This window comes from Galendromus occidentalis, unplaced genomic scaffold, assembly GCF_000255335.2.
Source record: "Galendromus occidentalis unplaced genomic scaffold, Mocc_1.1 scf7180000076583, whole genome shotgun sequence".
In the NCBI taxonomy this organism is placed as follows: domain Eukaryota; kingdom Metazoa; phylum Arthropoda; class Arachnida; order Mesostigmata; family Phytoseiidae; genus Galendromus; species Galendromus occidentalis.
In genome coordinates this window covers 475,402-613,602 of record NW_003804572.1, presented here as the reverse complement: position 1 = coordinate 613,602, position 138,201 = coordinate 475,402, and the positions used below count along the sequence as shown (strand labels likewise).

The following is a 138,201-nucleotide window of genomic DNA, read 5'->3' as shown; positions in this document are numbered from 1 at the left end:
CGTTGAAGACTCCGGCGCAGGAAATATGTAGTTGAGCTCAGCGATTCGAGTCCGTCCGACATTCCAGGTGACGACTTTAGCCTTCACTGGCAGCATCCGGACACGGTCAAAATCCCTGCGAGGAACAGACTTCATCTCGTGTGCCACTTCGTCATCTGCAATGAGGAGAGGAAAACGTGCGAATCGCGAACGAAGACACTCGATTTGAGCTTCAAAGCGGTCAAAGAAGGCGGCTATTCGGCTGTAGTGGTTCCGCTCTTGTTGTAACCCAACGAATTCTTTAACAAGGAGTCGATTAGTTTGGGCGAGAAAGATGGAGAGAGTGCTGAATCGTTGATCTATGCCTCTAACTCGACTGCATCACGTTCGAGTCTACCAACTATGATCCATACATGTTGAACGGAGTTTGTTTACGCTGCGAAATCAATGTCGGCGGTCGACTCGGACAGCGAGTTTACCTCAGTTCCTCTGAGGCTTATCGGACAAGGTGCCCGAGACGCTAATTTAAATTATTAAGTCGATGGAATATTTTCACGGAGATGGGAATAAAAACTCCTTCAATCAAAGGAAATGACATGGGAGCTCGGCTTATAATCATTAAAAAGTTTAGGACTGGGGTTCGGGCGAACGAGCGGGATGATAAGCCTAGATGTGGATCTCGCACTTGAAGCGAAGCGAATGGTGATTCTCCTGCAAGCTCCGATGAAGTGTTGGGGGTATTGAGTGTCCTCCGAAATCCCGGTCACACAGGGATAACGGTGTAGACAGGAGACTATCGCCGCCTCGGTGTGACAGCTAGACCATTCCATGCCCTTTTAACTACGATGATCAAGCGAAGCCAATATAACAAGAAATGTACAAGTTTATTTTCATTCATTAAAATACAGTAGAAATTCCGTGCTCCCGAGGGAACACGGAAAATCTTTGTTCGCCTTCCTCTCGTATCCTCGCGGATCACTAGAGCGACATTTGCTACGCTTGTCTCTTCCCTGATGGGCGTGATGATCGTATCGATTTGACAGAGAAGCTCTCGACTCGTCATGATGAGCTATTGCCACTTGCCACCTTCAGAAACTACAGAATCCTTTCGTTCTGCTTTGATCCGTGATCACACCGGCAGATTCCGATCGCATTCCATTCATTGTCTAGGCTACCAAGACAGACAATAAATGTCAGTGAAGCCGATAGCTGTTATTCGTGCCGTCGCTTCCCCGAAGCCGGGATCGGGTCGTAAAAAAATAAAATGATCTCATTAGCTCCCTCGAATGCGGTTCGTGTCCCATGCGCTATGCCCTACGCTGTTCAGTCTCTCCGTATTTGGTCTATTAACAATATGATCTTAAATATCGTTCACGTGAACTCACAGCACTCGTTCTACTGACGGAGGTCTAACATTTCGGAATGGAAAGTCTCACTCGGATCACGCTTGAACACAAAAAGGACAATAGGCAGAAGGCTTGAATTTCACAGATGGATCTCGTATTATGACTATAGCTCATTGTGTTGCTCACGCTGTAGCTAGCACAGCCGCCGAAGCCGCATCTGCAGTTCTCGGATGGTCTCCGATCTTGTCAGATGGATTCTCACAAACACAACAAAGCGTCCTTGCTGTCGAGTCTCCTCATAATTCGTCGCGGAGAAGTGTGTACCGATTCGACGAGGGGGCTAGCTTCCGGAATGTCGATTCAGGAGGATCGGTCTGTACCGCGTTCGTCGCCGGGTTCTCAGGCCCGTAGTGGAACTCCCTGAAACAGCGAGTATCCCATTATCACAAGTCGTAGCCTCCCCTTGATTTCGGTAAACCCGGAATTATCGGTGTTCGATCATGATCGCTCCTAATACGGAAGACGGACGGAGCTTTGTCCGGGCAGTCTGTGCGAGACCGAGGAATCCTCCGCTCCGACCGAGACGGAAAATTTCGTTCCGAGAGTTAACGCAGAAACTCACCGGTGTAGTTTCCCGGAGAAAAGATCTTTGACGAACTGGGAAAGTTTTCCCGGTATGTGGATGTCGCCGTAGTTCGGTAGCAGATACATGTGTCGGAAGGAGTCGATGGCTATGACTGGGAGGTCGCGGGACGATTTCCCGAGATGGTGAAGCGGGTGTGCGAATTTGACGCCGTCCGCTATCAAGAAATTCATCGAAGTTCGTTCTCCGAACAATTCGTTCCTGATAACGTCTGAGAACTCCCTCACGGAGGCTTTGTCGTCCGGGTTGTGGAAAAGGATCAGGAACGGCAGTCCTGCGGAAGTTGCCGGAACCGTTAGCTCGTGTCGTGTCGTTCGAGGTTTCCGTATGCTCGAGTCTTTCCCAATCGAAACGAACTCCAAGACGGAACTCACCTTCCTCGGTCAACTCCTCAGCATTCTCGAAGGTTATCTCTCGAACGAGAGGAACGCATCTCTCCTGCGCCCATTGCTTCAGCTTCTCGAAATCCACGACGTTCTCTTTGTATTCAAGGGATCTCACGAGGTCGTATTTGTCGCGGGCCTCCTTGAATTTAATGCGATCCTTCGCTTCATCGGGCTGAGGTTCACGGGCGGTGAAGTAAAAATTGCAATCGTCGTGGAGATCGGATGCGATACGCCGGAAAACCTGGAACGGGCGGGGATTACTCGACCGGTCCTAGAATGGGTGCAGAGAAAATCCGACTGGGCAGAAGAATCTCCTCACCTCATAGGCTGTGCTTTCTTTCGACTGGAAATATCCGATCAGCGCGCTTTTGCTTTCGTCGACTGTCTTACTCAGATCGGCCATCGAACTCTCCACGACGTGGTCCTTGAGCAATTCCTGGACGTACGAAATTATGGCCTCGATCTCACGCTTTTTTCGATATTCCTTCTTCATGATGGCACCGTTGCGCACAGTCTTCAGCGTTGGATATTTGGTGATGTGGAACTTCGAGGCGATAGAAGCTGCAGATGAGAATTACCGTGAAATCATTTGTCTGATCGTATCGATATATTCGGCAGAAGAATCAACAGATTAAGAAAACTTCGAATTTCGACTGCATGGGCCGGATTGGTGCTGGTCGTGACTACGTCTCGTGATCGATGGAGTGGGAAAAATTCCGAGCCTTACTCTGCTGGTCACAGTCCACCTTGGCGAGAAGGACCCTCCCAGGGAATTCCGCCTGGAGCTTCGTGGCCGCCTCATCGAAGATAGGTTGTAGGATTTGGGAGAATCGACACCAGTCCGCGTAGAAGTTGATGAAAACTACCTCGTACTTGGCTGCAAGAAACGATGAATTACCGTCGGCCATGAGACTAGAGAAGATTCTAGCGGAGACTTCTTCCCGTAACAAGACGACTCACCTATCAGCTCTTCGTAGTTCGAGCTGGTCATTGCAGTGGCTTCTCCACATACGGATTGCGGAATCCACTGGAAATAGAAATCGTCAGCTTTCCGAGATCGCGAGCACTAGGAATTCCTCGAATGCGAGTGACCGAGCTTTTCTGGTCGAAAATATCTTCGATCCTTGGAAAGTTTCCGTTATCTCAGAACTTCCCGCGAATTTTGCCCTCAGCGTGGTTGATCACATGAGATAGGGCTCATCGATAGAGTGCTCACGAACGGTGGGGGCTTCCTGGGCCGCGGCTGAAGCCGTATTCAACATCATGGTATCAATGCCACGTTCACAGAAAGAGATCGTGTTCTATTTGAATTCAATGATGAGTCGCCAACTCGACGCTCCCATTCCGGAGTGGATAGCTCCCGGTATCGTGAAAGTCACTGCAAAACTCCGGCTAGAGACGATGAAGCGGTCGATCAAGTGTGAACGAGAGGCGAGGAAACGCTGACACAAGTTTGCTTAGGGAAAGCTGTCACCGGACCACGGAACTTCTAAACCATAGACGAGAAAACGGAGTTTGGGATGGACCCACTGGACTAGTTTAACGACCGACCAACCAACCATCTGCCGGGGACCGGATTCGACTTTTCAAGCAGGTAGCGGGAAGTCCCGCGATATCGATTACAAAGTACTCAGTGTTCGTCCTCGCCCGCTGAATTAATTTCTGTAAGCCAAGAACGAATATACGACCTTTCGTCGACTTCAGCCATCGAGACAACAAGTATGTTCCGCCGAACCCTCCTCAGGGAAAAATGCTGACAGGTACCCGGCTGCCCCATCCGCCTAACTCGAAACACCGTGTTCACCGCCTTCTCTAGCAGCGTAAGTTTTACGGAAAGTAGAAGAGTAATAAAGCGACTTACTGAAATTGACAGAAGGATCCAACAAATGCTCGAGAGTGATCTCATGTTGTTCAGATTTTGTTCTATTGTTGTTGTCGACGTCGCCGGTGGTAACAACTCGCCGCAGCGGCAATATCTACGGCAGCGGCAGCAGCGCTAGTAGCAATAACACAAGACTACTACCACCACCACCGCACACGAGAGCACGCTCTCCGAGAGTGTTTTTCCTCCAGGTACGATGATCGTACCAATAACAGCCTTAGACAGGTGTCACGGAAAGTTTAGAACACTTATGTTTACTACTTCGGAGCTCGAGCGAGCGAGAACCGATCGCCGGATAGACCGATTGTCGGCTGGACACTCCGATGGTGGTAGCAGTTGGCCCGAGAGTAGATAGACGCACGGACCTCGGGAGGAGACCGGCCAATCAGATCTACTAGCGAGTTTGCAGTGGCGACGTGTCCCACCACAACCAACAGAAGAAGCAGACGGTGTCTGTCTCCTTCTTGCTGCTGTTACCCTCCTCTGAAGCGCTATTGCTGGGACGACGAGGCGGTGGCGTAGCAGTCCTTTCGTCCGTAGTCGTGTGTGGTGGTGCAGCAGCGGGATGGGGCAGAGAGAGGGATTCGAGAGTGAGTGGTTTCGCTTCGCTAAATCAACAAAGACAGGCGGCCGTCCTCACACATCAAACTTTTGGATGAGCCGGCAGCAGCTGATCCGTTTTCTCTATTCCACTATGGCTCGTCCGCCGCTCTCGACTGTCGAGTAAGTTGAGAGCAATGATCCCAGCACTGATGCACACTGAAGTATATTCCCCGAACGTCTCGGCGACTCGGAGCTCTGACTTCCACGATACCTTGCTTGGCACACGAGACACATCTTATTTCTTAAGTCGATTCCCCACTTCAGGTTCCACCCTGGCGATGCTTTTCGAGGACTGAGTATTCTCGCCATGATCGGGAATATGCGGAGATCGTCGGCCAGCCGCTCGGCGAGGACAGACCGCCTCCGCCGAATTACGTGAAAATGCCTGTGAAGAGGTATGTCCAACTGCTTCGTCGCGTACATGGGGATCGAAGATCCGCGAGCACAACTACTTCTTCGAATCCGTTCATTGAGCATCGCCAATGAGTTGACAATCTCTTCCATTGCAGGGATCTCTCACAACCGAACGAGCTCAGATAAGAGCGCTCCATGTTCATATATTGAAGTCCCCGATTCTATCACGGGTCTGGCGAGCTGGAAGGTACCCCCTTTGATATGCGCGAGAGCAGCGCGTAAACGGATCGCGCAGAGGGAGTATACCGTTGTCGGCATTGATTCCCGAAATCCCCGGAGGAGCGAGTGAGGCAAGCCGGAGAGGATTAGTCGCTCAGTCAGTGCAGCGGGGAGGCGGGAATAAACGGATTGTCCAAATTCTGGGAGTTTAATGACCTATCATCAGGACACGTATTCCCAGACCCTCTAATGATATTCGTATGTGATCATGTGGACTATAGGAATGAGATTAGGTGCTTCCGATTCGACTTTCGGCTCCTCCGTGAGCCCTGCGGGCATCTTCCTCGCAGCTGAATCAGCTTGATACAGCCTTGTTTGATCAGGCCGCCGATCGAGAGATCCATCTGAGACGCCAAGATCTGAATAAAGCTTAGCGTTCTAGAAGTATTCATGGTCATTCTGTTCCTCAGCATGAAGGGGCTGCTTCTGTGTGCAATCTTTCTCTTAGCGCACGATTCCTCTGGTAAGCTGAAATTCCCACGCGGGAAGCCCCGACCCAAGATTTCTCTGTCTAGACCCAGGCATCCTGGGATCGATCTCGGAACGAAAACCTTCCAAATCATGACAAAGGCTCCAGAGCCCTCAAATACGTTAGAGTTCGAAGCCACCGACGGGACAAATCGTACACGGGATGCGGCATTGCAGGTTACCCGACGAGCACGAGGGCGCGCCGTTACGCCAAAGACCCCCTTGAAGCATTGAAGCAATTCGCCTGGAATCGAATCTCCTCGACTCAAGCTTACGCGATCTACAGCCGACTGAGAAGTCGACGATCCCTCGAAAATAATGACGGATACACCGGTTCACACGGCAGCAGTTCCAATCCGCCGCTCCGTACTGCGATGACACCCCTCCGAAACGTTCTCCAGAGACCTTTCAAGAGCTTTCAAACTTCCTCGCGAACGACCTCGAGCCCCTCTACGGTCAAGCCAGTAACGACGCCGCCCCCACCGTCGCGACCTGTCGCACCTGTGCAGCCGACTTCGAACGCGCTTCCCACCATCCAAATCGGCGCTGTGCCGAACGGGAACAGAACGTCGTATTTCATCGGATTTTACAGGTTAGAAGCGGCATCGTCTCCCGTGGGATCATCTCCTTCGACGATTGTGCTCAGCGGCTGCGAATTCGAGCTCCAATCCCTCCTAATTCTGCGACATATTGAGTGTGAGCGAGCGCCCTGTCTTTCCAGGCAACCGCAACCCAACCGCAATCAGGTGCCGATTATCCAGCGAACCGCTACTCAGGGATTAGGGATATTAACTTATACCTACAACCCTTCATTTGGATATACGAGTTTAAATCCGTGGGTTCAACAAACGGACTTTTACTATCCAGTGGAATATTTTCCGTATCTGTCAACACTCGGCCAGGATTCGGCGTTTGCTCCCCGGAATCCCGTCGCTCGATCAACTCAGAGGAGCGTAGCGCAGACCGCAAGTGGCTCCGATACCCCTCAAGTAATCTTGTACGGACCGGCGCGCGACAACCCGAGCAACGTTCAATACACTTACGTTCCCCTAGATGTGAGTTCCGACAACTTTTGCACCATGCGCGGTGTAAGAGAAGCGCTCCTCGATATCATGGGGGTCGGATCGCGCCTCCCTCCGTAGTTCCGGAAGCCGCTTTGGCCGGGAAAATAATTCTCAGAGAAGAGAAGCGATCCATAGCCTCGCATGGTCCGCTCACCCAGATTCAGTCTTCACGAATTCTAATCGAAAAAAAGAGGCTCCATACCGAGCCTCATCAGGGGTTTCGGAACCACCCATCGTTCGACGCTCAATCAGAACCAATTCTTCGAACGACCCTCATGGTAGAATTATCTGCGATTGTCTACGCTGGGAATTTGGCATAGTTCCGACTGAACACTAGCTCAATATCCACTGAAATCGGTATCCAAAGTCGCCGCATCAATGCCGAAGTCATAGTCGCGGTATATTCCAGGATCTTATCGGAGGATTAAGGAGGACATCATCACGTTTCTTCGGTTTCCTTAGTCGCCGCTTGCGCAGGAATCGCACGAGCAGTCTCACTGCCGACTGTCTCGATTGCTTCGATTGAAGGTGCCTAGCCCGCATTCGCCCCGATGAAGCTCGGAGAAATAAAGTCTCTCGAAAGTCAGGAGTCCTCGAATCACGCTTCCGAAAGTAGATATCAAAATCTAGCGAGTCGATGTTCCACTCTCTCTGTTTCTCTCGCTCTCGACTTTGCGTTCCCCTGATTTCCTGCGTATGATCCTGCGTTTTGTAGACATCGCATTAGGTACTCACAAACACCTCAATACGTGCGTGATTGGGCAGGATGGGATAAAACTGGTACTTCATGATGTGTCAGCTGTCAGCTTTTCGATTCAAAACCGTGAGATCATCCCCTCTTTGATCTGATCCCCGCGCAAAGTCGATGAGGAGCTGAATTGTGTATGTGGTCTGGGCAATCCTGGATAGTGATCCGCCTTCCAAGCAGTCGTATCACAGAGCTCGCCCTAAGGACACAGGGCGCATCGTGAGGAGATCGATTGGGGTTGGAACTGGGTCCCTCCAGGCTGTGTGGTCGGGCACGATCTGCGTCAGAGTCAACTCTGGCACTTACGCCGGGAGAGAAACACCTCCGGATTGCGGCCGCCGGATTCGAACGTAAATATCCTCGCACGTCACGGAGTCTCCGCGGTCAATCTCCTTGCCAGGGCTATTCCATGCGCTCGGTTACCCGGCGGTGTACATTAAAGCGAACCTTCTGTATACGATATGGGTTATTTTCAGAATCTGCCAATTCATGGAACACTTGATCATGCCGGGCCGATATTTCTTCGAATGACGATTCGAAAGCAGGCATTTCCCTCCAAACGCCCTTTCTCTTCCATAGCCTCTGAGCGTGTGGCGATAAGACGAAATTCCATGAGTTTCCCTCCGACCATCGATGGAGGGATGGAGAAGATTCCGCCGGTGGAATTATCCGCACGCGTCCACTGGAAAAATATTCCTCAGCCCGGAAGAAACATGTATGGGAGGACTGCCTCGACGCGGAGGATTCCAGGCTATCATATAGTTCTGTCGCTGGAGCGCGTCGGTTTCGTTGATTGGCTTCCGCAGCTACGCCTTGTAAGGCTGCCATCCAAAGCTGACCGATTAAGGGATTCGTGGTTTGAAACTACATCGCGATTCCAGCGTGACGACCGATCGGACCCTCAAATGAATCGGAAGCGTCTCCTTTACATCACAAGCTTCGAGTCGTGGAAATCCAAAAGACAATGTATCAGCTCCCTTCCTTCCTTCAGTTCCAGTAGGAAGTATTCCCTCACGACGACATTAATTCTATCGAGGTGTTTTGGGCTGAACTCTTACCACTCTATCCTTCAGGACAGGAAGCTCAGCAGCGCCTCGGAAAGATTTTCCGCGCTCGGGCTAGATAGTCTCATCCATATGAAAAAATGTACAGTTTGGAAAGCTGACTGACAGACTGCCTGATAGACAGGCGGTTCGACTGACAGACTGCCTGACTGACTCTTACCCGCGAGTCTCCCTCGCCGCTGTTAGTTTGTGACGCACAAGTGCATCAGTCCGTGCGTCCGTTTCGTCCAGAAGCCATGTCTTCCAATAGCCTATCAGTGACGGCTTGTCAGTGGGAGTAAAACGTTTCGTGCCTTCCGCTTCGGACCCTACCGACCTCATGTGATTTCCAAACTTCACGACAGGGCTACGTTCTAACTTTCGTCGAGGTAAGACTCTGCTAGCGCACTCGTCGGTGAGTGTCTCTATGAATAGATTCCAGCGACTATTCTGCTATTGGAAAGAGAAAACATGAATACTCCGAGCGGCTGGCGAATGCTCTGGCCGGTAGGATCTCGCGCGGTGCGGAACGTCGCAAACCGTCTCTGGAAGACAACGTTTGATTCCGACACAATCTCAGAATAGATCGCTTGGTCAACCAGGTCACCGATCACAGGCTTAGGCGCCGGGATGCTCCTACCGAGAGCACACTCTTGGAGACTCCACTTGACATTGCGTCTCATCATGACCGCCGCGCAGCTAAATAGAGCAGCGCAGTCGAAGCTCGCCGCGTAACCGATTCGAATCTTATTCGATGTGGATCTCGAGTTCTTCCTCGGGTCGACAAAACGGAATTCTATGAACATTCCAGCAAGGGTCACGATCGACCTTCGTCGCCAAAGGTCCGACGGTTTTTCTCTGTCGTGATTTTCTTTTGCGTCATTAATGCGACTACGCACTCCCTCATACGACCCTTGAATCTCCTCTAGAATTAGGAGTAGGCCGGTCGATGAATAACAACTCGAGCCCTTCAACAAATAACAAACCTCTATCGACCTTAAGAAGAGTTCCCCGAGTATTCCCCGCGATGACCGAATATTACAACCCTTTCCATGAGTGCCTTAATCGGAAAGTTTCCTGACTGCTTGAGTCGCCCACTGGCCTATCAGTGTTTCGCTGCCGATCGGGTGGCTCCTCGGCCGGCATCGGATGTCGTGTAGAGACTAATATGTCATTACCACGACAGTTTATGGAGCGTCTGGTCTCCGGCGAAATCTCTCCGCTCATTCGGGTATCTGATCGGCTGGAGCTCATGTTCCGATGATCTGGAGAGCATTGATCCCCGAGTATGTGTAGCGAAGGACATTCATCTCATCAGAATCATTCACTTCGGTCCCGCCTCATGATTGAATATCTGATCCCCCTACCCAGCCGTGTGTAGCCGAAAATCTTGATCCGAATCTCCGATGAGCCGTATCCCCAAGTCAGAGAAGGAAACCGAGCGGATATTTAGAGCCTCGGGTCCATCATCTCCGGCTGTGTGGCTTTTCACAGCTCATCAGTTTCGATAACATTATTTTCGAAGCTCTCTCCATGGTTTATGGACCCGACGAGAGAGAGACCTGCGGAGCCGATAGAAAATTATCCGAGTAGGGTTAAGGTCACGTCAGCGAAGATGATTATCAACAACCGCTCGGCAGGTCGAGTTGTGCAAAAATGAATCGAGTCAAATATTCAGCGGCAGAGAGAATAGAGTCGATCTCGCTGAGATTTCCAGATCGTACATGAAAGTCCCGATGCTTCTGACATCTCGCCAGTCTTGACCCTCACCCGGTGTCGGCACTTCATTTCGGCGACCCGACGATCACGGATAAGAGAGGTTGTGCCGATTGGATCGCTAGGCAGATCCTTCTGCTCTATCGACGAGAAGGTACAGCATGGATTCTGGATATGCCTTGAAAGACCCGGGATGAGAATTTAGATTCCTGTTCCAAACTGAGTTCTGCTCCCATGGAGACACGGAGCCCACAGAATAGCGGGTTCTCTCCCGAAACCGCTGGTCACATTCAACCACAATCGTTCTTCCGGCGGCATTCAGACCAGGACCGGAGAATGCTCCAAAGTTCTCGCCGATTCCACCTTAAAAGTCGACTCTTGACGAGGCTGCGTTGAGAGCAAAGATTCACGCCCGCGAAAGCAAAACAAGAGATCTGTCTACCGATCTCGGATGATTGTAGCTCAGACGCATCAGGTGATTAGGCAGTATCGCACGAGAGCCACATTTTGAAAAACATAATTCATTCAATCCCGACTCGGGGCCGTCTTTCGATGGGCTGAGGTCAGAGCGATTCGAGTCGGCAAGATACTCAGTGGAGATCGCTCCTCGCCACCGATAAGCGGGGAATCGGATGGTGAGACAGTTTCTACCTAGGTCAAATCGGAGAGCAGCGATGGTGACCAGTGACTTGTGCATTGAAGACCTGACAACTCCCGTATACATGTATCGGAACGTCTCTGGAATGAAGATCGGACTTGAACGACTCCGCTTCCGAACCCTCGATGCATATGATCCATGGCCATTATTCGTGACGGAGCAGCGATGCATGAGCCTAAATGATTCCCCATGATCGCTCGCGTGTGAGCTGACACGCTTTTCACGCATTGGTTTAAGGGGAGTTTCATGCGAAAAGTGGCGCATGGAAGCTGTACCGATGAGGCCGTCGCTTATCCTTAATGTGCTCTGAAAGTCTCACTCGTCACCCAGAACGATATGCGCCCACAAGTTGTTCTGGATTCCGAGAGGTCCAGAACCTAGACTATTAATCAGAAACTCCAAAATGCGACGAAAACGCCGGCGGAGTTATCGAGCCACAAGCAACTTTCATGAGATCGAGCATTTTTCTTTCTCCCTCGCTTCTGAGGAGCCGAATTCCCAACAATCGACGAATCTTCCGTGTAGCTTTCACCTTGAGGCTGAACACGCGATGGAGGAGACAATACGCTTCGAGAAATCAGCTGGTGGTCTTCAGTCAGGATCTTCCCGACCGACCGGCTACATCGCATTTTCCTTTCCGAGGATCGTGTGCCATCTCGCGGGACGAGAATAAAGCGCATCGATCGGGAAGAGCACCGAAGGAGCTCTGTTGATGAACGGCTATATCGAAGGGAATCACTAAATCTGGAATTCATCTCTTTCAGTTATCGATGATGAAGGAACGTCAGAGAGAACCTCGTGAGATTCATTATGAACTAGTGCCCCGCCGGGAGCGCCAGAACGTATCAGCTTGCAAATTGCTCTTTGCAAGCATCGTTGGAATAGTTATTATAGCTCTGATCGCCTTTCTGTTGCTACTCCTCTTCTCAATATACATCCGACCCACGCCGCCTCCGAGCTATATACCCGGGAAGGACATAAATCCGATTGGCATTAGGCCCCCGACTCGGAGACCAGTGCCGAGAGGCAAGAAGAGCCTACAGCTGTTCGTGGTCTACCATCAGGATAATCTCGAAAGAGCAAGAGATGTCGAAGCCTACCTCAACAACTCGTTGGGGAGCGTATTCGGCAAGAACTTCGACTTTTCCATCGGCAAACTGTCGTCTCCGAATTTGAACCAAGCGAACTTGCAAATCACAGTCCCTGAAAGAACATTGCTCAGGTCTGGGTCCCTCGTGGTTTTCGTTTCGGAACTCATGGCACCCGGTGCGGCTCAGATCGAGGAGATGATCAAAGGTGATCACAGGACGTGCACGAAACTTGACGTTGCTCGATGCGTTGAAATTTGTTCGGTCACGACGGGAAGCACCACACCATCGTTCTTGTCACCAGCGAATATAACATTCGATGGTGTCTCGATTGATATTCCCAATCTAGTCGACGTGGTCCAGGATTCGGTGATTTACCGGCAGTTGTCGGCTGACCGCTTCAGCTTGGCTCGACGATCGAGAGGTTGCGTCGTCTACGCGTAAGAGATGCCGGCGTCCTCAATACGAATCGCCAATCAAGGACAACGGGGATTCTCGAGAAGAAAGGCGCGAGTCGCATGTTGAGTCGAAATTCTGTACATAAGCCGCGCATCCAGGGTCCTCGGGGGAGGAGCTCCAGATCAGTGAGGGCCATAGCACAATTTTGTTACCGGATGACCAGAGGGACTGATGAATAAAATCAATACTTTCCACATATCCGGTCCGTAATTTTGTTCGCTCTCGCTTCCGACGAGCATTAAAACTTGTTATGTCTATACAAAGAGTGCGAGATGCTCACGGCCTCTGGCCGGATCGGTCCGAAGCCCGGCAGACTTCCATGGATTCAGAGGATGCGTATATTCGAGCAGAATCGTCGGAGGAATAGCTCTAGATTGAAGAGTTGAAAAACCAACGATGAGAGAGTAAATGCAAGAGCTCTCATCCTCATCGAGATTCTGAGGGAGCATCCCCTCCATCCACGGGAGCAATCCTAGATTGAGAAGAATCAACAATTTCTGAATGTCTCTGATGAGCCGGTAGCGCAGACCCAACGAGACGCAAATGAATCCTGAATAATCCCGGAACCGCCGGAACTAACTGCCTCGAAGGCGATTCAAGCCGCGATCCTGTCCAGGTGATAGCGCTCCAATGTGTCTACGCTGACGCGCTCTCTGTTTTCCGGCATGAGCAGACAGCCCTTGAAGTAAACAAACAACACAAGCTGGGCGAAAATGATTAGAGGCTCGACGACATAATCGCGGTCTTGCAGCATTGAATCATGCCGTATATTTGGCTGTGACTTCTTCGGATGATTCTCTATACAGAAATCTCCGTGAGCACCCGACGACCCCAAGGTTGGTTGTTAATTGGCCAGTTCTTTTTTGACAGCCTCATGCCCGTGAGCTTTCTTCCGGAGTCTTTCACGTCTCCCTCCAGCTCTGTCAGAAGAAGGCGACGGCTATACGGCTCAGAGGCGAGCGGAAGCTACGAAACAGGAGTCATATAGAAGCGGCTGAAAATATGCGAAACCGGACTAGTCAATGACGGATCTCCGGGCTTTCGGAAGTCTAGTTTCTAATTCTTCAGTCGGCATCGGCTCTTGATTTTTTCGAAGCATTCCTCTCGATGATCGCCAAGTCGCTCTATCGGCTCCGTCTCGATGATCTCATGTCTGAACATTCCTGCCAGTTCGTAAATCCCCCCTAATGACTCGCATCGGAGATTTCGGTTGATTCCTCTGAAGACATTCCTGTTCGCTGTTGCAGCCCGCTACCAATGATGACAGGAAGCTTGCGCGACACAGTCCCGCTATCCGAGAATTCCGGGGCGCAGAGATAGCTCGGCGCTTTGGGCGAATCCGACCGGTGAGTACAACAGTCTCGATGGCTAATCTCCGCTTCGACCTCTCCAGCAACGTGCCCGTAGCAATTCCTCAGCGACTCCTCTCTTTCAGTCGGTCATTTCAGTGTCCAGAAATTTTCTCTTGATACTCTGCTCGAGTGCCACGCGACAGTCATCATGCCCATGAAAGCAGCATCCTCTGGCAACGTTGCCGAGTCCCCGATATCCTGTATTTTCTTCTCCGAGTTCGATCCTAAAGTCGGACCGAAGATAACTTTCCAGTTTCCGGAAAACTATGTCCAGAAAGAAGCTTTTGACCTTCTTAAGGTGTACCTCATACCAAAAGAGGAATTACAACACAAACTCATAACATTGAATATGTGCTCCATGAAGATTCTCGGTTTCCCGGCTGGTATCAAAGACGACAAGTGAGTCAAAACATCGAATCGGCTCAAGTTATGGTTTCTAATTCGGCCGTCTCCCTCGTGCTGACATCCAGCAAGATGACCATCGTCCTGGAATTCCCCCACAGATATGAGAGGAATCAGCTTATGTTCAACTTGTGTTTTGTGTGCTCCGTTGACATGCGAACCATCCAATACGAGGCGATCGTGCGAAAATTAGCCCATTACCTGGTGACTTTGGAGCGGGAGAGTCAGATTATTTCAGATCCGAATGTGAGTCTTGACCGAACTAACGTTCCCTCTCGAGTCATCATCCTTCCCTTTTCTAACTTTTCCTCGATCGAATTCATATGACGAATCGTCGCAATCCCTTTATCGCAGATGAAACCCAATCTGCTGGACATTATCTGTCAAGTGCGGCACGATCTGGATGTGAAACGAAGCGCTTCGATAAAAGTGACGAAATCCACAACGATTTATCTGAAGGTCAGTGAAGCTTTTCCGAAATCAAATCAGTCCGTGTGTAGCCTTCCACATCCGCGGACCGTCCATTGCGAGGCGATCTCTTTTTTCAGGTTAACCGCGTCCATGCAGATCCGCAGGATGTACACGACCACCATGTACCCGTGTTCACCGAAAACCGTCCTGCTGTCTCTCCGAATCAATGGGATCTTACTACGCAGCGGATATTGCCGTTGATCGACGGTTTCCGACATGTTGTGCAAATCGCGCAAGAATCTGACGTCGACATTGACCTTGTCAAAGCTTGTTTGAGAAATTTGATCTATTACGATGTCATAAAAATAATACCTCTATTCTTATACTCGGCCATTTACGTGGCGACGCCATTGATGCAGAAGCTCTACACTGATCGCCATCTACAGGTGAGCTCCCGGTAGGACATGGCAAGAAAGAAATTGTTCCTTGCTCTTTCCGAATTTTCCCGATGGTGACCTGTATCTTTCAGGCGGACTGCGCCCGAAACGTACAGCACGGCATGACCGCGCAACCGAGCTTCCGTCACATATTTGCCATATATGCGCGTTTTGACAGTTACTACACCGTCGCCGACATCTGCTCGCTGATGAAGCCAAGAACGAAATTCATCGATGAGCGCAAGTTGGTCCAATTCGGTGTTATCCATGGCTTGCTGAAAAGGTTGGTCCGCGGCGGCGACAACAGCGGAGCTCAATCGGCGTATTCATCAGAGATATCCAGCTCCTATTTGTCCCCGGGCTAACTCATCTTCAAATATACTCTCCCGTAGATTACAGAAATATCCCGTCGACGAGAGCATGCATCGCTGTGAACGCACCGTTATCCGCTCTCAACAGCAAGCGCCAGAAGGTATCCGTCAATTCTTCACAGGGGAATTCAATTTCGATCAGATTTGCTGTAAAACTGGAAGCACCTACAATGAAATGGACAACATCATAGAAGAACAGAGTCTGATCTCAGTTTGCACAAAAAGTCAAGAGAACGTATGACGAGTATTGGTTTTGTTAGCGCTTGGAAAGTTTCTTTCTTTCGTATGATCATCCTTAAAATAAAGCCCCCGGGCATATTTTAAGGATGCAACCGCTGTCAACTCTCCCGGACTAGTCCTCTGTGAAAATCTGAATGACACGCAAGTCTTCTCCCAGCAACCTGTAGGACCCTAGAGTTGCTTGTGACATGTGGACGGTGTCTCTGATAGGAAAAACAGATAGAACCGCGGCGCGGCAGAAACAGCTGGGCTGACTGAGCTCGACAGAGATAGGAAGGGAGACGGCGATTTCCCGGTCTTTATGTTGAATAATTTATTTCATTTTGTTTCCCTACGTGGATCGCTCCGGTCTGGTCTCGGAGCGAAGGGATCCGACCAAACTCTCATGTTCCCGGGCTGCACTGATTCCTGATCGATACCTTTTCGCGCGATCTGCAAGAATCGTGCTCGATTAGCGATCACAGAGAGACAGAGACATATCTCGCCGTACCGCAAGCGCTGTCATTGCGTGGAAGAATTCCAATGGAATATTCTATGGCTCACCTCTTGATTGCGTCTGTACCGCTCGGCGTCGATAGATGGTTGCACTGCTATCGGATACAGCATCCCTAAGAAAACCGCCAAGCCGCCGACGAGGAAAAGTCGCCTCCTGGCAACGGACTGCATGATCTCGTCGAAAATGTACACCTTCTCAGAGTGTGCGATATATAGGTGCGACTTTGGCGACCCCTGCAACGTAGACTCGGCTAAGAGATCTGCTCCTGATGCCGTAGTTGTTCCGCGATCAGGGTTGATGATGGAATCGTTCGTTCGTCCGCAAATTCGAGAATCTCAATGAGGGAAATCGGACATTCTCTGCCCTTATCGCGCACTTGACTGTGTTCTCCGAATTCGAAGACTACCACCAGATGACCGAGCAGCCGCAGGTAAACATAAACACTCGCGACGGCGGTCCGGCGGCAGCCCGGTAGACATAGGAATAGGACCGTCGAGCCTACCGCAGAATGTTATATTTTCCGGGGTCCGCCGGTCAAGGGTACGAATGGCAGAGACACCCCTCAACACTCCCGAGGCCTCCCAGTGATCATGAGAGATATCCAAGAGAATTAAAGGGTGTGGATTCCCAGAGGATATCAATCAACAAGAGAGCACTCTGAGATGATTGCGATGATCTTTCCTGACAGTCCAAGTGAGAGCAGGCCTTTCTTCCGACCGCCATCTAAGCCGAACAGATAATTCCATTGCTGCGGTGCAACATTCCAAGATGTCTTTGGGACTGACAAGCATGCGCGTGGCGGTTCCCGCCGATTCCCCGAGTTAGCTCCACCGAACTTCTGTGCCTCTCCCAAAACTAAACTTCTCTTTTTCCGTATCAGGACTTCGCCGGGGCTTATCTCGGAAGAGCTGGTAGTGATTCTCCATTTTGCTTTTTCACTTCTGGGAACACGCGACTCCGACAAGAGACAAAGTCTCCAGAATCACCACATATCTTGCCTAGAAATGGTCAAAGAAGCAAATGAGCCTGAATACAGTCCGTTGGCCGCGAGCGGTCCTGCCGACTAAACTCCATTCCTTCTATCAATCGAGCCATCAATCGATGAAGCGAATCACGATTATCCCGAGAGTGGACACCACGAAGCCTGGTGCGCCATGCGGGGCTTGATGGAGTGGAAGATCAGTCTCTACTAATCGTTAATAGCCCGACGATTTTTGAAATAGTTGTGTCGCTCAAGCTGTACGCGAAGCACGTCATAGACCTCTCGTACGGAATCGTAGCGTAAAGTCGGCAAAGTCCATGGTGGGGAACGTCCGTGATTCCAGACTCCGTTGTACGATCCTTCTATCACATGGGAACGGCGCTCGATCCATTAATAAATGTTGCTGCAAGATCGTGGACCCGACGGGAGAGAGCCGGAATCCCGTGGACACAAGCAGCTCATCGTCAGCACTCTCAGTAGGTGAGAGAATCTGGAAGTTCGTTCTCTACTCTAGGTTGCCATCTTTGAACGGCGGTATCGCTTTTCGCCGGAGTGTCCACATGAAGCAGAGCTCTGCAGTGCTCTCGCATTTCTTCGCAGAGGCAGGAGCTCACACATCCGAGCGGCACATCGGTCCAGCTTATCCTGGAAGAGAGGGGGTGTCGGCGCTCATATCAGCGTCCGTCGTTCCCTACTAGACTGGAGATCCTCCTTTCAGCTCCAGCGGTTCTACATATGTCTCTGAATCCATCACAGACTCTGCTTCGTGTTCGACTCTATCTCATCTGGAGATGACTGCGGAAAAGAGCTCGGGCAAAACGTGCATTCGGAAACCCCTGTGGGCCTAGCTTCAGAGTGGAAGCGGTCTCTGTGTCGGCCAGGTCCGGTGTACGAGACGCTGACGGAGCGAATTTGGAACAAGCATATGATAGAAGAGAGGCAGAAGACTCTGCCGGGTTGACCTTTTCCCTCGGTATCCATGGAGACATGCCTCATTGTCCCTGATCTCTGCCAACAATGAGAGAATTCATGATTCCGGTCGGAGTGACATGGGCAGAAGGGGAGTCTCTGATCGCACCATTAGCTATCTGAAATACCGTAATTGGGAAGACACGAAGGGGCGCGAAAGTCGGGATTCTTCCAGGCATCGCGACCCGTCGAATCGAGCGATATGTCGTTCCGGAGATTTGCCGCCGCTCTCCTCATAGGATCCGCAGCTAGGTATCAACAATGCTCCCGAGGTGTGATTTTTCCTGCCTCAAATGGATCGCATTGGGGCACCATCTGATTCGGGGGGAAGGGCCGAAAAAACGGTCCCGCCACCGACACCGCCTCACCCGAGCGAGTTCGCCCACTGCGCGGAGAACTGAATGTATGCCCGCGCATCTAATATCCTTCCTCGAGCCATGTATTGGATGCGTAAACACGCCGCGGCGTCCGTCGCCTACGACTCGAAAAATTGCCACATGATTAGATGAGCCTTCCTGAGATGAGGTCACGAGCTAGAATCAGGAGCAAGTTCAGTCGCTCCGTCAAAAACGAAAATAGACTGGCATCCTGCGCGACCTTGTCCCTCCCTCTCCCCGTTCTTGACAATCACCATTCCGTTAGCGTAGCCGATACGTTGTCTTTCCGACCGCAACCGCCTCTTCTCTGAGAAGAATAAAGGGAAACCACGCTGATAACGCTTTCTTGTGACAGATTTCTAAAAAGAAAAATTAAAACCACACGATCGATGGTGGATCTTCCTTCAGCATGATTGCATCCCGATTCTCGATCTCAAAAATTCAGGCGATGAGGAACTCCGAGGGTGACGGCAGGAAACTTGAGAGAGCTTGAGAGCCAAAATCAGGAAGTAGGTACTTCGACCTTCGTTCTCCGTGAAGTAGACTGTCGTCTGCGGGGTTCATCGTGGCCGTTGCAGATGTAGCGGAAACGAACGATCTCGGAAAGGCACCCGCAGCGTACGCGGCGGCGGGAGGAAGGAAGCCAAGACGGAGGGTTCCCTCCCGCTTGAACCGTCTCTTCCCCACTAAAGTGGACGGACAGACCAAAATGGAGGCCGGTGTGCCTTTCTGCTCCCGCTGCCTGACCACTACAAGTCTCTCTCGTCTCTCTATACGGCCGTCCGCATGACGGCTGATTGACGACGAGGACGAGGACTACTGCTGTCTGAGGAGTAACCGACCGCCGTGTGCCTAGCTGTCTGTTTCAGTACGCGGGCGGGCGAGTGAGGTGGTGTAGTCAGTAGTAGAAGAGAGGAGTACCAACAATCTTGCTGTCCGCCGCCGCCGCGCCGTCGTGGTGGTGCTGCTGCTGCCGCTGCGACTGCTACGAGCGAGCGATCAGTGGTGGTGGTAGTGTTGGTGGTGTGTCATATGACTAGTTCAACGTTGCCGCCACTATAGAGCTTCTTTGCTTTCCGTGGATGCTGTCATTGGGAGTGAGCACAGAGTGACGATATCAACTCGGAAAGCGATCTCGCAGCGAGTTCACTGAGTCTCGTAATTTTCCGAGTCGAGATGAGAGCTGTAGCTGTGTCAGAACGGTGAATATGGAAAGGAAAAGAACACACTAGTGCGCAATCGAAAGCTCCGTGAAACAACAGAGGCCATGAATCAACACCAAGTCCTCACGGGAGCCGTTAACCCCGGGGACTACTGCTACTCGGTGGGATCAGTTGAAGGAGTTCCGTTCACGGTGAGTCGAACGAGGAGGTATCCTCTGTTAGTTGGTAATCGGACTCCTGAACGAATAGGAGAGAGTCAGTAATCTCGCACAATGTCAGAATTGACTCTCCCAGGAACAGGAGCAGCAACGGATCCCCTAGAGCAGCTCGAGAGTGCTAAGCCGTTGCGGATTTATTCCTGCTCCGTTTCGCTGACTTGGTCTCGCGCTCGGTCGTGGATACTCGGTCTCCACTCTCCACATAAATTCCAAGTAGCGGTTCTGTCCCCGTATAATTCGTGTCTTTCGGTCACAATATGAGATGGAATTTCCGTGGGAATTATCTCATGAATTCCGCAGCTTCAGGCTTATGATGTAATATACCGGTTCTCGAGGGCAACAGCTGATCGACTTACTGTTACTGAGTCAAAAACTGTATTGATATGTCTCAGCTCATAAGAGTTGAGCATCGAGGAATGAAGTATAGCTTTGTCTTCCTTGCGAGTTTCCTTTGTGCGGATGAATTGAATCGTTTGAGTGGAGAGCACTGAATTCCACGCTGCCATCTTCCATTTATTCTCGAATCTGATTCTTCCAGGTCTATGCTGCGGGCTGCAATATCGTTATTTTATCATCAGAGCTCGAAAGAGTTCAAATCATAGCAGGAGTATGCCATGGGAACGTTCAGGTCTGTTTACACACATCCTGGAGCGATCTCCATACGACACGCCGCTTCATGAATGTTGCTCTTTCCTGGAAATTTCCATGCCCCCCATCAGGAGAAATCCTGTTCGATCATCTCCCGGCTCGGATGAGGAGAACTCAATCATTCGTTCTCCGGATTGTCCACTTCTCCCCCGGATCATGATCACCATTGTAACATTTGTCTAACGCGCGCAGGTGACCTCCCTGGATTGCTCGAACGATGTTGGGAAAATCGGGGCAGCATATGGCAAAAAGATTTCCATATTCGAACCATCGCCACTTCTGAATCAGAGTTCTACCCATGTGAGTTGGTATCTGGATTTCTTCGTGAGCTCCTCAGGTTCGTCGGTGCGTTCACTCACCGGGCTCTGACTGTTCCGTGAACTTTCAGAAACTCGATTATCGATGGGTCGAGACGGCTTCAATCGACGTAGGCAGTCATATCAAGGTTATTTCTTGGAACATATCCGCAACGCGCCTCCTCGTAGCTACGGAAGGGAGTCTCGAACTATGGAATTACCTGCCGAAAGAAGAATCTGCTGCAGGTAAATTCGCCGAGAGAACAGGTGGCCGGCGAATGCGAGCTCCAAGCCTTTCCCCGGGGCTCCTTTCTCTCTCCTCTCGATATACATATATTCCCTGGTCCAATGATTCAAGCGAGGCGCAAGGTGAGGAGCAATCGCTACTTATACCAGGGGTCGGACAAGTCTCGAACTTTCTCGTTCAGCAGGTGTGAAGTTTACTATGGGCGAGGACGAGGAGGAGGAGCAAACTTCACCCTGGTTGAAATCTTGGTCGACAAAGACTTCGGCTCCGGTACATTTCCTGAAGTTCGCAAACGATGGTACAATGTTCGCTAGCGCTGCTAGGAACGATCGTCTTGCCAAAATTTGGTATGAAACTTGTGACTGTAAGTATTGACTTTTTCTCCATCAGCGTCTGAATTCCTAAATTCAAATGCAGCCTCCGATTCCTCAGCAGTGTGGCTGAATCCGCTCAGGTTCATGATCGACGAGGAGTTGGGAAGCACGCTTTTAGGGATTGCTCGTTCTATCTACTTTCAGCCAATGGAGAGAAGAAACCGCAGCAGAAGCTCTTCAGTTTTGTATACCTTCCGCATCCACGTGCCGTAACAGCGCTCTCGTGGCGTCACACCTCGAAATATATGCCGCGTGGTTGCGTCGCGAATATGTTGGTCACCTCCTGTAAGGATAATATCTGCAGATTGTGGAGTCAGACCCTTCTGCCCGAAGATGGACTGATCAATCTCAATCAGATAGAAGCCTTGGCGAACCAACAACCTCGACTACACCGCCACAAAAATAAAATCATGAATAAACTCAAACACATCAAGTCATTGAGTGAACACAAGGGAAAATCTTCCTTTGGATCCTCGGTCCCGTTGGCTAGCGACGTGAATGGTGTGCCACTGGAACCTTTGCCTTCACTCCCTAGTTCGTACTCGATCAACGATTTCCACAATTTCGCTCTGCAAGGCAGCGGAGTTGCTCCTGGAATACATTTCCATCTCGCGGCTTCAATAAACGCGGAATCAGGTGAGATCCCTCTGTCGATTCGAGGTCGAACGGAAGAAGAATTCGGGAAATGAAAACGAAATCCGAAGCGAGAAGCCTCCTTGACTCACTGTGGCTCTTCTCATTTTCAGATATCCCTTTGGTTCCTGCGATGCGCTCCGATGAAGACAGAGCCGACGACGCAGGCGGACATTTCGTACTCCACTGGCTGAATAACAAAGAAATCTGCTTCAGTCGAGGTGCCGAAAAGTTGCTCCACGATGTGTCTGTCAGAGCATTCAAGGAGGCGCTAGAGAAGCAAACGAAAGCCGAACAGGCAGAGGAGCCGTCGAAAATCAGCGATAACCAACCAGCTGACGACGCGAGCTTATCCGAAAAGTCTCCCACAACAGCGGCAGCGAACAGCAAGTCGGAGGCGAAGATCTCGCACTCGAATTCAAGCATCTCAAATGGCTCGGCCACGGGCCAGACAGCGACCAAAGAGGCTCCCAGGGAGCCGGATCATCGTCTTGGAGAAGCCCTCGAAAGCAAACTGGAAGCTCTATTGAAACAGTGGCACCGGAGCTGTGATCTGCTCTTCTCGGTGCATCCTATCGACGGAAGCTTCCTAGTTTGGATCGTGGAATACCTCGACGAATCGATCCCCGGCGCATTCCGTCAGCCGCAAGTCAGTTTCACGTCCCGAATTTCCAACGCCATCGCTCTCGGAGACGCCGGGACCATGTCCCAGAATATTTCGCTGTACCTTCCAACCGCCGGCCTCGACCTGAAGACTGTTCTCAAGGGACTCGGGGCTCTTGAGAGCACGGGCGATGCTGCGAAAGATTTAATGTTACAAGCGAAGGAGTGGACGTGTACTCCGACGGTGTCGATGATCTCAAAACATTCGAACGGTTCGCTGAACCTCTGGTATCTCACCTTCAGCGACGAGGAACAGCTGACGCAGGTCCTGAGCGTGACACATTCCAACAAGAGGGTCTGCGGTCATCGTTTCCGCATTAATGACATCACGTGTCATCCCGCACTCCCCTTACTGCTGACCACGTCGCATCATAACTCACCGCAGAGCGTTCTGTCGCCAACCTCCGAACAAATGAACAAGAACGGCGGTTTTTGCTCTGAATTGATCCTGTGGAAAGTTGAGAGCGTAGGTCCACTGAGTAAATCCGGCGGCATCGCCGAACTCGCCAGAATCAACAGCTTCCACCTCTCGGCGTTCTCGAACGTCGCGTGGATCCCCACTCTGCTGCCTTCGACAACGCTGGGCACGATTTCGAACTCGCCCTCGGCATGTTTCGTCGCTTCCGATGGAACGAGGCTGCGAGTTTATCAAGCTCTCATCGACGCGAGATCTCTCCTGGCCGAGTTGACCATGGCGCGGAAGCGACAACAGGCCGACACTCTGAGTGTCAGTTCCGTGGCCACATCGGTCTCGTTTGACGACGGACCCCACAAGATCGGTCACAGCGTCATGGATGGCTTCAACATCGTCTCACTTCAATCTACGGCGCGACCGGGCTGCATAATTGAACTTGACGCCATAAACGACGCTGTTGCGGACTGGCAGCACACTCAGCTACTTCACGTTTTCCAGGTGAGCGTCCGGCACATCCGTAGGATCTCAATAGAGACGGGTGTTCATTTAGTGCCGAAGATTGGGAGAAAATTGAATGAATAATAATTGACGAGATCGTCGCTATCCGATGTCTGGGCGGCCGGGCTTGAATTCCGGATATTTTCACAGGAATCATTGGTCTTGGGCAATTGCGAAGAGAGTAAGCTAAACTTCTTGAAAGGAGGGGAGAAAGCGAACAAGTCCTACGTCGACCTGAAGAGCACAGCCACTTTTTGCGAACCGTTCTATCTGGTCGTCATCGAGAAGAACGATTCGAAAAGCATCCTCCACATGTGGAAGCTCACCATTGCCTCCCAAGAAGAGGATTCCCAACGGAACGCTCCTGATACGGTCGACAACAACCACACCGCGACCCAGAAACTCGAACCAACGCAAGCTGGATCGAATCGTAAGTGTCCGGGAAACCGGCTCAGAGCTCCTCGGAGTGTTTGTTGTTCAGCCCGTGCGTGATTCTCTGTCTCAAAGCGGAAGTTTTCGATTCCCGATTATTATGCTGTCCTCTCATCCACAGCCTTCGTCGGTGTGAGCGATGCCAAAGATTCTCGTAGATCGTCGAGGAGTTCCACGCCCGACCATTCAGAACACTCGGTCCACGCGTCACCTCTGAAAATTGTGACAGAGAAACTATGCGAGCAAGTCCTGTCGCTCCCTGACAATGTTGAGATCGTGCACGCGGAGCCCAGTGCTGGACATTTGAGCTCTACAAACATCTACCCAGCGTGTCTCGCGCCGTATCTCATCTCCACGGCGTGCAGCGATGGTCGAACGCGATTCTGGAAGTGCGCTCAGGTCGGTTCTCGAAGATTTTCGGGTAGAGGACATCTGTCCATGCCTTTCAGAATGAGGCGAGCTGATCTTTTTCCATTCCGAAACTCTCTCCAGGACGAGGACGGCCATTTGCGTTGGGAGGAGTGGCGCATGGTGCTCCACAGCACCGAGTCGGCAATCGAAGTAGACGGCAGACCTCTTGCCGTTTCTGCCGCTTATTCCGGCCGGGTGGCCGTCGCTTTCAAAGTTGGCTCCTCTTTCACGAGACCGACGAAGGGCAGCGAAGACGCTCGTTACGTGAACCTGGCGGTGTCTATTTACGAATGTGAGAGCACCGGAGGATCCGAATGGATGCTCGAAGATACCGTAAGTAGAGTCCGGATCCGAGGAATTCTGTCGCTCCTTTCGTCGCCGGCAACGAGGATCTGGCGATCGAAATTCGTTCCTCTAAAACATGCCCCCCTCATACTCGTATTTCAGATCCGATTCCGGAACGTCAAATTACCGAAAGTATACTGTGGCGAAGGAACGGCCGACGATGTCGACCTGTGCTCGATGTACGACGCGAATTTACGCAACCGCGTTCAAATGGATCACATAGTGAAGAAACTCACCAACTCATCTTCGAAGAGTGACTTGAGTCGCATGCTATCCGTCCCAAGTTATGCGACCCTGCAAACTTTGAAGAAGTCGATCATTGAACAAGGGAACCAATGCGTATTGACGCAGAAATCCCTGATGCAGCTCGACTGGGTGTCGTCGGAAGATGGTTCCCATATCCTGACCGTCGCTTTAGGGCCGAAGGTGATGCTGTATGCGCCCGTCTCATACGATATCGCGCAGTGCAATGCTGCGCCATCTTCTACGAGCGCGTCATCCGGGTAAGTCTTGTTTGAGCCTCAGCAGATGGCGGAAGACTCGTTCTTTGAATGTTCTCAGAGCCCCCAGGACCGGGCCCCCGCGAGCCCACCACGGAAAGGAGTTTGAGTCCCATTTTTAACTTACCCATATCACTCTTCCATTCGCAGAACCACGTTCCACCGGCCACTCCTCAAGCAGAGGTCATCCATGGCGCCCCAGATCGAAACCAGTCGACTGCGTTGGATGCAAATTCGGGGCTTCGAACTACGTACGGCTGACGGTTTGCCGGCGCTACCGATGCAGCTATCTTGGGTTCGCGACGGAATCCTGGTCGTGGGAATGGACAACGAGATGCACGTCTATTCCCAGTGGAAGCCCCACAGGAGAGCTCTGACCGAAGATAACGTCATACACAAGAACACCGAAGAGACCTTCAACGATCCGATTTACACCAAGAGGTGTTTGCAAGAGGACGACCTTTTGAGTCGAGTGCAGGAAACCCAGCTGCGGATGGGCAGCTCGGCGAACCTCACGAGGAACGCTTCGTCTCAAGTAATGAACAGCTCGGTGGCCGCTTCAGCTGCCGCCGTCACGGCGAAAGGCGACAAAACCTCACTGCAGAGTGAGATGAACGTCAGAGAAATGCTTCCCGATTTCGGATTGTTCGAAACAAGCCGTCTCGCCTGTCCCATGCTTCCCCAATACCACCCCAAACAGTTGATGGAACTGTTAGCCTTTGGAAAAATCAAACGCGTCAAGGCCATTCTGGCGCACCTGGTACGATGTTTACAGAGAGGGGCTGAGCAACAAGAACGCCCGACATTGTCGCAAGACGGCTGGTCGAAAAGTCGAACTTATTCGCTCGCTGCGCCGTCCGGGTCCACTCCGCAGGCCTCTCCCGGTGCGACCGACAACGTTTTCACAGAGGGGATCCACTTAGACTATGTCGAGATCACCTCTGTTCCACCCCTGCCACTCCACAAGCTCCTTGACGCCGACACGCAAGTGTACACCCACGATAAGAACAATGCCGACAAGAGCTCCACGTCGTCGGAAGCCGCTCCGACGACGACGGCCGCGACTTCGGCATCGACCGCGCAGATGAACAGCGTGGGACAGGCAAACGACTACTCGATACTGTTCGAAGAAACTCACAATTTTAACGCTCTTAACGAGGACTCGACCGGTCGTCCCAGAACACAGTCATCGTCAGAACGGAGGAGGAATCCTAATCATTTCGGCACGCAGCAAGCCAGCATTCTCACTCAGGCAAGTCGGTTCTGCTGCGACAAGCTGCCAGGAAGCCTAGATACCACTTCGAAGGAACCGTTCCGCTCCCCCAATCTGCTTGCCCATCGCTGAACGACCGGTGTTTCCCTCCTCCAGGTTTTAACTCACTGCAGTCTCCCCGGACTGTCGAGTCTCGATCAAGTACACCTATTGGCCCTTGCGGACTCGGTCGCTTCATTCCAGTCCAGTATTACGGAACGATTTTCTCAGCAAGCGACAGGTCAGTCGATTTTGGAGCGACGCGTCCGAGAATCTCGCATTCCCCGCTCGAATTTTTCCCGCTCATCTATATTAATATTCATCGATATTCATAATGTTCCGGCCGTGACAATATTAACGTATTCTTGGTCTTGACTTCATTTCAGTATCAACGACGAAACATGACTCTCACCATTCGTACGTCAACGTCGAGGCCGCCACAGAGGCCCTCGACGACTCAGGTCTTCGCTATTTACTAGCGACGAGACATCACACCTACCTCCTGCGTTGCCTGCCCTTATCGGAGCGAGCGGCTCTGCAGAAGCAGGGTCTGCCCCCACATTCCGTTGTATGGGCGTTCCATTCGGAAACGCAGGAAGAACTAGTGCAGCTGGTTCTCAATCAAAACAATCTAAAATGGGCTGATCTCAAGGACCTGGGAGTCGGATGGTGGTGCAAGAACAACGCCAGTCTGAAGAAACTCATTGAACGAGTGGCGAAGAGCGCGTTCCAGAAGCATCAGAACCCTCTGGACGCTTCGTTCTACTACATGGCCTTAAAGAAGAAGAACATACTCACGGGTCTGTTCCGCTCGGTGAACGATAGGAAGATGACGGACTTCTTCCAGAACAACTTCAGCGAGGATCGTTGGCGCCGCGCGGCACTCAAGAACGCCTATGCTCTTCTGGGGAAGCAGAAGTTCACGCACGCGGCCGCCTTCTTCCTCTTGGCCAACGACCTCAAATCCGCTGTGCAAGTGTGTTTGAATAATTTGGACGATCCTCAACTGGCGATGGTCCTCGTACGGTTGTACGACGGAGGCGAAGTCGAAACCTACCCGGATAGTTTGAGACCGATCGTCTATTCGCACGTTCTGGGGTAAGCAGCCGAGCCGGGAGGGACTGTCCGAGCTCCACCCGTTCCGCTCGTAGATCACTGTGTCCTCTATATCGACGAGCCGAAGTGTTTTTCTCAATTCCACGAGTTCGTTTCAGGTGCAACGAGAAAGGCGAGGACGCTCACGCTTCCCAGGCGCATCCCGATCCGTTCATACGATCGATGGCCTATTGGATCCTGAAGCATTACGAGGACGCGCTGGCGACTTTACTGCAGACGGATATCGGCTGCTCGCATCCGGCATACAAGGAACCGGCAGAAGGAAAGGACTCGTCTGCGGATCCCGCCGTTTTCAACTTTTATCTCTACCTGCGAACCCATCCGTTCGTAGTGCGCCGGAATCTCGCTCGTCTCATGAAGGATCGTCGACAGTCCCGAGCCATAATGCTCAGCGGCTTCAATTCCGTGACCAACGGCGATGCTTCAACCGACACGATTACACCGTTGGAGCGTCGACTGTTTTTCACGACCGCACACGCGCACTTCAGAGCCGGCTGTCCTCCGCTGGCCCTCGAGGTCCTGTCCCGCTTACCGAATTGCCAGCTCGACTCCGACCTGAATACCTCGACCGACGACGGGCCGGACGCCCTCGACGACGGGGCGATCAAGAGCGGGGATGTCGATTGGAGCCAGCCTGTCGTCCCGCAGAAAGCGAGCGATTTCGACTGGGGACCGGCTCCGGTATCAGAGAAAGCGACCGATTTCGATTGGTCGCAACCGGTACCGCAGTGCGCGGACGCCTTTGATTGGAGTCAACCGATCCCGTCCTCGAACACCGGGACCACAATCAACGGAGGCTACGGAGAGAAGTCGCCACAAATTAGTGCAATGTCGAAGGTGAGATTCCTTCGCCCGGTCTTGCCAGCGTTCCCGTTTTTCTGTAGACAGTTTCACCCGTCTTCCGAAATCCGCGGCGTTCTAAGATCGGTTTTTTGTTCTTTTCGCAGGTTGAGCCAGAGCCCGAGCTTACGAGTGGCGGCAAGAAAACCAAAGAGCTCATCGACGTCATGGCGCAACAACTCAAGTTTATCGCTTGTTTGAAAATAATGATGGAAGAGCTTTCGACGTTAGCTACAGGCTTGGAAGTCGACGGGGGACAACTCCGTTTCCAACTATACGTTTGGCTGGAGAAATGCGTCGCCGCCCTCCGACAGCTATGTCATTACGGGGCCAACGAGGCCACTGACCAACTGGTCGGTCAAATGGCGGCTACCCGACAAAGCCAGGACACTGTGATGCTTCACGATGTCCTTCTGCAAGACAAGAAGGACTTCGAAGACAAGATAGCTCGAGCAGCTCGCAGGAAACAGTGGCTGAAAATGAACGAGACCCTCTTGAGGACTCTTTTGAGCTATTCGGGGCTCCACGGCGCTCACGGGGGCGGCCTAGCTGCTGTGCGCATGGAATTGAATCTTCTCTTGCAAGAACTGCAACAAGTTCGTACGCCTCAAGCCCTCTTGGCATCACCCTTGCCAATTCCGACGAGTCTGCCATTGCTGGCGGCTAGCGTCGCGTCGAACAAAACTGTTGTAGCCGATCCCGTGAGGCACGTCCAATGTCTGGCTCACGACATTCTGCAAACCATCACTCAGGACCTTTCGCTACAATTGCCCCAGAAGGGTGATCTTACCAAGATCATGGTTTTACGTGATTTGAGTCTTTCGCTTTCCGCTTGCGTATATCAAGCACTTTGTGACAGTGACAACATACCTCAGAGACGTGTCGGTTCGAGACACGGTGACGACGACGTCTTGGGACCGCAAGCGGTTCTACAGAACAGTCTTCTGACGCCGAACTCACGCGAGCGTTCGAGTTCCGCGTCGACGAACGACCTTCTGCCGACTTCGGCACCTTCGAAATGGCCCGGCGTCCAGAGTCTACGAGCGCTTATGGCTCGTGACAAGGACGAAGACGCTCCGAAACTACACACTCTCCTTTGTGAATGCTTCGTGGCGGTTTACATGTCGTTGACCGTTCACGCTATGGCCTCAAAAGACAGTCAAGTGCTCTTCAGACTCGTAGCTCAGAGAATGAGTGATGAAATGTGGGCGGCTCTGTTCGGTGGGGGAGCTCAAAAACTCCTCAAGGTTCAAGTGAGTCAGACGGCGCTCGCAGGATCTCGACCTCCAGCGGCGGCAACAGCAGCATCCGTCAATGACACAAGTGAGTATCGAATTGGTCCGAATGAAATTCTGACATCCGCTCGGGAGCAGAGCGTAGACGCTCCATGGGTACAGGCTCAGTCAGGGGAGTTCAATAATTTCTTTGTTCCAGGTCAAGACGCTGGAATTTTCGACAGTATCGCTCGCCAACGTTTCAAGTTCAACGTGAAACTACTGCCCCAACTCGTCGGTGAAAAAGCTCCGACCTCTCCACCACCCGCGGACAAGACTACTGATGCGAGACCTACCTATAAGGAAGTGTTCGTGCCCCCGACCCAGTCTATGGTAGCTATTTCTCTCTCATTCATTTCTCCATCGTTATTCGTTCTGAGTCAGCTGATTTTCGACCAAGCCTATTCCGTATGGAGTCGAGAGATTGTATCACTCCCCCGCGAGATTCTCTTATAGATCGGAGAACCTCCGTGACGCCGACCCTCGCTGAATTACAGATTGCTCGAATACTGACGAAGCCTCACTTTGAGGAAAACCTTCTGCCTATCGACTACGACTCAAGCGAGTATGTCGACGACACTGAGATCGAAGAGGAATGGAAAGACGAAGTTTTCGATGAGAAATCCGCGGATGGCAAGCCTTCGGGAGGGAAACTCGCGAAGTGTGCGTCTGGGGACTCGTTCGAGGAGGCCTATTCGTGGAGCATTATCACGCTCTCTGTGCTCAAGCTCGCATTGAAGAACCTGACGAAGTTCCTCCACACGGCTGGAATCGAATTCACGGATCTGCCGGTGGCCAGTCCCCTGATCCACGCATCTCAAAAAGCGCTTGAGCATTGGCTCGATCAACAGAGAGATATCCTGGAGAAGGGACCGAGGGCCGTTGATTTATTGCCCAACATGATCGTGGACAGTTTCGTGCATTCGGGCCCGGCGATTCACAAATACAAGGTCCTCCTCGAGACTGACAACACACCGTTCCGGGGTAATTCACCCGCACTACGCGCGACGAAGCGGCTCTGGAACTATCTCGTTCGACAAGAGGAATGTCAGGACTTCTTTATCAGATACATTTTCTCACCGCCTAAGAGACCTCCTTTGATGGTAAGTTTCTCCGGGCCGGATTCGGGCTGATCATTTCGCTTGATGAGCCCCGCGGAGGCAAACATGATCTCGGTACTCGCCTTCCCGACGCCTGATACTGACCTTCCCTCTATTCCTCGTCGCAGCCCACGGACACCGATGCCGACGTGGAAGAGGAGGTAATCCGTCCAATTAGAGTGATACACAAAGATCAGGAGAGCATTTCGGCGTTCTGCATCGATCGGATGAACGGCACCACAGCCACCGTCGCCACTCCGAAAGACATGCAGGAGCTCGACATCACTCGTCTCCTGAATGACGTCGGCTGGCTCGAGAACGAAGCCGAATTCGACATCATGAATAGGTGAGTACGGCGGGCTCTTCCTCCCTCTCTTCCCTTATTGGAGCGGTCTATTTCGGAGAAGTCCGCTCGCGATGTCGAAGGCTCGGCTCTGGTCCTGTATGGAATGTGTCGTTCTCATCGTTGCTTGTTCACCCCGTTTAGGAATCAAGACACCAATAGCGGTTGCAGCGAATATCTCGTCATCGAGCACCCCATAGATCCTCAGCTCCTCGGTGCAGCTGCCAATTCCGTGTCGTCGCATGGGAACACCCCCATAGCACCTCTACCAGCGAACTCCATCGTGACGTCGGTCCATCCTCATGGAAAAAGCAACGTTGTGAGTTTTACTTACTGAGTAGGAACTATGTGAATCCTGAACATGGGTCCTGTTTATCTACTAATACGGAGAGCCAAACATGCACGCGACGAAGAAGATTTTGGTCTTCTCCACCCGTACACTTAAGAAACCAAATTTTTCTGACACGCCGCTCGGACAGAATTTGAAAAACTTACACTTCCCTGGAAGTCAAAACCCGCAGTTTTGCGAGTTTGTTCTGTCTAGGAGTAGACTTATGGTGCGAACGGTGAGTACATAGTGAAGCGGAGAGCGCTCCGGAAATTTCGGAATTTCAATTGTGGATCCGGCTCTCTCGACGGATCCCTACCGACGGGGAAAGGTTGCTGGGATCTATGAGTAGCTGAATGGTGAAACTATTGAGCTCTATCCAGGCCAGTGAGAGCTAGTCTTATCGTAGCTGAAGTTAGGAGGATCGACGAGAGGGCCCGTCCCTCGCTAGGTATGAATTAGCGGATGTATGAGAAGCTAAGAACTGAGTGAGGAGTGAAATCGACTGTCCGTGGCTCTCAATTCCCTCCATACGTCCGTCTGAGCCCCACACGTATGCTTCATCCTGTTGTCAGTCGAAACTCTTTGCCCGATTGAATGTGACCATCACATCGATTTCCTCTCTTCGTGTGGCTTGAGAGAATTGACCCGCGTAACTTAACGTCTGTTTCTCTTCATCGCGCAGAGAGTCTCCATCTCTAATGGAAAACCCCCTCTTGAGGTATTTAGTACTGCATCAACTTGTAGAAATTCTGTTTCGATATGTCGACTCGTACCGTCACTAACTATGATTTGAGCTCTTCTCGGATTCCGATACATCTTTCGCTGCGGGGACTCATTTGGATTTCTCCCGAGGGCCGCCTTTGTGTTTCACCTGGTGTAGCATTCGGAATAGATTCAGATATTGCTGGAGGTTACCGCTTCTTTGAATTCGTTCGCATCGTGACATTTGCATGTTGTATCGACCTTAATATGTTCAGAATCCATTGCGCGTCATCTTCCCGAGTAGGCCGAGAAAACCTCTGGCCGTGGCATCAACGTCAAATTCATGCTCGGTGCGCTCCAATCGCTGCGGGTCCATCCTCCCGTCTGCTCCGTTCTGATGCTGCGCAACTCGAATCCAGACTGACCGGTTGAATATTCCTTTGAACTTCCTTGATGCGTATTCATCCTGTCTTAAATAATTCGTGTATTCCTCTGTTGGCTGAATGCATGGTTACTCATCCATGATTATTTATGCTGAATGGTCGTGTGAGTGATTATGACGCAAGGCTGCGTTTATCTCGGGAGACTCGAAATACGTATAACCGGCTTTTGCTACTACCTCGAGCCGTAACCGTTGAGAATGATCGAGCTCTAATTCGGAATATTCCGGATTTTTCGTTGGCGCTTCGCAGGTTCATGTATTCGACGCGAGTTCATCCGAAGAATCAAATTTCTTATTCATGGGGTTTTTCTTCCAGCTCAAAAAGCACAAGGTAGACTCAGTACGCCGTCTCGCGTCGCACCCATCGGAACGTCTATGTGAGCGGATATTGAGAGATTATATCATCAGCGCGTCGGGAAATAGCTTCCCGATTAGCAGCAATAAATCAGGCAATAAAATTTTTGATTTCGTTGCGGAGATTCGACTGACGCGCCGATTCATTTTTCAGACCTTTCTGGCGGTCAAGATGGGGCCGTCCAGCTGTGGGAGTGGGGCCACGCATCACCTGTGTGCACTCTACGCCTGCCTGGTACTCACGCCAAAGTGACATCCTGTTGCTTCAACTCTCAGGGTAACAAGCTCGGAGTCACCGACGGCGATGGTTTCATATCATTATGGCAGGCAAGCGCAGCTCGCACCGACCAGATGCCGTTCTTTGTAAGTTCAAACGACGCCAATTCCTAATGAGACTAAGCTAGTCGAGCATTTTTTCCACATGCGAGCAACTTCGCCCCGTAGAATTTACCTAATCTCGCCGACATCCCGCGCTGACGTGCTGAATCAAATTCCTTGCAGAAGACTCAGTGCCACAGCAAGCAAGCATCGGAGTTTGCATTTGCGGGAAGCTCGTCTCTTCTGGCTACGGGTGGACAGTCTTCGGATGGCAAGAACGTCTGTCTCTGGGACACTTTGCTGCCCCAGAGGAAAGCCATGATCGGTTCATTCCAATGTCATGAGCACGGCTGTTCTGCGTTGCTCTATGCGCCCCACAATAGGCTGCTCATCTCGGCCGGCAAGAAAGGGGATATTGGTGAGCGGGTTTTCGCGTGGACCCTCGATCGAGAGGAATAATTAGAATATCCGACAGTGGATGAATCAGAGGGTCGCTCGTAACCCTGGGATCTCCGCTAATTCAAATTCTTTCTTACAGCGATAATTGACGTGAGGCAGCGCGTCCTTCATCACAAATTCCAGGCGCATGATTCCGCCGTCAAATGTCTTTCTCTCGATCCTCACGAAGAATTCTTCATCTCGGGCTCTGCCGACGGTGATATCAAGGTATTCATTCCACTCATTCGATGCCGATGAGAAACGCGGTGGATTCGAATCCCGCGCCCCGGGAAGATATGGAAGTTATCCGATTCGCACTTGAGGACGCTCCCTTGATTCGATTCGCCATTGCAGGTGTGGAGCCTCCCGGCGTACGGATTGCAGCACTCTTTCAAGGGCGAACATTCGAAAAACAGCTTGTTCCGCAGTATGGCTTCCGGAGTCACCAATCTTTACGTCGATGATCATTCGAGGATTTTCTCTTGCGGGGCGGACGGTTCTCTGAAACTTCGCCAGCTCCCTAACAAGGAGTCCGTCGTAGAGTTGGCTCCGTTCTGAAGGAACACAATGTGCCGACATTGAGCAATTCCCGTGTCCTGAAGGCTATCGTACACACTTCTCTTAGCTGACTTAGATCCTTCACAATTTTGGACTGTGGTTCGTTGATAAGCTTAGTCAGCAGTGTAATTAAGTCATTACATGACCAGTGGATGGTGAGGATGATTTGTCAGGCTTTGGCTATAGAGTTGATCCGGAGAGTTCAGCGAGCTGACGGAGGGGAAACGGAGCAATAGGACGGAAGAACTCGAGGAGAGCATTCGCAACGTTCCGTGATGATGATTCCACAGAGGAACTTGTCTTCTCCAGTTCATACTTGAAGACAGCGCTCCGAGGGCCGAATTACGAATCGAAACGACCTGACAACGACTGGAAACAGCAGATGCTGCACGTTGTGTACTGCGATGTGATTTAATTAATTTTCGGTGGGTTATTCTGATATTTTGACCTCACCATAGCCCGTTTCCTATGGTCGCGAACTTCATGCAGACGTGGGGGCACTGTGGTTACCGATGCGATATTTTTCTGTTGACGATTCCGTGCAACGTTCCATTCATAATTTCTTCATGTAGTCCCCTTGAGGAAGGAGAACATGTTGCAAGAAGCTTGTTGATTTAGAAAGGACCCCGTGTGAGCACGATCGAAGAATGTGGAGACACATTCGTTCTGGAAGCTTTCGTTGCATTTCCTCATAGATGGTTCTTACCCTTATCCAAAGGTGCAAGTCTAGTCAATCCACAGACACTCGCGCGTCGTGGATTCCGTGTCGTACCATGCGGCCAGAAAAACACAATTCATTGCGATCGAGAGTCCCTTAATGAATTGCGCGTGTCTCGGTGTTGTTCAAAGCGATGTGAGCGATCGACCCCTCAACGACGAGCCTACGAGACGTCGTTCCTCCGGAACCAGCGCCCGAGAAACCAACCTACCGACGCCGCTTTCACTCGGATGAGATAGGCTCTGTCGTTTCCTCTCAATGTGATTTTGTTGTTAAGTTTGACTTGGGCATACGCATGGATGTGAGTGAAATGAAGTTCGTTCTATCATTAGGTTGGCATACGAGCTGCAGGAACTTCAAACGGAATAATGAACGGCAGTAAGATAATTATTTCTCCGACGACTACAACTGAGTCAAATCAATAAAGAAGCAACTGCTACAATGATTTGAGTGAATGTCCCCGTGAGTTTATGTCGAAAAAGTTTCTAACCGTCTTCGTACCCACGCTCGCTGCCCTTTGCCACGAGTCGCCAATCACCGTGACGCAGAAAGAAATCGGCGAGGAGCGATTGAAAAGGGTGCCAAGATCTGCAACTGCAAAGGAGAAAACTAACTCGTGCTGGGATAAAGGGCGGAGAGCCTCTGAAGCGACCTGGTTCGAAAGGCATCGGATATTTCGCGAGCCGAATCGTATCGCGAGTCGCGAGACATTGCTTGCACTTTCGAAGCGATACGCTGCATATCGCGCTATCTCGAAGCCGAAGCCCCGAATTTTCCATGAATCGCTTATCACTTTTTCATAGGCATGAGCGGAACAATTTATTCAGCAGACTCTCTATATCTCTCCGCGTGAGTTTACCTATAGTGCGATGATCCTTATATTTCGGAACTAAGATTTCCCCACACGATTGACGTTCACCGCGTCGCCTCTCCTCCGACGCGACGCGTCGATTTTCGTAAATTGAGATGTTTCCGTCTGGACTCGAGCAGGATTTCCGGGAGTGCTTCCCGTCGAAAGGATATACCTATCATATTCTTAACATATCATATTTACCGTGAATATTCTTATAGACGGGCACGCTCCAATAGACGGGCATCTCCCGGTGTATACGAGAAATAGACGGGCACTCTCCAATAGACGGGCACTCTCCAAAACTCGGGCAGTCTCCAATAGTAGGGCAGTCTTCAATAGCCGGGCAGTCTCTAATAATCAGGCAGTTCCCGATTGACGGGCTCTGGCTCACAAGCCAGAGTGTAATGAGCGATCCGTTTCCAGTACCTTCGCAAATTGAATATCTTCGGAATCACGTAATGGAAGAATGAGTTTCGCATTACTCAGTCAGCGTCTTGAATGAAATTGCGATTATGATAGGCGCTTGTATGCAGCATTCAGCACGAAGGTGAAGTCGTGTAGACCGCGAAAAATGGCTCCAATGCGGGACTTCCTCTCCCGAAAACATACTCTCCGCCGTCATCACCACGCTGAGCGTCGACCGCTCTCAGCATCTGCGCAAGATATACCCGCCATGAAAATGGAGGGAAATCCGGCTTTGATGTAAATCCAATTCGTATTCGAGAGATGGACAATTATTACTTCTGTTTTGAATCTCACAAAATCGACAGGCAGCCTTTGATAAACGAGCGGTCTCTGATAGACGGGCAGTCTCTGATAGACGGGCAGTCTCTGATAGACGGGCAGTCTCTGATAGAAGGGCAGTCTCTGTTAGACGGCCAGTCTCTAATAAACGGGCACCTTCAAAAGGATCGAAAAGTAAACGGGCATGCCCGTCTGATAGAATGTTTATGGTATATGACAAGTCTTCATTTAACGAACTAAGGTTCCTCAACAGTATAGGTACTTTCTATATCCATTATCGGGAGGTCGACATTGGTTTCGGTTCGTCTCGGAAAAAATCAGAATCTCCCTCGTTCCTGAAGCTCATTTCATGGGCCGGCTGAGACCTGAGAGCTATCGAGCTGCATCTCATTGTGGAGATAGACTCCGTCAGAAGACTTTATGCACGAGTAACATCGGGATTTATTCATGTTCAGGGGAGAAAATTTCGTCTCAAAATCAACCATCACTCTCGTCTTTGTCGATCTTATCTGAGCTCACGGGTCCCTGTATGCCTTGGAGCTCCTCGTGTATTTTCTTTTGAGATTGTCTTTTGATTATATCCCATGGTTGATCTCCTTTCCGACGCGCCTGAAAGGAAAGAAAAACGGAGAGTTTGAGCTCATGACGAATTCCTCTCCGTCGGGCCCTTCCGAAGTTGGATTCGCTCGAATGCGGAACTGGTATCCTGCATCTTCTTTCATCCATGCACGCACTTTTCGCGTACTCTCCTTTCGCAGAGAAATTAATATTTTCTCATTCGGAGCCGTCGGAAATCATCATCCCCTAAGCCCTCGTTCACCGTGTACCCGCCGCCTCAAGGGTCAGAAGCTTCCTGCTTCCACGATTTCCAACACTTCGGAAAAGCCTGCCTGGAAATCCCTCTAGATCTCTTAGCAAACTCCGCCGTTCCTCAGCCGCCCGATTTGAGGTTGCAACACGATGTGGCGCCGCGTCAACAGACTCGGAAAATCGGCTTGGTCGGCGAGTCTCATCCGGAAGTTAGATAACTTCCTACAGAAAACAGCAACTCCTTATCCTGCGATTTTTCCGATCTCCGACGCGAGAAAGTTTTTCTCGGCGTTGGCGCCGGAGCACTGCCTCGTCGCCGGCAGCTTCCTTCGTCAGATTCGTTCGCTTAGGATCGGAGCTCCATTCGACACGAATGGGTACGCTTTCATTGCGAAGAGCGCGCTCCGTTTCTCACAGAACAGAGGATTGAATCTCTTTCTGCATTCTGAGTGACCACTACGAAGGTATGAATCCATGTGGAACGCGAGCCTCCTCAGGCTCATGATCACCGGGGAGAGAAACGACTGGCGGGACAGATTGGCCTCACCTTCACCTTGAGGCTTTGTTGGAGTTCATCCTCACTCTCACTCGAAACTCCTGCATGACCCGGCATTTCACTTCCGGACTCCGAGCGGTCTACGCGGCGCATCGTTTCAACTCGTTTCCGAGGTGTTTCGGGGGTTGCCGGCTCATCGTCGGTTGAAGTTCCGTCTTCATCTTTTAAATGCTCTGCAAAAAATATTCCCCGACTTATGTCGAAGTCTTAGCGAACTCGATTCCTCTAATCTAAGAGCGAGGGAAAGCTATCTAGGTGATCAGAATTGGAACGGAGATTAGATCCACAGGAATAGACAGTAAGCAGAGGCTTCGTTACCATTCGTCGTGATTATGACGATTGACGACGGTCGTCTTTTCATCCTCACGGCGGGAGGCTTCTCTGGAAGTCCTTGAGAGCTATTCTGGGGCAGTTCATAAGGTGAGTTCGGGGAAACACTCCTCGGCGTGATCCTCCTCTCGATTGCCGCGGAGTTCTGCTTCTGGCCCTCGGACGTCGCGTACGGCTTCCCGTGCGTGCTCCGAGCATGAATTTGGAAAGCCCCTGGATCAGGTAAGCTTTGCATCTGCTTCTCTTTTAGAACGTTATCGAGTCTTTCTGCGAGTTCCGCCGCGTCGACGCTATCCAAAGATGTGCGGATCGAATCCCTCCTCTGGGGAGTCATCGTTCTGCTATTCATGATGCTCTGAGGGCAAGAGGGTGTCGAGAGATCTGATCGTAAGGAGTCCGATCGCGAATAAGCGTCACCTGTAAATCGAGTTCCTTTCCTCATCGGAGCCATACTGGAGCGTCTAAAAGCTCTTAAAATTCACCCGGCCCGAGTGCGGAAATCACTTTCGAGCGTCGACCATTCGGACGAAACTTTGTCTTTACCGTCTTGCTTCTTATTCCGAAGGCCTTTGAAGAGTCGGCGGTATCTGGGACGTCTGGTCAACAATTCCTGATGTTTTCCTTGGTCCACGACGCGACCTTGTTGCAAGAGATATATCTGTTGACAGCTCTCAGCTGTTGCCAGCGTCGGCGATATGACGATGCAGGTCCTGTTTTGTCGTATATCTTCCAGAACTCCCGTGACGATCTGAGGAGACACGTTTGAGCTCGAGAAACAACTTGTCCGAGAATAGACCTTTCCCGAAACTCCATCAAATCATCTCGTTTTCGGATCCGCATTGAGGGGGTGAGCGAGAAGATTTCCCGTCGCTTAGATCTCGCTGAGTTTTCGCTCCCGAGCTCGGCAGGGCTCAAAATTATTTCGGAACACCGTCGCCGCAAGTTTGTTAGCGGCTACCACAAACAACGAGCTCCGAGAGCTTACGGGGAGCTCCGCCCCACATTTGAACGAAGGATGCCAAAGCACCTCCTCGACGTGCGTTTTTAGACTTGCAAAGCGGATTATAACCCACGCGCTCGAGATTCCAAACACAGATAAAAGGCTTGGGAGGAGAGCGTCGTTCGGTCAGTGCGCTGTCTCTAAGCCGACTTCCTGGTAGGTAGGAAGGCAGGCAGGCCAGCCGGCTGTCCGCGGGGACCTACGTCGATTCATTCCCCGGGAGGAGCGAGGGATCCAATTCCTTGCGGACTCGTGAATTCACACAGATCGATTTCGCCCTCCCCTTCATTCCGTAGATTCACAGCACCCCAGAGAACGGATCATTTTCATCGATTCGCTTGGGCTCTCATACCGCCCTCGTCACCCAATTAGTCACCTTCTAATGTGGACTTACCCTCAATTTATCGTCTGACAGGGTTTGCCAACCTGTCTGGTCGACGAGGATGATTCGGGGTTCACGGAGGAGGGCTCTGGCCATGGAAAGTAAGATTTTTTCCGCCGGACCTATCGTTTCGCTCTGACCCCCGGAGCTACTTATGAAGGTGTGATACCCCTGAGGTAGATGCATGATGAAGTCGTGTATCTTGCTCTGCTGACACGCACTGATCACCTAGGATTAGAGGAACATCTTGAGATTCCTCGCGGCGACGAATCGGATTTCGCAAACTCCGGTCGTTCTTGCGAGGAGGGGACGAGCTCCACGGCTCGATATCCGCCTACTAACCATCTGATTAGTGACTTGCCGCGAACTTTCGCCGTGAGCCACGTTTGCCCAAATCGTGTCGAAAAAGAAATGCGCTTCTATATTGATTATGGCCATCTGCTTCCGCACCCAGGTCACGTCGAGGCTCAAAATTGGCTTGTTGTCCAATAACTGTGAAGGAATGAATCACATCGCAGCTTGTTCGTCCATAATTACGCCCGCCGAGAGAACACCCGCAGGAGCACTCTCCGCGGCGGGCTCTGGGGGAGTTCGATACTTGGCTACAATCGTTGCAAGGTCCTGCCCGAAATGGGATGAAAATCTTCGTACAATTTCCCCGGCCGTCGGGACATCGAACAGCTGCAGGAGTTCGAGGCACGTCCGCTTGCCGCTGCCGAGGTCACCGCTCAGCGCGATCATCTCGTTCGGCACCGCGCCGAACGAAACTCCCTTAAGCACAAGCTGTTCCTGAGTGAAGATGTACTTGCAAGTCGAGTATCTGAAGTGAACCGCTTGGAACGATATGATTCCGTCACAGATCTCCTGAAAGAGAGATATGTCAGAGTTCCGTCGAATGGCGCCGTACCCGGTGCTGCCTCTCTCGCAAACAATTCCCCGATGAGGAACCCAAACTGGATCTCTCTCTCTCCGGAGCTCCGTCGAAGTCGTCTTACTTTGTTCTCATCAACGAATTTTCTGCCGACGGCATAAAGTTTCGGCAGGCTATTCTTCAAGGCCAACACAAAAGCAGCTCCTTGTCTCGCCCTGGAGAAGTTGGGCGCGAACACAGCGAGAGACTGAGCGAGAAGGAGGACTCCGAAGATAATGCTCTCAGTCAGCTTGAAAACCTGTCGCACAAGGACGAAGGGGATCGCATCAATTCCCATTGATTCAACAGTCGAATTGGAATCTTGGTTGTGATGCAAAAGGACTAGGGAGTCAGGCCCGGGTACCTCTGTGAAGTCTCCGAGTTGCTCAGCGTTGATGGCCGTGCATGCGACTAGAAAGATGACGGTGTAGCTTAGCAACGGGATTGCTTGGGAAATACCGTATAGCACACCGTTGCGAGCACTCAAAGCCGTCCTGCGAATAGAATATATTTAGTCCGCTGAGAGGAGCCTCGCGAAGACTTAGCCAGTGAAAGCAAATGAAGCCTAATTGATTCGGGCTCCCACGCTCAAGTCTAGACTCGATACTCAATAGCGTATTTGATTAGAGCGGCAGTCTCCGGAAGCTGTCAAAGGGGGGATTGCTAATTGATCAGCGAGCTTCGATTTCGATGCCTTACCCGGTTCGCAGGGTCTTTGAAACGGCGATCGCGTAAGCCGCGCAGAAAACTTGTTCCTGGTGGAGCGACTTCACGGTGAGGATCTTATTGATGATATCCGTGGCTAGGAAGCGGCTTCTGTCATCTTGAACTTTAAGAGAAAATATTATCCCGAAGGAAACGAGGATCCTCCACTCGTCTGCGTATATTCCATGCCGAGTTGCGATCCGTATCCGATCAGTTCGCTCAGCGCTCTGACTGTAATTATGAACTCCTCGACAAATAATCGTTTTCACTACTCTCGCATTTTCGGAGGCTCAGCTGAGCCGAGCTCAGGTCAGAGGCCTTCTTGGACTTTTCGGGACCCGCGAGGGGAGGGCGATCGGTCCATCGCCCCTCCCCCTGCGATGGACCTTGTTCCTCGAAGGATCATTCTCGATGCCGCACCTTCCGTTTGTGGGATACAAAGTGAATTTACCTCTTTGAGTGTGTGAGCCTAGAACGAAGTGCTCGAAGAAAACGGCGATCAGGATAGCGGGCGCGAAACAGAGGGCACAGAGCCCCAATCTCCAGTAAAAACACGAAGCCAGCACGATCCAGCAGACGAAGGAAGAAAATCCTTGGAACATCAATGTCAGCAAGGGACCGACGAGCTGTGATTCCAAACGGACTTTCAGGTGAGGAGGAGTCATAAAACCCGGGCACAGGATAATCATGAAAAATTCAGAAACAGGGAACAATGGAAAGAATAGCGCTGTTCGAGTCGGCCACGTTCTACGCTTTGTCAGTCCTCCTTGAGGTACTCGTGGAGCAATGGCGGGAAAACCTTTCAAGCTGAGGCTGGCTGATGCTCATCAGCTCCAACTCTCAGCTCACTCGGTCGGAGTAATTAACTCACTAGTTTGATCTGTGCGACATCGTTGAGGATGATCCGAATGACTTCGGTGACCTCATTTTTGGGATTATCGAACCAAGAGATCGGCAGACGTAGGATAGCTTCGTATGCTGTTTCCAGGAGTTGGCATCCAAGCCGCTCGCCCACGTAGGTGAAAGACCTTGGACGAGAGAGTCATTCTACAGCTTGATTCGAATTCGTGTTTTGCCCCTGATCGGGAAGGAAACGAAATACACGACTCATGAAATTCAAAGTCCGTTCCCATGAAAAAAAACGGATTTTTGTCGCTCTCACCAACTGTGGAAGAATGCGACGGCGCTTGTGATTACTCCGAGGAGCACGAGATGGGCACATTGAATCTCTACGTAGTTGTTCAATGCCGACGAGTCATGGAGCAGTAGAAACGAGTAGAGCATGTCGCCGAACACGACTCCATACAGTGCGAGCGAGATGCCGGATAACGCCGCGAAAATACATCCGATGCTCACCTGCGGTACGAAGAGGGAGGTCATTCGTATCAGTTATTCGTACAGGAGGGGGGTGAGGCACATTCAACCTTGCAAAGATTCTCACCGTCGGCAGGTGTTCACGCAGGAGCGAAATAAATTGTGCATTTGAATATTGAGTTTGGAGATGAGCTTCGTGATTGAAGCCTTCGTTGTGTTCCGAAGAAGCATCCTGTTCGACCAGGGACGAAACTTGGCGGTCCAGCACACCGGAATAGGGGGGCAGACCTCTCCTGCAGGGATACCATTTATGTTGCTTCGATTCAAGGTATCGTCATTTCAAAATCATGGCAGCCAATCGCCGTATTGTTGTTCGGAATCCAACTGACCGAGAGGCGACAGTCCTAATTCCTTCATGTCTTGCAGATCTCTCTTCAAATGTTGTGCGAAAGTCTTCTTGCCATGGACGAGCTCAGCATAGCTGCCCTCCTCAACGATCTAAAGAAGAAAAAACGGATATTTGTTTGACGGCTCGAGGACCGCAGTTATTCTACCTCTTGGTGAACTAAGCGCGAGGGAGGAGAGTCACCTTGCCCTCTTCCAAAACGATGATTCTTTCATGATCTCTGAGCTTGAAAGCTTTGTTCGATATCAGGATCGACGTTCGACCTTCCATTGCCTGGCGACGGGAGGAAGCAAAGACATCGGCGTCAAGTTTTGAATAGAAACATATGTTCTTATCGTTCCCCGTGGAAAAAGCCTCTCCGATCTCAATTATCTGCCGTTGGCGTACGTACGTTCTGCATCGCGTGGATAACCATGGCAGCGGCGTCACCTCGCAAATTGTGGCTCGGATTCTCCAAGATAAGGATCGACGCATTCCTCGCGATAGCTCGCGCAATGCAGAGCAGTTGTCGCTGTCCCAGGGACAGTGGGGCTCCGCACGGAGACAATACTGTGTCATATTTCTTTGGTAACTGCAAACACAGACACAGAAGAAGAACGTCACCACAGCCTCGGGCAGAGTCGTAGAAGGTCGAGCTTTGTTCCTCGACTACACTGTACCTTCAGTATAAATTTGTGGGCTTGAGCAGCTATCGCAGCCTGTTCGATATCGCTCTGTTGGATCATCGGGTTTCCGTAACGAATGTTTTCCGCGATTGTCGCAGCAAAGAGAACGGGATCCTGTCGTACGACGGCGAGTCTCGAACGCAGCCATCCCACATTGTAAGAGCGAATGTCTCTGCCATCGACCAGAATTCTACCTAGAACCGGGATGTTTGCTGAAAAGACCGACCATTCCGAGAGAATTCGCCTCGAGCGAAAGCCCGAGTCGAGATAGAACGAATTCCGAATACGAATCAAGCTCCGTACCGAACGATGGTTCTGTGAAGCGTAACAGAAGGTCCGCAACAGCATGCGCCTGACCCTGCTCCCACGACGCGTCATAAATAGAGAGTCTCTCGGCGCACCTGACCTCGAGCGAGATTGTTTTCAAGGGCGTGGACAGATGTGGGCTCGAGACGCTGTCAAAAACGATCTCGCCTTGACACTGGCCTTCGGTCTCGCCCTTCGTCTCGCCACCGCTGGTACGGACGGAGTCGGCGAGTGCGAAGATCCTCTTAGCGGCGGCGCGAGCCCTTCTGAACGTACGAGCATAGCTAACCTGGAGAGGAATAGTGCCGTTCTGGATTATCCGGAGCGAGAGTGTACTCGGATGATTCTGATCTTGCGATCGAACGGAAACAAGTCTCACAAGTTTCGTAGCGCTGAGTATTGCCAGAGCGAGGTTGAAGATAGGACACAGGACGTGGGAAGCGACCATGTCTTGCTTCTCGTAGGCCAACTGGCGACAAATCCCATACCAAAAGGCTAGTGCATACGAAGCGTAGAGGAAACACCAGATCAGGGATGAGGATGCGCTCGTCCAGACCAACTTCCGATAAGCGTGTCGTTGACTATTGTCCAAACGCCGCCGGAACCTTTGGAGGAATAGTTCGAATTACTGTGGAAGCCTCCCGCTCAATTTTCACCCCTTAACGAGCGATGTTCGTTCAAACTCTCTGGAGCGGGTCCCATCGAATACCTCGCCCAAAATCAGAGAGATGTTCCTAAGGATTGATCTGATCGCACAGATATCGCGTCGACGCGGAGCGCCATCTGTCACGCTTGCCGTATTCTCACCACGTCGGCACGAAAAATCGAACAACGACGTTAACTCATAGAGTTTGCGGTTAATGACCTTGAAGGGCTCCTTCTGAGTCTCGCTCGCATCATTGCGACTGCATGCAAATATTCCCCATCGGGAAGGGAAATTTGAATTTAGATACGATACGTCTGCAGGTCCAAACAAGACGAGAAACTAACTTGGCGACTTCTTTGTCCTCCGCACCGAAAGCTACAACAGCTCGTATGTTGTGTATGGCTTCGCTCGCCGTGAACGCAGCTATGTGCAGTTGATCCCCTTCGATGCTCTGATGATATGCGACCCGCTGGCCGATCAGGGTTACGATCAGGAGAAACATCTGAAAGAGGTCGTCGGATGAGTTTTTCGGAGGCTCACCCAGCGCCATTCTGACACAACGGTTCTATCCGTAATCGATCAACCTCCGTTGTCGTCGGACCAAAACCACGTCGACGACGAGGAAAAAAATGCGACGACAACGCCTGTCGGGGTTTTCTGTATCCAACGAATGTAATTGTTGCTGGTGGACTGTACCGCCGATAAATTCTGCGTACCGGTAGAGGACTGAGCATTAGCAGGAAGAGAATCCAATTTGTGCCGAACGCAATCAGCGTGCAAGCGACTAGAGTACATGAGTTTGATACGAGCAGTCCGAGTTTGCTCCCCAAGCCTTCCTCGATGGCATCCAAGTCCCTGAAAGTTCAAAGCTACTTCATAGGCCCCTCGGGGTCTCCAGAAATCAACGAGAACCTCTCTGTTCCGAATCCGCGAAAGAGCCCCGTCTTAGGAGCCGGAGGATGTATGGGGCTCATGGATGCGTCGAAAGCGATAAGCTGAATGAGGACGAAGCTTACTCGAGCCTGTCCCGGATGAACTTCTCAGTTATATTCGTCTGGGCCCATTTCTGCTCCTGGCTCAAAACGCTTTCCATGAAGATGAGACGAATTCGGAATGCTTGCTTGGCTCCGGCCTGGCTCAGGAGGAATTCCAGAAGAGCATTCAGGGCAAACAGTCCGCAAACGCAGCTGAGGACAGAATTTGATCTCGTTTACGATCGAGCTCGCGACGGTCGGCCATGGCCCATGACAGATTTATATCGAGCAGATGGCGTGGGAATTTCATGAGGAGACTAATCTCACCTCGACAGACAGAGTATCACGAATGCCGAGTTCGTTGCGAAATCACCGGTGAAGTACTCGCCACTGAAAAAAATTGTAGGTCCGGATGCGGAGGATGTGGAAATTGAGCCGATCTGCACGCATCGGCATAAATGATTTTGTTGATCTCATTTACATGGGTGAATGGTCCAGAAATTTATCGTAGGCGATGTGGCTCCCATTTGTTCTGCAACGAACACGCGAGTGTTGAGCACGCTATTACGATGACAGCTATTCGAAGCATGTCGCGTCGAAGCATTGAATTCGAGAGCTTGCGGAATGCAAGTCATTTCCGATCTCACATTGTTCGGTTGTTGTAGAAGTGGTCCACGACGAAGAGGTCCATTAGCGAAGACATGAACAGCAATGCTAAAGGAGTGAGCGCTCCGGCCAGGAGTGCCGCGCAGAGCCCGACGAGCGCGAAGATTTTGTCCTTGAGCGTGGCATATCGGAACTGATCTCGAGACAGAAATGACGCAATTTAATTATGCTTAGGGATTATCGAGGCAGATGTCATGAATGAGCTCCGGGCGTCGAATAAACTGTGGAGTGTCGATGAATCGGGATAATCCCTGTCTAGGGAATCGCGCCAAATCATGTGAAAACAAGAAACCGCGCTCGATAATTCGCAGACCCCGGTCGATTTGTTGACTCCTGTTTTTGTTCCTTGAACACGTAGTCCCTGCTTCCTCTGAACTCTACCGATGGCTCTTCTTTCTTCTCTTTCTTTCTAGAATACTCGTTGGGCGGGGCACTAAGAGCTCTCAACTAAGCCGTGGAGTCTAATAAAAAGGATATAGCGGACTTTAACTACCATTGCTCAGACCTGGAACCTCCTACTCACCAAATCGCATATTGTTAGAGAATCAACGATCCTTTTAGTGCGTGACGAGCCTTGTCGATGTTCTCTGAAACTGCACGGGAAAGCTCAGACGTCGTTCATGCACCTCTTCAATGGAACTTGGAATTTTTGGTCCGGACGACCGAGATTCGACACACAGAATCATAGTCGATTCCATTGTTATCGAGCCATCATGCAACCCCGATCGAAGGCGACTTCTCCGATGGACATGGCGTCGGATCTGATTACCTCATCGATAACATGATCCCGAAACCACACAGGGAGGCAAACGAGGCGTTTCGGTACTGACCTGAAATTCTTGATTGTGGCCGGACCTTTCTTGCCCATCTCGGAGAACATAGCCGACAGTGTTCGGAACTGGAATGGATAAATAAATATTACGCAATGATCTCGTGGTTCCGTTGCCTCGACTCGCGCACACAGCTCTGTTTCCCTGTCCGGGCTTCTACTTTCTTTCACTGCGGAGGCTTTCTCCTGGGGACACCATCGCGCATTTCGTGGACCTCGAACAAATTTAAATCCTCTCATTGCGGACCGCGGTGATTCGGCGAGAGCAGCTCATCTTTGTACTACAGAGTCACGGTAATGGAGCTGATCGAGAGGAGGGGCGCCAACGCCTGATCCAGGCGGAATGTTTGCGACAATCGAGCTGAGGTCGAGTTGGATATATCGGACTGCAATACCACGATACTCCCCTACGACCTCCAACCGGGAGGCGAGTCGTCGGTCCGACTCAAGCTAATTTTTCTCACGACCTCGAACTTCGGAAAGTCATTCTGGAGTCAGGTTCTGCCGAAGACTAGATTCTCAGAGGTGGTGCTCAGGACCAGAAATACATGCCTATCGTTTCTTGACTTCCTCTCCCACAGGAGAAGACGATGACTGCCTTGTCAAGTGGAGTGATGGGGCTTCACAGAAGCCCAAGAGCATCGGAAAGAATGTACCTGATTGATATCCCGAGTCCGCGAGTCTGGAGAGTCGTTCCTTACCATATTGAGATCTCTGAAGACCGTCGGACTGAGACGCGTCAAATGCATCGTCAGGTGTTGCGAATCAGAGGGTTGTTCAACGATTCAGCTGTACTGAGCTGCTCAGGTTTCGTGCTTCGAGACGTCCTTGGGGGTCATATTCGATCGGATTCCGGAAAGCATCAAACGGCTTCAGAACTGCGTAGGTCGATTCGTGACATGATCATCCATGGTAGCGGAACTTATTGTCGGTGATTCCCCCTGACCGTTGAATTCACACACTGCGGCGCTCCCCGCACAGTGCAGCGCGGAACTCTGGAAGATTCCATCGTCACCTCAACATCGAGAGAAGCACTTTCTCCGTCGACGACAGTATCCACGACAATGTGTCGCTCCAGATGACAGTTACAGCAACACAGGTGGGGGAACTTCTCTTCTTCTTTCACTTTTCATCGAATGATGCTGATTAGCGTTGAGGACTTCGATGGCATATCTTCTGACAGAGCTGCTGGCGGCAGCGATGGCAGAAGAATCCCATGATGGAGACGCAGCCGTCACGTGTTCCAGTGGAGCGAGGATGCATTGCGCACAGCAGCGGCCGCACCACTCACAGCGGCAGCAGCGGCGGCTGCCGTCAAACAGAAACTCTGTCTGAAGTGAAATCGATTCTGTGAAGCTCCTGGGTAGCAGCCGTTGAGCGATACTGGATTTCCTTTTTTCACCAGTGAAGAAATCGACAAGACGGAAGAGCGTACGAGCGCTAATTACATCGAATGTTCCGGTGACGGCGGGATTGCAAACTCTGTCTATTGTCGTCGAGTATCGTGTATCATTCACCTTGTGCCTAACAAAACGGAGCGAAAGCTGGCCAAGGACACCTTGGAGGCTCTCGCTCACCACCGCACTCTCTTGCGGATCCCGCTCAAATCCACATGCTCGAGCGAATCCTTGGAGATTTTCTGCCTTTTGTATTCTCGATTGCTTCGATCATTGGCGAACAATCCTTAGGCGATCATGACCGATGCTCGTTTTGAATCGGAGGGGAAAGGGAGGGGAAACTATGAGAATTACAGCACCTACGAGAGTAATCGGAAAATGATCTGTCTCGCATCGGATCGGACTGACAGTGGTCAGGGCAGAATGCAGTAGACCCTATCAACTGAAATTTCTGAGCTTCGTGCCTAGAAGCGAAAATGTCTGCCTCCGTTGTCGCTCCACTGTCCTCCAGGCAGGGAGCAAAGGTGGCGCGCTCCGCTCGAAAACAGTCTTATTTTCCCGTAGAGGAATCCGGATATTCTCCATCCTTATTGTTTTTGACAGCAGTTCTCGTTGAACTGCGATGAGCTTCATTTAGATAAGCTGCCCCCTTCTGAATTCGGGGAGTCAGTTCATCGTTCGAGGTCTTTTTGGGCTCTGAGACTTAGTGCAAGTTTCGAGTCCGACATATTTCTTAGCGAGCGTGGAGCATCCTCCTTTCCTTCCGAAATCAAAATCGCTCCTGCACTGTGCTGGTAGGTACCATTGACGCTCGAGAGAGCGGTTTCCAGGCGAGGTTATTCCACCGAGAAGGTTTCCCTGGTGCTGCACTCTCCTTTTGCGTCAAGCTCCATTTTTCATTTTGCTCATCCATCCTACTTGTCTTCATCGACTCACAAATATTCAACCGATATATAAAAAGGATGTCTGCTGGAGCTGCATTCCTCGGTGTCCACGCCACGCTCGTTGGAGCTCACTTTGCGGTGAGACCAATGCAGGGTTCACTTCGCTGTTTGCGATTCTTTCGGAATGTTCAGACTTCAGAAGATTCCAGGACCTCCCCCGCTGGCGCTTCGGAATTCCCAAGCAACACTTCGTGACCTCCGAGTCAGGCAGCTACCCCGGGGCCCATGAGGTGTCGTTAAAAATGGAATACGGTGATTCGAGTCGCGTGGAGACAGAGAGCAGACTAATGAAGTCAAACAATGGAGCGAATTTTCTTCTAAATGAATGAATGAAGAGCCTGACACTTGAACCGTGCGAAGCTAAAGACTCCCTAATTGCAGGGATGGTTTGGGTTCAGAAAGCGAAAGCAACGACGGTCCCTCGAAGGAGAGGTCCGCTCTTATCCAAGATTCCAACGACGGCTCCTCACGTTCAAGGTTGCTTCTGAAGGGTTTCCCAAGTTGGGAGACATTGGATTTCACGCCTTCTAGCGAGCCCGCAGCGTCGTGTCGGGAGCAGGAGCCGCCCACCAGGTGTACCGTAAACAGGAGTGCGATTTCGGCTCCTGGGGCTCCAAGACTTCGGTGGAATTTCAAATACATCGATAACCCGAGAACTACCCTCGATCATACCGACCGTCTTTCGAAGTCATTACTTGATGTGATTAAGGTCGAAGTGCGGAGGGATTTTCGAAGAGCTCCACTGTATAGGTATTGAGAATTGAGACCTTCAATTTCATCCTTCACGATAGAGATGTTTCGAGGTAGGAGCGACCAGGCGATTAGCCAAGGCTATTAGAGCTCACTGAAAACCCAGAATCCATCCCGAATCACTCAGCTCAGCGCGGCGTTCCATTCGGATCGTTTCTTGGAGCGCCCTTGCTCCCCCGATTCGCGGTTAAAGAGCCGTTCCGGGACGATCGGATGATTTCTCGGTCGGAGCCTCCGCAGCGGACAGATTTTTCCCTGTTTAGTTCGCCACTCAACGCGCTCCTATAAGTTCATTTCGCGCGCGGAGAGCATCAAAGCTCGTTCGAATCGAAAACTGCTCAGTCCTTCCCGATTCGCTCTCTGCACGGTCTATTTCTCCACCGAGAGTATCACGACCCCCCAAGAGCGGAACTTGTCCGAACAGGGCTCGTTGCAAAACCGCTCAACCCCCGCAGCGTTCTCCTGAATACACAGACAAACATAAGAAGCGCCCGCTGTTCGCAATGATTCCAGTGAGCTCTCCGGGGTTTCCGAAGGAATGAGTCAAAACGGAATCCTCGAAGAACCAACGCCGCGTTCCCTCTAATAGGAAAGCTCTCTCCGATCGTGGGGACGCAATCCTTCCACCCATTGGTGGAGGAATCAAATGAGGCTTGCTCCAATAAGGTAATATGCTCCCGCAGAAAGGAATGCTCCCATGGAGGGTTACGCTCCGAATACGGCATTCAGATGGTGAGCCGGTCCGGTGGTTGGACTCACAGCTGCCGACCATCAGGTATCGCGGGTCCCCCGAAATCTTGATTCAGGTTGTGATGAAGTTTGCATGACACTGGGCAAGAACAGGCATACGTTGGAACCTCTCAAGATTGTCAAGCGCGAGTAGAGTGCGAGATACTGGGTTTGAGCTGTCGGCGAAATCCTCAGCCTTGTTCCTTCCGCGAATACTCGCCCCCTGATCTGACGTCCGAAGCAATAACCGGACCGATGGCCGGAAACAGTAAGCTTTGGCTGTCAACATCTGTTCGGGGATGCGCTCTAAACAATAACATGAGCTAGACATCGGTTGTGGGGGAACACCGACCTCAACCCATCTCCTCTGACGAATAGAGAGGCTTGCTCTAATTAGGGGAAGCCCGAATCGACCGCACCCTGGCGGAGGGTACGTAGAGTGTACGCTTTATGCCCATCAATTAGTGAACATACGGTATTTGCCCGAGATTGGCCCCGGTCGGAGCTCCCTTTGTATGTTTGACCAACTCCCGGAGAAGGGGCTGAATAGAACGAACAGCTCAGGCAACGGTATTTCCGGTCGGAAACCATCTTGAATTCGGAGCCGGACCCGGACCAGGGCCAAGAGCTCGCGGTCGTAGGCGGATTATCGTGGAGAGAAATAGGGGGGGCGTCCATTTCCCTTTTCCAGTCAGAGAAGTTTTGACGCCCGAGCTTCTAGCACGTCGAAAGGGCTAGGGCCAAGGCTCGGCTCTTCTTCGAACGTTTATCGGGAAACTGAGCGAACTCTCAACCATACCGGTCTCGCTTGGTGAATATGATGAAACGTCGACTTTAAAGCTGATTCTCACTCACCTAGCACCAGCGAGCACAGAACACCAAGAGCTCCATCGGTCACGAGCAGGGAGCTTTCGTAACGAAGCGCAACAACACTCAGTCTCAGCCCACATTCCGAGCTCATCTCTCGTGAGCTCGCAGAGGCGGACGAATCTTTTATGGATTTATGGTCTCGTTTACCAACGCTCCCCGGAACCTACCGACAGTGATGACGCGCCTCATAATTACTTTGAGAGCGGAGAAGAGAAGACGAGCGGAAAGCGTGGACAGAAACTTAGCTCTCACCAATGTATAAGACTCTGGGTCGATGCTTCGAATTATCGTCTTAGCGTCTCATCAACATCGCGTCGGAGGCGTAGCGCGAATCTGAGGAGACGCCATTGACCCCTCAAGGATCTCCTCGAGGAATGGAGACGAGCATGTGGGGACCACCGATGACAAACGTTGAGCGAACGATCCGTCCCATTGAACACCGGACATATCTATAGGTGACGTTCCTCTCCATTCGGTGGCAACCCGGAAAGTACCAACATGCATATCTCACTATCTATGGAGTTCCCCTGTCCGTTCCCAAGGTCGGAGTGAGAACCGATTCGAATTATTCAGACATTCAACAGGGTCAGAATTTATGGTTTCCCGGTTCAGCAGTCGCTGAAATCCCGGGGCATTTTAATCTGAATAATGGACCGCGCTCTTCGCCTCCGGATTTTCTCCGTCGCATTCGGGTAAGGGCTAGTCAAAAGTTTCCTCCGGGGGCATTGCGACGGGGAATCTTCAGAGACACGCACCAGCCTTGAAGGAAGCGTGGAACGTTGCGTCCTGGGACAGTCGAAGAAATTAGCGTGATGAATGCCATCAAGAGCTCGCGGCACATCGAACCTCGCCGGTGCTCGCTGGGGGTCGCCCACCGTCGTGGAATGGAAGCCTTGGATTTCATGCTTGCGTTCCCGTACTCGGAGTCCGTCACGCTCAACGTAGTTATTGTCCCGAACTGCGAGAGCCTTCGTTCCTGGGCAACGAACGTTGGCTTCGCCCAGGAGCGAAAAAAAGGGACAGCTCCTGCTGATCCGACTTTGCGATCGTTTCACGCTCTCGACGGGTGTTGTTTGATCTGGAAATCGAAGTCCGAGTAGGGAAGCGGCGCTGCTGGAACAGATGAATACCGAATGATAACCCCGCTGGCCACCATCGATAATCTAGGTTCAGTGAAGGATTTAGAATGAAAGTTCCCCTCGTCGGGAACTTATTTTTACCACGAACATCAGGGTAGCTTTCTGGGGGGCTGACCATAAGCACTGAGTCATGATGATCCCTTGGCCTAGGCGTTGGAAAGAGTTCGCGTCATAAGGATTGCAAAACTTACCCGCGCCAGATATTTCGAGAAATACCAGCGAGTCCAGCAACTGAGTCAGGCATGTGTCCTGACGAGACCTTGGAGTGTAGGCTGGGCGAGTAGGGAATTCCAAGCGAGGCAGCGCGGCTGTGGAATCCTCATTCGGAAACGGGTGCGATTCGGGATCGAAATCCGTAGCGAAAACAGGTAGTATGGCCCTGACATTTCCGAGGGGCATGGGCCTGAAATGCCATACCCTGATTTCACCACTGACGGTCATCGACGGAGCGTCACACTTCACATGATGCTTCATGTTATGTACTGATGCGAAAGGAGGGCCAAATCATCGTTATCAAGAGGTAGTTAATAATAGAGATTATTATCGATCTCTGACGATGAGGGACTCAGGGAATAGAATCGTGGAAGCTCACGTATCCTTGGAGATAGATTTCGCGCAGCTGAACATTCAGAGAGTCGAGTATTCGGAGAAGAAGCCGCGACAAGGAAATCGCTCGTAATTGATGAGGACAGACAAGGGAACGCTCGTCAACGCCATCGTCGCCAGGCGCCCGCCCAGAACTCCTTCGAGGGAGGGGGGACTGGATTCGGACCTGTATGGGGCTCGGAATCCGAAATGGCGACCCGCTCCTATACATACTTCACCAGAGCGAAACAATGCCCGAAGGGGAAGGGGCAGCTAGAGCCTATACAGCCCCGAGGTGGTACGCCACCACTCATGGCCGTCGAAGTATCTGGTCGCCTTTTTTCCGCGTCGAATCGAACATCCTCACAAAATCTGCCGTGTTCTGGAGCATCCTGTCTCGCGGAATTCTCACGTAAAGCCCGAAAACGATGAAAATCGATTTCCTCGAAGGCACCCCCACCTCCTTCCGCGAACATCGGTCTGATTGAGTCTTCAAAGCATAAGTCTCTATCACTCATTCGTCATTTGTATGAATTGCGGCGCTTCTGTCGACTTCACGCTCGGTATTTGTAGGTCACCTCATCCGCCTGAAAAGCAAACAGAATGAGCTCCGGATCGATGGGTGATACACCCGATCTCAGGGTTTCATTGGGCACGACATCCTTCGCGTTGGATTTGCAGCGATCCCTATCTACAGGATAGGATGGGATCCTGGGCCGGAACGTCCGAATTTGGAGCCTCAACGTCAAAAACGAAGTTATCGCTCCCGAACTCTTCCTACGAACTCTGCAGGCCGTGTCGTCGAGCAAGCAGGACTCGTCCCTCTTGACTATATCCTCTCATCCAGACCATCCTGGAGGTTCGACAAAATCCTGCTCTCGACTCATTTCCCGTCGTCATTCTGGGCGAACTCAACGAGAAAAGTTAAACCCCGAGTCTGATCCTCCAGGTTTTGAGGCTATGTTCCCTTCACAAAACTCTTCCCCGATCTATCGCATCGAACTCCGAATTACGCAGTCGACGTGCTCGATGATAGACCTGTGTGCTGCCTTGCCACTCTACACAGGAAAAAACAGTCGGGCGAGACTTGAGCGATCTCATAGCAGAACAATAAGAACGCTCGTGACGCATGGATTTTCCGGATGGCGAGCAGCGGGATCGACGTAATTTCATCATAAAATCTCTGGGAGACGTTTCCCCGCGAAAACGTTTCCCTCTGGGATCTATGTGTTAGCTAGGCATGATATTTTTTTCATTGTCAACCTGGACGGCGCGGCGGACGTCCCGCCAAGCTCAGAATCAGCTCAGATTATATCATAGCAGAGTATGATATCCGATATCTCAATGGATGAAGGGAGCGTATAAGGCGCGCGGAGGTTTCCGGATGCAGCCGAGAGCTTCACAGAGTGCAATTGGAGCTCTGTTCTTTCGATTCACGGGTTCCATGGCTGTGGATAATTGATCAGCATTTGTGATTCTAGCTCTAATCACATTCTGCTGTTCGCGCTCCTTTAGCCCCCCCTGCGGAATCGCTTGCCAGGCGGGAGCACTTGTGTCACATTGTTTTTGTCCGGGGAAGAAGGTTTTTGCTCGTGAAAATCAATCCTCACTCGGCCTGATTACGGAGCACTCGGATTGCGAAAGGAGCACCTCCCAAGAAGGCGTACACTGCCGTGTGTTACGTCCTCATCCCATTGAGGTTCCCGAGGCGACGGGAGGAATGCTGCGGGACTACCTGCTCAAAGTTTCATGTAAAGATTGCTGGAGGGAAACTTCCGAGGGAATTCCGCTCGGGACCCACCCACGGTTCCTGCGGGGCTTCGGTACATGAGAATTTTCAGAATTACGAATATTACGGGGCTGCAGCCTCGGCTATCGCTTCTTCCGGAGCAAGCAACAGCGACCCTGTATCAGCGATTCCCTAACCGTACCTCCGACGATGAGGGAATATTTCCAGTTGCCCGACGCCAGCGAAAGCGCTTGCGGACGGCATCTGTCACCGCCAGATTCTGCTGTGATCATCGATGAGTCTTAGTCTCGATGGAAGGAAATCACCTTTTCAATTAGAAACGTGGCACGAGATGTTTCCCACCCATGATCCCAATCATGCTCCACAAATCTCATCTGTTCTTCGTCCATGCCCTTTAACAAAGGTCTCTGCTGATGGGGTATAATCAGAATCGCGATATGAGAGGATACGTCCAGCGTCGTCCATTTTTCGGCGTCTTGGAGATTTTCGGAGAAGGTCCGCTTTTCGGAATTTCCGTGGGAAAAGCACTAACTTCGATCGAGAACTGAATAACCGCGCTACTTCTCCATTCTTGGCACCGACTTCTCCACGGCTCGAGCACGAGCTAAGGGTTTGGTCGGGAGCGGACTCGTCGAGGAACCCTCCCTGAGCGATCGTATATGGGAATCGAAATTCACCCGAGTGTTGCTCATCGGGAAAACAGTTGGGGAGTAGGATTAATCCCATGGAACGGGCCAACATGGACTGAAGAGTCTGTTCTCGACGTCCGCTTCTCGTCCCAATGTTCGCGCGGACAGGATTCTCCTGTCGGGAGAGAAAGTCCTGTCATGCCGCAACTCTAGGTATATTCTATAATCGAAGCTTCGCATGCCTGAAAATCAATTTGATGCAGTCCTTGGATTCATTTCGAGTATTTTCTCCATGCCTCTCGTTTTTCAATCTTCATCTCGAGAGATTCTCCGATCAAGCTCGACTCAATAAGTCGAAACTTATCTCCACATCAAGCTATTCGACATTCCTCCGGTGCATTTTGATGCCCGGGCGGAGCGCACCCTGCGCCTTCTTCAAGGTACGGCACCGCGTGAGACTATCGGAGGCCCTCGTGTATCTAACTGAATGTATGTTTCTTCCCTGAACGTGCTCTCGCAGACCGAGTTGACGGAGACCCTGGGATCGCAAACGGGGTTCTGACCTCCCACTCCTCGTTTTGGACTCGTGGCGCTGTACTTTCCTATTCAATCGTTAGACCCAGATGCCGAATCCCGGCGAAGGCCTAGCTCACGATCGTGTAAAGTCGCCGTGAGGAGGGACTCCCCTCTCAAGGTGAATTCCTCCGGACGAGCACGCGCTATCTTGAAAAACGAACGCTGATGCTTTGGCAGAGAACGCATTCCATGGTATTGCAGGGAAGCTACGGGCGTTGCATTACCTCCGTTTCTACTGAGCTGTGAATTTTAGGATGAGGGAACTTCCGGGGATTTTTGAATACTAGACTGAGGGATCTTTTTCTCAGCCGAGAAGTATATCGCGCTTCTCGCGCGGCGCCGCTCGAGAGTATCGAACAGTTCGGCTGTCTATGATAGGCTTGATGATCGTTTTCCGCTCTCCTTCTGGTGCTTAGATATGAGACAGTCTTCCTGCTTGCTTCGTCTTTGAGGACGATAGGAGCATCCTTGAGACTCTGCGGATACGCTATTTATAGCCATGAGCGAACGTAGTACTGGGTACGCCGACATACGCCTGAGTCGACCTTGAGGAATCCGGCGCGTCGACATTTTCTGTCTCCTCCTCGAAAAGATCGTCCTTCGTTCCTGCGAAAATCATACTATTTTCAAAAGCTATCTGAGGTGCTATCGGAAATACTCGATCTCCTCTGATCTCCCTGATGGGAGTCGAATTCAAATAATCGTCTACCCGGAACGTTTCCGGCCAAAGTAGTACATAGTATCGGTCCCCGAGAATAAGCTACCATCATTGCTCAGGAGGACGGGGCTTCGGATTCCAGATATGGCGGGAGTCGATTCCACCTCTTGATCGAGCTTGAAAAGCTTTCATGATTCATGACAAGCATGATCTTCCTGTCGCCATGCGTGTCATAAGCCCTATCGAGGAACTCGTCCTACCTGTCGACGAGAATAGCTCTCGATCCATCGGGTCGATACCACTCCGAAAGAAAAAACGACGAACACAGACCCAGATGTCGGTGGAAACGATCGACAACGATGAATATGGATGAGAGCCCTGCGCCCAGCCCCGGCCATGATCCGGTCGGGATTTCCAGGAGCTCATCACCGTGTGGAGCGATTCGACAGGCCGCGAGATCTTCGATCGCTCGAAAACGATGCTGCAGGACCAAATCTCTCCGCATTCGGTTCGGCCTGTCCGATGTCTCATCATCGGAATCTCTGTCAGAATCGTGGTCCATGTTGCTACATATTATGCAGGCTCACTCGCAGGTGAGGTCGGCAAGGCGGACGACCCCGCTCGCCTGTCCTCGGGGCAAGGGAATACGTCTCGCCAAGTCCCATGCGGGTCAGGAGCCATCCAGCTTTTTTGTAGATGCGAATACGGTCGAATGACAAAAATTGAGAATTATGGAGACGATAATAATAGATCACTCAAGGATCGTGTTGTTCTCTGTGATTTTCTCGAAAATTCTCAGACTTGCTCTCTCGCCTGATCACCGCTCTGACCGGCTGACTCCTTCCAGTAATGGATTCTCCGATAGTTTCCCGAGGGAGCAACCGAACTTTATTCATAGAATCGAGAGAAAATATTCTCATTTATTTGTCGTTCGTACGATGTCCCCGTCTGATTGAGAAATCGGTCTGCATCTCGCTGAGGCACCGAGCAAGAGCCAGGCTTCATTATGCAGGTCCCCCATCGGACCTTCCGAAAACGCTTACCTCATCCTCCTGAGATGATTCTCGAGGTTTTGCGCGGTCCGGCGTGTCGCAAAGGAAGAGCATAGGAGCAACGAATCCTCCTTGTGTTGCATTCTCCTCGATGACCGATGCGGAAGCTCCATCGAGATATTCAGCGCTCCGAAGCTCAAGATCGGCAAGGACGATCAGCCCCTTCGAGTTCTCATTCTCTCTTCGCAGTCCTCGATCTGGTGTAATCCGGCTCTCACAAATGCCCCGGCTCTCGGGAACACTACTCCCGGTAGTCATAAAGTGGGGGTGCATACACCTCGCGCTAAACTCTCTCAGTGATCCTCTACAGGTAGGTACACCGTACCCTAAGCCAATCCAGTAAATTCCTTCCGCAAGTTGTAGTTGGTCGGTGAGCCCTAGAGTTTTATCGGAGGCTGAATGAAGCCATCCGATGCGTGTAGGTACCTACAGAATGGATACTAGTGAGGCCGCGCGCAACTTCTGAATCTGCATCTTCGGCTAGACTCGGCCAATTGGGGAGAACCGAAGCGGTCGCTCAATTCCCTTGCGAAAGCAAATAGGTCGATTGCTGTGCGATCCGGAACGTAGGATCCGGGAGAAGAAGAATAATGTTCCACAAAGGAAACGGTGATCGACGGTGACGGCTCAGAGGTTTGGAGAGAGACGTGACGTCACCTTCGCCCATGCGTAGGCGGACCCGTCATTGATTAAAGCGCTCTGATTACTCGCGTTTTTGGTCTTTGGCATAACTCTGTGTCGCGAGGGGCAACCAAAAATAATCTACATCGCCCTCAGGAGAAAGAACGATACAACGAAGTTGATACACATCCTGGTTCGGTCCCGGAGACTGGTGCGAATAACCACCGAGGAAATCTCGAGCCGCGTTTTCTTCGCGGATTCGCTCAGGGGATGGAAGATAGTTCCGGAAATCTTTCCCTGTTCGGAAATTCAGCCAGCTCAGGCTCGTCACAATCGAGGAGTCAGCCGAGCGTTCCGAGGTCGTTAAGGCACATGAGATGATTCGCGGACGTTCGCCGCCTGTACTTACGTTATCTCTCTGCGCGACGACGTACGATCGTTCCTAACGGCGTGCGAACCACCTTGAGAAGCCTATCGTAACGGGGGAAATGAACCGACATGCGCGTATCTAAAACGCTTCCCTCCGCGAACTCCGTTGCACTGGCGAACTATTTCTTGCGGAAGCGAGCGAGCGAGCTTTCGCCCGGAGAGCACGAATAGCCAAGTAGTTTTCTTACGCGGCTACCAGAAGTTGCCCGCAGAACTTTTCAAATATCCGTAAAACGTCTTTCAGCGCGGAAAACACCTCTCGCGTTAATTCTCAGTCAGTCGACTGTGGCTCCGACTTGCCGAGGTTCATGATCATCGTGACGTTCTCGCTCTAGATGCCATCGGAGGGAGCTCACGCCGAGTGCTCTCAAGAACCACCGGTCAGGAAGTTCTCCATGAATCCGGCAAAGGATCTGGGTTCTTCCCCGCGCGCGAATTCCGGGCCTCCCACCGAACAGCTGATCCGTAGAAATTCGCCAGACGGAAATCTTCGGCGAACTCTGCGAATCTGAGAAGGTTCGTCTATCACTCGCGGAGAGGCTAGTTTCCCGCGGGAATATCGGACCGGGAACGTGGAGGCGAGGTGACGGGGCGGGGGACGCCAACTCTGAATCTACAAGGCGGCTGCAACGCCGCAATCTGAGGCTCCCGTGAGCGGCGACGCCGGCCGTGACAGCGAATGCCATGTGCGAGCCAGCTGAGGGATCGACGTACACTTCCTTCGGATTCTCGCTCCATGGTTTGCTTGCCCAACAAAGTCTTGACGCTCCACTGCGAAACCGGGGCTGTTGATCCGCAGCGACTAAATATGAACGGCAAGCGACCGGTCGGACAGACAGACACACAAACAGACAATCGGACAGGCGGACAAGCTAGTTACTTGGCGTTGGGCAGACGTTAGATAGACGTCCGGACAAGCAGATCGTGACGATGCTTCCCTTCGTCAGTCCGTCGTCAAAACAACGGGAACGACAGCTATCCACCGACGACGGCCGCCGCGCCGCAGCGACCTCTGAAGCGGCTCGAGTCGTGGTGGTGGTGGCAGCGGCAGCAGCAGCAGCAGCAGCTCTGACAGAATAGCGTCAGACGCCGGATCAACATGGCGCTCGCCGCTGCGGTGGCGACGGTGACTACGGCAACGGTGGCGACTACTACCTCCGCTCTTTCAGTTTTCGCCACCACGTCCTGATTTTCTGATTTGGACTACTGAACAATGTTGCTCTCCGACTGACTGCTACAAGCGGTGTCGACGGTGTTGGTGGTGTCGGCAACGACGACAACGACAGTGGTGGCAGCGTTCAACGACAACGACGACAGCAGTGGGTACGGCGGCCGACAGAAGCAGCGACACCGACACAACAAGAGCATCGGGGAGTTTCAGCTGATCGCCCGTTCAGTGAACTAGGGTTTATCCACCGTGCTGCGATACGAAAGTCTTTCTGATTCGAGGATATGAAATAGAGTCCCAAAACATTCTGGAGGTAAGTGCCACTGACAGCTCTCTAGGCGTGTTGTTGGAGAAGATAGAGGAGAGATTTCGGTTGCCAAGCCGCTAGAATCCAGAGAAGACTCCACCGAGGACGGAGTAGCCTCTCGTTTCAACTTCGGGGCGAGTGTTTGAAAATCATTTCGTAAAACGAGCGGTGATCTCCATGAGCGTCAGAATGATCAAGGCTTCTGATCCAATCCCAGGATTATTCTAGAAAGCCATCCGGAGCTCTGACAACGATGAAGTCTACTGCGGGTTGAAACTCGTCGACACCGGCAGACACATTGTGGCAGGGTACCAGCGTGAGCTCGGATTTCGTCCCGAGCGTGTTGCATGCATGTTCCAACATTCGTAGCATCTACGGGACTTCTGTCTATTGCCGAGACACCTTGATTCCTATTGCATGGCTCCGAGAAACCACGTTGCCGACTTGGGGAAACTCCGTTCCCCACTCGCTTTTCGGTTTAGCGGTAGGATGTCAGATCCGTGGAGGATTTCGTCCGTCCGTCCGTCAGTCAGCTGGTTCCGTCGATACTTGTGTCAGTTATTGGTCCGAGGACCGGCATCGACGTTCCTTCTGGCCGGCAAGCTATTCATTTTGCTCGTCCACAAGCTGAGAATTTTGACACCGGTGAGCGACGTTGTCGACTACGAGCACTGGAACGACTACGACCTGTGGCAGCAGCAAGGTAACCAGTCGCTCTTCACTCGCTCGCTCAATCAGTCACTCGGACAAGCTGCGATGGTAACATCTGAATTTTAGAACCATTACCTCGCAGCGAGAACCGCTCTTCAGTCGGAGCGGTCCTATAATCTTGTGCAAGACCCATGATCTTGGAACACACGTGAATAATATCGTCTCATACGCTGAGGAGTTTTTCTCTTCTCGCCCAGAAGGGTCCGTGTCGGAGTGCGGTCTCCCTCCAGCGAAGAGTTTCGATTTTCTTCTCCTGACATTTTTTAACGGGTCACAAACAATAGCGTGGAGCATTCGAATTACTCGCTTGGATGGCGAAGTGTCGACGACCAGGAGCGCTAAGCCGCCAGCCGTGCCGAGTTCGCGTGCTCGAGAGCTCCTTGAACTTGAACGGATTCCGGGTGACGTTCGGCTGCAGTTCTGATTCTATGTAGGTTACTATGTGCTTCGGGAATATTTCCGTGCGGACACCGTTCCAACAACAAGCAAGTGGGAATTCGCCGAGGTCACATCTTCCCACATCGCTTATTCCAAGCCTATATACTGCACAGTGAAACATCCCACATCTCTTAAGAAATGGGTGGGGTGTATTCACTGGCGGCCGGCGTACGCGCACGCCGATACTTTGTGGATGGAAGCACAAATTAACGGTCCCCGCCGCCAAATCGCTCCGTTCAATGAAAGCCAAAATCACCGCCACCACCGAATTCGCGACTTTCATTCGCTTTCTGGGGTGTGTGTGTGACTTGTCGCGATGACGTCGCCGACCGACGGCGGTACCTCATGATGGTGCGGATGATTTATCATCAAGCACAGCGGAAACTCCTACGTCTTTTCAGCGATTCCTGACGAAAACGAGGCGTGTTCCCATTGAGCGGCGTACACCTAGTGTCAAGCGGCCGACTTCCACGAAGAACATGCTCCGCACTTTACCGTTCCGTTCGTCGCTTCTTTTCGATGTCTAGAGAGAATCTGGCCACAGAAAATCGCGAATGAAACGCCTTTCTAGTCAAAACGCGACGCAAGACAGCGTCGACTGCGTTCTCGTGCCGCTATCGATGAGCGTGCCGTCTTACCCCATCGATGGTTTCCCGAGTTTGACGTTTCACCCGAGTTCTGACTGACTGACCCTAGCCCGGAGCTGGGGCCAAGTCGCCTCGATTCCGATCCCCTCCCAGGCGGCTCGAACGTCTCGATCGAGACTTTAACGGGATATACCTCCGTCTCCCCGTGTCTCGTTCCATCAACCGGTCAGATACAGAATGCGCTCAATGCTCATTGCGCAACCACACACATGTCGAACTCCGATCTCCGGCCGTGGATCGAGTGACTCACGCCCTCAGTCGGCGTGGCTCGACGCGTAATTGCACGAGCGTGTCAACACCTAGCTCCTGTCATTGAGGAAAAACCTCGGAAGGGTCGTGCGGGATCACAGCAACAGCGGGACGGAGAGCGTTTTTGGGAGCGAATGAAGGGATGATCGACCGAGCGCTCGATTCTCGAGGGTCAAACGCTGAGTCCAGGGTGAGCAAACTTCATCAAAGCCTCATTTGTTATCGCTGCAGCGTCGACGGCTCGAGAGAAATCGTTCGTCTGGGAGCAAGTTTCTCGATATTCTCTTTCTGAAACAACTTATCCGCTATCGGCCCATCACTTTTCGGCGGCGAGGCTTGATGACATAATTCCCTTGCTTCTCACATGCAGGACTCTTCCACTCAGTGATCATGACACGACCACCACTGGGACATCGAACTTTGTTCAAAATCAGAACTTTTGTCGTTCGCTCCCAAAATAGCTGCTGCAGAATGGACTCATCAGAAGCACCGCGTCGCGCGCCGAGTCTTCTCCGCTCGAATATTTCCTTGCGGCCTGGACGACGAGCGGTGTTTTCCCTTCTCTCGAGCGAGGAACGCATTCATTGTGTTCTGCGCCGTAGAGTACGCTTCGGAATTCACTTCATTATAACAAGAGTACCGAGTGACTCGCATCGAGGCTCCTAATGGACTGTGTCTGACTGAGGTTATCGGCAGCGGCGCGGCGTACTATCGATGAGCGTGGATCCGGACTTAGTGAGCTACCTGTGGCAGCGTGGTCCGCGCTAGCTGCGATCGTTAAACTTCCTCGCATTGTGAGCCCGGATCACTGATGGGAAACCTTGGATATAGCCTAATAGTTTGGCACGAGCTAGCTTCGGACGCGGGCGGGAAGCGGTTGAATGGTCCGTGTGAGCGGGTCGCGCGGGAGAGTGTATCTTTTTAACAATGATTCCGACAAAAAGCGTCCTGGGAGCTAACGACACTTTCACGGGATCGCTTCCCGCAAGTCTTTCCGCTCAAAAAGCTCGCTACCCCCCGCACGTTCCGCTAGACAATGGCGGTGATAATGCGGGGCTGAATTCTCCGTCGAGTTAATCTCCGAAACGAACACGGAAGACGCCTCATGCTGAGATTTTTCATTTACACCCCCTGATCTCAAGGCTCGCTGTGTTTAACGCTGAGAAGCTCTCGGCCAATTACTGTGCAGCTTCCCGGCCTTTGGAGGATCTGTGTTCTGCTCTTCTGCGCCTGATAGCCGATCATGGGGGGATTCCAGATACGAAATTTTTTGACAGCGAGACGGCTGTTCCTCACGAGAAATGAGCGAGGCTCATCTTTATGTGCGGCAATGAATCTCATCGTCGGGACAGACTTCACCATCATCATGCCAATAAATGTAGTTTACAATCGGAGCCCCCCTGGTATAACCTATATATTCCGCGAGCGAACATCTGGTTCTCAACACTTATTGTTAGTTATCAGATGCAGTCTCACGAGCGGGATCCATCCGCGGTAGAACCGCGCTAAGAGTTCCGACATCATTAGTCCCGGAGATCAATTCTCGAATAGTTCTCATTGGCTTCTTAGTCATCGTCGGACGACGGAGGAATGCATTGTTTCAATTGAATGAAATCTCCAAGTTCGTTTCGAATCTGCCTCTGTGAATGTAGCAGGTGGGAGCAGTTCTTCGACTCCTCGTAGAATTAGGCGTATAATAATCGATTCTGAAGGTCTCTCTCCTTTCCAGCGATGACGGCTGTGATATCGGCAGCAAATCTCAATTTACAATCTATAATTGAGAGTGAAGATGAACATTTCGAGGATGCAGTCTGCTCGATGGATGTTCCTTCATTACTGGACTTGGTGTCGACGCTGCAGAATGCGATGGCCGTGGAACAGAGGTACGTACGGTGGTTCCTTCCATGTTCCAGATCGTTCCCGTCTCTCGGAGGGAAACCTGCGAAATATAACGATGGAGAATCCAGTTCTCAAGGGAGATAGTCCTCCCGGAATGTCTCACCGAGTCGTGAGCTGTACCCCGCCTCCGGGTATCTCTGAGATCGCTCCCTGAAGCGACTTGGTGTGTTCTCTCATTGAGCGAATAATTTCAGATATTTCGATGCACTGAGTCAGAAACTGGAATCTGTACCACCGTCCTCGGTGGAATACCAAAAGCTCTCAACGGCTCTCTGTGCCTCGCAATTACAACTTGCTAAACTCTGTACGCGCAACATGCGCTGTTTCACTCAGCAAGCCATAAGAGCCCGAGAGGATCCCGCGAGTCTGGTCGCCGGCAACAGTAAGCAGCCTCCTATTTTTGTCCTTCGCTTGAGATTCTCACCTGATGCACGCTCGGATGACGGATCAGAATCTCGCCTCTTAATGGTTTCGATTTAGTTTCTGACTTTCAATTGAGTGCAGGGAAGCCACCGTGGTCTGCCATCTCGTTCATTCCTTTCAATGCGTTCGCTCTCGGGCAACAGCGGACCGCGTTAGCGCCGCGTGGACCTGCCCGCGAAGTGCTCAAGCCCATATTAATTTAATTTCCAGCGGGTCAATCAATATGCCCCGGGATCCCGACTTACCTCAAGGCTTCGTCCTCGCCGGTTTTCGATTACGATGATAATCTGATGCATGACTTCAACACTGTCGAGAGACTCACGCAGGATCAGGTGAGAGGAAATTCCATACGGAAAATCCTGCGGACACCTCCCCAAGCAGAACGAGTATAGACTCGATTTTTCGCCAAACGATTTGAGCGGGAACGATCGAGTTTCCGATCGCCGCGCTGTTCGGTCCGTGGGCCGGCGGAAGGAATCGGTATTCCATTTGGGATTCCGAGAAGTTCGATCAATGTGTCGCTGAAGTCGCCTCGTTCGTGCAGGTGCATAACTTGATCGCGGCTAGTGGTTTCGATAACGTGGATGCGCAACTACGTCATATGTTAGAAGACGGCTCGAGAAAGAACAACAACGGAGTAACGTTGAACGATGGCGACGATATCGCTCTGGACATCGCTCTGAACTCTCACGACGACGACACTGATGATGTCGATCAGTACGACTTTTACTTGAACGGTTAGTATCCGCTCCTCCCGGCATCGCTCTTTCATCTCGATCTGTTTACTTCCACTGTTGACGAACGTTGCTTATTATCCCCTTCTCGTATCAGATCCGACCAAAGAGCTGGAAGTTATTCCCGAAGAAGAACGTGAAGAACAATACTACGAGGAACCACAGAGGCGTAAGATCCAGCCATTGAGACTACAAGCCCACCTCATGGGATCCCTTAGGAGTCAGTCGTCGAGGTACGAGCCCCGGCAGATGCTTCCGACCGTATCGATTCACGAAGGCTACGGTCCAGCCAGAAAATCTGAAACCCGTTTCCTTCCAGATTCGACTCGTCGCAGCTACTCGACATGGATGCCAGTTCCGAAAGCTCGGACAGCAACTCGGTGAACACCGTTGTCACGGAGATCAGAAATCAATATCCGAGGCCGACCAAGAATAACCAGAATAACGGCACCAACGGCACTGCGAATGTCGAAACCCATAAACTTTTAGAGGAGCGCGCGGAGAAAGTCCGAGCAGCGATGGAAAAGCTCATTCGAGACCACCAACCGAAAATTTCTCATTCGGCGAACCTCTTGACTCTGATAAAGAATTTCGAGACCATCGCGAATAACAACGAAAAGGTGAACTTGTGACAACTCCCTGAATCCATTCTTCGTAATCGCTCCCTCGATGAGGACCGCAGCAGATCGATCGGGCTCCGGCTCGTGAACGTTGGAGGGCACGATTTTAATGGAGCGTATTAATCAACTCGCAGGTTTTCGAGCGTATTCGGCATCACCAAGCGCCTCCCCGGAGGAAAATCGTTCCCGCCACGTCTTACATAAATCAATCGTCCGAATCAGCCGACGAAAGATCCGCCGTCGTTAATTTTCTCAACCCGGTGACAGTGTCGATGTCTAATGCAAATCGTCCGAACGCGGCAACATTCGCGAGAGAGGTGAGGATCGACATTTCTTTAAACCGTTTCGTCGGAGCGGAATTTCATTCGGATGGGAGAAGGAAGACGGTGCTCGGTTCGGCCCAGGAACCTCGTTCGCCAGACTCGTCATACATTTTTCGCTCGATTCATGGCGTTGCGTGCGCCCGCCCGCACGCCCAGAGAAGAACATGCAGAGCTATCCAAATCCAATTTCGGCGGGGGGAGCCCGTCTCCAGAGAATATTCCCATCCATCCTTTCTGAGTCGTATTTCGTTTTTCGGAAACAAAGTACAGAACTCAGCATGGGCCACAATAGATACGATAGAACAATCAAGTTGGGTGGACGGGAGGCGCGGTTGTTTTTACCTCTTTTGAATTCGTTGCGGAAGAAAAACGGTGCCACCACCACTTTCCGGACAAACAACAGCGGCTCCGAGTTCTGACGCAGCAGCGATAAATACTCCGATAAGGTGGCTCTTGCCATCGTCGGCCTTATTGAGTTGTAAATCGGTTCCGAGCGAATTATGTGGACGGATCGGCTTAGGAAGCTGATGCCCTATTTTCTTCTTTTTGCACGACTATCGAAATTTCTCTCGGAGCTCAATCAAACGTATCGAGTCATCGGCTCCGTTTGAGTGCTAAGCGATCGGTTCCAAGCGCTGCTTTCGGAGACGAACACTGTTTGCGTACTTGTCCGGGAATGTCACGTTCACTGTTGAGCGTAAAGACACGCTCTTTCTTTCATTATGGAGGATTACCGCTCGCTTGAGAATTCGTTCCGCTCGAAAGAAACCGATGCCATCGCCTGTTTCGCTCCATTCTCCCGTGGCGAGCTGACACAATGGCGAAACGACGCACATATTCTCTTCGTTCTGATTCAGACGTTGGATTGACGCGATCGGAGCTCTCCGAGAGGTCGGAGAGTCTACAATGATATGACTGTTCCCCGCTGCTTCACCATCTTCGCTCGAATTCTTTTAAGGAAGGTCGGATTTCCTTCTCTTCTCCTTCTCCAATCACATCTGAAAGGAGCCGGGCTTTTATCACGCATGCTTGATAAATGAGCGACGGAGTTTGCTCGAGAAGAATGAACGAGTTCCTTCCTCGAGGGAGGAATGGAAAGAGGAGGGTAGGAAGTCGATTGATTCAACTCCGCTCGGGCGCGCTTGTTGATCGCGTAGTTCTAGAGATCAAGGGGTTATACCCTCTTGTTCGATTCCGGGTCTCTTGCAGCGCTCGATGGCTGGATTAGGGCCGAAATAGGTTCCAAGCGAAAGCCGACATCAAGTCAAGACGAAAAACCTCAAATAAACTTGACCGACCGGGGAAAGACTCGCCGGAAGATCGCTTTCGGTTCACAATTGTCGTTAACTTCGAGGGACGACGAGTATCTCATTCCACCCCCGCGTACTCAGATGTGGCGAGAGCTTCCGTGTCCAGCTCCCCGATCGAAACTCCCCTAAGCTTGCCAGAGCGTGCTTGGAACAATACGCAACATGAAGTCAGCTTTGAGCTCAAAGTTTTTTATCCAGACAGAAACTCTAGGGTGGCGCTCGATCGCTGGCTATACGAAAGCATAATCAGAGCGGTCTGCGCGGCTTTTGGCCTTATCGGCTTGAGTCCATATCCCCCGTTTCTCGGTCAAGCGGCGACTACGGTGAGTTCATAGGATCGGGATGATTTTTTCGCGATTAAATCGTATTGTTCGCTGAGGTCGTCGTCGAAATTCGATTCTTCAATAATCCGCTGTTAGGCTTGATTTGTGGCCTCCGTGCCTCTTTATGAGCCGCTCCGACTATCATAAGGCGCGCGCCGGCCACCGCCATTGTCAAGAAAAATTTCTAAGCATTTTCACGTGACAGCTTTCCGCCAAGCCTCCTCTCGGTTTGACGCGCGCATTTTCGTCTCACTGGAGATTGTTCACAACGGTGGCAGCTGTTTGACAGATTTGTGTCTCGTTTGCGAGTTTGCCTCATGTGGCAGCGTTTGCTGCGAGTACGAGCGGATCGCCATCAATCTGCGGAAGAATTGCGGAAAAAAACGCGGAACTCCTGTGCCCCGGACTGCTGAGGTTGGTATCCGGGATAGCCCAAGTGAGCTGATCGCTTGGAATGTACGTTGTCATTGAATCGCCTCGCGGACGGTGACGAAACGTACAGGAGCGTCCAGCACAAATCCAGCCTACCGGCAGAGCGGCGTGCCCTTCGCAGCGTTCCACGACCTGTTTGTATACCACGCTCAGTTGCGGAGGAGGGACGTCCAGCGACAATCCCTGAGTTTGTCCAAAGCGGATAATTCCGCTAATTGGGAACGAACTGCGAACAGTTCTAATTGCATGCGGAAAACTGCGGAAACGCATATCTTGAAGCCGCAGCCGGACAGCTCGCCAGAGAACAATGGACTAGACAGATGACTCAACGGGACGATGAGAGCGCAACACGGAACACTGTGGACAAAGGAGTATTCGAAAAGCGGCACAGGAGCAATCTTAGTGTGTGATTGGAGAACAACAGATCGAGATCTCCTTCGGGAGCAATTCTGATCCGAGAGAGTTGAAATTATCTAAATTCTTCTCGCTTGCTATACGCACTCAAGGAGAGCGTCAGAGACCGACGGTGCCCTTGCAACGATGTCTTGATGGGGCGGCGCGGCGTGGAGAAAATCCCGAAATTCCCTCCCGATAACTATTCGTGTCCCCTTTGCAGAGCATTTTCGAAGCCTCAGAGAGCCTTAAACCGGTCACAATTCATCGCTTGGAAATACCGAGCCCTGCGAACGACGTCCCGGACGGTGGGCTAACGACGAACTTGACGAACCAATTAGGGAATATGAACTTCTCATTGAAGTCGAAAGTGGAAAACACGCTGGCGACTAATGAAACCTGTTACGATCGGTCGCACCTTTCCGATCGAGACTCACGTAAGTTACCTCACTCAAAGCTTCCGAGTCGAACTTCGCTAATTAAAACTTCGCGATGATGGCGTTTCGCGTCAGCTGCAACTTCGTTTGCCTTACTATACGAAATTCGAGAGATCTGACCGAGTGGAAGGATCAGCCAAGGAATTCGTTATCCTCTTCCGCGGATCTCGCTGTAATCTCTCATGATCAATAGTCCTCATTCGCTGGGCAAGATCGTCTCCGGTTTCCGGAGGCTCGCCTACGGCTCGGAATTCACGCGTTGTTGGGAGTTCCTCTCTTCTTGTTTCACTTCTTTTGTCCAAACCTGGCATACTGTTGTCCTGAAGTTGAATGTCGATCCCCGAACAGGAGATAGAGGGGACCAGACAGTCGTTGGAGCCCAAGCTTTGGTAGAAAACATGGACGATCCTCTGGACTCGCTCGCAAACTCGAAGTGGTCGAAGTCGCTGAGTTCAACGAATCTGTGCGGTAGTGAAGCACTGGTTTCGTTGTTGAAGGTACGTGACTCCGATTGTGTGTATGTATTTTATCAATCTTCCGGCGTACGGTCAATCGGCTTGAGGAAAATCCTCTAAGAGTTCCTTCTCCACCGTATTCAGACCATGTACGTCCTGCCCGAGGTTCAACCGATTGAGGCACCTCCCAGCTTCGGAGGCTATGCGAACATCGTGCTGCACTCGAAATTCCGGGAGAAGTATCTTCGACTCGAGGACGGCAAACTAAAAGTTTACGAGGGAGAATTCACGGAGAGGCCCTTGCAGAAAATCGACCTGACGGGGAAGTGCTCCCTACAGATTTTGGACGACAGAAGTATCGGTTTGGAATTTTCCTGTGAGTACGCCGGCATTTATTTCCGCGACCTTCGCATGCAGCCTGCTACCTCGCAGAGCGCTCCCATTCCACTTGGGAACAGTCGAGGACAGAGAATACACTTGTTTTGAGCTTTCCATCGAAGCGCCCATCGATTCTATCGCTGAATCCTGCGAGCAACGTTGACCCCATCCTAAAAATGTGACTACCTCACCGGATATGGCAGATATGTGAAAGCAGTGGGAATTCTTTCAGCACCGACGAGCCCAATCCAGGCGACTGTGATACAATTGCCCGCCACCCGTGATCGAGATACATGGTTTCAATACCTCGTCAAGCATGCCGATATCAGTCTGAATTTCGTTGTGCCTGCAGCACGTCCTCTGAGCAGCCATAAGAAATGCGTCGTCATCGATCTGGGGTCCTGTTCCATCAGAGCAGGAATACTCATGGATCAACCGACGCTACCGCAGATTTATTTTCCTTCCTTCTGTGCCATTGACAAGACTTCGAAGAAGGTTTATTTCGGAGAGGATGCCCTCAACGAGAACGTGAGTTCGATAAACAACCCGGATCGTGGTTTTTCATTCAGACCGCCTCTCCGCGCCTCTGTTTGTCGAACGAATTTCACCGAAATTTGTTCGAGCGAAGAGCAAACACTCATTCAATTTAGGCTGATCGCAGAGGGGGATTCATTTTTCCAGATTCGTAAAAACTGCCGAACCGTGTTTCCTTTGGCACCAGCGGACAAAGTGGTGAAACTCACAATGGACGTTTCCTGCTTGTCTCACATAGTCTACAAAATATTCAACGATCTTCATTTGACGCGGGCTCAGCTGAAGGACTATAATGTTCAGGTAGCCATCAATTCGGCGAAATTATTTCCCTCTTCCTTCGTCTCCTCGGTTCGCGTTGCTCGGACGAACGAGGTGTCGGACGGATCGAGGGAAAGCGAGTAATCGCTTCCTCGGGATCCCAGACACCACGACAGACACTCTTTCCGCAGGTTATACTCCCCCAAACCTACAGCTTATCTACCCAATCAGCTATCGCAAAGCTGTTCCTGGAAGAAATAGGAGTGCGCGGTATCAACATAACGCACCAAGCGATATGTGCCCTGTACGCCTACAACACGACATCTGGAATCATTGTGGACATCGGTAACAGATTGGATATTCTACCGATAGCCGATGGCTATGTCGTGGACTCTGGCGTTTCGAGACTCCTTAACGGAGATCAAAAAATTGTCCAGAATTTGGCTCACGAACTCGCGCAGAAAAGGGTGAGTTTATTTTTCTCGGACTTGCCGCGGGTCTCAAAAGCCACGGATAGCCGTGTGAGTCGCCTTTCTCTCTAACGTCTCCCTCAACCCCGTGATTCGTGCTCCAGGTTTCGCTTTTCAACCAATTGGACGTCTACATGCTACGCCATATATTCCAAAAACTGTGTTATGTAGCTCCGGACTATACGGCCGAGCTCCACAAGTTCAACGCCGACCCGAAGAGCTTCTCAAAAAGCCTCCGGCTTTCCGGTGTTGGTCTGCAGTCCGGTCCAGATGCCGTCATCGAACTTGATCAGGCCCGTTTCTCGGTCCCCGAGGGCTTATTCCAGCCGCAGTTATGGGGCCTTGATTGCACCGGTCTCAGCAAGCTCATAGCGAAGGCGGTCATGCAGACATCCATCGATATGCGCAAGCAGATGGCACGCAGCATATATCTGAGCGGTACGTATCCTTGCCAAACCGCGTGAGATAATCGTGTTTCGCACCGCATTTCACGCAAACTCCGGCGCGCCCCATTCCGCTCTATCTCGCCCGTAGGCTCTCGCCACCAATGATTTCCGAATACAGTGGGTACTCGAGCGATATAGGAGAGAGGTCAAATAACTCGATTCATGGAATTTCCGCAGGAGGTCTTACCCTCGTTCCCGGACTGCGAGAGAGAATCATCAAGGACGTGTCGAAGAACGTCCATCCCGCGTTGAAAATTCAAGTGCACGCATCGCCGTATCGTGATCACATGTCCTACATCGGGGCTTGTACCATGGCGACAACGGGGGCTTTTGATCGACAATGCGTGAAATTGTCTCAATGGAGTCAGAAACCGGAAGATTGTTTCAAGTTCTGGCACGTTGGCTGAAACCCAAGATCGCATATGGAGGAATAGGCTCTCAACGAACTTAAACGCTGGCATACTCTAAGGAAGTGGAACCTGAGAAGCCGATGTAATCTACTAGCAGCTTAAAACTCACATTCCATCCGGCGAAGGCTATTCTGGAATTTTATGTAAACTTGTTCATAGAAAATCGAGCGTTTCCCGAACGGATTTCAGTGATGAATATTTAAAAACGGGTTTAAATCCCTGAATATACACGTCGTGTTGTTGCGAACTCTCCATCATTTCGCGGCATCGTGGACGAAGTGAACGTCGTACAATAAATATCGAGTTCGATACCGAAATTGTTTCCTGTGGGAGAATTCCCACATACAGTTTCCTGGCCCAGCCTTGTCTATTATCCGAGCGAACACATCTATCAGTGTTAGGCGTCTGAGTAATTGAACGACTCATCAAGCCCCCGACCGTTTCCGTCACACCCATAGAAGCGGTTGCGCTCTGTTCTGGCATCCATGAGGATAAATGCGAGGATCGCTTAGTGATGGGGCTTCAGCGCGTACCATCGCGGTGAATATTGGACGTTTGAGGCGAGCGGAAGGCTCCGCTGGTAGTCCAGATGAATTGAAACGAACAGCGAATGTGACACCGAGTCTACGGCCGACTCGGATCCCACAGATGTTTCCCCACCCCGAGTCCGGGTCCGGTATTATCGAAGGCCCGCCGATAATAATCCGCATGAAAAGCAGATGGTCGGTGGTTCCAGGGGAGACCGGTGAGCTCTACGGCTCCGCGGAATGTTCCCTCTTTCCTGAAAGTTTTGTGACAAGTTTCGGAGGCCGGCTGGTACTCGACCGCTCTCAACAAGTTTTCCCGTCCACTTCAAAAGGATTCCACCGTGAGCGAAGCGGTGGAGGCTCGTATGCTAGGAGAAGAGCTCGAGTGCAAAAAGTTCGCGGGCTTTCCGATGTGGTCTCGAGTGGAGAAAATTTCTGAACTCGTTTGTTCCCCGTCTACGGGAAGAATTCCCTCCGCCCGGTCTCTGGTACTCCGACCGACTCCATTGACGGAGCTTGCCATCTCGTCCTACGGGGAGATTCTGGATCGTGTCGGGAGCTCTCGAACGAACAGGAATCTTGCGCTTCCCTGTGAGCTTCTCGAAACGAGGGCTTCCGAAGTCGTAGTGTTTCAATCATTAGTTTGCGGTACAAAATCGGGGAACTGCAACCGAAAATGTTTGCGCGACGCAGAGCACACAGAGCACGCCTCCTCCGTCTGTTTCGTGAGGTTCGGGAGCCGTCAAACTGAGAATACTACTCACGCGGCAGTTTTACATCGAAATAATTGCAGAGGTACGACGTCTAGACCCGAGAACGAAAGTTCGGTCTCGTGGCCAGCAGGAGACCTACTTTTGACGAAGAGATAGACATAGCGAAAACCGATGTTCACTCACAACGCGGGTACGGAGGTATTTCGACAGGAGATGGAACCTGATGAACCCGGGGAAGGCCCGTCGGTTCGTGCTTTGGATTCAATGCCAAGACGGATCCCAAAAGAGAGGGTCGTCTTCTTACGCGAGCGGATAAATTCATGATTCGAGGGGCTGCGTCGGGGCTGAGAGTAATTCTCGGAGCCTCAAGAGTCATTCGGGTTTCGGGAGAATCTCAACAGAAACTCCCTCCTGTGCGCACAAAAGTGACTTAGACGGTCTGCTTGCTAAGGGGCATATATCCACGTTCCACGGTGGAATCGTTGCTGCGTATCATTGCTCGCTTCATTAAACCGGAGGATATCCTCAGTGGATGAAATGGGAGTGTAATGACCTGTAACCAAAATAGATGGGGGATGTTTCCCGCGCGTTAATGAATCGTTATTGAATTTGTGTGTCTACGACAAGCCTTCTCTCTGATTCTTGCGCAATCGCGTACAACGAGTGAAATCGTTCAACCATCTGTTTACGATCTCCACGCGACTTTTATACGCGACATATCGACAGCGAGCAAGTCGAGCACGAGGGCAGGCAGGTCCTCGAGAAGAGAAACCCTGAGATATGTCATTTCGTGAGGGTGTTATTTCGTCCCAGAAAACTTTCGGACTGGTTGATTCGAGTCACGAAAATTTGCATACCATTTCCACAGAAATTCACTGGGCCGAGGCCGGGGGGGAACTACCGGAATTTCACCGGAGCGGGTACCGGAATCAAAACTTGATTGACAATTTTCTTCGGGAAGTTCTGCCTTGCCCATCTCGAAGAAGAGAACCCTCCACAAGGGCTTCGCGACTTCGAACATAAATCACAGACATAAAAAATATCTCCCTCCACATAACTCATGCTGGAGCCGATATTGCCCCTTGCTCTCTCGTAGACCTCTTCACTGAATATGAGCATCGATCCAGGACAGCCTCAGATAGAGCGAACGCGGAGCGAGTGTCGTAGCCAGGCACTTTCAGAACAGACTTGTTTATTGAGCATTTTATGAAAACTTGAAACTCTCTTCAAACAAATGGCTCGTGCAATTGGTTTGAGCTCAACGATACTTGGGGCAACATCATGGACTGGTTCCCGAGATTTCGTCTCTGCCCGAGCCGCTGAGGCCGGTGCGGCGTCATCGTCGTCGTACTTGCTGCTGTTGTTTCCTGATACCGCTTGAGTGAGTACGTGTCCTCCTCCAAAAGCGTCGATGATATTGTGTCTTCGTAATGCGACGACAAAACGTCGTTACTCGCGTGACGAGCTGGAAGATTCATCGTTCCCCGATGCTTCGAGCTCGGTAGGATTGCATCTGGGAAAGATTGTTGATTCGCTTTATTCTTCCATGCCCCGACGGAGAGGTCCCAACAATGTACAGACCAAGAAAGGAATCGTTGCCGACCGGGGAACATTCCCAGTCTGGAGAAAAAGACAAATGAGACGCATCACTTTGTGCTATATTTTTGTAGAGGCAGAGCGAGAGAGGTCGATACAAACCCGTCCCAAGGAAGTGATGCTGGTCGGAGTCTTCGTTGACGAATATATTGGGAGTTGCGCTCAGGTCAACCTTCGCTTTGAAATCATCTGGCGGGAAGTCCAACTTCGAGCTGTCCTGAATCCAGTGCTCGTCGTTGATCATTTTCTGAGATCGCTTCGATATCGACTTCTCTCCGTTAGGGCTTTGCTCTCCGAATATCATCACTTGTGTATCATTAATCGTCCGGGTCTTCTTGCTCATCAAACTCAGATCGACGGCTCCTGCGAAAGCGAACTCCGCAATCAGCGGTGGCAGGCGGTCCGGTAGGGCATGCTATCAGAGCGACATCGAACGGACTGCATTCCGGTACCAATCATTGACAAACACATTGCACTAGTATGATATTTTCCGCTGGACGCAAGGTCGATAAGATTTCTCCGCGCTTCCCGATCCGTATTTATGTCTTTCACCGCGTCAGAGGAGAAGCCAGCGCTGGTCAAGATGAATTAGACGAGGCGCACAATGGGGGTGCTGGACCGAAGCGTCGTCCTCGTCGAACAGGGAAGGCTCATCACTAAACATTACTTCGACATCGCCGCTTTTGTTCAGCCTTTTGAGATTGGTGGACCGAACCTAACGGATTGGGCTGAATCACTTGACGGGATCGAGGGACTCGACTCTTTCAGGTTCCTTTCACTCCTCGCGACAGCGCCATTTGAGTGCTCTGGTGCAAACTTTCTACAAGCCTCTCGGGAGGCGGTTTTCGGTCGGGGCTTTCTGAGCCGCATGAGAGATATGTATATTCGGCCTCAAATTCATTCACGAGACGGGGTTCTATCCTGTAATTCTTTCCTCGGCCCTTCTCGCACCTCGTCCGTTCGCAAAAGCTGCCCGATCGATCATCGAGAATGTTAGCCGCGCTCCGATACGTAGGGTCGCTCGACGGGCCGGACAAGCAGCTGAACATAAAGTTACAAACAGCAAAGAGGTCGTGAGACCAGAAAAGGAATTACCCGTTGATCCGAGGGACAACCTCGTAATGCGTTTCTTCCTTCGCATGATTACAACCAATAGGCCCAAATTGACACAGAGGAGTACACTCGCTAGAGCAATACCGAACGCTGCGGGATTGCTCGACGATCGCAACACCGCGGAGCTGAAAATGTTCCGGCCAGATCCACTCAGAGATGCGGTGAGGTCCAGCTTCGGCACATCTGAAACGAATATACTTCTTCAGTGCTTCCCGCCTGATGCAGCAGTTCCTGGCAGTCCGACGCCGACGTATGGGCGCAAGCCGCGAAAAGCCTTCCGATCGTATCGCCTGAATCGATGCGGAAGTGAATGACGTAATGGAGCCGTAATGCCAGCCACATACGTACGACGTCCGAGCTCTCGCGATTCTCTGTCGCAGCAATCAGTGTACGGTGGCTAGAGCCTTGTGACAGGCTTTTGCTGTACACCAGCAAACGATATTTATTAGGAGTCATTCGGGAAAGCCTTTCAATCATGGCCGAAGGCTCGGGTTTGAGGCGCTCACTTTCGGTGTGCACCATTTCTGGCAGACGTTCTTTGTTTTATTGGTAATGTATGTATTGGACTCGCTAAGCGGAAGCGACCCTTGTGATCAGATGGAGACCACGAGGGTCGAAACTATCGGAATAATAATAATCTCCATCGATACGTATTGTTTCTATCCGGCGACGTAAACCGGAGCAGGTGACCGGCTAACCCTTTCATTTGCTCCAGGCGAACGGTAATACTCCTTGGTTGCCAGATAGAGGGAGCGCGACGGAGAGAGAGAGAGGTCGACACAGGGAAGAAAGCTTTTCTTTGATGGAATATCGAGTGCTTGTTGTACCGAAGCTAAGATTCCGATCCTTCTAGATAAGCTCATCGGATGGGGCATCGGATCCAGAGGAACGGTAGCGAGAGGATATCAGGGGGAATTTCGGAGGAGAGGTTTTCTGTCGAAAGAGCGAATCGGAGGTGTGATATTTCGGATGCGGCTCCTCATCCATGAAGGGCTCACTCGGACTCGGGCCTCGATCGACCCACACGTCGACGTCGCTGGATTCTCCTCTTCTCCCTCGACTGACCAAGTGATGTAGCTAAGTGATGCGAAAAAGATCGCACTGAGTGAGTGCTGTCGCGACAGGGGGCGCGTGGAGGCGAAAATCGCTCGTAGGATACTTGATCTGCTTGCCAGTCACACTATACAAAGATTTCCGCGGATGAGGCTGTGTCCCGCTATTCTTCAGAAGGAATGTATATTTCTTCGTTCTGTCTTTATTCCATAATCGACCGAGGTTACGGTCGTTCGTGAGATCGACGAGGATTCCCGCTACGATTGTTCCGTGGTGCAGTTGAAGGAGTGCCGCGAGGCCTTTTTCCGGCAGCAACTCACCTTGAGTGATCACTGTGAGGGTATCTGTCGATTGACTCCAACCGAGCTTGTTTACACTCTTAAGTGCTATCAGGTACGCGGTATTCGGCATGAGGCCTTCTACTTCGAACGAGGTTCGTGTGGTTGACAGGTTCATCATAACGTTCTCGGCTACTCCGTTTTGCTCCGATCCGGCTCCGGCGAAGTTCCCGTTGAACGACTCCCGCTTCTCCTGCTCGGAACGGAAAGCGAATCCCCGGTGAGGTTGACAATCCATTCATAATCCCTTTGAGACTCCGAATGACGGTCCGACCGACTGACCGACAGGCTGACCGACCCGAGCTCATTCACTCCTTGCCGAGTTAGCCCCGAGAGCTCAATAGAATCACACTCACCATCTGCTGAGGGTCGACTGCCTGATAAGATATATAATAAGTTTGAGAATATCCCCCGTCGAAACCAGAACGCCATCGGAGCTTGAGAGTCTGGTGAGAAACGTTGAATGCTTCGAGTCCATTCGGAGGATCTGGAACAGCTGTAATGGATTTAGCAATGAGTGCATGTTATCTCCCGCGGTCCTGTCGAACAACGTCGGTCGCGGCCATGGGAACAACGCTGTATCTCTTACATTTCTGCACCAGAGTGAAGTTAATCTTGCTCGTCCCGAGCGTATTGTTGGCAACACAAGAGTATATCCCGTAATCAGAATAGCTGACCCGCTTTACGACCAGTATTCCTTCGGAAAATAAATCCTCTCGACTTTTCCTCGTGAACTCCAAATTTGGCTGGGCGCGTACGACGACGCGACCGTTGAAGAACCATTGGAAATCAACCGCTGGAACGCCGTCGGCTTTGCATGAAATTTCTATTCCGTCACCCACGGCGGCCGCGATTCGGTGTCTTGGTGCGTCGGGCGCGGGAAGAATCGAAGGTGCATCTGCGGAAACGAGAAAAGACAATCGGAAAGGAAATTCGCGCACTGGACATCCGTATTCCTCACTCGGAGCGCTCATCAGAGAAGTTGTTGGTCTTCGATGCTCACAATGTACAACGAGTTGAGCAGTCCGTCTGCTCGCACGGCCGATCCCATTGCTGGCGGAGCACTCAAAAGTTCCGCTGAAGTTCCGGAAAACTTTTGGGATATTGAGCTCGACAGCTGAACCTCTGTTCATCCATTTCTGAGCATTGAGCTCGACCGGCGGCCCCGCTAATCGGCGCCACGAGAGCAGGTCAGGCGGCGAAGGGTTCGCCTTCGCCGAGCAGTACAGTCTTGCAGTGCCGCCCTCGTTCACATCGACCCGCTCAGTGATGTTGTCGATAATGGGAGGATCTGCGGGGAAATTCGAGTCAGAATACCTTGCAGTCGTTCCTGTTCCCTTCCATATACCAATATTCTACCTCCTCTCGAAAGCTCCGCTGTCAGACCCTCCTCTAGGGCGATTGTGCTCCTCGGTCGGAGCCGTCGAGGAGTTGGCTGACTGAGTGAAGCCTCCTCAAAGATTTCGTCTCCAGTCTGTTTGAGGGAAGAAAATCCTTTTCTCGGAATGACTGCGAGCTGCAGGTGGTGCACATCCTCACGAAAGCGTAGAGTAACTCCTCCCTCTTTAGCTCTTGCGATTTCAAGGCCTTCCAGCTCGAGTCAGCTCATGAAAACGGGTTCTAGACGCAATCAATTGGCGATTCTCCTTCCCACTATACAGTTTCTCGTTCGCATAAATTTCCCGCAACGGTCTCCGTGCCTTTGCCGCGAGGAGGAGGGATTCCTGGGAGGCTGTCGAATGGACCGTGTCGATTTTCCGTCGAAGTACGTGGGCGTGTTCTCCCCCTGCTTCTATCGATGTCCCCCCATCTGGGGACCCTTCCGGGAATTCATCGATCCTCTCGCTATGGTTCTGAATAACAAAGTCCCTCATTTTCCCCGGTCAATGGGAAGAATCATTCGGCCATCCCACAGGTTTCGTAGCGCATGGTGGCGGTGGTGTGTCGCGGGTAGCTCGGAACGGAAAGATGCGTCGAAAATATTTGGCGCAGCCAAACGAGTATTCCATGATGATGGAGATCCACTGGTCCCGCACCTCGAGTGTCCACAATACGCCTCTCTTACGCCCCATACCAGAATCGACGCTCAATCAGAGGATCAAGGGGGCTAGAGCGAGCGTCGCCGCCTCTAGGATGAGGGGCTCTCTCTCTTTTTTTCTCTCTTCCTTCGAGGAGAACCTCGAGGCGAGAATATCTACTCGGCTGACGGTCTACATACCTACTCGACATCAGACGTAGCGTTTCCGATGGTAAAAACGGGAGAAATGCGGAAGCGGGTACTTTCATGGAGCGCTCGTCTTCCGGGAACGAATCCAAAGAGTTGTTTTCCGTGCGGTCCCCATATTCCCAGGGCGTAAGTCACCGTTTCACTTTTTCCCGCTGACATTTCTCCCTGACAAGCGAATTCGGGTTCCATGGGAGCGGGAGGGAAATGACAGATAAGCGTAGTTTTTTTTCGACACCGTCTCAAGTGCCACTCTACGCTCACTTAACTCAAAAGTTGCTTGTTGTTGGTTTTGATTGATGCATCACTCGCGCATGTCAGATTTTTTGTACGATCTGCGCGATACGGATTCCTGGTTGGCGACTCACATAATGGAGCTCATATCCACTTGGCACGAGCGACGCACAAAGGCTGCACCAGTAGTAGCTGCTGTTAATGCGGCGAGCAGCCCCCGGATTCAGTCGCCACAATGTCTCAGAGCGCAAACTGCTTGTCTCCACTGTAGATTTTTCTGTCTTTTGTGCTCTCTGTTCTGGACACAATGGGACACGACCGTATCGCGCTCGTACCCATGGAGCATTGCGAGGCATCTCGAGGACGTTGGGAGAACTGCTTTTGTATAACAAGCTGGATCGCTACTCTCAAATTAACCCCTACTGCGTCGCAGCGGCTCCGTGAATTCGAGCTCTTCCGCCCAATGGTTTCACCGGGATACGGGCCAGTCGCCAGCGGCTCGCGAAACGAGTGCGGAAAGCATTGGTGGCAACGATAAGTCTCATGGAGGGGAACAAGAGATACATCGGTCTGGAAGCGAGTCTGACGGAGTGGAAGCAGCAGGCCGTCAAAAATTAATCTCCCCGCGGAGACTCGGGCATGGCACACCGGAATATGCCGTGGAGCAGTTCAGAATGGCTCTCCCCGCAGACTCCTCGTGTTGAAGAGCAAGTCCCCCTCACGCAGTGGTCTGTGCCCGGCCCAGAACCCACGCAAACTTCTGCCTACTACGAGTGAAGGGAAGGCGAGTGGGTACTCGCGAGCGACAAAGTCCCGTGCTGAATAGTTGCCCGAACTCAAAAGTGTGAATCCATTGTGTCGGCTCTGATTGCAGATGATACGCGAAGAGAACCTGAAAACCTTTCTTCCCTCGCTCGGCATGATGAAAAGCTCCCGCTGAGAGGACTCGCTACCGTTCGAGCACCTTCGACGGAGCTCGTTCCCGGAGAGGGAGGCTAAATTCGCTTTCGACGGGATCCATCGGAGGAGCAGCTCAAAGATTCAGTGAGCCAATAGAGCGCGAGGTTTTGACATCAGTCATTTCTGGAATCGACGAAATAGCTCCCCGGAGTCCATAGTGGCGGAGGATCCTCGCGATCATGAAAGTTCGGAACCTTTTGGAGTGAAGCGTTCTTTGAGTGAGAGCCGCCAGAGCATGACGTTCCGGGCGTGTCGACGCGAGTCAAGCGCCCACAATGACTCCACAAGGCCGTTCGCGTCATCAAGCGCTCGTACCTCCCCCTCTGTTCTCTATCGGTGAAACCACCACCAGGACCCTCCAAAGTCTCCACAAGTGCTCTTCATGTGTGTCTGACCGCGTCGATCTGTCCAACGATGGCCTGTTCGTAAGAGTCAGACACAAAGCTCAGAAGCGGCGCGCGCCGGTCATCCAGCCAGCAGTTGTGAGCGGCTCGAAGCTGCCAACAGCAGGCGGCCGGAGACGACAAATACACTGAGCTCTTCCAGATCACTCGGGCGTACTCCTTGACATGTGAGGATCGCACGATTTTCACTGCGTGTATCGATAGAGCTCTAGAAACACTACTCGAGAGTGACCCATTGCCGGCGGGCGAACCCCAGCTCAATTATTGTTATCAGCTGGAATTATTTTCAACTCCGTTGCGCCTCCCCAAACGAAATCGAGCACCGTGTGTCTAGTGTCTGCTTGGGATAGCAGAGTGGAGACGCCCTGGAAAGAATTCACCTATGTTCGAATATGAGACGTTTCCCACGGGATTTGGCTAGACGTCCTTAGCCCTTGTGCGTCCCAAAGTCGCGCTAAAAATTCGCGTCTTCCCACTCGTCTGCCGTTTCATGCATGCGAGCTAGCGCGTCAGCATGCGTGCCTGAGCGCGAATATCCGGTCGACGGACGGCAAGGATGCCGCCACCGGGGAATCCATCAGACGGTAGACACATACGGCTAAAAGAGCGAAGGGAAACTCTATCTCGATTGATCGAGTTCGTCCAGCCGCATCATTCGTCTTGCGCTCCTTCCCGCGTCGGATCGGGAATTGTAGGCGCGCGCGAGATTTTTCCACATCGAGTCGTTTGCAGTCGGAGCCGTGAAGAACGACTCGAGAGCAACATTAGACCTCTCATCGCTAATTCGTAAGATCCCGTCCTCGAGAATTTTGTTATCTTGTTCTCGGATGCTCTTTTTCCGCGGGGCGCCCTCCGTGGCCGAGCATCGGTTGTCATGAAAATCTTCACGGCAGTCAATAGCGCTGTGCTCCATTGACTCCGCGATTCATATTGAAATGAACGGACGAAGTGATTCGTCATTGAGAAAAACGCGCGATGACGAATGGTCCTGTGGTGACTCAATACGTCGACGGCTACGCACGCGAGTCGATATAAAGGAAATAGGACGAGCACTCACAAAAAACGTCGATGTCCACTGACGCCTCTGACCTCCCTAAGCTATTCTCGGCCTGAACGAAGTAAGTTCCGGCCTGGGCTCGTGTGACATTCAGTAGTTGCAGCAGCGCTCCCCGAAAAGCGACGGAATGCTGAGCTCCTATGTTGTGAGCTGGAGAAAAATATGACTCATTGAGGAAGTTATTCCTCAGGGGACAGACGTATAGCTCAGGGTCATCAACAGAATAATAAGTACATACTTCATAGCACACTTACGGTCGGTGCCATCGAGCATCCCTCCGCGTTTAGTCCACGAGTATCCGTCGACGTTCACCGGGGGATTCGCGTCGGCGGATATGTTATATACTTGAGATTCGCCAGCCGTCAGATTAAAACTCCACGAGCTCTGGGGGAACACGGGCGGATCTGCGAAAGGCATCGACCATGCTCGTATTTCTATGATTATCGACCCACTCGACCGCTCTAATGACACACGGTCCATACATGCCCAACGAGCCGATGGGTGACAAGTAGGTACGTCTAATTAGAGACGAATTCCGCTATGTTCCTTTTGGACTACAGCTCCAGCCGATTACGTTCCCTTGAACACTGCCGCGGAGCACGAATCCGCTAACTAACACTTGTTCGTCGATAGAGCTAGAAAAAATCTCACAGGCGATCTGCAGATTCTCCTGGGCCGTCGTTGTTGTATTCAATAGGGGATTGAACGCTGTGCATGCGACAGGGACTCCGTTCTCCGAAGCACTGACAGAAACGAACGTGACCCTCGAGAGCGAAGAGACTCCGTTGTGATCCTGCAACGAAATTCGGCGTTTGACCGCCTGCTCGCTCCGTCCTGTCCCGCTCCTCGGGCGGGACTCGCTTTGCAGATGAGTGCATGCGCCAGCCGACCCTCTGATTCATCTCGAGCTTACTTGAAGAATCGCTCACTTTCTCCGGGTCTGGGCAAATTATGGTTCGGGAAAGACTCTCACCGACGGCTGATTCATCTGGGCATGATCCGCCTCCACTTCATAGGCTCCTCTGAACCATCGGACAACTGCAGTCGGCAAGCTCGATGAAACCTCGCAAGTCAAGGAGATGTTCCCTCCTATCTTCGCGAGGGGCGGGTTGACAGAGATCCGAATATGTGCTGGTGGGACTGGGAAAGACATGAAGAGCTTAACTCACAGCTTCGCCTCGCGTCTCGGAGCCCCTGATTTGCGAAATTCATCGATGGAGGAGAGCGAAAAATCCTCATCATCATCATCCGCCGAAGGCTGCTCGAGCTTGGATCCACGTTTCCGACGATTCCAGGTACCTAACCAGTCTCCTCCGAGAGGAGGGTGCAGGATGGAGTCGCGGCACTCTATCTCCCTCGGGGAAGGAGCATTGTCACAGCCAAACAAGATTCGGTCCTGGTGAGCTACGAGCTTTCCCAGAGGAATATTCCGGATACCAAGGAGTTCCTCAATTTTTTTCGTGTTAGGGACGAGGTCCGCGCCATGTGTTCCACGGACTGCTTTCACGCGCCCCCTTTGAGAATCCTCGGGGAATGGTAAAGATTTATTTTATACTCACATGCCACCTTCAATTGGACCTCCGAATGCATGGGAGTCAGCGTTGCTGAATTCGATGCCGAACAACGCAGAACAGCGCCGTTATCTTCGCGTTGGACGCCGAATGTGATCGAGTTTTGGACTCCGTCGCTCAAAATTGTTTGGTGGTCTTTCGTAATCATGGGCTCCCCGTTCTTGAACCACCTGTTCCACAAGGAAGAAAGCTGTCATTAGTGGTTGAACTCCGTTTCCCGCAACCGATGCGGCCGATTGAACGGATGACCAGAGGGTTCGAGTGAAACTTCGGCAACACTTTCGAGCTCGCGTCGTGGAGCCCAAACTCGGGATGCTAGTCAGTGAACGGAACTTCGCTGCTTCTGGTCTCTACAAGGTGGATGCCTCGCGGGACAGCTCATTTCACCATCCGGGGAAAGTTGCTCGGATGCATGCCGGAATCAGGTACGTAATCCAATTCACGCAACAACGATCTTCGTTCCCTATCCGGAGTCACAAGCGTACCTCCACGGTCGACAGATTCAGTGTGTGGCACGCGATTAAGTTCACAATGCGACCACATCGTTATCTAAAATCCCGATTGATTCTTGGACTATCATAATGATCAGTCGGTTCGCGGGTTGTCAGCGTATATTATTCCCGTCGTCTACCAGTGAGACAGAGTAAACACGAGCGAGATACCTGACGAGCTCGAATAAGATCGACAAATCGCCTAATAACGTTATCAGCGCCGCGATTCTTGAGGATCTCCGCAGACAGATCCGATGCCACCCGCGATGAACAATCAACATTGAACATTACTACCATCATTTGTGATGATAAATACATTGCCTTACAGTACCCGGTTGTGTGAGAAGTTTTCAGCTCACCTCAGGTCTGCGTACGGGTTCCCTCCCTTGGACGTGCACGTCATCGTGACAGAAGCTCCGCTTCTAACGATCTCTCCATCATTTTGGAACGTTATAACGGGAGGTTCGGGCGGAACTTGAAACCAATGAGGAACGACGATTACGATTTACGGTATTCCTTGCCAGGCATGCTTAAACGGTGCCGCCAGAAGATTCGGATGGACACTCACAAGTTATGTTCAGCCTATGTCTTCCGTAGGTGCTGCCCCTCAAAAAATTGCTTCTAGTGTGGCAATCTACGATCCGGATCGGTCTCCTCTGGAAAATGAACCTGTTCCTTATCAAGACTCCCCGATGATAAAAGTCGTAACATAGCATCTAGTCTGGTCGTACCAAAACTAATTAGCTTTTTTATCGTCGTTGCCTTGTTTGGAACTTCAACAGTGAGAATGGACGCAGAGAGAAAACCAACACCATGAACGTTCCGATAGGGGAGCGGTCGTTTTTTAGGCGGGCTTTAAGTCTCAACAGCCGGAACTCGTCAAGGTTATTGATGGAGCAAATCGACTCGAGAGATGTCCCGACTACCTAATAGATGCCAATTACTTGGGACTCGGAGTCTATGCAGGTAATGAACAGCATCCTTCAGCTTGTTGGTCGGCTCGATCCCTCGATTTGGCGGGCGAGGGAATCTCACCGAAGATGCTATCAGCCGACTTCTCTCCGACAGAATCGGAGTTGACAGCGGAAACCAATCGTTTCGCGTGAGCTGTTCTCGCTCGAGAGAGTCGGAAAACTCGGTGCGAGGACGCGACTCATCAAAGCGAGCGAAAGGTCCGCCAGGCTGCCGACAATGTTGACACGACTAGTCTGGGAATAGCCTACTTACGTTCTCAGACGTGGATTTCAGAGTGAGGTTCGACGACGAAATGAAACCTTTCTCTATTTCCGTCACCAGCGTAGTTTTTGAGTCGGCCTCGACCGGGATGCCGTCGATGGTCCATTCCAAATTAACAGCAGGGTTCGCTGGAGCTGCAGCGCAATGCAAAACCACAGATTTCCCCCGTTGCACTTCACTGGGACCCGTGATTGAGACTTTTTTTGGAGCGACTGAAAAAGCCACGACGACCCATGAGTCATCACTGAACGATTGGACTGAGGCGATTTCCTTCCCGCTCTGAATTTTACTCGGAACTCCTCTCCGATGGGGTCCTGTTAGCTGAGCCCTCGCTCCGTGAACCGAATGCTCTGCGCTGGACGCTTCTGCTCTCCACCGCCCATCCCGGCTAAGCCTGTTTCACCACGACAGGCCGGGATAGACAACGGGATGATGGCCAGCGTTGATCCCGCGCAACTCCCCGACCATAATGACTAAGGTCAGCGACGCCAACAACCGAGCCCCGACCCCATTTTCAACTCACAGTGTACAGCAAGGCGGACGGTGGCTTCAATACTCCGATTAGTCGCAACGATCTCTGTGTCGGGTTTGCACAATATTTCGGCCCCGTGGTCGGTGGCTCGGACCTCCAGTTCCAGGACGCTCTCGGAAATTCGGTTCCCTGGGAACACAGAACTCGACATTTGAGTCGTCGATGTTCCACTACTCCGTTGAAAAAAGCTCCCGTCCCGAAGCGGGAGAGATTCCGAGCATTAGGGGTGCGAGCCAGTGATGAAAAATTGAAATGGCTCGTTTGTTCTTTTTCCGGGAGCGGACGTCGCGGCGGCGTTGGTGGAGATGAAATTTGAGAGGAGAGGGAACGACCCGTCGCACGCACGAACGCGTTCGTACGCTTGGATATACGAATGGAACGATATCGGAACGAATGCAAATGAGATTTATTACCTCGAGTCCGTTGCGTCATAATCTCTCCAGGCAGAAAAATACCGTCCTTCATCCAGAGGAGGTTCGGAGGGGGGTTGCCGCCACGGGATCGGCATATCAACTTGAGCATTTCTCCTTCTCTGACTGGTGATCCCGACGTATAGCCCTCAATTCTAGTCGAGTTGGGAGCCGCTGGAATCACACGATTCGGAACACGAGTCAGATAAGCAGTCTTCATCGAGCTAGGTCAACTCGCGAGCCAGGCTGGCGGATCTACTCACTCAAGACCCGGATCAAGGCCGTGACTTTCATCTGTTTGTTGCGGAGCGCTGGATGCAGAGCCTCACAAGTGAACTGATCGTTGACCACGCTGTTGCTTGGCCAGAGTGTTATTGAAGAGATCGTCGTGAGTCTTCTCTCGCTCTCCTCGACGGTAATGGTCCTCGCGGCCTCTGGAATTCAAAATCGGGTTCCATTAGTGTGGTAGGCGGTAAATATTGCTCAAAACATTTTTGACGCTTCTTGAGACGAGGATCGATCGCAAGCTGGGGAATTCGGCTCCCCGAGCTTCACCGGTAGGTGAACGACGACGCGTCGGCTGAGTCTCGCGTACGATGAGCGGGACATGCCTCGGCTCCTCAACCGGCGTATTCGAGCGGATATATTCCGTAGCTCAGATGCTCGCCCCCCTTACCCATTCGCGGAGCAGCTCAAATGGAGAGGACTAAGTTCGGCGGCTTTTCACACAAAATTTCGAGAACCGATTGCGAAACTCGTCCGAGACTTCATTCGTTCGTCGAAATGAGGAGCTTTGAGCTTCTCGAATGCCGACGAACCTTGACGCGCTCCGACCACATTCGGCGCATGGAGCACGACGCAACTTTTTGTAGAGAAGCCCTAGAAAACAGGGCCGACTACCGGCAATCGTCTGAATGAGACTCGGAGGAGGCATTGCAGGCTTTCTCTGGAGTAGCGGTAAGGAAGGGACGGGGAACCGGATGAGGGGAGGTCAGACACCGATGCTGCACATGGTTGGCCCAAAACAGACGAACGGACTTCTATTCAAAGTTCCCCTTAGCCAGAGGCGCGGTTCCTCGGCGCGTCGCACTATGCCCGCGTAGGGGAATCCCACCTGCAAAAATGATGCGGAGCAAACTACTCTCAAGGCGTGCTTGTCATTTTTGTCAGGATCTGCTCAGTCTCTGCTCCTTTATGATAAGCTGCTCGGCCGTCTTGTGCTCTCCGTCCGAGCACACTCTTTCTGCCGCAGCATTATCTCCAGCACAATAACCGACTCTCCCCCTTCGTTCGATGATGCTAGCCGAGAGTGAGCTCACCTAAAAATCTCAGAGCGGTTCCTCCGAAGGAAGCTATCGCTCTAGAGGAGGGCCGGGCACGTAGCAGAAGACGAACGGTCCCAGAAAGCGTACCCGTGGCAATAAAATGAGGCCGTCGACTCTCCGCTGAGTTCGAATTTCACTAATTGGCGCTTGGGATTCTTGACATCTCGATTTCCTCCACGTGATTAATTATAGGGTCATCTCTTTCCGTCTGCCACTCATTTTCAGCTGATTTCTGAACGGGCCTATCGAAGCCTCAGGCATGCTGAAGTCAGCGCTCCGACCCCTCTTTATCCGCCTGTCACTCAGTAGATCATTTTCGCGGCCCTTAACTTTCTTCGCCGTGGCTTTCGGAGGTCGATATTCTGATTTTACCTGGGACGAGCTCGACAGACTTCCTAAACCAACGGATTGTGCTCTCGGGACGGGACATCCTGGCAGTGCAGGTGAGGATGACCTCGCTATCGGCTGGCACCTGGAACAGTAGTGGAGAGTGGTTAATAAAGATAAATAGCGCCTCTGTTTATTCTACACGATGATGATGATGATGATAGCAGACATTCTGGCCCCTCTGGTATTACACCTGCTCTGCGCCATCCCGATCGGGGTCGCACAGCTGAAAACCAATGAAACAGATCGCGCTAACTCGACATACGAAAATCCATTCGTGATATAATAAGCCGCACGGGTCGTTCCGACCGCATGAAAGCCCGAGCTGATCCATGATGCGTACGTGAGCGCAGACTCCCACCAGAGCGTTGTATGACCAACATCGAGGCTGAGATTTGCAGAACCCCCGTGGAGGCGGAAGCCTTTTCGAAAGGAACAGTTTGTTCCCAGTGGGATCCTTGGGTTCTGTAGCTTGATCGTGCGAGAAACTATCATGTATCCTCCATGGAATAAGAATTCATTCGTGGAACTCGGCAGCAGGACAGCCATACTCTGAGCCGACGATGCTATTCCGCAACGCTCTCAATTTCCCGAGATAATTATGAACTTAATCTGCGAGGTCTGAGGCCTCGTTCAGAAAGAATCACCAAGACGACGCGGCGTGCATAGCGTTAACATCATTGAAGACTCTGATTCAGTGACGAGGAGCCAGCCATCGTTCTTGTCTCGGGGGAGAGCTCATCAAACGGAACGGAACGGTAATCAGCTGTTGACTCGGTCCTGTTCCGTTTTTGTCGGAGGGAAAAGTATTCAAGATCGACGGTAGGAGCGCGAATCTGAGTAAGGTCTCAACTCGGAATGCTTACCTGGAATCCCATTTCGGTTGCTCGGCTCCCGTTTATGTCCAATCGAACCGGAGGAACTGGAAAAACACCTAGGTAATTGCATAATTCGAGCCGGAATTTCCGTAATCTCTTATAAATCAAATTCCGGGTCGAGGCGATGCCAGATTATTCGACGGATCCATTCCGAACTGCGTGGGAACATCCGAGCGATTGTATTCCTTGCACCTACGGAGTCGCTCACTGTATATAGTCGAATCGATTCGATCGACCTCTGGAGACGCCACCGATTCTAGTGGTGGGGATCCTCGTCAGCCAGGATGTCAGATTACGCTTGCCCACGTCCGAATCAGACCGGTCAGAGTCGTTGTCTCCTCTCGGGAGAAAAGACTCGACCGAGAACCGAGAATCGTTTCCGGGGATCTTGACCAGTTCGTTATCCGTGTGACCGCTCCGGAATCTGAGCTGTCAAACAAGGTTTCTGCAGCGGTTCGTATTTGTCCGCAGCCTGACCGAAACAAAGGTGTCGGATATCACGCCACTGTCTGAGAGCCTTGCGAGGATGTCATTGGGATGCGATCCGGCAACGAGAGAAACGATCTGTACCACCCCGAACCGGGAACGTCCGAATGCTCCGGTGAATTCCCTAAGGCCCTCAGGGGATATCCAGATGCGACTTCACCGGGGATCGCGCGAAATCAGGGTCTATTAATGTGGTTCGACTGCCGCGACTTTCTGCTACGCGAACGTAGTGCGTTCCAGGCATCAATATTCTGCTGCGTCGATTTTCGCGAGTTCCCCTGACTCATTCCCGGGTCGTCGTCATGAAGTTCTCACTGTTTCTGCATAATCGAGGAAAAATGATCCGCAATTTGATATTGGAAAATCGAGAAGTTTGGCAGCTATTCTCAAAAGGCCTCCGATCGCTTGGGACGCTCAAGCCTGCATAGCGGTCGTCGTGTGGGCGAGACCGCTGTTATCGAGGACAAAGGCGTTCAGAAGTTCGAGCGCATGGTACGGATCCATCGTCGCAGAGTGCCTCAACTCTCAGCAAAGCCTCATTCGACTTGTATTTAAGGAGAAATTAATGGAATCGGAAGAAACGAATTCCGGCCGATGGTACTCGAAGAGTTGACTCTCGCCGAGGATTCCGAACGTGGATTGCTAACGTGTCGCGAGTTCTTCGGCTTCAGCCTTTCGAAGGAAAAAAAAACTGGCCCCTCAAAAAGCCGATTAGAGCCCGGGCATTGCCTCCATTAGAGAGTAATCAAGAACAGTGGGCGGGCTCGAGGGAAAAACACGGTCGCGTATAAAGTGGCAACTTCATGTCGCAACACACAAGCTCCTAGACGGTGAACAAGCTCTATAGGCTGAGATTTGAATCGTGTCCCTTTCGGCGCTCGAGCACTCCGTCCGCGACGATAGGAGCGTTCTCGTCGCGAATGTTGTTTGGAATGCGCGTCGCGAACGATCCATCACAAAGGCGGCGCGGGACCTGTCAGCCCTGCAAAGAGATGTCGCTGCCAGAGGAAATGTTACGAGGTTGCTCTCACTTTGACGCAGTGCGCGGAACAATTTCCCAGAGCTCATTTATAAGAGGTGCCGCTCACCGCCTGTCTCCCGTCCGTAAAACAGCCTGTTGTTCAGACGCGTTTAGAGTTAACAACAATTCAATTTGAACCTCGCAGCGTGACGATTGCGTGGATTCGCCCTTCCCTTCAAGGATTTCCCTGAGCGTTCTCTCGTGTCTCTGACATCGGATCCCTCAGTCGAATCTGAACTGGAGTCTCGGAGATCCTCTAGGGAGCGATTCGAGTGCCATTCAGACAGAGCTGATATTATCCGTTTCTTGGAAGCGACTGCCCCCTGAGACAGGAATCCGATGCCGCCGCCGCTGCTGCTGCTCTCATCGGTCGCGGTCTCACGACGATGATTCCTTCAATTTTCCGGTTTCTCGGATTTATTAACCATCACCGGGCAACGGAATATATATATTTCGGAAGCGATCCTCCTCGGAGCGCGAGAACGACCTGATGAATATTCCGCCGAGTCCTCGTTCCTTTGAAGTGATACTCGGACACTCGATAGAATTCCAATGGCTCCGCCTTGACCCACGGCTTCCCCGAACCAAAGGCTCCACAGGAGTGGCAAATGATATAAATTACTCGATCTAAATGGGTATTGATGTCCGATAGCGCTGCTGCCGCTGCCCGGGCTCTGGATCGAATAAGGGAGGTCGGAGTTCGACGTCGGACAAATGAGATAGTTGAAGGAATCCCGAAATGCCTCGTTGACTCAACAGTGGGTCCGAATTGAGCTACGGATTATTCCCCCGCCTTTCTTCGGCGTCGAGAGTCGAGACGATTCAGCTCGAGACGTCTCTCAGAGGATGTCGATCCGGAGGTCCGTAGCCGTCAAGGAGTGCCGGATCGAACGACGACGGCTCCCCTCTCTGTCAGAGAAAGTCAATATTTGGTTGCTCTCGAAAGAAACCGAAGAAGAAGTATTCAGACGACGACGACAAAAGCCGTATCGCCATCATCATGGAAAATCAATTCTTCCCGAAAGTGTCGAAACAATACAGTCGGCGTTTGCATTCGCAATTTTTCTCCCCATCCCAACGGATCGAGCTCTCGTGCCGGGCTGCCCTTTTGGAACCTCGCTTAATCATCCCCGAATGGAACGGATACAATTGCCTTCGAATTCAGACCTCAGTTGGATTCGTGGTTTCAGCGGGCGCCTTTTTGATGGGCGAAGGCTCAGCTTCGCTCCCGAAATTGCGAACCGCGAATCTTGCGGCGTTCGGGCTCGTTGTCCCACGCACCGTTTTCGAAATTCGGTCACATCTCCTGTATTTCTGCATCATACCGCCAAAGTCGCGGATCACAATGCATGGCCCGCACAGCGGTCCAGAAATTTTGAATCTACTCGATCATTCTGTGAACGAAATCCAAATCTGCAAAGATGGGATACTCACAGATAACTAGGAGACTGGCTTCAGCTCGAATCGGCTGAACTCCATTAGCAGGTCCCACTTGACATTGGTACATTCCTTCATCTTCCATCTGGACGCCGTGGATCACTAGGTTGTAAACCCCGGTCAAATCGTCTATCACCATCATGTGTCTCGGATATCCAGGAATTTCGGTTTGGTATCCTGCGTCGCACAAAATTGTTATGACAAGGAATACACTCCATCAAGTATATTTGCACCGAGAACGCACGCGCGGCCGAGGCGACGAGTAGGCGGCGCCGGCGTTTCGTCGCTGCATGTAAGTCAGAATCCATGCGAGATGTCAGGCATCGGATGACAGCGAAAACAGCAAGTCTTACCCAATAGAAAGCCATCTTTGCTCCATTGCACCCTCCCTTTTCTTTTTCCTACTTGACATTCCAATAACACGCGCTCTCCTTGGACAGATTTCATATCTCGAGGGCGAACAATGAAGTATTGTTGAGTCGATGTTTGCGATGCGCTAAGCAGGGGCAGGGACTCGACAGCTGAAAATGACAGACGTAGGAGGATCCGACAACCTGAAGAACTCTTCACTCAATCATTCCTAGTAGATACGTTTATGAGCGCCCACACAGAGGAAAAAAGCCTAACTGTATATCTCTCGTTCGCAACTCGAGGGCCCCAGAGAGTTCGAACACCTTTACGTCAGCGAAAGGAAACCTCAGATGGCGGGTGATTGATCGCCGGAGCTCGGCATCTCTCCCGTGAGCGACAACCTCCGGCAGCCCGGGAGCCTCAAGCACGCCGGTGTCGGCCACTCGGGCTCGGAGTTCTCGAAAAGGATTGCCGACGATTCAGGAAACGATCAGAGAAAGAATCCTCACCTGATAGAAGATCGCCTGGAGGCTCTTCTGTATTTGGCGTCAGCTGCACCCGATTAGCGCGTGCGAACAACCCATTCCCGAAAGGTAAACCGGTTTCAACCGTACTAAGACCTGCAACAGAAAGTTAGTTTCAGTTGGTCCTTCCGCGCTGCGACAAGTCCCGAATTGATTTCGATAGCGACGCTCTCCCATCGGACTTTCAGAGCAGGACGCGCGAATAGCCCGTTCAAGCATCAGCATAGATCTATCGAACCGCCATCCCTGGGTCGAGCTTCCATCCCTCTGTAGCATCCCACCCTCTATTCCTTCCTCCCCCGATCTTCTTGAACTTCAAGAGATCAGCTGCGTCCGATGACACCGTTCGGAACATTGAAACAAGTTCGCCCGGGAGAATCCGATCACAAAGACGGATGTCTGACCCCGGCCGTGCGCCAAGGATCCCCTTCATCCTGATAAGGCGCGGACAGAGCGCAGCCGTAGCTGTCTCAACACAAGTCGGGCCCGAGCGCGACGACGCCGAATCCACACAAGTCCGCTGATGTCAAGGGTGAGAGCATCCGCCGAGTGCTCGGAAAGGCGTGGAAAAGCGGGTAAATAGAAAGCAGGAACCGTTGGAATGATGGAATGAAGACAGCAAAGTATTGCGCTCTCTTCAAGCAATGCAGCGGGGGCGGGGTCTCGTCGAGCTCATTCGGATTTGGTCGAGAAAAATTTCTCTCTGACCATTCACAATCGGCAGCTTCAGACGTGCGACATCATTTCACAGTTCGCGTGTGGCCTTGAAAATCGTAATCTGTGGTTCCCAGAGAGAGCTTCAGACTGGTTAAAGCTCGGTGTGAAGTGGGGAGCGGGTGACGGGAGAATCTCGTCGGTCTACGTTGTAGACCTAATATTTCGCAATTCCGGACTGGCCGAAGCTCGCTCGAGCGGCTGACCCAGAGACTGGCGGAGCGGGCTTACCGCGAGAGACTCATTTGAATATCAAAACCCCTAAATTGAGTGGGAACAAGGCAAAGCAATCGGAGACGACGGGGTGAGGACCAGGAAGACAGGAAGCGTCAAGCTCAGGAAGCCTCAGCGAAAAAACAGAAGCGACAGCGGTTGGCGGCGGAGCGCGCAGACGATCGTGGACCCGAGCGAAAATAAGGTTTTCCACGTTCTCTCTGCTCGTTCATGACGTGAAACCGAACATGTCTCTCAATGGGTCGGAGTGAAACGTCAAAGCAAGCGGAGTTCGAGTCGGAGCCTGAGTAAGCGAAATTTGCGAACAGAGAAGTTCCAGTGGAGCCAGGCTGACCTTCCAATACGAAGATGGGGAGCTGAAGGACTGCAGAAGCCGACGTACATATGATTTCGCAAGCTACTGAGGCCGGTATGTGGAAAAGAGTGAATTCTAATGGTCGGTTAGGTGCTTCTGGGATCGGCACGATGACGGTTTGTGGCTCCATCAGGTCTATCTATACCTCAGTGCCATCACCGAGAAATTCTCGGGACGACGGGGCATGGCCTCGTTTCTCGCCTTTTCTGATTCGGTTCATGGAATCTATATGGCCTTGAGCACGAACCCGAGCGTGAATTTTTGACATCTAAGCTTTAGCAAAACTGGGGAGGCGCCGATCAAGAGCAGCGAATCAGAAGACAACGACCGGTAGAACTTGGGGTAAGTTTAGCACGGGAACGGGGATGAGACTAGTACGACTAGCCTGAATATTGAGGATCGTCAGGATCGGCGTCACGGTGGAGGACGGAGCGATCTCAATGAAAATGGCCCTAACATCGAGAACATACACTCAGCCGAGGCATGAACGTTATGGATCAAACAGGACGAGACTCAGCACGACATCTTGGGAACCGGAGCAGGGAACGGAAACATCTGGGTCCCGGAAGAGTTTAATTGACGTCGACAGAGGACTGTTGTGCAATGTTGCAGTCGAGCTCACGAGAACGCGATGGTCACCGGATTGAGTTTCGGGAAGAGTTCCCAGCAGCTGGCGATATGGCATCGACTGGAATGTGACTCAAGTCGCCTTCCTTCAACGACCAAGAGGGCGAGTAGACGCAGATCGCGAAGCGGCGCAGGTCCTATCCACAGAGATGGGAGTCCTAGACACCGAATTCGTCTTCGGTTTTCGGCAGGGAGAATCCATACGCGGGAGACAATATTCGAGACCGGACAGCACTGACGGAGCAATCGACTGGAACTAAGCTGGAACGCAAGCCGCGCGACTTAGCCTCGACATGCGGTGGAAATTCTTATTAGAAAAACTTCAGTACCGGATGGGGTACCGCCTCCGGCTACCTGGATACTCTCCCGAAACTGTCCGGTCTGGCTGGCAAAGTATTTGATGGATGGCCAGGGGGATATTTCCCGCTTACAAGCGAGGGAGCAACACTAATTCTGCTCTCTGAGCCAAGTGAGAAGAAGAAGGGAATTCTTTCCCAGCTTTCTCATCTACGGTCTCGTCCAATCTTTCCGAGCCATAATCAACCTCAGACTTATCGGATAACCAGCTTGAGCATCCGCCGCTGAACTCTCGAATATCGGACGAGGAACCGCTGGAGTCGCTGCATTATCTCAGCAACTGATCGGAGAAGTGAAATGACCGCAACCCCGCTAAGCACATGAGGAGCACGCGCTGCCCCACGTCAAAAACGCAGTCGGTTGCGAAAAAATAGCGAGATTAGGGACGCGCAGTGAAACATATCAAATTTGGATCTCCAAAACCGCGAGGCGACAGTGGGTTTAGTGTTTGAGCTCTGGGGGATCGCCAAAACCCTTGATAGTCCCGCCCGGCAAGAGGCCTCGTCGTATATGACGGAATATTCCTAATTGAAATCGCAAGATGAAGCATTCCGTGTCGACGTATGATTCTGTGCGTCGGGTGCCTTTTCAAGCTTTTGCTCGAAAGTTCTCGCCGGCATTCCCTCTGTGTAAAATTTCACCCTAACCATTGAGACGAGAACCACAGGCCGCCAAACCCGGGACGATGACGGCTGTCGCTCAGTCGGACGGCATAACCGCGGCGACATTATCTCGCGAATTTTCCCAAATTGTCGTTTCGAGCGCCCTAAGTGATTCTTCTGCGCCGACGACAATTACGACGAAGATGCTCGACGAAAGTCTTATGGTCTATCATACAGGGACTCCCAAGCCGCATCGAGTGGGAATATGAGAATCGCTCCAGAGCTCCACGGAGGAAATCGTTGTCATTCCCGCTGTCTGGACACACTTTCGTTGGTCGACTGAATCGCTCGATATCTGGCGGTCTCTCTTCGTCTGGTGCTCAGGGTGATGCGTCAACCCTTCATCCGGTACAAAGTTACGAAGTCGCCTCTCAGTCAGAGGAAAAGAACTCAGAGCCGGCCGTGGAGAAATCTCTACAATTAGCACCCCGGTATACCATTTCGAGAGGGACATTTGTGGAGGACGCTTTCGTGGCCGGACAATCGAAACCACAGATACGATTCGAGGTGTGCGGAGTTCTCGGGGTTTCATTTCAAAAGAAGATCAATGACGTGTGACGGGGAGCTCCCCGCTGATCGTCCCGTCTCGAAGAAAATCCGATGATCTCGGCAGCGACAGCTACGTGCTTTTCAGAGGAACGTAATCGTCGGTCTGGATTAGCTTTTCTCGTTCTGTCACTCTTGTCCCGTAATGGGTGACATTGTCTACATGTACTCATCGAGCATCTCCAGCTGTGGCAGACGCCGCCGTGTACAGCCTGAGCCTATTGACGATAAAAAAAACGGCCAATGCTCTCAATATAATTCACAGGCTCAACCGTCCGAAGCTTCGCGACGGAAATCGTTTAAGAGACCGCTCCCGAATCAAGTGTTTCGGTAAAATCCTCGTCCACTGCGGAAGTACGCTGCGGAAGTACGTCTCGAGTCCTCGATGGGTTCCGTCGAGTTCTGCGAAGACTCAGGACACCGATCAAGCATCAAATCAGAGTCTGCGATGTGTAGCGGCGACGGTTCCGCAGACTTGGCAGCATTTTAGGAATGTGTTGAAAGAAGAGGGGCTTCTCTCGGTGAGGTATGCGCACCTCCGCCACGTGCTTTCAACCATTAATCATGCAGTTTCTTTCTCAGACACTTGCTCGGTACCGAATGACTCTGAGATTAGTGCCGCCAGAAGTAAGAAAATCTTTCCTGGAAGTCTGGGTTGCGTTTTTCTCTCTGATCCTCCGGTAGTCTCCATTTATCACGGGGTGTTTAATGTTCGGGGACCGCCGAATCCCGCAAACAGAACGAAACAGAGTGGCCTATGTGACACGCACTCCGAAGTAGGAGAGGACCTGGTCAAACGGGGTTTCGACCAATGTGAACATTGTCCGGATTGAAGGCGGCAGCGGCCCCAATCGGGGAGCGTGCCTCGAAAATGGAAATCGTTCCTCTTTGTGCAGGCCGAACATTCGGGCTCCTTTCGTTCATACTAATGTGTGAGAACCATTAACGCAGAGGGAAGGTCCCCGAGGATAGAAGACAACGAGAAGTCATCATAGGAATTGTATGACTCCTTCGTATGGTGCACAACGTCATCCGCCGGACTAACACGCTCGTTCTTGCTGATCCGCACGGGGTCTCCGACGACTGGATAGCCGCTCAATGAGTCCGTTCGGAATGCTCGGCAACAATCAAACATCGGATTCGGGGATCACGTCTCACGGCGAACAATTCGCTTCGGATAGCATGTTTGCGCAGAGAACAGGTAATCAAGTCCCTTGCGCAAGGGTCGTATTCTAAGATCGAGCACGGGGATCCTATCCGTCTTCGTAGTGTGCCCGTCTCCAAACTCTGAGGCTTCGTGCGGTTGAAACTGCGCGAAACCATTCAATCACGGGGGACCGCTCCCGAAGTCGGCCCGGTATAATGCGAGCGCATTACCGAAATTAGACTTAGGTATCAGCCCACGTATGAGGACCCTTCAAACTCTCCTGCAATATCACGACTCGATTCCCAGGGTGTCCGAGCCCTGACCGCGGTGTCTTGACAGAGGTGTCTCGACAGAAACCAGTCGGGCGAAACGATTGTAATCAGGGACAGAGCGCAGGGTTATCCAATGGTACAAACTTGACGAGAGAGCCCTTTACTCGGTGGGTCGAAACTTTTTCCCGAAGAATTCCGATGAAGTCTCTCGAATTCCCAACCGAGAAAACCTCCTGCCGGCACGGAACCTGGTTTCTGAGGAAATTCGTCGACTTGGATAAATGGATCGTTCCAACGGCTGATCGACGCCTCGAAGCTCCGCCGACTCCTGATAGCGAACTTCCTTGGCGGTTTGTTCCGCGAACTCTTCGAGAAGCTCCGAAGTCGACGTAACTCACCCAAAATAATCACATTTAGCGTTATTTGGAGGAGACGGCACATTTTTCCTCTTGGGTTCACATTTTAGTATTGAACAATCACAATGTCTCGGTTGTGATAAGGAATTCCTTCGTCTGATAGAAGCATTTGATGATTAGGTCAAATGCGTGTTGCATGCCTCTCGCATGGTGCACGGTCACGTTGGCTATTCAGCTGCAAAAAAAGCGCTGACGTTTGCTGTTGACGGACGACGGTTGACAAACGACAACGACACGAATCATGAGCTTGGATGAACTCGATCAGGCGACAACGGAATCCGGTAGCTGCTCTCACATAAAACGTCAGCCGGTCGCTGTATGTAGTATACTGGAGTGTAGGAGAAAAACTGAGGGAAAGAGACAAAGCGGGCCGGAGTCGCCGGAGGGCGCTGCAGTCCTCTTGGGAAGAGGACCTCATGCTGCTCGCTCGGGCCTATCTTCCATTGAGTGTTGCAAGGGTTTTCGTGTCGCTTCGCTTCTTCCCTGGTGTGCAAGGTCCTCGACAGAGCTCCCGAGGTAGACAGACTGCTCGCTCACTCACTTGGTCGGTATTATTTTCCGGAACGCAGTACGAGCGAACGAATCGTCGCGGGGGAGAAAGCGAACGAGTGTTGGTTTCATTCGCGTCCCTTGGAATCCCAGGAGATCCGCCGACACAAGTCAGAAACTGCGTAAAAAGGGCCGAGCTACTGCGGACGAGTAAACCCATTTGAATTACCATATTGACACGAGCCTGGTGAGGCTCCGGGCGGCTTCCGGGGAACGCAATTCTCTTCTCATGCCTTCGATTTCCATAATATTTGTCGTCACCGATGATTGCTTGTTAATAGCCGGCAGAGGAACTCGGCTTCTGCCTTGCGTGTAGTTATCTACGAGTCGATTGTCTCGGCTCCTGTCGAAAACCACCATAGCTGATCGTTCTTGTTTTTCGTAACCGTCCGCACACTGTGTAGTTTGACGGAGGAGAGGAAATCTTCGTCCTCTTGTTCTGCCGAGAGTCAATAACCCTGCGACGGGGATCCTGAAAGCGACCCACTATTTTGTTTGTAGGTTCGTAACCCGGCGCAGCATCACGTCGTATTCCGACGAGTCGAGCGAGAGCGGAGTGGAACGCCCCCTGTCAGACCCTTGTCAACAAGAGCATGTCGGATTCTGTCGGTTCGATTTTCTCTTGCTCGATAGGCATTTTTGAACATTCAACGCGAGTTACGTCCCGTTCCGACTATCAACGTCATTCCGACGAGGCAAACTCCTATTCACTTTGAAGGAGTCGATCGAGTCTCTGGAAAAAAAGCAAATTCGACTTTCCTCATTTCTCTCGTTCCTCTTCTGCCGGGATTGGTGCTGCTGCTTCGTCCGTCCGTCCCACGGTGCTCCTACCGCGAGGTTTCAGACCGTTCCCCTCACAACGGGAAACATTTCTCTTTTCCTCTCCGACGATTGCCAACCTCTTCTTCCGTCCATCCCTTTTCTCGGTTATCACCGCGATTTTCTTGCGACTTCTCTTGATTTTCCTGCGAGCCTCGAGGGAGGCCATAAAGAGGGAGATGATCTCCGCAGGCCAAAAGTAATTTTAATGCAAACTTCTGGATTCTCTTCTCCCTTGAAGGGCGATCGCCGCGCCGGAAGATTCTCAGCTCCCTCTCGGTGGTTCCTCGATACGAGTCTCCGGGAGGAATACCGGCTTGATGGATATCGCTCGCAGCCCCACTGGCGAAAGCACTGATATTTACAGAGAGGAACCCCTTACAGGAACCTATACAGATCTGTCCGCGGACAGCTTTCCGAGCTCCAAGCGAGACTGCGAAACCTCTCAGGATCGAGATCCGGAGGCGTCAAAGGAACCGTGAAGAGGTCTTGAAACGCGCCCTATCTTTTGAGATATAGCTCTATAAAGACGGTCCAGGACGCCTCGCGTCTCCCGAGATAACGTTATCTGATGACGATGACGGTGTCGCCCCGAATCGGGACTCCTGCATCGTCGCAATCCGTATGTTGCAGCTGCTGATCCAAGCATCCCATGAACCCCAACGCGCCTCGAAGTATCATTAAAGCTCGTAAGACGCTCGGATGAGCGGAAACAAAAAACAATCTCGAGCTTCGGGCACCGGGGCTTACTTACGCACACACTACATCCGAGAGGACTCCCGCCGCAAAGTACTTGGATAACGTTAGCCCGTTTTGCGAGTCTCTAGATTATGTTCACCCGGCCCACGACCATGAGCATGGGAGGGAAATGTGTCGTCGACAGCAGCCCCATGATAGCTGACGGCAAGCTGGGCGTCAACACTTCTTCCTCGAATCGTGGAGCTTCGACTGGACTCTTCTCGGAGTTTTCCCGACCTTTTTTTTCTCCCCACTCCTCTCTAACCTACGGGTGAGGGCATCGAGCCTCTGGACCTCGTCATGAGAAGAAAACAGAGCAGAATATCATCATATTTACGGCGAGTCTTGCCGAGGGTGAGGATTCGGCGTTCTGAAGGGGCTTCCATGGGAAGGTATAGAAGGTATCCAGTCAGTAGTGTGTTCGAGAGACCATCGTCCGGCACCTCGAATGAAGAGACCAGCGAGAGACCGGAGAAGCGGGATCGCTCGAACCGTCGCAAGTTTCCCTTTCGTTGGCAAATCCGGTCAGAGCGTGAGAACTCTGGTCTGACGAATGACTCAAAGTGGCGTGATCCGAGTGTCTTCCGGGATCGGAGATGAAATCGCTGAGTTCGCTGCACGGAACGTTTTTAGTTCACTCCCGCGTTTCGCAGCAAAGGTGGCAAGCCGAGCTTCTCAGTGGAGCGTTCCAGGCTCCCCGAAATCGCTTAGGTAGGAACGGGAGTTGGGTGCGGCCCTCCGCGGATGAAGCTCTCCGTTTTCCTCAGATCTGCGGAGCAGCACTTGACAACATTGGGGCGTAATCATCCCCATTGAGTTATTTGTTTCAGCGTCGACATCTCCTTCTCATCGTCTGAGCCAAGCGTGGGAACCTACGATAGCGTCGACGATCCTTCAAAAGACGACTGCTTTTCTCAGCTTCAATGTTACCGGATCGGGGTACATGGCGGCGGAGAGCATCCTTAGTTTTGTGCATGACCCCATTTCTCACCTATGACAAAAGTAAACGCGGGCCAACAGCGGAGGTGCTCGGCGACTGGGCACCATTCCAGCAGCCACCTAGATTCCCGAATGATCATAAATGGCGAACAAACGACAGTGCTCATTTCGGGGGAGGTGAGACGCCTTATCACCGAGGAGGCATCCCAGAAGCGACGCCTCGTCGGGAAAATTCAGGGCCCGAGAAACAGGGCCGAATGGAGAGCAGCTCGAGAAGAAATCAAATGGGGATTACTCCGCTGCTTTTCGGTGGCTTTATCTCTCGCATCGCTGAAGTATTCGACGAGATTCTGGAAGTTCCATGTTCTCCAGAACTCAGCCCGTATGGGATGTTTTTCAACCCCCCGATCGGCTTCCATCGGTGTGGGCTCATCGGAGGATACATATGATACGCTCCAAAACTGGCGGTAGTGCCCCGGATTCGGGCTGTGGCCGTTATACATGGGGCTCGAATGCGGTCAAAAGGCATCGGCATGAGTAGCGCCGAGGTAAATTGTCCAGAAATAGAAGAGAAATAGAAGAGTGATTTTGATCGGAGGTGGGGCGAATCAATGTTCCAATGTTCCGAAACATAACTCTAATTTGACGAGATTTTTCTTGAACTAAATCTCAATTTCGGAATCTAAACAGATTAGAAAGATAAACCGCAGAAGGTTCCTAAATTGGGGTTCTGGAGGAGCGTGCTCGTTCTCGGAGGGAAAAGCGAATGCGGAGCAAGATAACCCGGTCCGTTCATGCATCCGGCAGGAGGGAAGAGCTGCTAGTTTTAGTCCGCTCATATCGGATCGCCGCATCGAGCCGGAGGTTATAGCTCAAGCTGTTCCGAGTCTCAGAGAAATATTTTTTCAAAGCTGAGAGCGTATGGACGAATCGGATAGGGAATGAAGGAAGGAAATCTTCGCATGGGCCTCAGTTCGTCCCCGAGAGTTGTTGGAAGGCCGCTTAAGGCTTGTTGGGAGGCCGCTCGAGGCTTGTTGGGGGGCCGCTCGACCCCCGCAGCGTCATTTGCTGGATGAATAATAAATAGATAAAGATTTCCAAATGTAAGAACCTCCAATCAGAAGGACCAGAGTCACGCAATCGGACCGAAACACAGCGGCAATCGAGTTCGGCGGTCCTTTCACTTCGACGACTCTCTCCGATAACGTTGTTGGCTTCCCCGTAATTCGAGTCTGCATCCACTCGATTTGGGAGCTCGAGCGTGACCAGGAGTGCACGTATCTGGTCAAGTTTTCCTCCGGCGAGGAGCGAAGGCCACGACCTGATTCGACAATCGTGAACTCCTTTATCTGCCGACCAATTCCACGCGTCTCTCGAGGGTAGACTCGAGAGACAGAGAACATTCTCCCGACCAGATGCTGGGGACAGCGTTTCGAGATTGCAAACAAATATTTTACTGTTCCGCTTTCAATCTTGTATTTCTCCGAAACGAGAAGGAGGAGCACGCGAGGCGTTCGGCTTCCGTCTCGGCTGCGTTTCCTTATTCACGACCGCATCAAAGCTGCAAAGGTCGTCGGAAACGCAAAATGTGGCTCGCTTGCCCACAGCGAGTGTTCCTTCAAGAAGTCTGTTCTCAAGGATCGGTAGCGTCAGGGTTGGGGGAGCGTCGTGTTTTGCGAAGGCGATGATCACGCAGAATCGAAGACTTGTTCGGTTCCCTCCTCGAGGCGAATGTCGATTTCTCGTTCGACACGAATCAAATTCCCTATAGGCTTTTTATGATCACCATCCGTACGGTCGGACGAAAATATCGCTATGATCGCTGCGACGTGCTAAGGGCTTATACGACAGAGCAAACATTTCCATTGTCACACCGATCTCGCGCAGCAACGCCTATTCACGTGTTCGATAGCCCGTCGAACGTGATCAGCGTACAAGCAGGTATTCACCACGATGTGGCCAACGACGAGAATACATCGACCATCCTGAAAGACGGATTCGTCGAAATGGTCAGGGTCGGAAACACAAGGAGACCGGCCATTCAAACCGGAGAGAAGGTCGCAAGTCGGAATAATTCATGCCTAATGAAACTGTTGTAGTTACGTTGCTCGCTCTCGAGAGGGGCCCCGTACGGACCCCGACGACCAGCCTTCGTCTCTTTAGTGAGCCTGGGCAAAACTACGTTCGCGAGACATGTGTGCTTTTTCTGACTCGACTTGTCGCTGCCTCCCGAAATGGACTTCGCACAAACTCGCGTTGCAACACCTAGCGGCGTTAGGCTCGAATGAACGGTTGAGACCATTTCAATCGCAAGCTGACGGGCGTACGCCATCCATGGAGCAGTCGGAGCACAAAAAGACTCCCACAGCAGGCACGGAGTTCCTCGAGAGTGCATCTCTGAGCGATAAGAAAACGACTCCGTCGCGAGCCACCTTTTCAGAATATTCGGACGTAGAAAGTGCGCATGTTTGCGACTCGACTCGACGGGAGTCTCGGTCTTGGATGGAGTCTCTCCGTGCCGATGTCGGAAGAAGAAGGGTCAGCATTTAGGCTTCGATGGAGACGGCTCCCCTCCTGTATGCGTCATGCGAAAGCAGCTGAATCGTGCAAGAACTGGAAAAAAGTCGAATCGAAAAGCATTAGCAGTGGGTTTGAATTTTGCAACGGGGGAACAATAGAGGTCTATCATGATATCATGTTTTATGACGGAAACTACGATCACAGCGCCGAAAACGCATGCTTGCTGAAGGCAAGTTGCCTGCGTAGCTGAGCGTTTCTCCGCCGTGAGTTCTGCGATCGAGTGATATGATGGAGCGCCCGATAACCTGGTTGTGAGCAGCTCAAAATCCCCCCAAACTCCATGAGATGTCGAAATCGAAGGATGAGACCTCTCAGCTTGAGCAAGATGGTGGATTCTCACTCGATTCAGCATTGTATTCATGCGCGAGCAAAATGAAGGTTGTCACGGTGAGACTATCCTCGAGGCCATGCAGGAGATGACAGACTCTGGCCCGCAAGAGACTCATGGGATACATACTATAATAAACTCGCTGACAAATATGGAGCCTGATTCCTGTTCCGAGTCTGGCCAGGGATCAGATGAATCAGAAGCGATTGGTGGACCTATAGATTATGATCGTCACTCGGCGCTTTTCGAACGGAATCGTCGCGATGATGGTCCATGAAGGGCACTGAAAGCGAATACTCTACCTCCCACCTCACCCTTGCACAATCTGCAGACAAGTCTGTCTCGATAACTAGCATCAGCAGAATAAACCGGTCCGAGGCCGCTACGCGGAGAAACCGCGGGGCATCCTGAAGGTCATTGTCGGGAGTAGTCGCACGGTGGCTGATCAAGCCTAGAACAGATGGGAACGCGGATCGAAAAGCGCTTTCCTAGCTCTATTAAAGCGAGTCCGGCTCCCGGCTCTTCTTCCGTGGCAATGAACATGCAGGGCGGCAAGCTTCCATTCTGACTTCATTCTTATTCATTCAGGTTCTCATCTCAGCTCTCGTTCCGCTCTCGCACCCAGGTGCCGTCCCCGGAACAAGCACGCGCCAAGCGATTACCCCCCTTCCGGGAGACGGCTGCAGGCTCGCAGTGTTTTTGCGTTGACAATCCCTCGGATTTTGGCGCAATCGATGACTGGGATCTTCAGGAAGCTTCATGGACTTTGTCCGGTCCACGTTTCCTCCGCTCGGGGAGAACGTGAAAAAGACAAAGTACGTCTTTACGGGATATGCTTTGCCTCGACGATTTGTTGAAGCAAGGCGAAAAGTTCTGGAATCCCAAGGAATGATTTGGAAGGAGGTAGAACTTTCCCCTGCTTCGGTTCTTGTGAGAACGACGCTCCGTTAGGAAAATCCCTCACTCGAGCTTTGCAAAAGGTTTCGTGAGCGGAGTCTCGCTACGCCTCTGTTCGATGCTCGTCAAAACATTTCCAATATAGGTTTTTGGATTTGTCACCTTAAGCTCCGTCGGAGTTTTTCTCAATACTCTGAGGTGGACAGACGCAAGGCCACGTTCGCTCAGGGGGAAGCATTCGAAACGAATTCCTCGGGAACTCGAAGAACGTGCCGGGAACTGCGGTACATTATCATTACGATGGAGCTCGCCGGCACAATGATGCGTCCGTCGCGAGCGGAAGCCGTGGAACTCGGGCAATCATGAGGAATTCGTCAGTACGGACTCGCGAGTTCTCTCCGATTGAAGGTTGAGTTGAGACGAGCGAAAACTCGGATCCCCTTCTGTCTTCTTCAGTACCACCGTTCAATCTCGAGCTTAGCTCTTGAGTTTGTACATACGGAGCCGTGTAATTCGAAACTGTCTGTTTGAAGGCGGAATCTCGGCAGGAACGATCGATGGCGCTCGTCTCGAAGGACAATTTGCAGTTCCAGGATACGTGACGGCTCTGGCTGACTTGACGAAAATCTTGCGGAATTTCCCCATATTCCCGGAACTGCGCTCCTCGATGGGAATCGGAAGTTTTTGAAGCTTCATGTTCCACACATTCTGCCCCGGATATTCCTTCTCCGCTTCGGAAAACTTCACGGTGAATGTATGATCTCTAAACCTACCCTGTGGTTTCCGTAATTGCGGATGAGAATTTGACTCGCTTTCGATACACGAGAGTCGTCTTCCAGAACTCGCGAGCTACTCGAGCTTCGCGTTTTCTTGCGTGGCACGCAGAGCGTATGATCCGGTCGGAGGACTTAGCTCAGAGTGAACTCCGTTTGATGGATCCACATCGGGACCAAGCCGTCTCGGTCCCAATAAGCGGTTGGTCCAACGAAGCGGCGTGATCTTGGTTGGGGAATCTCATTCGGGGATCCGGATTCCGGTCCGATCAGGCGGAGGGTCCGATCATCCGGTGGTACCAATGAGCGGATATAACTGTATTGAATGTTCCCTCCATGAATGGCTTCAATGTATTCAACGAAGGAGGAGATTGCGGAGACAGCGCTTTCTCTTCAGCTCGTCTCGGTTTGGGCATCCTCACGATGAAATCAATCCGGCCGGTCTCTGCGTTGAACTGATGAACAGGAGTCTTTGCCCCTGTGCGCCTTCCCGCCGAGCAGAGTTCTCTTCTAGCACGACATCTACAGGTACCCCAACGAACCTCAGTGTTCGCCCCGAGCCCTGTGGAATGAAGAGCCCTCCTCTCCTTGAACAGAAGCAGGTACCTCAGCAGCGACAAGACGACTCTTCCCGAATGGTGGAGTTTATTCAACAAACGGCCAGGATACGTCCCGATACCATTGGAGTCTCGGCGCGGCCCGAGAACTTCGTTCGCCATCGTCATGTCCCTCGAAATGCAGAGCCGTCGGTAATTTTCTTGCCGAAGTGGTCTGTATTGATGACACCAATGAGTTCGTCCGTGGATTTGCGTAAAATGCCTGAATCTCTTGGAGTCTATCCAGCCTCGTGTTTGGAGTGAATACGTCTCAACTGCCCTAGCACAATCATTTGAGCAACGCCGCGCTGCCGATTCCCCTTCCCATGCCGGGACCCCATGTAAAAGAAATCCCCATGTAGCGTGAGTTGGCCGCTCGCGCATCTCGGGCTTCTCGTGGTCGGATTTCTAGTCGTGCAACGGGGAAGACAGTCGGAGGGACTGCGAATTCAGGAAAGCCTCCGAAGAAGAGAGTCAGGACCGGAAGTGCAGTTCTCACCGACCCACCACCCCGAGCTTCGAGCGATCCGAGTTCGAGACCGAAGAAAATGTCGCCGGGCGATCGAGAAAGTTCGCACATGCAAAGACCGCGTACCGTGGATGCCTCCGCGGGTTTTTCTTCGGGTAGCAACGTGCGAGAAATCGCGATTTCTTGCTGATAGTTTTTCGCTGTGCTCTTCCTTCGCACAACTCTGACTCGATGAGAGCAACGAGCGGACGCGTATCGTACCTCCATGATGCTTCGACAAGTGACGACTCGCTTCTCTTTTTCAAGTCATAGTCTCATCTTGTGTCTGTGTTTTTTGCCCCACTGTTCGTTCAGTATGGGTTTCGTCTGAGAGCGACATCCTCACCGCCCAGACTTCCAGACCATCCGACGAGGAAAGTAAAAGCCGCTGTTTTTATAACATTCTGATGGAAGGGCGTGCCCGTTCAATGCTCGATCGCCTCATCTCCTGTCGGACCCTCGGGTTACCGGGAAGGAGAAACGAGTGTTCCACTCCCAACTAAAGAGTTTTTCGCGTTGGACTCTCATGCACGGATGATGGCCGAGCTCGAAGAGAAACTCGCTCCGCTCCGCGAAAACCCCGAGGTTTTCCATGACCGCGAACGTCCTTTCATTGGATCCTGCCCGTCTATTGTTGGAAATTCCTCGGGGTGCCCGTTTATTGAGTCATACCCTTTTCTTGGCATAATCACAGAGACAAAGCAGGCTCCCGATGCTTGCCCGGCAACGAATCAGCAACTTGCATGAGGTGGGTCTGATGCAGTGCAGACTTCCATAGCTCCAGTCTCACTGCGTACGGGCATCGGATCTTATGGGAGGGAGAAGTCTTCATTCTCATCCTGCGAGAGGACCCTCTTTATTCATCCCACAATCTTCAATTCTAATCTTCAGATCATTTCTGCTTGTGCGATTCGAGCGGTGCCGCCCGAGAAATTCCACGGGAGCATCTTCCCAACGAGCACATCGTGGCAGCATGCGGCTAATCCAGGCATCGTTCCATCGTAATCCCTTTGAGTGAGCGATTCAGGTCAAACTTTGGATGAGGGTCCCTTGATTATGGAGACCCTGAGTATAAATTCACTCGGAGAGAGTTTACAGAGCCGGATAGGATTCATAGGAATTCACGATTCGGGGCAGGCTCATGACCGGAATTTCGGATCAGGTATCGCCATCGCCCGAAGTTTCGTTCGGAACATGGCGAAGATCATAATCATCACCTCGCTCTGCACCGGCTGCCGGTTACCATACGTCCTGTGTGTACCTTGCTCGTAGAGCGGGAGTTTGAGAACAATCATTGATTACGAATAACTTGACTTTATTCCGAATAGGTCATTCTCCACGTCTAAACACTAATGAACAAACTAATGATCCCGTGAATTTTGTGTCCCCAACGATGTCGACAGAAACGAACGATTCCGCTTCGAACACTCAATGTAGAATACTCATGCAACAGTGTGTTCACGCAGAGCTGCGTGTTGATGAAACAAACGTGGTATGGGCACTCCTCGATGGGTGGCAATCTAAATGTTTATTTTATATGATACATAGAGATAATTTGCCCGCTCTCCTTTGAGATTCTCGCTGCTTTATTCATGCGCTCCTCGATTTTTCAGTTGACGATCGACCGAGGTGTTCTCATATATGTCTCATTCTTCAAGAGAGCAACGGAAGATTTTGCGCGAAAAGCGGCTCAATTTGCTCTCCAATTGAAACTCTGTGAGACCGAATCAGGTGAGCCTCAGGGGGCATCACATCCAGCTCGTCACGAGACAAGAATATCATGGCTTGTCTTCGACAAAGAAGTACATGTATAGAAAATCCATTTGAAACGTCAGGTCGCCTATTGAGCAGATCCGACTCTGCTTGCAGGAAGACACGTTTCTATCCTTGAGCTGCCGGCCGACGTTCTTCTCATCCCTCAAGCGTGTCTGGGGGGTAAGAAGAAAGGCAACAGCATGCAGTACCATCAACTGATAGACAAAACGCGAGGTCGAGAGCTATTCGACGTAAGTTCGATCTGCAAGGAACGAGGCCTGGAACAACGTCCTCACGCAATGCCGACACGCTGTTCGACAACCATTGAACAGCTGGGATTCCTACTTGAGCCCAAATGAATGCCCAAAATCGAAGCGGAATAATTCCCTGCTGAAGTCTGTATTCGAATTAGCTTTCGCGAAATTCATTGATGCCCATATTTTAGAAGAAGCACTCGTTCTGGTTCCAGGTGATGAAATCAGAACTTGAAAAACTAGTCAGTCTCTCGAAGCCCCAGCATTCAGCCGGTAACTCACTCAGAGGGTCCATATATATTCATTCTTCCATTGATTCGATTAGTTTAACAACTGCAGCACAATCTCAACAAGGGTATTAGTTTGCGGAAGCTCTTCTCAATTCCATCGGCAACGTTGCATCGATCACATCTTACTAGGTGCTAGCGATATTTTCGATATCACAATCTGTGGGTCTTCGAGCTCTTCCCTCCCGCACAGTGCTCTGAGTGAGCACATACTCACATACTATCGATCCTTTACCACTAACAATCATCTTAATTCATGTAAGTCATTCAATTCTAGACGGAGCCGCTCGGCCCAGAGTACTCAGCGGGATCTACGGTCAGCGCCAAAAGCTCAAAATCGACGCATCATTGGGTCCTTCATCCCACGTGATCGATTTATGAAGAACATATGCTTGTATATAAAGTAAGTTACGCTTTGGGCTCGATGGCGTTACGATCGCGATTCAATCACAACGTTGCTCATCGAATTCGTGGAGGAGACGGCAATAAACTTTAAGGCTCGTGAGCCTCCCAGATTCGCTGGAATTCCCAGGCCCGATTCCACTTGGCGCTTTCCTCGATTAAGGAATATGATGGTGATGAAGTCTGGTCCATTCATTCGTCTGGCGGTCGGTCATCTTTTCTTCCCAGGAACAAGTGGAGAGATGAACTCGGAATCATTCTTCTTTCATGATACACCATACTCGCATAGCTTGCTCACTTAGCTCGGTCGCCAACCGGTGGCATTCGGTCCGAACTTGTAAACCAAACGGCGTCCGAAGACAGGCAAGAGAACCTGACTCTTGTAATAATACCTGAGCAAGGAAAGGTTCGGATTCAGGAAAGGCTCACGGGGGATCTTTAGTGGTATCAGTATACGGTTCCAAACATAAAAAAGCTCACCTCATGGCTCTCGAGAGTTTTTCGTAGGTCATGCGAGGGTTTTGCTTGCGATCTCCCCACATTTTGGCCACTTTGTCGCTCTGGACGAACTTAAAAACGCCATCCTCGCGACGCTCCCACCTGATCAGCGATGGATTCGTCTCTGGATTGAGGAGAAGATCTCTGGAATTTTGAAAAACTCGATTGTAGCCATCGCAGGTCGGATGTGAGTTTTCCGTACGGGATCCCCAATCGCTTTCGATGATGATCTATCACAACCAGTACTTCCGACTGATTCCAACCTGATGAACTCCCAAAGTTTCCCCATTCCTTTGTTTGCGTTCGAAGTGGTTCTGGGTTCCGATGTGTAATTCGAATCAGGGGTGGACACGTTGGAGCTACAGGTGGAATGGCCATCAGTCTCCTCGGATGCGACAAACAGAAGTTGCGTGTTGATTTGTGGGTCTTGCGTCGTCTGAACAAGATGCGGCTGTCGAGGGATGCTCTGATTCCATCCTTGGATTTGGTACGCGTCGAGGTCATGGAGCTCTTCCGCTTCCTCCTTGCACGGGGGCAGATTTTCTGGACGAATTTGAGTGGAATAATTTTCGCGGGTCTCGGTCGAACCATTTGAATGAATGGATACATATGAAGTAAGTACATATATCTATGTACACCCCCATAATCGACTCACCTCTGTAATCGTTATCCATACTCTGAGGGAGCTGTTGCTGAGGCTGTGGGGGAGGTGGTGGCTGTAGCGCTTGCTGCTGCTGCTGCTGTTGTTGTTGTTGTTGCTGCTGCTGCTGTTGCTGCTGCTGTTGTTGCTGAGAATGGATCGCAGCGTTGCCCGCCGTCGCCGACAGCCAGCTGTTAAGCAGCATGTCATTCGTTTGCATTGGTACGCCTTGCATTGAGGCATGGTGATTGAGATCGGCCTGCATGAACTCAGGTGGCAAATTAATCTGAGGTGGGGTCATCATGTTGAAGTATGACGTGCCGGGAACACTCTGAACGCCGGGAATCGAGCCGAGGGTGTTGGTCAGAGGCTCCAAATCGTAGTAGGCTATGGCATCCTTGTTCTCATCGAAGAAGAACGTATCATCCACTTCGCTCAACGGCACCTGAAGAGTATTAAATTTTATTCGGATTTATGTCGCGTGTTATGGATGGTCGTCAAAGGACAAGCCCGAGAGAATGTTTTCTAGGCCACAGATTTTCATGTACGACAGGATGGGAATGATTCTCGATATTCCGGTAAGGGGGCGTTTCAGGTCTCTGTAGTCCAGGGGCTACCTATTGCTTAGAGCGCCGTCGTGACAAAACCCTGACGAAATGAATTATAATATGTTAGCGATACGGTCGAAGCGATCTCAATTGGTGACAGTCTTTCGTGTCACGAGAATGCAACAGGCAACCATCCGATTATCGAGGAAGTCCCGCACGGAAGGTCCCTCGGATTTCGAGAAAGTATCTTGTTTCCAAAGCCGCTCAGAGATTCCGCGGGTCTCTGATTACTGCTCGATCTTCTTCTTGAATCACAGGGCGGTCGCTTGGAGCGTTCCACGAGGCCATAGCTGATCGCGAGGGACGGTAATTGATCAAAATATTCGTCGACAATGGACGATATCCTTCATATTATTCGACGCATTTTTGAGAGCCAGAGATAATTCCCTCATCTCTGTGCTCGATCCGGAAGCTGGGCGGGGTTGGAACTTTCCGATTTTTCCCCGCGAGAGTCGTGTATTCCCCGTGTGAACAGAATTTTGAGATCAGAATTCAAGCTTCGGCTTGAAGTCCACTCATTGAACCGACTGCTTTCGAAAATCTTGGAGGCTTTACACTAGAATAAACCGAGTGTCAGCTCTCTCATGCCGTGGCTATCTGAGCTGAGACTACAGCGCGCCCTATAGAAAGCCCGAGCTCGTCGTCGAGGTCGGTTCGGCTTCTTCCCCGAAAGAAAATTCGAAGACAAACAGAGGGAGAGATGCCCGACCCATTGCGCTAGGAAGAGAGACCCGTGGTCGCCGACACTCACATCGCCAGTCTGGAAATGTTTCGTGCATGAGGTGTCTCAGAGCGGATTCCCCTTTAAGTGCAACGGACCGAGTGGACAACGTGCACCGCGTGCCGAGGTTCGTGTTCGACACGTGATTACGTGCGGAAAGGAGCAGCATGCGAGCCCTCTCAAGGAGCCTGTCTCGAGATTTGGAAGCAGCGGTGCTCGTCTCCTCGAGCCCTGAGTGACTGAGTCCTGGGGGGATTGTCGTATCTAGCTGCTCCGACAAAATCCCAGTTGTGTTTCATTTGGATCCGATTCGAGAGTTTCCAAAAGCGGAACGCACCGGTTCCCCTCGGAGCGGTGTATCCGTCCATCGCTCCGCGGTCCCTCGGCTCTTCCATAGGACTCCTCAGCTCTGCGAGGTAAACTGTAGGCGTTCCGCCTCTATCGGGCCCTCAGGTTGCCCTCTCGCCCTCGGCAACATGTCGGCCCGGTAGTGGCGACAGACACTCGATCGAATCTGGCCGGAGTCGTGCCAGTACGACACACTCGCTGCTGTGGTGCTAACGGAGAGTTTCGTCGACTTTCGCTATTGTCATCATCGCCTGATCATCGAGAATTGGACCGAAGACTCGCTGCATCTCATGGGAAGTGATGTCAACCCCGAATTCTCGCTCGAAGAGCTCGTGTTCGAAGACCAGGCTTCGCGCAGCCGTGCTATAGTATTGGACAGTTTTTGTTCGGAGTCCTGTGCGGCAAGCCTGAGCAACAGAAGATTCCTTTTCGGATGGGAAGAACAACGAACCCCCGCCCGAGTCCCAGTCATGTCAACGACAACAACACGAAGAAACATGAGAACAATCACATAATCACGATGGCCAAGTGACCGATGAAGGCGTTCGCCCATAGACGCAAGCTATCGCGGACTCCGTGGTACGAGCCGTCCACGATCTGAGAAAGGCATTTTCGGTGGAGGAATTCTTCTTCGGCAGCCCGAGAGACCTCACAAGTGTGCCGCGATGTATTTGGACCCCAACGAAGTGATATGGATTGTGGCGCTTGCGTTCATAGTGGCATTTTTCCTGGCGTTCGGTGTCGGCGCGAACGACGTTGCGAATTCGTTCGGAACGTCTGTCGGCTCGGGAGTGCTCACGTTGAAGCAAGCGTGCATCATGGCCACGATTTTCGAAATTCTAGGAGCCTGTCTATTAGGTTACCGCGTCTCGGACACGGTTCGTAAAGGAATATTCGATATCGCTATCTACGAAGACGATGAGAAAACTCTGATGCTCGGAAATTTGGCCGCTCTCTGTGGATCGGCAATGTGGAACATCATCGCTACAGCATTCCGACTGCCGGTTTCCGGAACACATTCAATTGTCGGAGCAGTCGTAGGTTTCTCGCTCGTCGCTAGAGGATTTTCCGGCATTAATTTTCGAGGACTGCTAAAAATCGTCGCGTCGTGGTTCATCTCGCCCGTGCTATCGGGCCTGCTGTCCGCTTCGATTTTCTACTGTATACGGCGCTATATAATTTCGCAGAAAAACGGCTTCGACATCGGTCTGAGGGCCTTGCCGCACATTTATGGAGCAACGATTTTCATCAACGTGCTCTCGCTCGTGCTCGATGGGCCGCCGCTCCTCAAGTTCGACAGGATCCCAGGATGGGCAGCAGCCGCAATCTCATTTTTGATTGCGTCATGCGTGGGTTTCGCTGTGTGGAAGTGGTACGTCCCCAAACTGAGGACCCAGATCCAGACCGACGAAGAGCAGGCCGACGCGCTCACGGAGCCCAACAAATCATCCCAAGCGACTAGCGACCCTCAATTAAACGTTGACTTGATAACGGGAACCAAGACGACGAACGGTATAACCAAAAGTGCGAGTGCCGCATCCTCGGCAGCTATGCACGCCGCACCGCCGACGGCAAAAACATCTGAACTGCTCCTCCAGCCGCCGAAGGTCCACATTCCTAGATCGATGCATTCGATGGAGAAAGTTGTCTTTCAAGAGCCGCCGAAAGAGAAACCCGAGGTGGCTCGATTGTTCTCTTTCCTCCAAATACTGACAGCGGTGTTCGGCTCATTCGCTCATGGAGGAAACGATGTCGCCAACGCTGTCGGTCCTCTGGTCGCCGTATGGCTAATCTACACCGATGGTTCCGTTCAGCAAACTTCTCCCACACCCTTCTGGGTGCTGCTCTACGGGGGGATCGGAATCAGCGCCGGATTGTGGATCTGGGGCAAGAGAGTCATCCAAACGATCGGTAACGACCTCACTAAGGTCACACCCACAAATGGCTTCTCCATTGAAATCGGTGCGGCGTCCACCGTACTGCTAGCTTCGAAATTGGGAATTCCCATCTCTACCACTCACTGTAAAGTAGGTTCTATTGTATTCGTAGGCTGTACCAGAAATCAGCAGAATGTCGACTGGATACTGTTTCGTGGTATCGTGGCCGCGTGGCTGTTGACGCTCCCCGTCACTTGCGCTCTAACGGCAGCGATTATGGCCGTTCTTATGCAAATAGGGTAAACGCAACAGCTCTCCAACTGGGAAGGACGCGCGCAATTGTTTGGCAATCGTCGATCCGATGGTCGTCGATCACTGTCTCGATCAGCCGACGATCAGGTACCCACTCGATTGGGGAGCCTGCGTCGCAAGGGAAAGTACCGCGTTGGACTCTAACCGCTAGAAGGTGGATCTTCGGACAGCATCTCGACATTCAAAGCTAGACAAGCAGCATCAAGCCGCATCAACGGCTTCAGCCGTTGGGACATTGGATTCCGGAATTCAGGATTTCTTCCCAAATTGATCAACATGACGCTCATTGAGAGAGAATCATGCGGAGAGAGAGGGTGCCCGTGGAGGAAAAGTGTTTCCGAGCTCGGTATGATGATTTGTTGTTGTTTAGAACTCGGATGAGTGTTGAATAGTTCGAGGATTATGCAGATGATTATTTTTACAACAATCAAAAGAATTCGCTCAATGACGAAAAGACTATCGGGACTTTTTCGGCTATCGTAGATTGACTCAATCTTACAAGTCGACGTGTACATAATTCATTCAATTGGTCGGGACAAAAGACCGAGAGCGTCCAGGACAATGTTGTAATCCTAGGAGAAGGTCGTGGGTTAATAAACACTGAAATGTCTCAAATGGATGGAGGATACCAGAAGTCATCGTTCACGTCATTCGACACCACGAAAAGATGGCACCTCATGTACAACCCATCGCGCCTCCGTCGTATTCTCAGTGTCCAGTGTGGACCCGATTGGTCGGCTCCCCGTGAAAACCGGATATTCGCAGCATGGATCGGATCGATGCGCAATCGATCGAAACCTTTAAATGGCCCGAGAGGGTCGGGCGACCTCAATCGTCCCGACGCGTCTAATTTCGTATATCGGTACGTACTTGTTGGAAATCCATGCTGATCGTCGACGGGTGAAGCATTATTTTGCAGAGACTTTTCCTGAAACGAAAAGAACGCAATTTCGGTCAGATTCACCAGGGATTCAGGGCCTTGAGAAAGCTGGGCGACTAGCACGAACTGATCGAACGCAACACTTCCAAGGCTGAAGACACGATATATCGCGGTCTTGCTTGACTACCAAACTCGTTTTTTGAATCGCAGATCGCTTGATTGACGGTGAGGTGGCCAACGTTATACCTATGCGATGACACAGCAAATCAATGACGAGTCATCAATGGAAAACGGTACAAGTCTGCCTCATTCGATCTCGAATACCCGTGGCTCAACACTTCGTCTGACTCGGAGACTCCAAAGCCCAGGCGACTCTCATTCCGTCCCTTGGGGGGAAGAAAGCTCCGTTCATCAAACAAGTCGCGAATTTCACAGGCCATCTATCCGTTTCGGACCCACCCTGCGGAAACCAACGGATCCGATTAAGTTCCTTTTTCGCTCGAGAGTCTGTCGCGAGACTTCGATAGAGACGCAGGCCATCGAGATCAGGGGCGCACATTTGTTCCCAAGGCTTTGGGCCAGTATACCAGGGGCGCTCCGCTGATAGGCGAAGCTCTAGAGTTCTCGCTGATCGGAATTCCGCCGCGAATTCCGAAGGGACATCCTCTGGAGCGAATCAACGGGGGAAAACCTGATCTTTTCCAGGTAGTCATCTTTGCTCGAGAGAATAAGTGCTCCGGATAACCAACGACTATCTCTCTGCTTTCCCATGATCACTGCCGGTCGGAACCCGAATCTCGTCGGAGACACTCCTGAAGGGGGAGATCGAGGGAAGAAATTGATGTTTGCCTCCAGATGCTCTCTACAGTGAGGGAGGAAGGTTTCTGAGCGTAGTGGTTCGATTCTCGTTCTCGCTCAGCGAGTTTGAGGTTAGCATTGTTCGAGTTCTCTATTCATTTGGTTTTGCCTGAACATTTTCATTGATATCTGAGTTCCTACATGGGGCCGAAAAAGGTTACAGCCGGCTCCTCCAATGTCGGGGTCTATGGAAGAGTTCTTGAGTTGCGTTCGCCCTCAGCCAGACGTTTCGAGGTCGACAAATTTTCCGCAGAGATTTATACCCGAGCCCCGGGTTCCCTTGGGCACGATGCAGGAAGCGTCGTCCAATCGCCATTGGTTGGAGTAGGGAGGAGTGAGGTACATCTCATCCAATGATGTTTGTTGTCTTTCTGCTGAGCGTTATGGCATTTTATGACTTTTTCCTCCGCAATTTCCAAGGGCAGGCCAAGAAAATGTGAACTTCCGCAATAAGAACGATGTTCTCCCAGTCGAAGCGCCGCGGGGCTGTTGACTCCGAACAACGACTGCTCTCCTCTGCTAATCTCGGTCGGAGCTCACGGCAGTGAAGTCCCCATTTTGGGCAGCTTCCTTGCATCCTACTCAAGATACTCTCGTCGGCAAATTCACTTGACATCGAGCACACCGTAGAGCCTTCCAATCCTACCTACTACCGACTATTGAATCGCTTGTGTCCTCGTGAAGGGGATCCCAAGTTTCTGTTGATCCGGGAAAGAACAACTTACAAGTATCCCGGTATGGCGCAGAGGTATCGTTAGCCAGACGACTCGAAAAAATCGCGCTCCGGACTCAAAGCGCTAATTGGAGATTCCGAGTGTCGTTGTTGAACATCTTAGGGCAATCGAGTTGACATATTTCAGAATTAAAGTCAGGCGAAGTTTCAAGGTGACTGGTCTCGTATCCGGATGTCATTGTGGACTCTCCGTCCTTTGATTATTCCCGGCGCAAGACGACACACAAGCTCACAGGGCGATAGAATGAACAAGACACGCGGAGGCCACGAGATTTGGGACACGGATTCGTCGAGAAATTAAAGCTGCTCCGCGAAAGAGGATTCGTTCGGCTTCTTATTCCTAATCACAGAAGGAGCCCGACGCCACGCCGGAGCGATTTCGTCGTCATTAGTATACTTATTATTCGGAGAATCCGATTCATGGCAGGGAGAAGATGTTTATTTCTTTGAGAAACCTTCGCGAAGATTGATTTATTCGAAGGCTAGCAAAACGAACGAAGAAAAAACAATCTTGGGGAAACACGAAACTTTGCGTGTCAGAGATTTATGCAGAATTTTGAATATCGTTCCACTGAAATCGATGATGCTCGAACGTGATCGTCGCGATTCCAGAAGCATGAAGTTAGGAGATTAGCTCCCCGTGATACGCAATCGCGCATATTAACTTCATTGAGCATTCAATCTCTCGACCCTCGAGTGTAGATCGGGAAAAACATATCTCTCATACGGATAACGTTCCCGCAAAGTCATCGAGTCAAACTGTGCTCCCTTTCCCCGGACGCCTGAAACCCTCTGGGGTAGTCGTGGGAACGCAGCGACGCCGGGAAAAATCACTACGAGACAGCCAGAAATAATAAATTATGTCGCTGCGCAAAGGAGGATGGGCTTCCGTGGGATACGGATAGTTCGTGATCGGCACAACGAGCGGCGAGACACAACTCGAGCTATCGTTTTTATGTCGACTCCGCTTGTCAAACCGATATGTGCAAGATCCGAAAATCCGGTGTTTTCTAACAATGAAAAATGTTGAATTCGAGTCGCAAGCGTACGCTATCAATTTCGCTTTTTACATCCTGTTGGCGGAAAGGTGAATTGTTTCGACAGCGCCGCTGATGCCCGCGCCGCTGCCAGACTTAATCGCTTCCTCGAAAAGAGCGTCACTAACACGGAAACAATGAGCAAGACGCTTATTTCCGCTTTTGAATCAGCGGTCTGATCTCTCACTGTTCTTCACTTACTCGATAACTCACTTGCTCCTCCACTCCCGCTCGTTCGAACACAATCCACCGAGGGCCGTTCAATCGGGTGTGAAAGGTCGTCAATGACAATTATTATGCTGCAACTACCGAAGCTATCGCCCCTTCGATCTCGATCGGAAGCCTAACTCGGATCATACGCGGGACCACAACGCAACGTATTCATCGGAGCGTGTTCCGGGATTTCCGCCAGTACCCAGGTATACCGAGCAGTCCGAACTCTGCTCGTTATCTTCTTCCGCATACGCCAGGCTTCCGAACGATGCACACAGAGCTCGCTACCTCGCTGTCCGTTTTACCCAGCGACCATAGTTCAGAGGAACCGAATGTTGACGAGTTTGATCAAGCGTCTGAGCAGATGACCTTTTCTGCAATTAGTCTGTCTATTCATCTGTGATCGGACATCCGAAGAGCTTTCGGCTAGACAGTCAAGCCGCCGACCGAGCTAACAGCTTCGATCGCACAACGATTCGACGTGATCCGTCGACCAGCCGGGTGTGCATGAACGGATGATGTCTGTGGCAGCGTGCGAGTGAAAGAGTGCGATTAGTGAAGTCAGTCGATTAGCTTCTTTGACTGATGGATCAGAGGAGCGCAAAAGGCGCCAGCCACCGAATCACGCCTCCGTCTGAAATCTGTTTAGAGTTCGAGAGTCGATCTTGTTTATTTGAAAAAATCGCGCACGTTTTCCTTAATGCTTCACGATTTTGTTCATTCTACTTTACTTCCCTCTCGAGATGATACTACAACCAGCAACACTGACAAGTCGAGCTGAATTTTTAATTAGTGCCTCCGCGGGCCGCTTCGCCATGTGCGAGATTATTCTGGGGGATAAGCGCGCCCAGACTCATGAATCATTTTGGGCACGTCTCGGAAATTCACTCTCGAGTCGTAATCTCTTGCCTATGCGAATGCCGAGTCCCCGCAACCGGCACGGCATGATTCCATCTGAATCAAGTCGTAACGAAGTTGACAAAGCCTTCAGCAGGACCTTGGAGGTTGACGAGTTTCGCACACAAACGGTGAGAGAAGGGAGCGTTTTTTTTCTTGTTAATCACTTTATCGCGATGGAAACGCGGAGGAATACATTTTCTCGTTTGATCCTGACACGGAAAGCCACCTCATTATACAGACCAGAAACTGAGGAGCACTGTTCAGGATTCAGCTTAGGAATGACAGAAGTCGCGACTTTGATCCCCGATCGAGCGATCCCGAGCGGAATAATCGCTGAAATACGTCTGTATGTGGCGTGGGCACGTCTCTCATCTAACTCAAGGAGCTCAAATCGAATATTCTCCATGCGAATTCCGGCTCGAGCCGCCCGCGTCGGGAGAGCGCAAGTCATCGGATCAGGGGTGTAAGTGCTAGGGAACTGTGAGTGAGTTTTCACGGTTTAGTGAAAATGATTCCGCAAAGCTGAGGCTGGGCTATTCACTCGTTAATGTCTCGGTTCGCCTGAGATTCTCGGGTCAGAAGTCACAGCTGATTGTGAGAAATCCTCAGAAAAAGGGACAAAAAGAAAGAGCGACGTTTCACAAAGTTTGCTTAGGAATTAAGTGAGTGGATATCGCGGGAGAATGGACTTCTCGCTTTACGTAACATAAAATCGTCTCAGTGCAGAGCATGAACGACGGCGGAGCTCCGTAATAGGTTTCGGCATACAGACTCGTTGGCTTATCAATCATTCGAGCGCTCTTCTGGCAACAAGGAGAACGATCACGAGAATGAAGACGACACGAGAGCGGTTCCTGAGCGATGCGGTCCTGATCCGGCACGGCATCTCTTCCTCCGGGGACGCGATACGCCGTGGCATATGAATGAGCTCAGGATTCCCCGGTATGAGGGGTGAGCCTCCGGAAAACGCGAGATCCCGGAGGAAAGATTCCGCCAAGCTTCCTGGACAAGCCTTCGCTGATAAGCATTTCTCTCGCGGAGACCTGTAGATCGCCGAGATATCTCCTTTCGGAATCGAAGTGATCCCATCGAAGAGGAGCTCGAGGATTTCGTGCATGTCCGCAACGAGGTCCGCTCCGAGTGCGAGACCTCGAGGTCTCCAGGAGGATTTCCAATGATGCTGTTCACCGGTGTGGGACTGGGTCTCTACGCGTTCAACTAACCTGGACACGATTCCGCTGCCTTTCGAACACTCGATACCTGATTTCCGAAACTATTAGAAGACTTCCACCGTAGAAGGCTGAACACACTGGTCACAGTAATCGCAAATGGCATGAGAAGAAAACACACTCGGAGTACACGAGTATTCAAGTAGTAACAAACAACATCCGTGGAGGCACCAGTGCACACACGCTTGAAAATCTATCGGAACTCATTAGATAATGAATGACACCTTTGCTCCGAAGGGCCTACCAGAAATGTGGTGGATGCAACTGAAGGAGGCGGTGCTCCCTTGCCACCAGCGTCAAAACCAAGGACGTCTTCTCCTGACGCACAACGCCGCGCCGTCGCAACCAACGAGCCATTCAGCGAGCCAGATATCCGTACGGCTAGGCCGACAGAACAACATAATTGTCAGACGCCGCACTGCATAATGCCTCGGTAAGGGAGCCATTGGAAGATATATCCGATCCGCTGACGAATAACCTGCCAAACAAGCCAGCAACAAACGACCGTCTAGCCGATTTCCACGCAGACATGAAGCCAATGAAACGCGCGCTCATCTCGGCATCATTTATGTTGTTGTCGTCCCGATATAAGCCACAAATACGAATGTACCTAAAATGACGGATACAAAGGCGCCGATGTCCGGTGACATGCTCATTTTGAGCTCGCGAGCCTCAGAAAGTGGAATCATCTTCTCACGCTGCTGAGTCGGCACCGCTGTAATCGTCTCCACAGATACGCTATTAGTTCACACAGCTTCAGCCGATTTCTAATTCTGATGGATGGCGTGAGAAATCGTCATCATCCGCCCCACGTTGCAGAACTCTTCCATATTCTCCTGCATGTTCACTCTTATGTCGATTCTTCTCGTGTATAAACTCTCGGAATCGAATGTACGTAAGATCCGATGCTCACGGATTTCATTGTCGCTACCTAAGAAACAATAATTATTCTCAATTCACTCACTGTGTCCCGCTTTCGGCGCCTCCACACCTGAAAAATTGATTATGGTCAGAACTGTTCCTCGGAACGCAGCGGAGCGAATCGTCTCTCACGAAAATCGACAGGAGCATACGTTCTCTTTCTCGGAGACAGTGCACGCCGGGAAGCGATCGATGATTGTTCAGGTTAAGAAAAAGCAGCTGATTTCCAGGGCATCGTGATCACATGCAACAAAGTGGACGGGATAGGCCTATGGTCACAATGGGGAGATTCGTGCCCACCGTTGTTCCTTTTCCGGTTCGGTAGAGCCTTTCGCTTGAACGTTTCGTCCGATAGCCGCCGTTTAGAGCCGGATTCAGATTTCTGAGAGCCGATTTTGTGTCAAAGATGGCAGGTCGTGTTTGTTTGGGACTGTCGCGTTGTGTGTGTTCGCCATTCTTGTTCTATGTAATTCAAGAGCAAATTGTAAGTCTTCTAGTAGAGTCGTCTGTCAACAGTGAACAAAGATCATCCCGTTTCATTGTGAAGAACGTTGTCTAGTTCCCACAATTACGTTCACCTTGATTATACCTCGTTTCGTAGGCTTCACTGTCAGCCAACGATGACCGTACCTTGAAACGCTAGTGTATGTATACGCTGCCGCTTATCAAGGAGACGTTCTTTGGCATCATGGCCACGTTTGACGGATCAAATAGATCGGACTCGAGCCAAGACTTCAATTTCCTCAATTCAAAATCGACCTTTTCCGGAAAAATCCGAGCGAACAAGAGCCATACCGCTCTGAGCAAATTCGACGAGTGTCTTCTCGTGTTCACGAACTTCGTTCGGAGAAGATTTCAATTTCTCCAACCGGCTCCCGCGAAACACGACGTCTACTGCTCGAAGTATACGCGGAAACTGTTCGTGCCGAAATACGTCTAATTGTTGGGAGTCTATGCGAGGGCAACTCAATTACGGCAGTGATAGGATCATCGCATAAATAAGTTCAACTCTCCGTTCGTATCGGCAGAAGCTCGGGAGCAATTTTCAGCGAACACTTTTGATAAACACCCGAGAGCACGGATCTTTACCGGGCGTATTGTGCGATCCGGGGAATCAGCTCGCGCACATGTACGCCTGCCGGTATGATTTGGCGCATGGGAGAAATGTCTGTCCAGAATCTGGGAGCAGCTTGATGTGAGTAATTTTTAGCTGTTTCCCGCCCCGTCGCAGCGCACATAAAAAACCTTCAAACTCGATTTTCTTGCGTGCTGTTTCAGACTTCTACGAATTAATGCTCCTGCAAGGGCTGCCGTATTCTCTTAATATCCGACCGCCCAATGCTGCAATGCCCGCGCGCCGGACAGTCAGACCGTCGGCATAATCCAAGGTCGCTTTCGGCAGGAACAACGTCGCCGGCAGCACGCACGAAGGTATTGTACAGCTATTTGATATATCGCTTGAACTTTCTTGAAAATCACACGTCTGGAATCGGAAAATCCGAATCGCTAATCTTTCGCAAAGGAAGCAGCGCGGTTTCCCCGCGCTTCTGTAAACGGGTAGGTTCCCCCAGAGTCGTGGTCGAAAGGAAAAATTCGACACGAGCAGAAGTCGGTTGGGTGGTTGACGTTAACTGTCGAGTGAACGATTGTGAAGAAGACGTCGCCATGCGACGCCGACGTGATGATGCGACCACCGGAGACGCTAATAAAAGCTCAGCGGACCATTCCGTAGTCAAAATTGAAGTAAGTGCCACTAAAACATTCGTTTTCTCGCTCGTCTGGACGCGAGAACTCACAACCGAAAATGGTATGGGTGACAACGGAAGCTGGGAAGCACTGCGATCCGAGAGCCGGCGAGGAATTCCGCGAAAAGCGACCGCTTCGAAAAGTTCGCCAGATAACGTAATTGAGAGCGGAACACTGAGTTCGACTGGCTGATGTGAATTAGTCCGGAATTTCGCGTCGATGAGCGCGAATCCTCGGCCCCCGGAAGAATCTCCGAATGCTCTTCCCGGCATCGAGCTTCTGCAGCATGCAGCGAGGCGCGCCGTTTCTTTCCTGTCACAGGATGGGAATGCCCTGAACACGAGCGAACTCTTCCTCTATTCAATTAAAACACTTCCGTTCAGATTCCTCGCTTCCGTGACTGGATCATTGTCCAATTTAAATGCTGCTCCTGTCAGTCCTCCTCTTCACTTCGAGATATCCGATCATAATGAAGACAACACTTGACTGGGACCGGATCGCACCGTGTGCATCGTGAGACATGGGGCGCTTACATTCAAAGCCTCAACTCGCCATGGCGCGACGATCATTGAATCATCGCATGGTGATTATTATTGGTTCGGGAGCTCGTCCGCCGACGAGCCGCGAAGGGCAGCGAGTGCGGAAGGGGCTCCCGTAAGCCGAAGTTCGGTAACGCGATTGAAGCCGCGGAGAGAAAAGAACAGACGTAAAATAAAGACCTACCACAATGCCAACAGGAATCGCAGGCAGGCGACAAACAGGCAGAGTTCTTTCAGCAAATGACCTCCGTCGACTTTCTGAAAGTTCACGTCACAGACGACGCTATGCGTTCGTATACGGCAGGAACTTACGAGCAGATAACAGCGCACAGCGTGACGGTCGCAGTGCACACGAGAGAAAAATGCACGGCACCTTCTTATCACCGAAAGAGACTGAAACGAAATTGTCCGAACAACCAAGACGGCGGATCGCTACCGAAACGTCACAACGCTTACAAAACGGACCCGATGAGAGCCTTCGATCGTCACCCTCTGACAATTTTCGTGAGGCGTCCGAACAGTTCAGAGCAATTCAGTACCGAATTGGACGGAGTTCAGGGAGCATACGGCCCACGGGTCTTTCAGACAGAGCGCCGGCTGACTCGGCGGTTTCCCAGAATCTGCTCTCGTTGATTTGGACTAAGAGAGCAGAGCGATGTCACGAAATTACAGCGATGTCGAGCTCATTCCCAGATCGACCTCTGGAAGTTTCAGTTACCCATGTCTGAGCCTCAATGTTGGCATCGTCTGATCAGGCCCCAGGCGGGACTTTGTCGGGTAGGACCCATCGGCGTCTCAACGAAAAAGGAATTAGGAATATCGCAGTGAGCTAGCTGCGTCCCGGGCTCATGGTCCCACCGATTGGAGGCTCTCCCGCGACGACTCGCATCTAGACTTCCGGCGTCGGAGGTGCGCCTTTTCGGACGCGCCGATTCGAAGCCAAAATGACGAATGCCGGACGCTTGAGAATGGAACCTCGTCGATATCAATTCTTCAGAGTTTTTGTTCCATGAATCACTTTCCAACGGGCGCGTTTTTGTCGACGGAAACGTTCCTCGTTGTTACAAGCTCGCGGAGGAACGATATGGGTATGCACACTCCTTGAGCGTACACATCTAAAAATCACATGCTTCGGGGAGAGAAAGCTTTTTGTTGAATTCGTCAGGGCTGATTTTTTCGCCTTATAATGAACTACAAGCGGGGCTGCTCGGAGGGATATCGAGAAATGGAGTTTCCCCATTCGTTCCATGTGATATATCCGGATTCGGGGCAAGAAAACACTTCTTGCCGCGGAGACAGGTATTCGATGCTCTTTTTCGTGCGAAGAACTCTTCTCGGGAGCCCGCGCTGGCGAGCCTTAATCACGAATAACTTTCGAAATATCGGGTCGGCTGTGAATTTCTATATCTCTGCGAGCTCCGAGACTATCCTAGCGTCGATCGCGTTATGATTTTTGTCTCGATGATCGTATCTCTCTAGACTCCTGCACTCGCACCGGGGAGCCTTTGACGATTCTGTGGGCTGGAACGAATCCCATAATAGATTTCCCAGAGCCCATCCGAGCTCAGTGTCGCGTTGTCACTCATCCCGACTTGCTGCTTGAAAATCTTAGGGAGACTATCGGGAGTGCCGGTGCTACTCTCGCTCAGACGTTTCAGGTTGACGGAATCACACGGAGATGGAGAGTTTATCGTCCGGAGTCGCATGGGCACTTCGCTTCATGTGAAAGCCATCGGAGAATTTACATAAAAAAATCGTTTCCTCTCTCCCACATTTGAGCGGTTTTTGATGAGATGATAGAGCCCGCGATCGCACATGTCGTAAGCAATCGTGACCAGAAGCTTTATTTTTCCAACTTAATCCCACATTTTATAACGCGAGGGAGTGTCGCAATCTCTTAGGCGCGTATTGGAGACTTCCATAAATTATCATCGACTAGGAGGCCAGAAGGCTCCGTTCGTCCACTGGGAGCGGTATCAGTCCGCGGCAATCGCTCTCAATTCGGAGTCGTAGCCCCTCAGAGCGATCTCAGAGCATGAATTTGAGAAGCTCGAGCTCCGCAAGCTTCAAATCATTTCCCAAGGATGTCGTCTTATCCTTCCCAGGCGATCTCGGGGAGAAGCTGCTCGCAGTAGACTGCCGAGGTCGAGTGGCATCCAACAGAGTTGGACGGACGGAGCCTATGACACCCTTCCCATAAACGAGAGGTGACGGTTCTGGAAATTATCATGTCATGCGAGACGTGGTCGACTTCGTCTCACAAACAGTCCGGGAAGTTTTCGATCCGATCGCAGAAAACCATTATCTCTCTTCGATTCATCTCGTGATGATTTACTTAGGAATACAAGTATCGTACCGTGAAATCATCTTCTTTCGTCAATCGCACATGTCGAGAAGTGATTTTTCCGAAGTGTTCAAGGATTGGAAGGAAGGAAACCGCTTTCCTCAATCCGGAATCATCGTGAAGGGAAACGATTCTCGATCGTGGCTTATCGATATCTTCGGATTGGACGGAGAGCACAACGAATTCGACAAGTTTGAAGGCGCTTAACAGAAACCTCTTGTAACACTCATAAATCATACAGATTTTTTTTCACGCGCCTCACTTTGCCGGAAAAAAAACGCGTGAAAGCTCAATTATCGGATTATTCTCCCGAACTTTCAATTGAGATGTTTGAACCATTTGTTTTTCTTCACGGAGCCATTCCTCAAGCGTCAGCCATAATGATCTCCTGCCAGCGTTCAACGATTCGTACTAACGAGTAAAAGTTGTCTGCCGCCAACTCTCGCGAGCAGCTCCACTTTCTCAATCCTTCAATTATAATTACCGCGATCAGCCTTCAAACTATCCGTTCGATATTCCCGCTGTTCCAGGTCGGGAGGGAGCACATCTCCAAACATGTATACGATCCCTTCAAGTACCTGGATCCACCGCTGCTGTTCACCGAACTTCGCGACCGCTATTGCGGCTCCCTGTTTCTGCCGATCCGCTGGCTAGAGGGGTGAGCCACGATGGTGGCACGTTGATTCTACGTCGCCTAAACACGTACATAATATATCAACAGAACTTAATTACCGTCTGATGGTACGTCGTATACGGTAATGTAAATGTTGAATGTCAAGGCAAGACCTTTGGCTCTGCGGGAGCCGCTCGGGAGCTACCGACTTCTCTTTGCGTCGTCGTCGTCTTCGTGTTGTGCTCATTAAGAATGCCTGCTACTTCTTTTACTTTTCTTCTCCGTACCTCCCTTGACTGGATGCCTGTTCGGCGTGACGTAAGTTCGCTCCGACCTCGCCTTCCGTTCGGACTTAACCCCCTTTGTACACGATTCGCGGTATCTCCTCGACATGAGCATCAGTCGAATCAATCTGATGAGTTAGATACGGTGAATACAGCTTTGGATCTCTCGGTTCCAAGTGTTCGTCATCTCGGATCAATCATCTGCGCGATCTCGAAAAATTGTGGAAGTACGCTCATTATTCTCCCACACGCCAGATATCCGATGCATAATTCGCATCTCAAAACGAAATATTGAAGGTCAAAGCGTTTTCACGACCCTCATGAGTCGGAAGGCCCCCCTCAAGTCCCGCCTTTAGCGTTTCCAAATGTTTCCAATGACCGACGAAGCATTGGAAGAGGTTAAATGTATAGGCTTTTCATCTTGGACAAGAAATGAAAGTTTATTGCTTTCCTTCTGGAGCGTCCTTTGGACGGCAGCGACTTGCTTTGCTGTCGGTTTCAAACTTCCGTGACGCGCTTTATCGAACGTCATCGGCACGACACTTGGTTTACGTCATCTTCTTGCATCTCGTTGCTTGCAGAAAACAGAATTTCTTATCGAGTATAATAAACGTCGATGCGAGGTACCTCCGCGTCACGTGTGGGCTCCGCTTGACTCCTGGCTCCTCGTCGATCACAGGGCTTGTTTTCATTGCGTTTCCGCATCGATCAACTTTTTCGGCCTATTTTTCCAATATTCCAGTTGAAAGTCATGCTCTCCGAAAAATCAGTGTCTTCACTTCCCAAAGTCCGTGGGGAGGAATCATCCGCACGCTTCGAGAGATGGCAACTGATTTTCCTCGACTGATATCAGCTTCACAGTCAGAACGCGAGCTCGACTCGGCCCGTTCAGCCTAATCGGCGCGTGATGGTCGTCGGGCAGCCGAATTCTGTTCGCGGCTGCCTGAAGAGCCGAGCGCCTGGACGACTATTGTTTTTCGTTACAAGTGAATGATATGGCTGGCTCTCATATGGGTGTTGGTCGTCTGTGTCGTCGCTTTTTTTCTCTTTGCTTGACCTCTCTACGTTCTGACCCGCACGAGCGACCGCAGCGGCGCCTCGAAACGATCACTCGAGTTGGACCGCCGAAATCATCGTCGGTCGATTATTGTTGGGTGATTCCCATCAGATCATCAGAAACCAATACCGACATATTTCTGCGATAAGAGAAAACCCGACGATGTCGAGCGATCCGACTCCGCTGCCATCGTACGACGACTGCGCTCGTTCTAAGGTTATTCGCATATTGCTCGCGAGACGGAGAATGAAGAAAAAAACTTAGAGAAAAAAATACCGGGACGGCGGCAACGACAACACGCATCGACACAGATCATCGATCAACGGCAAAAACAGAACAAATCCGAAGTCTGAATTCCGTGCTATGCGATGGCCTTCAAGTGTATCGGTCGCGAAATTCAATTTCGCTCCATATTTCCCTCGCGTCTCTCATTCGGCGACGCCGCCGACACAGTTTTAGAATAGTCGCGATCGGATCGTTAGAGACAAAAAGAAGAACTATCGTTCGAAGTATTGCGGCCGCGATAAGTAATCTACGAGTGTTCATCTTCTGAAACGGAACGTTGCGGTTTCGTGGAGAGCTCTGCTCGGACTCATGTATGCGTGCATTGGAATGGACGGGCGGGCGAGCGAGCGACTCAGCGGAAGACAAGAGCGAGACTCGACAAAGCAATGATAATTAATGTCTCGATTCTGATCGGCATGATTCGGAGAAGATTCTGTGTCAGAAAGCATTGCATGAACGGCAGAGCGCGGGGCATCCATGCGCTACTAGCCGACAAGGAACGGGCAAGTGCCAAGCTAGGGGACGGATGGTCAGCCAGCCAGCCAGCCAGCCAGCCAGCCAGCCAGCGAGCGAGCGAGCGAGCGAGCGGGCGAGCGATCAAGCTCGCCAGTCGCATCGCTTTGCTTTCTCCCCCGAGTTGGCGGGAAACGGAAAGCGATTCTCCCGCGAGAATATCGTGGTGAACTCACTGCCGTTGAGAGCGAGCTTAAGGATTCAGCAGGAGAATCACGGACCTAACGAGTGAGTGAGCAACCGAGCCAGCCGGCCAGTCAGCTCCAAAACCAAAACCGTCAGTCAATCAAGCAAACGGCAAGGCGGCGTCAGTGGCAGCGGCGGCAGCAGTAATTTTTTTCTGTCTCTATCGACAGAAGCAGCACCGGCACCTCGCTTCTCGTAATTGCTTGAGTGATTATTATTATTGAATGAAATTACCCGATCATCGTCGTCGACGCCGCCATCGTGATCCACCGTCGATGGTTTTCGCTTCGTTCACTCTCGTAAGGATCTTCGGAGCAAGCTTCCTCCGTTTTGGACACACAAATTAATTCGCTGAAGAAGGAGATCTACCGACCGACGGCTGATGATAACATCATTAACGTCAGCCTAATCATCATCAACTTTGATTGCCCGGGTGCTTCTCAATCGATTGCGGTCGACGTCGGATCTTGACTTTGGAAAATGCCGCTCGCGCACCAGGACGAGACTGTTATCGCGAGCTAGGATTTCTTCGCTGCCGTATGTCCCCGTAAACTACACGAGCGGCACCCTGAATTTGGTTCAGCCGAACTCGGAGATCGATGGTCAGAACTGCCGTTCGAGCGGACCGACGTCGATTCAAAAAAAGAAAGTACGATACGTTTACGTTTGAAGTACGTTAAATCCAACCGGGACCTGAGAGACGCTAGAGAAGCGCTTCGGATCCGAGTCGGATAATGCTACGCTAAAGACCGCGGTTGGAGAGGGTGCCCCGCGGGGTTCACTCGTTCAACGGAGATCCACTCCCATATACCCCCAGCGATCCCAAAAATAATCATCGAATTGAGACAGGACAAGTGACGAGCTGTTGCATTGATTCAAACTCTAGAGAAGTCCTTCAAAGAGTAAGAGTGTCGATCTCTTCGACCGGCTTCCCTCGTCAGACGGGAGCTGATCTCTGGACACATAATCATTGTCGAGAGGACTCCATGCCGCTGCCATGGGAACTCCACAGCACTCATTTGTCACGAGAGCTCTCAAAAACGCGAAGGAGGCGAACGCTGGGAGGAGTTTCTCACTATCTGACGGCTGATGATCCATGCGACTGTTAAATAGTTTTCGGTCGACTTACGCTACGCAAGTCAAGCTTCGAATGTCTCAGCGTGCGGCCGCCAATCGTCCGGCGCTCGTTCGTTCGAGCGACGACGGCTCTCTCTGCAGCTGGAAGCTCAGCAGCCGATCTCGCCGAGCCGCATCGCTCGAGCCCCCCGCTGATCGACAACAAGCAATAGAGTCATCTTAAATGTCACAAGATATGCACCCTGACGACGGGCTCGGCATCTTTCATTCGCCGTTGCCGGTCCGAACGAATACGCGTAAACAAACTCTGACAGTTCGGCAATGATTTGAAAACGACTGGTCATCGGCGGAGACTGAACGTTAGGGGAGAAGGAGGGGCGCTCCACTCATTTCCGTTCACTTGAAAATTGAGTATAGACCGAAACTGGTTGCTCGACCTCTTCGTCGGTGATCTGGGGGACTGGTCGACGCGAGGACTCTTGCTCCTCCTGCACCTTTCCCCATCGTTTGGGTGCAGAAATGCTCAGAGCGTTCCTTCGGGGTTCGGCGTCAGAATCTCCGAATCTGTGCGAGCTCCACTCATCGCTCCGTGATGGAGGCTTTCGCCAGATAATCATCGTCTTGAGGGGAAGTTCAAAACTCAAAGCACAGCAGCAATTCATTTAGTCGGTGATGGAAACGAACGAGTTTTTGGACAGGTTCATAGTCTACTGTTTCGCTGTTGATGGAAGATGAGATCGGACAGCTAAGGATCACGAGCGCGAAAGAGCGAGAAAAAAGTGCAAACTCAGTCAACACTTGATATCGCGTTCGGTCATCCAAACAGCCGAATCCGAAGATTAAGATCAGAGAGTCATTTTCGAGCTGCGTGTGATCTGCTCCCAATGTTTGAAGCTCCGACAAATTCTACCACTGCGATGGAGCTAGAAAAAAACTGACTGAGACAGGGAGAACTGATGCACAGCGAAAATTCCATCTTCAGAGCTCGTGTTCGATTTTCTCACGGCTCCCATATGACGAAGACGGTACGCCGCAATCACGTTGAGCAGCTATGATGACCGCCACTACCCTCGGCGTATATGCAGTACGACGACGTAGTTTTTAGTGGAAGTAACAACGGCGAGCTCGTGTGATCGCTGTTTATTTTTTGGGAATTTTTTGGTTTTTGTTTCAAGCGGATTGACTGAATTTCTCCAAGGCCGCTCCGAGCATTTCATAGCCGCGGATTCCGTCCGCGGAACTTCACGGATGAGTGGATAGTGATCCGAGCGCGCCGGCACTTCGGAAGGAGGACAGACCGACAGACTGGCCGACGAACCAACTACTCCGAGAGCGAAACTGACTGAGCGAGTCAGCAATCGAACTCCGATGATCTACTTGTCATTTGTTGCACAGAGCTCAACGTCTCCCGGACTCCTTTCAGCTAATCAGCTCCTATCGCACCGAATCAGCTGGATCGAGCAGTCGAGCAGCTGGAGAGCCGGACCAATTCGAGCCTAGAGAGCTCGCTTTTGACAAGCTTAGAGAGTGGCACAGAATTCTTGAACGATTGTCCCGATCTAGGGGTTCGAGAAACGTGGGGAGAAAAACGGTGCGTTCGACCACACGTCATCCCTTCAACGATTGGTGGCTGTTGATTCCCTTTAGACAGACCGGCGTGAAGGCTCACAGAAAACTTCTTCGAGCTGAAGCGAGGCTCTCACGGGATGCTGTAGGTGATCAAATATTCATCACAGAAAAGAAACTCTCTACGATTACTCCCTCTGCACAAATTCACTTCCACTTAATCCATGTGGAATCGAAATCCATGAGCGCATGTAACACGTCGAGATCCTTGGAATCGTTCGAGCAACGCTAGAGACAAAACGCTGTCAAAAATAACAAGACAGATTACGGTTCGTTGCGTGTTAACTCGCGATGAAGACTTTTCATCTTACATCGGGTGTCGACTGCACGGACGGCGCAAACGTCACGCAAATCGTTTGCTTCACGGACTCTGTGCGCTTCCCAGACCGTGAGGAGATCTTCGAGGACTTCATGGAGATCAGCAGCATTCGATGTTCGGAAGCATTTCGTTCCGAAATCCGTTCGTGAGCGGAACTCCGGCTCCGCTCAACGGAGTCACCCAGAATCCCGATCATCATCGACTCGTCTGCGTCAGGGAGTTTCCCGAGAGCCGCTCAAACTGATCGTTCTGTTTCAGAGAAGTCAAACTCCGGAAAACGCACAGCCACTTAACAAACGAGCAGCCGAAGACATCACTCGATCCAAGATCTCAATAATCGCACGATCAGATCCTCCTGGTTGCGCGATTGAAGTAGATTCTGCACAAGCATGACAATGCCGAAGCATTGCCACAAAAATTCGAGACAGAGTAAATAGATGTAAGCGCGATGCCGTGAGCGTCGGATCCAGCATTCCCTCGGTATAGTTCACGCGCTCCGGAGAAAAGCTAACCGCGCTGCGAGTTTTAAGGGCGATTTACGATGGACGAAAAGACCGACTTAGCGACACAGCCACCGCCGACAACAACAACAGCGGCAACAAAGGAGCTGTCGCGAAGAGGTGCGCAACCACCGGATCTATGGTGACCCATGAATCTTTACGCCGTATACTAGCATCTTCTCCGGAACTCGCTCGAGGAGTTTTTGTTTCGGACTTCGGGGAAATATTTTCTTCGATTTCAACTCCCAAACCGCCAAGCTGTGTCCCAGATCGGCTCATTTCGTTCGGGAGATCAGATACCTTGGAAGTAGTCGCGAGCACCTTCATTTCCGAGTTTCTCGAGATCTAGGAGCCCGTCCATGAGAACGCATACCGGAAAGGATATCTCATATCTTGAGCGAAGGAAATCACACGTTTGAGAGACCTACCCGAAGGTATGGAAGGCCGGAAGTTCGGAAGAAGTCGTCGTGATGCTGCTGCCTGTTTGATCGGGTGCAACTAGAACGCTTCTACAATTGATCGCAAACACTATCCTTGGAAACTTGAGTCCTGTCTTCGGCGGTGATCACCTTCCGAACTCGTCCGGGTTGATCGACCCGAGCACTTCCTGGTACGAGAGTCCGATCTCCGATCACTGGAGATTCGAGAACCTTGCTGCGCCGTAACTTTCGAGTTCAAGGAGATTTTTTGTTCCTTTGTTTCGATGAACGAGTGAAGATGCCAGCGACGGATCGAAGCTGATGCCACCAGCGGTGGCAGGCGGGGCCTCGGCAGAACCGCGATGCCCTTGGCATTGGCGATGTTCTGGAAGGGAGGAGGGGCCGCTTGCAGCGGTAGGCGGAACTCGCATTCTTGCTTGTTGGATAGTCGGCGATGTTGCTGGCACCGTCGGCTGGTTCTCTTGCTGCTATCTGGCTCCCTTGCCCACTACCGCTTCTGCTACTGCGGCTGCGGCTGATGCTGCTGCTGCTGCCGCGAGAGTCGGTCCATCTTCTGACTTTACCTCTGTCTCGTACAGAGTTTACTATGGGAAAAAACGACGGACTTCTGACAAGAGTTTGCTGGAGAATACGGACGGTTTACCCTAACGACAGGGAAACTAGCCGACGAAACACGCTGAACAACCATGTGACAATGGCCACTAGTTTGCGAAGCGCACCCCAGATGGCATTGCTCAAGCAGATTTCCGCGCAGAGAGCCCATCGGCGACGAAAGTCATTTTCGGAATGCCGGTCACAGATCTAGTCCTCATCGGAAGTAGATCCGTAGCTAAGAAGAGTTAAGAGCTCTGCGTTCCGCCTGGGGCTTGAGAGTTATCACAGAGAGAATTCCGCAGACTCAGATGCGAGCTGGAAATCAGTAGATGGGTGGCAGCCCCCTCAAAAGCGGCCCGCAAGCGTCCAAACTATACATATATATAAAGCATCGGAGTCGATAAAAGAATCACGATTATCTCTTCCGGTTCGATAATCCTTTCCTGGAAAAGAGCGCATAATTCCGCCTCCGAAGGGGGTCTGCCGCATAAGTATCCTGAAAATCTATCTACTGACATGGAATCTTCTTTCGAAATCTTACGAGACGTATAAGACCCGGACCTCCAGAGCCCGCTTCGACTTGGTTCAAAGCTCCGAGCAGGGGCATGCTCTACTCTATGCCGATCTTAGCCTCATTCTTTCGGATGTCGAGATTCGGTACTCTGTATCTTTCGCCCGTTCGCAGAGAGACTCTCTCCGAGAATTCCACGAGACTATCCGAAGTCTTCGTCGTTAATGGTTTATGCACATTTTCTCCGGGGACTTGAAAGCTCTCGCAAGCCCTGTAACACGTTGGAGAGTGTCCAGGATTGGCTCGGCCGTGGCTCTTGACTCCTTACGAGCCTCCGAACAAGCGATAAAGATTCCAGACAACATCAATGCGGCGTAGCGGTCGACCACACATGGGACAGGGACGTCGCATCGTCAATGAAAGGCTGGGTGGGGCCATGTCAGATCAATGAGATCGCCTCCCACCCACTTTATCATCATCATCTTCCTGCACCATGATTTTCAGGAGCGTCTCATGATTCCTGAAAGTGTCGCGGGATTTTCAGGTGCTTCGTCGTATATCGCATGTGAGAAATCTTCACGGCGCTATACATGTGGATCATTTCCTTACCTTTTCGTCACTCTTTGATTTCTGCTCGATGACGGCGCGTCTTCCTCTTAATCGTTCGAACGGACAGGACGGAGTCCGATCTGCTGAGGAAATCGTTTTCTAATAGTTTCATTTCCGGGTGGTCTCTGCCTAATGCTCACTTTCACATTGAACAAGACTGGCGCGATATGCTCTGCTAGGGGAGGGAAGCTGCTCCCCGCTACCTCCGCAATCAAAATCTCTTCGATACTCCGTCCTTCTTCCAGGAAAAGGAAGCTTCCGCTCCGGAGCATCATTTCCAATCAACTCAGAACTCTCGATTCTTCGATGCACGATATAATCTCCTCCCTCCGAAGAATATCTGGGTGATACTTCGGGTGAGGAGCGAAGGCCTTATGAAACTCACAGTGCTGCAGAGACCGAAGAGAAAGTAGGCTACGAGCATTCACTCTTCGTAGGAGCTTTTTCCATTCGAGAACAGCAGACTTATCGCGAAGGACCGCCGCGCCACTTCCTGAGACTCTCCGGATCTCTGATCGCAGTCGACGCCGCATCGATGCGAACAAAAATATTCCTCAGCGTTGAGCTCCCATTGGCTCCGAGCAGCAAATCACCGAAGACTGGTATCGTCAGAGAAGACGCTTGGGGGTCGTAAGTATCACCGTCACAGTGAGACTGCCAATGTAGACCGCCTTGCACTCCCCGTCGACCTCCGGAGAATTCGAACACAACGCTCCCAAGGCGATTGTTCTCTCCGAAAGGCACGTGTGAGAGCCAAGCTTCCAAGGATGAACAACCGGCTGGTCCAAGGCGAAGGAGGGTGGAGATTCATTGCCGAATCGAAAGCCGCTCGCGATCATTCTGTCTGCGAAAACCTTCGGAATCAGAAGCGGTTTCGAGCCGAGCGAAGGATTGATCCTCAATTCCACTGAATCCCGAAATTACGGGATGGAGCCGCTTCCCAAAGATCTCGCTTCCGACAGTTAATTGACTTCCTCATGCAAAATGAGTGCTTCTGTTGGCTGACCCCGCGGATAAGCCGAGCGGATAAATCGCACACTTCTTTCTGCGCGCCCGTACGTTTCGATCGATTTCGTCACAGAGAGCTCTCAAAGTAGAACAATTATTCGCAAATCGAGAGACTAGGCTGCGAGGATATTCCGCTACTCAGGATGCGTGAGGGGGATTCCCGTTCGGCGCGCTTCCCAGCTCAGAGCACTGTATTTGGTTCTTCGAGCGGCTGGAGATAAAGAAGAAGTCTTACCGAGCATTTTTTCTTTGTCGATTCGATTTGGCTCTCAGGTCACCGAGCGGTACGCTATGGATTGATGAAAGGGTTGTTTAATTGAGGAACGTAGATCTCTGTCTCGTCTCCGATGTTGTTCTTGAACGGAGTACTGCCTCGGGAATTCGCTTCAGTTTGCTAGATGTTAGGTCAAGAATTCTACGACCTCTCCTGGCGCGTGTGAGTTCCCGAAGGACTTCGTCAGATTCGGATGTGCAGCGCCTGTTCATTGAACGATTTCGGGGACGGTCAGAGTTGAGTTGGGGCACTATACCGTTATGGCTCAATGCATTCGATCTGAACGTTCTTTGATGAGACTAATTATTTAATATTTCCGCTCCGGTAGAGGCTTCTCCCGAGGATAACCGCGAGTGAATCAGGCTCGGCTTCGGATAGAAATCGATAATCACGGGAAGCTGGCGGTAGTATTTCAAGCATAGACCTCTCTGAGCAAAATTTTCAGACGAATTGGCATTGAAGAAATAGATTTAGAGTCATAGAATCGTTCTGTCGATGCAAGCGATGTCTCAGAGCCGTGGAGGATCTGAAGTCGGATTCGTAATTCGTGACCCACAAGAGTCGGATTGCCGGGAGAAATTACGCCAAGATCGAGTAGCCGGCCGAGCCACAAATCACGCGGCATAAATCATAAGATTGAATCCACTTAGATAACATAGCTAGAATTAGAGGTAAATTACTCGGTAAGGACCCGGGAGCATTCATTCCTAATGTGGCACCCATTGAAACAGCAAATGTCTTGATCCTCACAGCTCTGCCATAGGTGCACCGAATCAAGGGAAGATAGCGGTCGCGCTCCAGGGGTAGCAGACTTCTCTCGCCGCTCGTTGGACATGATTTGGCTATTGGGTATGACAATGGACACCGTGAATAGTTTTCCCGCCGGTTACGGAAGAGAGACCGAGGATAATGTATTTCTGTACCCGAGGAATATATCTGCAGTCTTGAACGATATCTAAAACTATCGACCCGTATACCTGCTCCCGGTTCTCGGTAGGGTCTCAGATAGGATGAGTTCCAGTAAGATCACAGAAAAGCTTGATTAATCGGACCTGTCGAGCCAAAACCAATATGGATCCCGCAGGGGACAGGGGCGCGGAGAACTAATGAGCTTCCTCGCTGGAGCGAACGAGAAGGGGGAATACGGCCTAGCAATGTATTGTGCTAGTGGGCAAGCATTTGATGCATGAGTGTCGAGCGTCTGCTCGACAAGTTGGATCGGCTGGGCGTCGCGTCCATGGCGGCTTTGGAACTCATCGGATCCTATCTGAGGGGAAGACGTCAAGTATTTCGAACGGACGATCAG

At 51.4% G+C, this 138,201-nt stretch overlaps 12 protein-coding genes across 12 annotated transcripts in view; 8 read left to right on the top strand and 4 right to left on the bottom strand.

Moving 5' to 3' along the window:
- The window catches only part of LOC100904599 (NHL repeat-containing protein 2), a 5,838-nt gene extending 5,385 nt beyond the window's left edge, over positions 1–453 (top strand). The window contains exon 11 of the mRNA XM_018642240.2: positions 68–453. Coding sequence (XP_018497756.2) covers positions 68–267 — 200 coding nt within the window. The 3' untranslated portion in view covers positions 268–453. The remainder of the gene's footprint in view (positions 1–67) is intronic.
- A 398-nt stretch (positions 454–851) lies between these two features.
- ERp44 (Endoplasmic reticulum protein 44) lies at positions 852–4,640 on the bottom strand. The gene is made up of 7 exons (XM_003739697.2): positions 4,216–4,640; positions 3,315–3,381; positions 3,082–3,231; positions 2,674–2,915; positions 2,343–2,595; positions 1,948–2,242; positions 852–1,745 (listed from the first exon to the last, which is right to left on the bottom strand). The coding sequence occupies exons 1-7, from the start codon at positions 4,258–4,260 to the stop codon at positions 1,622–1,624; spliced, it is 1,176 nt and encodes a 391-aa protein (XP_003739745.1). The 5' UTR covers positions 4,261–4,640; the 3' UTR covers positions 852–1,621.
- A 1,674-nt stretch (positions 4,641–6,314) lies between these two features.
- On the top strand, positions 6,315–7,567 carry LOC100904308 (uncharacterized). Its single transcript, XM_029113378.1, has 3 exons — positions 6,315–6,532; positions 6,662–6,995; positions 7,414–7,567. Exons 1-3 carry the CDS (start codon positions 6,315–6,317, stop codon positions 7,528–7,530), a joined length of 669 nt encoding a protein of 222 aa, XP_028969211.1. The 3' UTR covers positions 7,531–7,567.
- Positions 7,568–9,023: 1,456 nt separating this feature from the next.
- On the top strand, positions 9,024–12,910 carry LOC100905711 (uncharacterized). The gene is made up of 2 exons (XM_003739694.2): positions 9,024–9,184; positions 11,934–12,910. The coding sequence occupies exon 2, from the start codon at positions 11,940–11,942 to the stop codon at positions 12,699–12,701; it is 762 nt and encodes a 253-aa protein (XP_003739742.1). The 5' UTR covers positions 9,024–9,184; positions 11,934–11,939; the 3' UTR covers positions 12,702–12,910.
- Positions 12,911–13,403: 493 nt separating this feature from the next.
- Positions 13,404–16,033, top strand: Nprl2 (Nitrogen permease regulator-like 2). The gene is made up of 8 exons (XM_003739688.1): positions 13,404–13,552; positions 13,964–14,062; positions 14,152–14,467; positions 14,572–14,716; positions 14,825–14,929; positions 15,019–15,327; positions 15,411–15,601; positions 15,711–16,033. The coding sequence occupies exons 3-8, from the start codon at positions 14,217–14,219 to the stop codon at positions 15,928–15,930; spliced, it is 1,221 nt and encodes a 406-aa protein (XP_003739736.1). The 5' UTR covers positions 13,404–13,552; positions 13,964–14,062; positions 14,152–14,216; the 3' UTR covers positions 15,931–16,033.
- Positions 16,034–19,786: 3,753 nt separating this feature from the next.
- On the top strand, positions 19,787–34,664 carry Rbcn-3A (rabconnectin-3 alpha). Its single transcript, XM_029110484.1, has 27 exons — positions 19,787–20,107; positions 20,673–20,762; positions 20,975–21,082; positions 21,171–21,324; positions 21,510–21,689; positions 21,844–22,335; positions 22,446–23,908; positions 24,059–24,392; positions 24,462–24,739; positions 24,833–25,084; positions 25,199–25,599; positions 25,747–26,848; positions 26,966–27,089; positions 27,235–27,946; positions 28,063–28,801; positions 28,918–30,114; positions 30,178–30,411; positions 30,576–31,181; positions 31,307–31,524; positions 31,666–31,840; positions 32,001–32,087; positions 32,535–32,570; positions 33,313–33,373; positions 33,505–33,713; positions 33,852–34,086; positions 34,207–34,334; positions 34,461–34,664. Exons 1-27 carry the CDS (start codon positions 20,021–20,023, stop codon positions 34,662–34,664), a joined length of 9,906 nt encoding a protein of 3,301 aa, XP_028966317.1. The 5' UTR covers positions 19,787–20,020.
- A 2,792-nt stretch (positions 34,665–37,456) lies between these two features.
- On the bottom strand, positions 37,457–48,227 carry LOC100904023 (multidrug resistance protein 1B). Its single transcript, XM_029113377.1, is given in 29 exon segments — positions 37,457–37,588; positions 38,337–38,518; positions 38,664–39,092; positions 39,219–39,423; positions 40,070–40,285; positions 40,400–40,549; positions 40,709–40,921; positions 41,053–41,226; positions 41,332–41,461; positions 41,667–41,796; positions 42,124–42,298; positions 42,544–42,700; positions 42,835–43,028; positions 43,114–43,276; positions 43,372–43,484; positions 43,576–43,665; positions 43,784–43,963; positions 44,052–44,251; positions 44,361–44,652; positions 44,743–44,968; positions 45,354–45,511; positions 45,726–45,864; positions 45,999–46,196; positions 46,311–46,373; positions 46,465–46,515; positions 46,631–46,782; positions 47,173–47,236; positions 47,480–47,547; positions 48,180–48,227. Coding segments are annotated over 29 exon segments (4,692 nt in total).
- A 16,342-nt stretch (positions 48,228–64,569) lies between these two features.
- On the top strand, positions 64,570–73,134 carry LOC100903592 (uncharacterized). Its single transcript, XM_018638115.2, is given in 15 exon segments — positions 64,570–65,010; positions 65,221–65,428; positions 65,638–65,781; positions 65,994–66,186; positions 66,281–66,416; positions 66,503–66,803; positions 66,938–67,120; positions 69,808–70,021; positions 70,370–70,518; positions 70,621–70,852; positions 71,087–71,382; positions 71,536–71,688; positions 71,838–72,113; positions 72,221–72,554; positions 72,740–73,134. Coding segments are annotated over 15 exon segments (3,201 nt in total). The 5' UTR covers positions 64,570–64,858; the 3' UTR covers positions 72,970–73,134.
- Positions 73,135–75,438: 2,304 nt separating this feature from the next.
- LOC100903448 (nephrin) lies at positions 75,439–99,195 on the bottom strand. Its single transcript, XM_029113376.1, has 24 exons — positions 99,153–99,195; positions 93,826–93,936; positions 93,319–93,486; positions 92,963–93,142; positions 90,010–90,065; positions 89,129–89,228; positions 87,695–87,865; positions 87,435–87,605; positions 87,013–87,150; positions 86,481–86,701; positions 85,822–85,909; positions 85,613–85,727; positions 84,751–84,932; positions 84,165–84,331; positions 83,843–83,984; positions 83,446–83,595; positions 83,192–83,341; positions 79,316–79,603; positions 78,902–79,210; positions 78,669–78,808; positions 78,295–78,505; positions 76,904–77,104; positions 75,911–76,171; positions 75,439–75,725 (listed from the first exon to the last, which is right to left on the bottom strand). Exons 1-24 carry the CDS (start codon positions 99,193–99,195, stop codon positions 75,439–75,441), a joined length of 4,050 nt encoding a protein of 1,349 aa, XP_028969209.1.
- A 9,955-nt stretch (positions 99,196–109,150) lies between these two features.
- On the top strand, positions 109,151–110,574 carry LOC100903303 (D-aminoacyl-tRNA deacylase 2). Its single transcript, XM_003739757.1, has 5 exons — positions 109,151–109,389; positions 109,511–109,628; positions 109,767–109,903; positions 110,122–110,179; positions 110,471–110,574. The coding sequence occupies exons 1-5, from the start codon at positions 109,291–109,293 to the stop codon at positions 110,572–110,574; spliced, it is 516 nt and encodes a 171-aa protein (XP_003739805.1). The 5' UTR covers positions 109,151–109,290.
- A 296-nt stretch (positions 110,575–110,870) lies between these two features.
- LOC100905418 (DNA-binding protein Ets97D) lies at positions 110,871–121,657 on the bottom strand. Its single transcript, XM_029113375.1, has 7 exons — positions 121,444–121,657; positions 116,470–116,527; positions 111,909–112,178; positions 111,749–111,791; positions 111,357–111,636; positions 111,076–111,237; positions 110,871–110,987 (listed from the first exon to the last, which is right to left on the bottom strand). Exons 2-7 carry the CDS (start codon positions 116,506–116,508, stop codon positions 110,894–110,896), a joined length of 888 nt encoding a protein of 295 aa, XP_028969208.1. The 5' UTR covers positions 116,509–116,527; positions 121,444–121,657; the 3' UTR covers positions 110,871–110,893.
- On the top strand, positions 113,862–116,124 carry LOC100905269 (sodium-dependent phosphate transporter 1-B). Its single transcript, XM_029110485.1, has 2 exons — positions 113,862–115,017; positions 115,069–116,124. Exons 1-2 carry the CDS (start codon positions 114,076–114,078, stop codon positions 115,588–115,590), a joined length of 1,464 nt encoding a protein of 487 aa, XP_028966318.1. The 5' UTR covers positions 113,862–114,075; the 3' UTR covers positions 115,591–116,124.
- Positions 121,658–138,201: the final 16,544 nt, after the last annotated feature.

Excerpts from the sequence above, each read along its gene's own strand:
- Rbcn-3A (XM_029110484.1), top strand. The coding sequence starts at position 20,021 with ATGAATCAACACCAAGTCCTCACGGGAGCCGTTAACCCCGGGGACTAC. Across the intron at positions 25,600-25,746 it reads TCTACGAGCGCGTCATCCGG|AACCACGTTCCACCGGCCAC; the intron begins GTAAGTCTTGTT and ends TTCCATTCGCAG. Across the intron at positions 27,090-27,234 it reads ATTTTCTCAGCAAGCGACAG|TATCAACGACGAAACATGAC; the intron begins GTCAGTCGATTT and ends ACTTCATTTCAG.
- LOC100903448 (XM_029113376.1), bottom strand. The coding sequence starts at position 99,195 with ATGTGCCGTCTCCTCCAAATAACGCTAAATGTGATTATTTTGG. Across the intron at positions 89,229-90,009 it reads CAACCGAAATGGGATTCCAG|GTGCCAGCCGATAGCGAGGT; the intron begins GTAAGCATTCCG and ends CTACTGTTCCAG. Across the intron at positions 79,211-79,315 it reads TGCTCAACTCGTTGTACATT|ATGCACCTTCGATTCTTCCC; the intron begins GTGAGCATCGAA and ends TCGTTTCCGCAG.
- LOC100905269 (XM_029110485.1), top strand. The coding sequence starts at position 114,076 with ATGTATTTGGACCCCAACGAAGTGATATGGATTGTGGCGCTTGCGTTC. Across the intron at positions 115,018-115,068 it reads TGCTCCTCCAGCCGCCGAAG|CCGCCGAAAGAGAAACCCGA; the intron begins GTCCACATTCCT and ends GTCTTTCAAGAG.
- LOC100905711 (XM_003739694.2), top strand. The coding sequence starts at position 11,940 with ATGATGAAGGAACGTCAGAGAGAACCTCGTGAGATTCATTATGAACTA.
- LOC100905418 (XM_029113375.1), bottom strand. The coding sequence starts at position 116,508 with ATGCTTCACCCGTCGACGATCAGCATGGATTTCCAACAA. Across the intron at positions 111,792-111,908 it reads ACAGCTGGCTGTCGGCGACG|CCTCAGCAACAGCTCCCTCA; the intron begins GCGGGCAACGCT and ends CCTCCCCCACAG. Across the intron at positions 111,637-111,748 it reads TATGGATAACGATTACAGAG|AAAATCTGCCCCCGTGCAAG; the intron begins GTGAGTCGATTA and ends AAATTCGTCCAG.
- LOC100904308 (XM_029113378.1), top strand. The coding sequence starts at position 6,315 with ATGACACCCCTCCGAAACGTTCTCCAGAGACCTTTCAAGAGCTTTCAA. Across the intron at positions 6,533-6,661 it reads TATTTCATCGGATTTTACAG|GCAACCGCAACCCAACCGCA; the intron begins GTTAGAAGCGGC and ends CTGTCTTTCCAG. Across the intron at positions 6,996-7,413 it reads ACACTTACGTTCCCCTAGAT|GATCTTATCGGAGGATTAAG; the intron begins GTGAGTTCCGAC and ends GGTATATTCCAG.
- LOC100903303 (XM_003739757.1), top strand. The coding sequence starts at position 109,291 with ATGTCGACAGAAACGAACGATTCCGCTTCGAACACTCAATGTAGAATA. Across the intron at positions 109,390-109,510 it reads GTGTTGATGAAACAAACGTG|TTGACGATCGACCGAGGTGT; the intron begins GTATGGGCACTC and ends TCGATTTTTCAG. Across the intron at positions 109,629-109,766 it reads ACTCTGTGAGACCGAATCAG|GAAGACACGTTTCTATCCTT; the intron begins GTGAGCCTCAGG and ends CTCTGCTTGCAG.
- Nprl2 (XM_003739688.1), top strand. The coding sequence starts at position 14,217 with ATGCCCATGAAAGCAGCATCCTCTGGCAACGTTGCCGAGTCCCCGATA. Across the intron at positions 14,468-14,571 it reads GCTGGTATCAAAGACGACAA|ATATGAGAGGAATCAGCTTA; the intron begins GTGAGTCAAAAC and ends ATTCCCCCACAG. Across the intron at positions 15,602-15,710 it reads ATCCATGGCTTGCTGAAAAG|ATTACAGAAATATCCCGTCG; the intron begins GTTGGTCCGCGG and ends ACTCTCCCGTAG.
- ERp44 (XM_003739697.2), bottom strand. The coding sequence starts at position 4,260 with ATGAGATCACTCTCGAGCATTTGTTGGATCCTTCTGTCAATTTCA. Across the intron at positions 3,232-3,314 it reads GAACTACGAAGAGCTGATAG|CCAAGTACGAGGTAGTTTTC; the intron begins GTGAGTCGTCTT and ends CGTTTCTTGCAG. Across the intron at positions 2,916-3,081 it reads GGTGGACTGTGACCAGCAGA|CTTCTATCGCCTCGAAGTTC; the intron begins GTAAGGCTCGGA and ends TCTCATCTGCAG.